General features: G+C 32.6%; 1 protein-coding gene across 1 annotated transcript; it reads left to right on the top strand.

The window, feature by feature from the left end:
- The first annotated feature begins 31,069 nt into the window (after positions 1–31,069).
- LOC143252812 (RNA-binding protein 24-like) lies at positions 31,070–116,921 on the top strand. Its single transcript, XM_076505535.1, has 4 exons — positions 31,070–31,580; positions 72,353–72,479; positions 83,116–83,170; positions 110,770–116,921. Exons 1-4 carry the CDS (start codon positions 31,386–31,388, stop codon positions 111,104–111,106), a joined length of 714 nt encoding a protein of 237 aa, XP_076361650.1. The 5' UTR covers positions 31,070–31,385; the 3' UTR covers positions 111,107–116,921.
- The last annotated feature ends 27,258 nt before the right edge of the window (positions 116,922–144,179 follow it).

Below are 144,179 nucleotides of genomic sequence, written 5' to 3'. Positions count from 1 at the left end.
GAAAACATCTGCATAACAAATTTGTATCCCATTAATAAAGTATTAGTAACTTCCATGACACGTAAGATTTGAAATAAAAATTAATGTTAGATTCTATCAAATGTGTGTATTTGATTCAGCTTAAGCAAAAATATCCAAACTAGTATACCGAACAGTTAAATCACTTGAAACAAAGAACCGTTTTACGAATATGTCAGACAGTTAATTAGCTTTAGATTTTTGACAAATATTATAAATCCCGCTCTTCTCATTTATTTTTGTTTAGTAGCAAATTACTACCTCACAAAAAACAATAATAATAATACACTTTTAGGTTTTAATACCTTTTCCAGTGGCACAACGGTATGTCTACGGGCTTACAACGCTATAAATCGTGTACGATACCTATGTTGCTTTACGCTTAACTACAATTAATAACAATAACTTAATAATCAAGGCAATGTATTAAAAACTGAAAGTAATTTTTAAGACAAACTAACTCCCAAAGTACAGATGTGCGTGTAGTACTCTTTTTCTAGCGTAAAACCTAATAAAACTTAGAAACGTGTAATTTTTCCAGGTATTACTGTTTCTTCACCGGCAAACTTTGTTAAAAGGGTCCGGCATAGTCAGGTGGTTAAGGTGCTCGACTCGTATTTCAAGGGTCACCGGTTCAAACCCCTGTTATACCAAATGTACTCGCCCCTTCAGTCGTGGGGACGTTATAATATCACGGTAAATCCTACTATTTGTTGGTAAAAAGTAACCCAAGAGTTGGCGGCGGGTAGTGACGACTCGCTGCCTTCTTTCTACTCTTACACTGCTAAATTTGGGACAGCTGGCGCAGTAGCTTTCCTGTAGCTTTGCGCTAAATTATAAAATAAACAAACCAACAAACCTTGTTAAAATTGGCGCACATTTATTTATAATGGCTTATGTTTGGTTTTACTGACTAGTCTTTTCATTATATTTTACCAGACATGTACACCTGGAAGGTTAAAGCTCAGGATTTTATATAATATATATAATGCATAGACGTGTATTTGTCTATAGTTGTATACATTAAGTCATGGCGGTATAACATATCTAAGACATCCTTAGTTTAGGACTACTGCTATTGCTTCGAATGTGCATCTTCTCGCTAGATACGAGGTTATATTTATATGGAATAATGAAACTAATATTGAGGTTTGTGTTTCAATTTGTATTAGCAAACTCATGTGGTTAATAAAATAGCTAAATATGCTGTTACCGTTTCGTCTCTAGGGAGAGACCAAATCTATTGAAAATGAGTTATTAAATAACAGGTTAATGAAATTCAACTGTGACAAGACCGTCGTATTACTGAAAAGATACACTGCTGGCCAATGCATTTTGCGTTGTTAGACTCAATTACTTATTTGAGTAAAGATTCGAAAGATGAAAATAAGAAAAAGGAAAATAAAAATAAAACCTTTTTAGCATTTAATAGGGAAAATGTAAATACCATGAAATTAGCCTAAATTAGCCTCAAGTTAAACACAAAGCTACAAAATAGACTATCTTTTCTCTGCCCATTAAGTGTTTAAACCCGGTTTCTATCACTGTGATTTCGCAGGCAAATCGATGTGCCATTAGGGGCGCTCTGAACAAGGATGGCAAATGATGGAAACAAATTATGTTAATGCGACAGTAGTTCTAAGACGAATTTTAGTGTTTTAAAGACTAACTGTTCTGGAGCGTAAGAAACGATTTTGAAGTCTTTCGAGTTTATGCTCTCGAACTTTAGCTTTTGAAAGTGTTGAGGTGAATGAAGAACCCGCTAAAGTAGGAAAATACTATCAAATAAGTTTAAAGAAATCACATTTAATTTATGTAAGTGAATGAATTGGTTTGGTTTGTTTTGTATTTCGCGCAAAGCTATTCGAGGGCTATCTGCGCCAGCCGTCCCTAATTTAGCAGTGTAAGAATGGAGGGAGAGCAGCTTCATCACCACCCACTGCCAACTCCGGAACTGCTCTTTTACCATCGAATAATGGGATTGAAACATTATAACGCCCCACGGCTAAAAGGTAGATCATGTTTGGTGTGACGGTTTTCAAACCCACGGCCCTCAGATTACCAGTCGAGTGCCTTAACCATCTGAATGAATAAAATGGGGCATGTTGTTTGAGGTAGGAATTTTGAATTGTAATGGGTTAAGAGAATATAATAATATTTTCGTGAAAAGTATATCGTAATGATTCAGACATTACTGAAAAGACGTATTTATCTGTCTAATTCCGTCGAAATGAAAGCATATGGAGTGACTATATTTTACGTGATTTACTTTACAGAGGGTTTTGAATCAACATAGTATTTCTTATTTTCGTACTATAACTCTATGAAATTGTAACTATAAAATAAGTACAGGTCAACCATGTAAATTTTGTAGGTTCTATAAATGTAGCGATGAAACTGATTTGATTCAGGACATGATTTTATTGATGGCGTGTCTGTACTATGGAAATTTATTATGAATTATTTACGGATAAGTCAGTCTTTATTGAAGCGCAACTAGAATGTAATACCGTTAGAACACATGTGATTTAAAGTTGACTTACAAGTTACGACTTAGTCAATACAGGTTAATTTGTGCGAATGACTAAATATTATACAAAACTATTGTTCTAATGGTAATATTTTACTCTCACTGTCGAGCGAACGACATTTAAAATTACTATTTAAATACAAAAACCTATTTACAGACGCAAATCCACACACATATATATGTATGTGTGTGAGTGTATGTATATGTATATGCGTATATTAAACCACAAGGCTAAACAAACCATAAAAGTTACTGCATTAATTACACGAACAAACAAACCTACAGTACAGAATATCCAATAGGGCAATAGTATTATGTACAAGGCAAGAATTCACACAGTAGTTTAAAGGGAATTCAAGGACTATTACATTTAACCTTTAGACTCGTATGTGAAGTGAATCTAAAATTGGAGCCGGAATTGAAAACTTAGGAGTAATCACAGATTCCCAAGCTCACAACGTCCAATGTGTAGGAAGATAGTAGTTCCAAATGAAGTGTAATGGTAAAGAAAGACAAAAAGAGAAAAAATAATAATAACAGCTTTTTGCTCAAATAGAACACTACAAACGTAAGTGTTTACAACGGTTCATTTTTAGCATCTCGTTGTTTTCCCTCTATTGCCTACATTCAATGCCATTACTCTGCCTTTATAATCCTTTTGACACTATAAATGGTGTAAAAGATAGATACAGTTAGCATGGAATGTGAAACACCAAGATCAAAAATAATATAAAATTTAAAATGAAGGAATAAACACATTATAATGTACATTTACAGCCTTAAATAATGAATTACTTTCATATTTTGCTGTCAAATAAGTCTTTGCCCACCTCCTAAATTTGAATTAATGAGATTATTTCGTCATAATTCTCGAAATGAGTTATTGTAAAAAGGTTAGTCAATATTAGTGAGATTTATAGTGTTTTTTTCTCTTTTGCTAACCAATGTTCGTAAAATCTGAAACAAATATTTATGTGTATCGAAATGATATTTCAGTGCGTGTTTGTACGTTTTTCTTATAGCAAACCCATAGAGGGCTATCTGTTGTGCCCACTGAGGGGAATCGAACTCCTGATTTTTAGGATTGTAAATTCTTAGAATTACCGCTGTCCCAGCGGGGGACGTTTAAGTGCAATTACACCGCTTTTTACTAAATCTGTACTTCGTGGGACCTCTAATATTTAATTAAAATCAATTAGGGTTCATCTTAACTCAAATACAACAACAGGTATTCTATCTTACTGACTATTTGGTGCAAATAGTATTTCTCAAAATGTTTGTTTTTTTAATTTCGCGCAAAATTACACGAGGGCTAACTGCGTGGCCCGGTATGGCCAAGCGTGTTAAGGCGTGCGACTCGTAATCTGAGGGTCGCGGGTTCGCATCCCCATCGCGTCAAACATGCTCGCCCTTTCAGCCGTGGGGGCGTTATATAATGACGGTCAATCCCACTATTCGTTGGTAAAAGAGTAGCCCAAGAGTTGGCAGTGGGTGGTGATGACTAGCTGCCTTCCCTCTAGTCTTACACTGCAAAATTAGGGACGGCTAGCACAGATAGCCCTCGAGTAGCTTTGTGCGAAATTCAAAAAAACAAACAAACAAGCTAGCTGCGCTAGCTGTTCCTAATTTAGTAGTGTAAGACTAGAGGGAAGGCAGCTGGTCATCACTACCCACCGCTAACTCTTGGGCTACTCTTTTACCAACGAATAGTGGGATTGACCGTCACATAATAAAGCTCCTACGAGCACGTTTGTTATGACGGGGATTTGAACCTGCGAAGATCAGATTACGAGTCGAGCATTCTAACCACCTGGTTAAAGTTTATTGTAATAGTTTTCTATGGATGTTTTTTTCACAGTGTAGTACTTGAGATGTCCTTTAAAAATAAATATGAATAGCAAATCTTTCTTCCTATACCAATTTTAATCTCAAGAAGTATAATATACTGCACGCAGAATCGAAGTTTGGGTGTAAATATCAATAAAGTAGCAAAGTCTTAAAGTAAGAATTTCATAAATCGTTATCTAAGCATCGCCATTTTTAATGTTGTTTTCTACTGGTAATGTACAATTAAATCCTTTTGTTAATATTTTAAGTTCATTTCTCACTCTCTGTGCGTTCATATACTTTTTAACTTAAAGCGTACATCTTCTTTCTGATTCTTTACTTTCTATACCTAGAACTTTTTTATATATTTATTATATATGGTTTAAGTTAATTCTTGAATATCTGATTTGATTTTAAAAGTACTTTTAAACAGTTATTAATATATGTTAGTGTAATTTTAGAAATAGAGTATTTTTATCGGACCCAGACAGAATTGTGTGAATCACTTATTTCTATCTATATCAAACTATACAGATGGGTGTTTGTGTGTGCGTGTGTTTTCTTAATAGCAAAGCTACATAGGTTTATCTGCTGAATTCACCAAGGGGAATCGAACCCCTGATTTTAGCGTTGTAAATCTGTAAACTTACAGATGAGTGTTAATTAGTGTCATTAAGTAGTTGTTCATTTAATTTCACTGCAACATTTCTTAGTGAATTATAATATGGAAAGCATTATTCGAATATCTTTATAGCTTCATATCTGGTTTTATTGTATAAACACTTTGAGCGTAATTAAAAGTCATATTAATTTTACAGTTAGTAGGTATTAACGTGAAAAAGAAGTCGGAGAAATTTGACATCCTGGATTTTCTTTAAAATATATATCGTAAGTGACACAAAAATCAGAAAGCTAGTTACGTATATATTATTTTTTCTTGAGTTTTCTATTTATTAGAAAATGTTTCAATATATTTTGAAAAAAATTATCACATTTTAGCAATCATTAAATTCGCGCGTGTGTGTTTTCTTATAGCAAACCCGCATCGGTCTACCTGCTGAGCTCACTGAGAAGAGTCGAAACCCTGATTTTAGATTTGTAAATCCGGAGACATACCGTTGTACTAATGGTAGGCGTATAAAATTCGCAAACCATCATCTAGAAATACTAGTTTTTTAACTTGTAAACTTGTCATAAAAGCGCAATGATGATTTATTCGAATTTTCTAGAACTATTCTGAGCCGATAACTTACAATTTTTTTTATAAATAAAAAGACTTAATTAGTCTCGCTAGAAAATATCTGAAATCGTTGAAAGGTCTAACTTCTTTGCTTCGGAAATTTGAGAAATGGTTCTAGGAATTTTGACAGCTTTTAATTTTGACGCAAGCTAGTACATAAAAACATTCATTGTATGTGTGTTTTCTTATAGCAAAGTTACATTGGACTATCTGCTGAGCCCACCAAGGGGAATCGAACCCCTAATTTTAGCCTTGTAAATCCGGAGACATACCGCTGTACTAACGAGGGACACATTTATTGTAATATGCTAAGGAGATAGTAAGAAATGTTATTGCTTCAAGTATGTTATAAAGCAATTCGTATAAAAAGCACAGAAACTATCCGTGTGTTTTCCCGCGTTTGCTATATCACTACAGAATTACTTTTCAACATTCAATCATGACTTATGTTTATAATTCGATATAAGCTGGGAAAATAAAATTGAGAATGTTTCAGTTTTTATAATTCAACTTATTGACCTGATTAAATTCGAGCTTCTGTTTTCGGTGATAAAATAGGATAGTTACAGTAAATTACAGAACAAAAACAACTATTTAAGTTTATCAGTTGAACTTTAGCAGAGCCTATAAACTGTAATTTCTATGCAATTAACGATGACGTTAATACCGATATAAATTGTTTTCAGGCAAATATTTCATCTATTATTCACACTCATAGTAACACTATGGAACCTACATTAACACTCTCTTCTCATCACCCGAATGCACTCAGTACAAGCATCATTATTACGCTAATTGCTTAAGCTGATACCACGTGACACTAAACGGTCTTTACTTAAGAGAATTTCATGTACATTAGTAAAATTGTAAATTTATTTATTTAGTTTGCCTACAGAAGACTTTGTTTGATTTTTACTCTTTTTTTACATAGAACATAAAAGATATAGCTGGTTACAGTTAGATTGTGAAACTGGAAGAATTCTCAGAAATTAACACTGATCATTTTCAAAATGTATTCACGTTTGTCAACGTTTACGGCAAAAAAAATTCGGAACTGTAATACAAATACAAGATGATCGAACATTTTTTAACTGTGATACAAAAGAAGCATCCTCACTATTTCTAATACCGTTTCTCATGAATTTTATATGCGGATTTAGAGAGATAAGCACAAAATGGTATTCCAATCGTAGTAAGTTTGCACTATATGGATGATATTAATATTACGCCTTGTTAAAATAAACTTATATGTTATTATTTCACAATAATTCAGATTTATTTCATACACCATGACCTTTATTTTATCTTTAAACCTGGATATAATGAATCTAGTGTAAGAAAAAATAACTTTCCTGGTTAGATGGAAGAGATTCATGAGAAACATCAGATAAAAGCTTCTGTTGTGAGTGTATTTAAATACTGAGGTTCACGTTACTATATCTACTAATGAGTTGTGTTTGTTTTATTTATCACGTTTCTTCGAAACACTGCCTATTAAGCTATATTCTGAGCTGAGATATTTTTGATATAACTAAACCACTTATTTTCTCTCATCCTAGCACACATGGATCACCCATAGACCAAGGATTAAAAGTTGCCTACTTGGTAAAACGTGACAAAATACTGGCAGGATTCTCTTTTTTATTTGTGTATACAAGAGATTATCCCAGTGGGTATAACCAATAAAAAAAATTAAAAGTTTAGACATTTCTGAATACGTCTTGATTTAGAAAGTGAATAACAGTGTGCATTTGTAAGTAAAAAAAAAAAGAGTAAAAGTAAGCTTCAGTATCTGTAACTTTAAGAGACTGTTTAATAGCGAAGCAGTATTTGTTAGAATAGTCATTAAACATGCGGCGTTCTCATGCAACTTTGTAGAGCTATTATATCTTTCTCCTTTAAAAAGTAGATTTAATGGTTTGATTATTTTAGAGAATTGATGAAAGAGGAAATTACAGTATTTTATAAAATTAACTAAAACCAAAATTAATTTTTACAAGGTAACTACGAGTCTTCGTATATTACCTTTCAAATTTTTGTAGTGCATACTAGTGGGATTTACATATTTTGATAAAAAGTTTATAAAAAACATTTATTCTCCAGATATATAATTTCTTCGTTTTAAATAGTTTTTTGCCTTAGCAGCTTAATCAGAGTTAATACAAACAACTCTATAAAAGTATTTTATGTATATCTAGAGTATAAAAGCCGCTTTTTTCTAAAATTTTATTAAAGTGCTTCTTTTATTAGTTACCTGTTAACATTAGGTTTGATCTGGTGAATTTAATTTCAAAATATGTATTCATGTACATTTATTGATTACTGTGAATATATTATTTTTATTAATTTTCTAGTAATTCAGTTCTACTTAAAAGTTAAATTAAACAATAACTCCACTTTTTTTGTTCTATGTATTGTTTATTATGGTGTGACCGCACTTGTATTTTTGTAGTACTAAATTTTTTACCGATAATAAATAGTCCGAAAAATACAAAGTACGGAAACAATGGATTTAACAACTGGATAGTTTGTCTTTTTCGACAAATTAATACATATTTTTGTATAATATTCGTGTACAAAATACCACATGAAGTAAAACGTAAACACGTCTTTACATTGTGGCACAAGATAGGTATGATGTAACGGATGCTGACTAAATTAACTCTGGAATTTCTTATAAAAGTATGAGTCCCCATAGGACTCATTTTTGGACCTGCAATCCAGTAAAAGTTAAAGTACTGATAAAAGAATCAATAAGCGGTGCTTTAGGTAGTACCGGTACTGCTCAGCTTTCAACAACCAAAATGAAGATTTGTGGAATTTGCTTGTTAATATGATAGTGTGCATATCATTAATATTGCATCGATTCCCATCAAAAGTCGGTCGTTTGTATAAGGACAAAATCGACTTCAACAACGAACACATGTACGCATTACCATGATGTCTACACGGAATATGTAATTGAACAAAAAGACATAAAGACATATTTTTAAAACGAATGTGGTACAAACTCATGTTCATAGCGTAAGGACATTAAATATGTCTTCACCAATACTGAAAACCTTAACGACTATGAAATCCAATGTTCACTTATATTGTGACACCTGTGATAATATATACATTCTAACATTCATAATATCATTACACATATTATTCGAAATCGACTTATTTCCTTTCAAAATCAACCATTAGAAATGTCTAAATGTAGAAAACATGGCATCGGTCTACCAATAATCAAGGAGTTTCAAAACAGTATCAAGATCATATCACTGACGAAATGATATGAACTGAGGTTATAGAGTCAACATAACATGAAAATTGTGGATTTAGACATTTAACATACATCTTTACGACTATTTCACATTACGTTCATACTTTTTATTCGCTATACTTTCACTTTGTGTAGGTTATGTGAATAACACTATGACTATCTGAATGTGTTTTTCCCTCACTATTGTTTTTATTAATACCTGATAGATAGATGAAAGTGTTTTTGTAGCTTGTACTTAACACAGTATGATGGCTAATAAGGTGTTGCAATTCACTGTAAAATAAAAACAGTTATTATGGAGACCCATCGATTTCTCGTTCTATTGTCAGAGACATGTGATAGTTAATCTATGTGTACAATTAAGAATAAGAAAATATTTATTAAGAAACTTATTAGTAATATATTAAACATATATTTATCAACGAAATAGGAGAAAAATACATTATTAGTTTTGAGTGTAGAAGTTGAAGTTTAAACTGTTTGTTCAGAAGATTTTGAGAAATAAACATCTGTTTGTTGTGGACATGTAAGAATATGATCGTGGAGTACTAGACAGAACACTAGGGAAGTGCTAATTATATACAAAATACACAAAGAAGTAACATTAGATGAGTTGGCAGACGATGGGGTAAAAGTATACATTTTGTACGTAGAAATAAAGAAGGAGGTTGAACGTATATGAAGTTGGAAGGTTCAACTTGTACAGCTCGTAAAGCATACGTTGGATAACTGATGAGATCAAAGATCTATAGCTCATGTACAAAAGTCCCTAGTTTAGATTTATCGACGAAAAGAGAAGTACAACTAATGAGTAGGACTAGGTGCCACAATATATTTCTCTGGTTCTTTAAACCAAACAAAATGATTGAATGACACTCTTTTTAAGACACATATCCGCTGAATATCTCATATGCCGAATATTTCCATCCGCAGACCAACAGCCTAGCTATTTAACTATGCTCGGCCTTTATGGTATATGAAGTCTAATGGCAGGATAAAAACATAACGTTTTGAATCGTGAACAATAAATTTTATTTCTAGCCTGAATAAGAAATATAATCTTAAAATTAGTTGTTGAACATATTAAGGTTTATTAAAAGCTGCGGACGAGAGAAATATTTTGTTTGTTTGTTTCTGAATTTTCGCGCAAAGCTACACGAGGGATGTCTGCGTTAGCCGTCCCTAACTTAGCAACGTAAGACTAGAGGGAAGGGAGCTAGTCATCACCATCCACTATCAACTCTTAGGGTACTCTTTTACCATCAAATAGTGGGAGTGACTATAACATTATAACGACTTCACGGCTGAAAGAGCGAACATGTTTGGTGTGACAGGGATTCGAATCCACGACCTTCGGATTACGAGTTGAGTTCACTAACCACCTGGCCATGCCGAGCCGACACGAGAAAAACTAAACCAAGGTAAATGTGGTAAAAAAAGATGATATAAAAGTAAATACTCATGCACCAATATCGAGAAGGACGATTTTGATGCATTGTTAGAAACAAAAGTTGAAAATAATAAAAATGATGATTAGTAAAAACGGTAAACATATATGCATACAGATGAAGAGCAAGTTAACATGTGAATGATAATGAAAAAATTAAACATTTATACAGAGGTCAGAGGACAGACTTGATTATGTATATACAGCTATTGAGAGAAATATTTGCAGTTGTACGTTTGTTTGTTTTTGAATTTCGCACAAAGCTACTCGAGGGCTATTTGTGCTAGCCGTCCCTAATTTAGCAGTGTAAGACTAGATGGAACGCAGCTAGTCATCATCACCCACCGCCAACTCTTGGGCTACTCTTTTACCAACGAATAGTGGGATTAGCCGTCATAGTATAACGCCCCCACGGCTGAAAGGGCGAGCATGTTTGGCACGATGGGGATGCGAACCCGCGACCCTCAGATTAGGAGTCGCACGCCTTAACACGCTTGGCCAAGCCAAGCCTCCTTAATATTGTACAAGAAAATAATGCAGTTTTGTTTTCTGAATTTTACTCAAAGCTACATAAGGACTATCTGAGCTAGCCGTTCCTAATTTAGCAGTGTAAGACTAGAGAAAAGGCAGCTAGTTATCACACCCACCACCAACCCTTGGGCTACTCTTTTACCAACGAATAGTGGCATTGACCGTCACATTATAACGCCCTCACGGCTGAAAGAGTGAGCATGTTTGGTTTAACAGGGATTTGAAACCGCGACCCTCGGATTACGAGTCGAACGTCTTAACCACCTGACCATGCCGGGCCAAGCAGTTTTAATAAAATATAATTCACCGTATCTTGGTACTTAAACTGTAAGAACTTCACTTTTTACAAGTAATTAATAGATTCAACTGGATTATGCCTTTGTTAGGTTTTACTTCGCTAGGGAAATTAGCTAGGAATATCGGGTAATATTAGCTTTCATACTCAGTAGAGATTCTCATATTGATAAAATTACTCACTTTGCTATTCGTTAAGATGTTAAGCAGTGTTTGATTTGTGTTTATTTATGAACCAATAGTTTAACGATTTGGATGGGAGATTTTTGTATGTAATATAGGGATAAATACTATGAACCTCTTCTAGCTCATGTTAAAAGAACAGAGACATGGTCATGAACCAAAACCACTATAGTTAAAATTGTGTTTCTTTGCAGAATTTCACTCCTTATAAGTTCTGTTTTAATATGTGATTACCATTTTAAAAGTTAAAGTTACTTCCAAACCGTCTTAACCTACGTATTCATAAAATTGTTTTACAGGTTAAACATTTTTAGGTTTCTTTGGTTAAACACACTTATTCCTTGTTTTGGGTTAATTGTGCCATTTAAATTAGTGCAGAACCATATCATATCATTTGAATTAATGTTATTTTGTAATATCTGAGAGTTTTTAACCTGCGGATGCTTTTGATATAGCCATAAAATCTACTTTCTGTTGAACAAACGGAGAATTGTATTTTAAGCACTTAAATATACACAATACTTTCCGCGTGACCTCTTTTTGTGCCTGCAATTTACTTTTATTTCCGTATCTATGTGCCTAAACGTGTGCATTGTTTATTTTTGTCACTGCATCTAAGATAGACAAGAACTTTTCCGTTTTTGTACCTGTACATTATCTAATACATTTGTCAGACGGTGTGCGGATAAGTTCCAGACGGCACTGGTTGAAACACTGCCAGTTAGCAGCCTCTTAAATACTGTACATGTATTTTGTTACATTTATATAGATACTATGTAGTTAAAATGTTCATGGTTGATCTTTTTTACCTATATGAGAATGTTGCTTGCTAGGTTTTATATGTTTGGACAAAAATATTATATTTGTTCTAGTTTTCTATGATGAGAGGAGTGTTACAGATCAATTTCGTATCTTAACTACAAACTGTATTCAAATTGTTATATAGATGTATGGATGGATCTTAAGATAATACATTTATATGACAGAAGTTCCTTGACTTTTTTTTTTACAAATATGCTCAATGTGTTTAGATGCAGCTCTTGTATTTGTTCCTTAGAAACATCTGGTAATTAATTATTTCTGAAGCAAAGACATTTATGTATTAAATACTCTTATTCTCTGATTCATGCGAATGCGTACTTGCCTTAAAATATGTAACAATCAAATATTCCTAATTTAGAGACATTCGCCGATTGAATACTGTCACTGAAATGTATGTGTTTATATGAATATAGACACAAGTGTTGATAACTGTTTTCATTGTATGAAATTATAAGTTAATATATTTTCTGTAATTAAGAAACCTAATTTTTTTATTAATCTTCCTTCTTCTCCATTAGTGTTTAGAATTTTTAAGTTATATGTAGTTTCCTGCTTAAGAGTAACCCTTAAAAAAATTGAAATGCATTTAGGTATTTTAGTTAAGAATACTTATTTATACTAACTCGTTTGCTGTCTTAACGTAAAAAAAATCTTCAGTAAAATCTTGAATTAAATCCACATCTGGTCTTTACTGATCAAACACTAATGCAGAACAAAATAAAAAAAGAGATTCGAAGAGAATGATTTGAAATAAAAAATAGAGTTTTAACTAAATAGCCTTGCTTGATGTTTTCAGAAGGAATAATTATTAATTAAAAGGGCACATCTATGTAACAAAACATAAGCAATTTTATATCAAAATTAATCAAATCATTATAAAATCAAACAAAGTAATCAAAGTTTTTTTTTCTGTGAAATATACGTCTGGTATTTGTTTACAATTAAACAATGAAATTTTGATAGTTAATTAGTGTTTCTATTATTTTTATCTCTAGTGTGAATCAATGATTATCAGCGAAGTCGTAAAAAGATAAAATAGTTTATATACAGCCTTTCTTACTGTGAAACTATTTTCCAGTTTAGCTTCAAAATAGGCACAAAATTTTCTTAAACATTGTGGTTTTGTGAAGGACAATCGAGAAGATTTCTGATACTAAATCTAGAGCTTTGGGATATTTTATCTTTCAAACCTCAATACCTGATAACTTGTTTTATCTTACGACAATTTTCACCACTGATGAACGATAGAAAGTATCTTTCACCATTAAATGTCACCATAAATTCCCCTATTTGGTGAGTTTGTTTAAATAAGTTTGGTATCTAATTAGAGGTAGAGAACTCTGAGGTACTGTGAATAAATTATAGATTGATTTACTGAGGTAGAAATGTAGTTATTAGAATTATTCGAGACACATTATGTGTTGGTTTGATGTTTTGTACATGGGCCAATGTGCTAACTGCATCAAAAACAAACAGCTCGAAAAAGCTGTTGATTATAGCTGTTTATCTGTTTCTTTGTGAGTTTGATATTAGTTTGATGATGGTTCAAATAATCAAAGAAATTAATTCATGAACTGAAGAAGCTAATCTTAAGCGTGCTTTTCAGAAGAACAACGCTGATTATAAAATTTCTATAAAAGAGAAGTATAAAAATAGATCTCCAAGAATATCACAAGTTGAACGATCATAGCAAAGAAGGGCTAAATAGTGTGGCGCTAAATGAAGAAGTGTCGGAACGGTTTTCAGTGTTATTATTATTAGTATTTATTTCGTTGCCTGTATATTAAAACATACAGTAGCATATAGTAGAAATAGTAGCAGTAATTGAGATTTACATTTTAAAATTTTACAATATTAAGTTTAATTTTGTGACACCTTGAAGTACTGGATAAGATGTAAAATAAGAAACAGTGACAGACTTAAGACATACGAATACATTGATAGATGTTTGAATAATTTCAAGATATTTTTTGCTGTTTCAAATGCAATGCAAAGAATGAATACAACCCTGATTTTTGAGGAACATAGCCTCGAAAAATACATATAAATTGTTTACAAATGTGTTGGTGTTATTTAATTGCTGATAAACAAAGAAGCTAACAGGTGGAAAATTCTAACAACCATGCTGTATTGAATGTGAAATAAGATAAAATAATATAATGTTAAATTGATCTGTTACTAGTGATGTCTTCATTCTTATGATTACTGCTGCATAACATCTCTAAGATTAATTACACGTAATATTAATGCGCTAAAGCTAAGTTATTTCTTAGACGACGTTTTATTGGAAATAAATAAACAAAATAAAACGAATTATTTATAATCTATTTATTTGAATCAACTAGTTTGCTTAATAAATTATTCTAAATATACATTAACTCTTTCCAATCAGATGATTATCCAATGTTTGATCCATTCTTCTTCCTTCTCTGTAAATAAAACGTTTTGTCCGCTTCACACAGCTTGTTTTGTATCCTTCATTCCACTTACAACTTATCACTAATGTTTATCCTTGTAAATTATCTTTGTTGCAGATGTCAAGTAACTGTATGTTTGTTTCGTCGTGAGCCCTGGAATTCTACAAATTACTTTAGCTGAAATTAAATTTTGGAATCGTTGATCATGAACTAGTAATTGCAGTAGTGGTTTTAAACTTATGTCTTCGATTCTTCCAAATCACTTCTTTCTTGTGTTCTTGTGACATATCATTTAAGATGTTTCTTAGTAATTGAGTAAAATTTATTGTAGAGAAGAGAAGAGTTGTGCTAATCTAGGGGCGAGATAAGGGAACATCTGATTGTGGGATACTTCCCATCACTGTAATGAGCACTTCAGAGTTTTATGCTATTTTCAGAAACGAAGATAACTGATTTATTATCTAACCCATTTGAACAGAGCGCAAGCACATTAATTTAGTGATAACATGAAAAAACAACTGATCATAACATGTTGAGACCTTTTAAGGTAGTCTGTAGAGTAAATACGATTATTCTGAATCCATTAGTTACCCTTCCTTTTGTTAATCATCAGTTCTCACCATTACCCCTTCTGATTCATTTATGCATCACTGTAGCCATAACAGAACATTCTATAAATACACACAGTCGCATTCACTAATGGAAAAGTCTATCTGAATTTCCATGCTGTTGTCATGAGCAATAATGTATATTGAAGTTTCACTCTTTCAATGCTCTTACCAATGTGTCCGTATCACTTCTAGTACTGTGAAAGTTATTATCCATTTCAGCTATGCATGATCAACTCTAACCATGACACTGTTGTTAGTGTTAGACATACAGTCTTGGCCAGTCTATATATATATAGATGTGTGTGTGTGTGTGTGTGTTATTTTTGTGGGTTTTTTTAACTTTGCGCAAGGTTTCACGAAGGCTATCTGCGCTAGCCGTCCCTAATTTAGCAGTGTAAGACTAGAGGGAAGGCAGCTAGTCATCACCACCCTTCGCCAGCTCTTAGGCTACTCTTCTAACAACAAATAGTGGGATTGACCATTACATTATAACGCCTCAACGGCAGAAATGGCGAACATGTTTGGTGTGACAGGATTCGAACCTGCGACCCTCAGATTACTAGTCTAGTGCCTTAACCACCTGGCCATGCTGGGCCGCTATAGATGTTTTAACAAATAAGATTATTATTATTGAGGTGGAACACAAATACACTTAGTGCTGTTAAAGTGTAAAGTGTATGTCATATTAAATCTACATATATTATTTGTGTAACGAGTTAGATTATATGTGTATATATAACATTAAAATATCATGAGTAGTGTGTGTAACTTTATATCGGTTGATATTAAAGATTTAGTACGTGGTAGGTCCTTTTTGTACTCTGATGTCCTTTGCATGGTGTCGTCACATGTTGTAGATGAGATTATTAGTGTAATACCTTGTGATTTCTTTCCAACTTGTTACTAAAAGGCAATACAACTCGGCTACAGTAACTATTTTAAAATTCATGAGTAGCAATTTTCCGACTCTGTTATTCCCAAGAATTCTCAATAGGATTGCAATCTGGAGACTTTACTGACTATGGAAATCTTTTAAAGTCCTCCTGGTCGAGATAATATTATACAATACGTATACTGCGGGCAATGGCTTTGCCATCGTGAAACATAAAGCAATAGCCAAACTTTGCCCTAATATATGGCAGACATACTCTCTCATTGTGAATCCTGTAGGAGGCGCCATTGATATTTTCCTGGAAGATATGAAGAACAGTTTACCATTATGATGAAAATTTGCCCAAACATATAGTGCATGATCTCCTGCGTGTTTCCTGTGAGAAAGACAGTCTCCCTTTTTCTATTCTCCAGGCAAATAGCAAACATAAATTTTACCACCACGTTTAAGAAGTCGAAAACAGGACTCATATGAAAATATGACAAGTCTTAACTGTAAGTTGGCATGCCGTCTTTCCCAGTATCATGGAGACGACAGTGAATGCTGTTTACTATCCGTTTGCAAATTGCTTTTCATACAAAGTAACCTTGTTTGGTCAGCCTTCTGTTCACTGTTGTTCTGGATACACTGGAGTAATTGTCTTCATTCTATTCTTGTAACAAAGTGATCCAAGATTTCTTTCAACCTTGACGTGTTAACCTGATCAAAATACAGTCATCTAGGACAGTACTTTTTTGGTATATACAAGTACACTTTTCTGAAACAACGTTTCTCGTATTCCGAAGGCATTTCAGGATTCTGGATACAATGCACTGTGGGTTCACTATCAACATGCGCCATGTCTTGCTGTTCAGTCTCATGTATGATTAAAATAATCAAAATGTTACACTGCTTTATAGTGGGTCAGTCTAATGTTCCATTTGTTATCTATCGATGCAATGGAGCATGTCTTTTGGAAGAGCCAATCTACATTCATCATCATTTCTGCATCTCTTGTATCACTTGTCACTGAAACATTGTTAATCACTAGCTACGAAGTACAGTGTATATCTGTGAATATTTAACCCTAATGTTGCATGTATGATATAAATGAGATTGAATATTAAAACTTCCCATAGAATCTTCCCTACGAAATCTATTTCTGGCATATTTGCTCCAGTACGTCATCTTCTTCATACGGAATCTTGTTCTTTACAGATATTTTGGACTAGTCAACAAAACCAGTAACTTAGCATACCTTCTGGTGTTGATCATGACTCTTAGTTCATGACTAGAGAGTAAATCTGAGTTTTTGGCATTGTTTATGGCTGTTTCTCATCTTTAAAAAAATTAGCTCCTTTGTACCTCTCTCGGGTTCTTCACCCTAGGCTTGACACCAGCGTATATTTTCATCTTCGTTGTAATACCCTTCTGCAGGACAGAAGTATCATTTTTATAGGTTGTAATTAATCATAAGAACAATACAAAAAAAAATAACTACTTCCGATAACACTGGGGAACACTTTTTCAGTAACTTTGAGTTGCATTGGATATTTTAACTGAATCTGAAGGAGTTTTAGGCGCTGATTTCAAATCTGAAATTAGTTTTTCTCTACAATCTCTAGTTTGTATGCAATTTGAGGTTAATGAAATTGTACAAATGTGAACTTGCGTAAACCATGTATAAGCATTTTCACGTCCATATATATAGATAGCTTCTAATAATTTGATCATTCTTCTTTTGTTTCAGATCAAACATGGCTTCCAAAAATAGATATCATTGCAGAAATAAGCCTGATGCCTTCTGCTACATATGTGGATGCTACACACTCAATCGTCAGAGACGTAACATATACTCGTTCGTCAAGCGTCCCTACAAGGCATATTTTGAAGTTCACCTTGGTGATCAAGACAAGCAATGGGCTCCTCATGTTGTGTGCCACAATTGTGAGGAAATGCTTCGAGACTGGACCAAAGGAAAACGCAATGGTCTGCCTTTTGGTGTTCCAATGATTTGGCGCGAACCCACCAACCATGTAACTGACTGTTATTTCTGCATGGTAAACACAACGGGTGTTGGGAAGAAAAACCGACATACGATTACGTATCCGAACATTCCCTCAGCTATTCGGCCTGCTATTCCTATAATTTCCTAGAATAACGAAAAATTAAAAAAATACATAAAAATGTCAAATTGCATAAAATCTGTAGCTTGCAGACAAAAACCGACTTAAGATTTGAAATCAACACACTCAAATTGACTATAGAAAGGTCTTTTTTTAAATGCAACAAAATGAGTGTTCCCCAGTGTAATCTAACTTCATACATACTTTATGAAAATTAAATTCTGACCATGGTATTTAAATATTGTTTTGCACTGTCATAAGGAATTCTTATAAGATTTATTTATCAAAAAAGTAGATTGATTTAATAGATTTTTAAAAGGATCAAGAATCAGTACAGTAATAGGAATGAACAAATTATTTGATGTAATGAAGTAGAGAAATGAGACAAAGTTTACAACAAAAGTAAAAAGTACAAAACCCTTCATTTATTATTAACTTACACAGAATAAAGCACGTACACGTGACAGCCATTTTTATTAACTGACATAGTAAATAAAAATAACTCGAAGTTTTCAGGAATTCCACGAGCAAAAATGTAAATCTGCTACTTGTTCAATCACTCATTAAAGTGAATGATCTACCTTTTCATTGACATGCTACATTGTACAAATTATGAACATAATAAAAGGATACTGATCGCACAAATAACCCAGGAATATTGAGATAACACATAATTTGCAGTAAACGTCATAACCACAAGACGGTTTTAATCATTTACAGTTGAAATGCATGTCACTAAACTGTTTGTTTTGAATTTCGCGCAAAGCTACTCGAGGGCTATCTGCGCTAGCCGTCCATAATTTAGCAGTGTAAGACGAGAGGAAAGGCAGCAAGTCATCACCACCAACTCTTGGTCTACTCTTTTACCAACGAATAGTGGGGTTTACCGACCATTATAACGCTCCCAAGGCTGAATGGGCGAGCATGTTTGGTGCGACGGGAATTCAAATCTGCAACCCTCAGATTACGAGTTGAGAGCATAAACCCCATGGCCATGCCGGGCCTGATGTAAGGGAGCTTAAAAGTTTAAAAGAATTCGCATGTTCATCACATTATTAATAATATAATTATAGGATTATGGAATTAAAATTGCGCAAACTGTAGTATTGTTTCCTCCTCATCCTCACCTTACACCACATGTCAAATGCTTAATTTTAATTTCTATTACTTTAACACTTATAACAGTCTTATGAATAATTAAGGTAGAAACAGTATTATATTCGTTATTTATTTCAAAAACAATAACAGTTCAATGAAAAATCGTTTAATTTGCTCTGTATTGTTGTTTTCAGCTGTTAAAAATTCAACATACACAGCTACGCTTGAAAATATTATCGTTGAACGCATAGTTGTAATTAATGATATATATTGAAACGTATTATTACATTGAAGTGCTGTAGGTTACAGGTCTAGATAATTCCTCTCCATTTTATAAAGATTCCTTGCATAACAGAAACTTTAGTTAGATGGCACTTTTCATTTGTGCCTATATATGTGTTCATGAAAAGTTTACCTGACAAAACAAATCAAAATGTTTCATGTGGGCTATCGGCCCAGCATGAAATCTAAAGTGATAAAAAAAATTGAAAGACTCTTGAGAACGTCAAAGAGATTTGGAGTCTCTGAAGTTTCTCTGAACTGATTTGTTTGAGAGTTGTGTTTAGTATGGAATGGATCTTAGTAAATGTAAAACTTAGTTTAAGTTTTGAAAATTGTCATGTTTGAGTTATTCTAATCATCCTATATGTACGTTTTGTCCTTTCAAACACTTTATAACTGCTTCATAAATTCGACGAAGAAACTGGAAGAATGTTTGAAACGTTACTTTAGTGACGTCCTGTACAAACGTCTATGTGTGTATGCGCGTGTATTATGCTCTATATCCACTTGAAATGGAAGGGGTGTACGTACACTACAAACAATTAGTTAGTTATGTAACAATTTAATGTTCGCTTATACTTTTACTCACTGAGGGACGATAACAAAATGAAAGAAATTAAGTTCAAAGGCTTCGAGCCAACAGGGTTTTGCACTTTAAGCACTTGCTCAGCTGTTACATGATTAGTGCTTTGTTCTGCAGAAAGTGTAGACAATCATTGTTTTCTCTATTGTGGTCACTGGTATGGTTCTTTTCGTTTAAATAAGAGCTATGAACTCTGACATTTTGTAATAGGTTTTACCAAGCATAGGCTGTTAATCTTGGAAGCATGTTTATGTATAGATAAACATTATACGAGCTCCGTCATTACGATGTTTTTCCTTGGCGATATTTTTTTCTTGCTTATTTATTTGAATAGAGCTAAAGTGGATGTCATGCTGTAAAGCTGTAGCAGTGATTTGGAGTCACTGTAGGCTTTTGTCAACGTGGTTGTGTGTACGTTTTTAAAGTATTTCACAGGTTTTACTAGTCCTGGCAGTCATTATTTCATTGTTCACCCGTCGCTGTCTTTCTATATTTGCTTGACAAACAGCTTGTTTTCGTAGGAATTACAGACTTTTATTTATTTTTCTAGGCCAATAATATCTACATCTTCCAGTCATTCTTATTTTCCTAAACACATAAAACCATAAATCCCAGCTAAAGCGAAAACCTTTAAAGGACAAGGGACTGGCACAGGCGTACAAACTGACACCATAAGGTATTGATATACATTACACTACTTTCTCTCTTGCGATAGTGCTCGTGGTTTTCTTATATTTACATCATATGTAACAAAAATATGATCATATATTTCTTATAAAGTATTCTATCATTGGCTCTTAATCTGCTTTTTGTCATGCAAATACATAGAAGATTGGGGTAGTATCGACCATAAACTGGTCATTTTGGTATCTATGTAAACAGTTCTAAAATGGAGTTTATAAATATTTAATATAAATTTGGCAAATAGCTATTGAATAACAACTCAGCTACGATAGTAGGTGGGTTTAATGCACAGCTTCCCAAATGTTCTACGTTGATCTCAAGAAAATTGTAGAAAAATAATATGCACACTTTAAATGGTAAGGATTACAGTACGACAAACGTTACTTTATATGGTTTATATGGTAATGAAACATTCTCCGACAAATGCCTCGAATAAATCATTTGATAAAATATGACTTTTTGTAAAAGATTTGAAGAATTTCCAAAAAATATGATACCATAAGTTTTGTAGACCTGTGTTAAAAATATAGAGAATGAAACTATGATGCGATACCTAGAAAACTCCTATGAACAACACCTACAAACTTACTTTCATGTTTGGAAAATAACGATAAGAATATAAATTCTACACTTTATGCTTCAGGAAAGTTTGAAGTAAACTTTACAGAAGAACTACATACATAAAATCTGTTTATAATATTGAACTTATCTAAACAAGATCAACAAAACTATGACCTGTGTTATAAGAATAATTTGTTTCTCAAAAGGGAAACTTCAACTGGTCTCCTTCAATATCTCAAAGCATTACATGAATTTTATTAGCCTTAATGTTGAGCGAAACATCTTGTTTTACTCATTACCCACGTTTTTTTTAGTAAAATATCTGTTAAATTGCTATTATAATTTTACTGAAGTACTTGAATTTTTTTAAGTGTACATAATACTGATTTTTAGATTATTCTTTTATGAATGTGTTCGTTGTTTTGTACAAATTACCAAACCGTTTAGATTTTACTTTCCTCAAAACTTTTAAAATTTATATTGTATTACAAGCATGTTTTATCATATGAGCATTAAATAAGTTTTATTTAAATAAGAAGCACTGTTTTGAGATAAAAGGAGTAATATTCATGCGTATTTTCTATGTTTGATTATTCATAAAGTTATGAATACCTCTATCTCTTTACAATGGAGCTAAAGTTATATTAGCTCCATCGTAAAGAGATAGAGGTATTCAAAAGGTAAAGAAAATTAAAAGTAAAATATTCTCTAATATAGTGTTATAAAGAACGGTTATTGACAGCTCACAATGTGAGACAAATTGAGAAAACAACTATAAAGTTTCAACTGTGTTGTCAGGAGCATATAATGAAGTGATATTGTGATAATTTAATAGACATCTCTTAAAACTGCCTTTATTACTGTTAAAATGGTAAAGAGTTTCTGAATACATTCTCAGCCAGATGTCACAAAATACGGGAAAAAAAACTATAAGAAATTATTAACAGTCATGCAAGTATATTCACATAAGTATTTGAAAATTACTTTTTCAAGCGTAATAACAACAGTTAACCACTAAAAATAATGTCTTTAACATCAGATAAGCCTCAGTTAAATTGTATTATCTATAAAAGTTCTAATTCAAAACTCTTTCTTTACATAATTGAAAAGTGTGTGTATATTTTTTATAACAAAGCCACATGGGGCTGTCTGCTGAGCCCACCGAGGGGAATCGAACCCCTAACTGTAACGTTGTAAATGAAGACACATCGCTGTACTAGCGGAGGGCTAATTAAAAAGTAAAGTAGGTTATATATTGTTTAAAGTACTTTGAGTTTGGAGTTCATAAATGTGTTATGATTTTATACACTAGTACGTAAAACATCTTTTTTTCTCTAAGATATAAATCTGTGATTATCACATTACAGAAATAATGTAAAAAAAAATCATGTTCACATAGAAAATTAATATTTCTTATCGTACTAATTGACAGACCAATAATTTTCCATTCAACATTTACCGTTGTTTCTAAAACGAGTTTCTGAAAACTACTATCTTTTTTTTTTCATTTTTATAAGTAAAGTTGTATTTTTCTATGACAAACATGTAATTTTCTGAGTAGTGTTTTTAATCGGCAAATGCATACGCTTGAAATTATATAAAGACGGAACAGTGTGTGAATGCTACGTATATAGTTGGAGAAGTATTACCATTTTATAAACCAGAATCTCTGTTTAATTGAAAGAATATTGGACTCAAAATACGGATTGCCGCAAAGGTACCTTTTTTAAGTTAGAGTTAATGCATATTCTTGGCCTTCTGGTAGCATAGCGGTCTGTTTACCAACTTACAACGCTAGAAACCGGGTATAGATATCCGTGATTTGGTGGAGTTGATAACCCATTGTGTAGCTTTGTGCTTAAATTCAAGTAAAGAGACAAACAAAAACGCAAATTGTTGAGTTTCTTATAACTTATATATATTGTTTATTTATTGTTTATATGTATTGTTTATTTTCACTGGTCTTCTTGGGTCCTGGAATTAAGTCAGTGTTACTCGTTCCTGAAAGTTACAGTATGTCAAACATTAGTTATAAAGATTTCGACGATTTCTTGTTCTCCGGTAAGACAGCTGTATCTTTACGGACTTACAAAGCTAAAAGTCCGGAGCTCGATTCCTCACGAAGAACACTGCAAATAACGTGGCTTTGCGCGAACAAACAAACAACAATAGCCTTTTATTACACCGTACATCGCTTACAAATCTCATGTATTATAAAGGTGTATAATTTTCTTTAAATATACTCAATCTGTATAAAAATAAATGTTTTAAATGTGCTAATTTTGCTACAATAATTTTAAAAAATCCATACAGAAAATAACACTGTTTTTGTTTAAAACAAAATAACGAACAAATTAATAAATCAGGTTAAATTTTAAATTTGATAAAAAGGAACCCACATTTTGGAAAATATAAGTTTGGAGAGAGCTTCAGGGGTTATTGAAGAAAACTTCATTATAAATATTCAAAGTTCTGACGAGATTATGCACCAGGGTACCAAGAAGTACCTTTCCTTAGCCGTTAAGCAATCTTCGGTCACGTGACCTCTCATACTGTATGTATGTATTTCTGAGTCTATGTAAACAGCTTGTCTTAATGATGCCATAAGCTTGTCGAAACGTTTTAAAGTTTCATAATCCGCTCAAGCTGCCTCCAAGCGCTTACATACATTTTTGTTTTTTCTATCAAGGAGAGTATGAAACTATCGCTTCTGGATAGAATGAATATCTTATAGTCTGTTTTCTTATTATACGTGCACTAATTTTTAGCCACCGGTAAATTGTTCATGAATTTTCTACTTACCTATTTTTATTTTATATCTAGTTTTGTCTTCTTGTTGTTTATATTCTATACCTAAATTCGTATGTTAATTTTAGCTGTACATCTCAAGGTATTTTTTTCGCGCCAGTTATCACTTTTATATATATTTGTTTTTTAATAATGTACTTTAATACGTGTGTGAATTAATTTTAGAATTTGTTATTACTATTCTTCTCGTAGTAGGCAGAGCATAAATAACCCACTGTGTAGGTTTGTACTTAATTACTTAAAAACAAACCTATTCTTCTAATGTTTTTTTCTTATATAAAATTAATGAATTTTTGAAATATAAATTATCAAATGTCCTGACAAAATACTATTGACTACTAGTATGGTGTTCGAACTCTTATAGATCAAATCATTAGTTACAAAGGTTATAAATATTTTCAGTTAGCATTAACAGGGATTTCATACTGAGTCAACAAGACGTAGTTTATAATAATCTTTGGCTCAAGAATTCTGTATAACTGGCCATACAAGAAAGGTATATTCGTTTTGAATGTACAGTGTTTTCAGTCAAAAAATGATGAAAGTTTCACTGTGTTGGTATTTGGGTATTGATGTTGTTAAATACCCAGGAGGGTCAGGTACATTTGACCTCAAAATAATGAAAACTAAGTTCTGTCTTGTTTACTGAATTTTGCTCAAAGCTATACGAGGATTATGTGAGCTTGCTCACCCTAATTTTAAACTTACAGCTTAAGTGAAGGCAGTTAGTTAACACCACCATTGTCAGCTTCTGAGCTACTCTTGGCCATCACATAATAACGCCGTAACAGCCATGCCATACCAGATTCAACTCGATTATGGACGAAATAACATGTATTTTGACACTAGGAGATCTTACTAATGCTAATAATTTATTCATTGAAGTTATTGTACAAAATCTGTAAGTTCGGTTGGGTAATGATAATTATATTGTTTACACTATCTAAACAGTCACCAATAATATATTACTTTGTCTACTGTTGAATTTACTATGACTTTTTTGCACCGTTTATACTTTTTTAATGGAAGAAAATAGTAAACAGGTATTTAATATATACTTGCAACAGGCAATGGCTAAAGACTTTGTGTACTAAGTAGGTAGCCTGTTATTTACTACTATAGAAAACTAAATTTTTATTTTTACGTACAAATTTGCACACACATATCTCATAAATTGGAGAAGAGATAATGTAAAGCCTTGTTATATACTGTTATAGTTTCTTTTACTTCTGTTTTGTTGTCTCATGATGGATTCTTTGAAAATGAAAATATATAAGTGGGAAACGATATTTTTCACCTGATTGAATCTCTTATTAAAATAGTTGTTATCGTTCACTAATCTAAAAGGCCCGGCATGGCCTAGCGCGTAAGGCGTGCGACTCGTAATCCGAGGGTCGCGGGTTCGTGCCCGCGTCGCGCTAAACATGCTCGCCCTCCCAGCCGTGGGGGTGTATAATGTGACGGTCAATCCCACTATTCGTTGGTAAAGAGTAGCCCAAGAGTTGGCGGTGGGTGGTGATGACTAGCTGCCTTCCCTCTAGTCTTACACTGCTAAATTAGGGACGGCTAGCACAGATAGCCCTCGAGTAGCTTTGTGCGAAATTTCCAAACAAACAAACAAACTAATCTAAAAATGTATGTTTGGTTAATTTATTCATTCACGAACTTATCTCCAGTTGTAAAATGTTGACCTGTGAATATATATATATAAACATCTTTTACTCTTTTTAAACAACGAATCTTATGGACCACTTTTTATGTAACTGCGTTACAATTATACGTTGGAAACCGATGTAATGTTTCTTACAATGTTAACAAAAGATGATTATACTGTAAGCTATTTCAAAAACGCTATGATATTTCGGTGAAAGAACCAAACCTTGGTTAAAAAAGCACATGAAACATTAATATATTGCTATGGCTTTTACCATATATATAAAACATGTAATTTATTCAAGATATTACTTTGCAAGGTGTATCTTATTTTAGATATACAGTTTCAATATACCACATTGTGTTATATTATAATATACAATGTTAAATGTAATTACAATATATAGTTGATTTTAATTTGTTTTGGTGAGATGTGAGCTGATCACTGTTTTAGATTTCACTCAGTATTGTGAGAAAAACAAATATTAGAAGTTGCTGAAGGTTCAGAAGCCAAAAGTTAACAAACTTCAAGCCATATATCAAAACCAGCTCCTGTTTTGATTATAAAGATGGCCGAAGAGACTGGAATCACTCCCCTTGGACCACATATCTATTACCTTTTCAGATGCAGCTCTAACAGGCTGTTGTGTTTTTACTTTGTTAGAATGCAGTCTTGTACGCCTATGTCCACTGTCAGTAGATGATTTGTTAATAAAGACGTGTTACTAAAGACTGACCTCGTTGTCCTTTGCAGGAGTTTGTTAGAATGTGAATTATGTTTCCAGATAACGGTGCGTGATAACGAGCATCAGGATAAACCAACCATATTACTGGTCAAACATCACAAGATCTCGGATATTGATAAACCAACCATATTACTGGTCAAACATCACAAGATCTCGGATATTGATAAACCAACCATATTACTGGTAGTGTCAAACATCACAAGATCTCGGATATTGTTATTATAAAGAAACTGTAATTCATCGACATCAGCATATTGAAAATGATCATAAAGACCTTTTTGTGTGAAAATTTGTGCTTAATAATAAATCTCTAAACTGGTATCAGACATTCTTATTTAAAGCAAAAGTTAAATCAAAACTTAAACCATTAGAAACTGGTTATCATATGTAGGTAAAACTTGGTTAAGTGGTTGTAGCTTGTTTTTTTGTTCTTTGTGCTGAACTTTCATGAAACCTGAAATTCGCAATTCAGGCGTATTAATAACTAGGTCTCGTATCTTAAAGGATACAGCGGCCTTTATAATTCTATCAAGAGTTATTATAATATGCTTGCATCAAATTATAGTATTCTCCTATTGTATTTTTTTTTATAAAGGCCTAGAATAATTTAGCAGTGTAATACTAGAGGGAAGGTAGCTTCATCACCACCCACCGCCAACTCCTGGTCTACTCTTTTACCAACGAACGGTGGGCTGATCGTCACATTTTAGCGCTCCAACGGCTGAAAGGGCGAGCCTGTTTTGTGCGACAGGAATTCGAACCCCCATCTTGAAATTACATGCCGGGCATAACTTTAAATATCGTTAGTCATCACCATCCACAGCCAATTCTTGGGTTACTCTTTTCCCAACGAATAGTAGGATTGACTATGACATTATAACGCCAGGCCTGTCAGCTTAAGTCTATTAGAGACATTCTACGCCTAAGTTAATATATAGAATATCATGTTTTTTTATATTCATACGGGTGTCTTTATGAAAATTTATAATTGCTTAAAAGTTTTAGACATCCAAGTGATCACAAGACACATAGTAAATGTTGTAACCATGACTAAGAAAATTGTGTAATTCTTTTTTTCGATTTTTTATTGTTTACTGTAATGTGGGTGAGTGGTGTGTAAAAAGATACAGTCGCTAGTAAATAACCCGAAAAACAAGAAAAAAGACAGCGTAATTAAATATATTTTAACTTTTAATTTTTGAAACAAAATACACTTTATTTTAAAGTGTCGAAGGTTGAACGTATTTAAGTACAACAGTTCTGACAAAAACATTGTGTGTATTTTGATACTATATAAACATATTGTTGAACTGCTATTCGAAGTTATATGACCCTTTTAAATAAAGGTTAAATAGCATCTACTTACTTGCTTAGATATTTCAAGAATCTATTTAAAAATATTTCTAATTAATTGCTAACTCATACTGGTAGCGTTATGAATACCTTATACTAGTATATTATGAAAAAAATATAATAAAAAATATTTTAGATAAATCGTGATTTTTCTTCTTAAAACTAAATGAAACAAGATAAACTACTGTTATTTAAATCAGTCACGTGACATAAAATTCTCAGTGAATTTCGTTTTCAATTACTTCAAAGAGATATTTGTATGATTATTGTTAAAAGTCAATCCAGACTCTTAATATTATCTAAAGATTTGCCCGATACTTCACAGGATAGCATATAAATTATTTGTGCTTAAAAGCACACAAAATATCAGGTTTCTGAAGAACAAAATATATGAGTTGATATTCCATGTATATTTTCTAATCACATACAAATATAAATAAGTAACAGAACTCGTCTGATATTCTGCGAACATGTATTTCGAATTTATTACTTTTGCTAATCGAAAGTATAAATTTTAATAACAGACAAGTATCCGTATATTAAAGGTTTCAAATGGTAGTACAAAGACAAAAAAAAAGTGAAATAAACAGCATAAACAGTACATTAATTAAATATTAAAAATAAAGTAAGGAGTGTGTCTTCAGTTTATATTGTTCTCTACAACGTGAACCGGTTTTATACGTTTCACGTCAGTTTTGTAGCACAGCACAATGTATTCACAATATACTTGAATATAACCTACTTGATATATCGTTACGACGTATTCAATAAACAGTTTATTTAGAAACACATCCTCACTCTGTTTCACTACAAGATCCAATAATATAAATCTTATTGTTAATTTTTAATAACTGCATTTCATTCAATAAATATATATAACAGAATTTGCTTCCGCATCTTACGTCGATTTTGTTAAACTGAGTTTTAAGTTGTTTTTGTAGCCGCTAAAGAAGTAACCGTGTATGAGGTAATAATTTAATCTCATTCTTTTAATGGTTAATTTGTTACACCTCAACTGATGTAACCAAATACACTTTAGTTTGTTGTCTGTTACAACAATTACAGCAATGGATCTGGTCTTATTAAATGCGTTTCACTCCTTTTAATACCAACAATGTGTTAAAATTTTGCATTAGGTCTTATTTATAATTAACTTGGGTAAAGGTTAATCTAGCATATTGGTAATTAATCGTTAAGTAAAGTGTAATTCCAGTTGTCTATATATAAGAAAGTGTACATAACGTTTGTTATTCATCCGTAGTGTTTATTTAGTGCCAATATTACTACAAAAGTTACCTCTCGCTGGTACCGCTGTAAGTCTGCGGATTTACAACGCGAAAACAAGGAGTTCGATTTTCCTCAATGGACTCAGCAGATAGCCCAATGTGGTTTTGCTATAAGAAAAACACACACACATACACACACAAGTTACTTTATATAAGCGGAAAGAAGTTAACGAGAGAACCAATAAAAGACAACGAAACATGAAAAAAAAAGTGAATGTTTTACATTTAATACCTTAGTATTAAAAAACGACAACATTTTAACAAACAAAGCAATAGCTTGTATTGAAGTCTGTTTCACTTTAAACTGAAAATGAAACCTTGTTTTTGAAGTTGAGACACTTTCTTTCCAATAAACTTTTCTTTTTCTATTTATAAGTTTAAATATATTAAATTATATTTGTTATCAAGCAGAGAAATTCCACGAAAGGAATATGTTTATTAACACTCACAAATTTCAACATCTGATGATACTGTATAATTCAGTTTCCTGTTTTTCACAATTATATATCACGAATATGTAAGCAAAATATTAATACAATATGAATATTTTGTGTGCTTAACTTGACTAAAAATGAAATATCCATTCAAATTAATGAAACAGATAAATATTTATCATGTATTCAGTTTATTTTCTTTTTACCCAAAATGTAATTATATAGATCTTTCACACAATTAGACACAAACACACGTAGGTATATAACATAAGGTATACAGATACTTTAACAAACCAAACTTATTAGCAGGAGTTTATGTTGATTTAGCGACATTATATCCTGTTTCTAATCTGTAGAATTCTCATGCAAACGACATGAGTCATTCGTGGAAATTTAAACAACTAAAATAAGTAAAAGAGATGTTTCAGTTGATTATTGTTTACATTGTTAATATTTTCGATGATAACATTTTGGAACATCCTTCTAGAGTACTACCATTTAAAATATCGATTCAATTTCAACTTATCTCTTGTGAATCATGTGGTAGTGAATTAACGCTATTTTTTCTTGCATAAGTTTGTCTGTTTAATAAGAAACTTTATAATATATTTTGTGCATTTTGTCTATATCAGGAATCACGTTTCGAATTTTAACGTTATAATCACTCAAGTTTACCAACTAACCAACAAGAAACCGTAAGTATGAACTTTCACTCCAGTATATTTTTGTTTCTAGTGTTACACCAAGATTAATGTCAGCCATATTAGTTTTAAGCTACTGTTAGATCTGGAAATAATAGAAAAGCACTTTAAATATACGTTGTTTATATAATGGGTACATAATGAGTGGTTTTACATGTAAATAGAGCATATATAAATGATGAAACGAAATAATTGGCAAAAATAGTCAAATGAACAATTTCAGACATTTTTTTTATTATGTTTACTTGGGCGTTTCAGCTTGGAGCAAAGGGAAGCTAAATTAGCATAGAAACATTTATGAAAATGTTGAAACGTCTATATTAGACGTAAGTGGTTGACTGGCCCCACGAAAAAGAGATTTTAAGTTATGATACACGAGTTAAAATTAGGTTAATTAATGATAGATTTGCAACTAAGTAAAGTTAATTACTAGTAAATTTATACCTTAATTGTGTAGTAGTAAATTAAGCAGTTCCTTGGACGGGTAATTAGGTACTTTTGATTTTGACATTACATGTTTTATTTTGCCAAGGTTTAATATCGCGAATACACGTGACTTTCTCTTTTTATGCTCATAAATTGTGTTCTCGTGGCAACTTACGATACGATAGGAATAAATGTTCGCGAGCGAACTGCTTTGCTTTCGAAAAAGGGGGCGGAGCAACTACTGCTGCTGTAGTGTTGCTTCTCGCGACTTTCTATTACTTGGCACACGACGCAGTGTTAGCTAAAGACTGTGCTATTGCAAAGGTAAAGTTGTACACACAGTTTTCATCTCCTGCGTGTCAACCACTTATCCTCCGAGCACTATGACATTCTCGCAGAGATAACCAGTTGTCTGGAGAAAGTGATTTTTTTATATTTTTCTGTTCTTAGGGTTCATAGTTGTTCGTAAGCAGGCCTATAATATAGGAGTGAAGAACGTAATTACAAAAACTCCTGCAGCCTGCAATTACTTTTAAGTTCATAACATCCACTACGTTTTCTTATTTGTGGACACGGATCAAAATGTCGGAAATTCAACATCACAACATGAGCAGTGTGCAACAGAAGGATACCACCTACACCAAGATTTTCGTCGGAGGACTGCCATATCATACCACCGACAAGTCCCTACAACAATTTTTTGAGAGCTTTGGAGAGATTGAGGAAGCTGTTGTCATAACAGACAGACAGACAGGCAAAAGTCGAGGTTACGGTTTCGTAAGTATACATAAATTTATTTGTTACATCACCTTGTAATAATAATTTAACGTACTAAAAACCATCACCGTCAGAATATCTTTCACATCTATATCTATGTACATTTATAGTTTATTCACACTTAAATGTAGTTGGATCTTTAGATCAATTTGTACTCAAGACTATCAGTGGGTGGGCAACCATTGTTGAAAAAGGATATTTTGTAGGCTGTTACAACTTTTCCCCACACACAAGTTTTGTGTGTTGTTTAACAACATAAATAGTGCACAGTTTTCAGTTTAAAATTTTGTTCAATCTAATACATTGTTGTAAAGGTACATTATGTATATATAGATTGTAAAATTCAACACAAAGTTTGTGCATAAACCAACACAGTTGTTGTTAGTCCAGAATGGCTGTGCTTTTCAAAGCTTAAACCTGTGCTGTAGTCATTCAAACACTGCACATAGAAGATGAAATGTTTGACACAATTGATCAAGTCACATAAGAAATAGTTCGAATAAAGTTAAAATGTTGAAAGATAAGCGTAAAATCAAACTGGTGCTAAATTATGATAATAATAATAATAACATAACAATACAGAATAAAATGCAGTAGAAGCAACACCAAGTGTACAAAAGAACCTAAAGTTTGTTTATTTGAAGTTAAGCACAAAGCTATACAATGGGTTATCTTTGCTCTGCCTACCATGAGAATCGAAACCTGGTTTCTATCGTGCCACTGAAGGAATAACCTAAAATCTCTGCATAAGATGACAATAAATGAGTAATTCATATGTATATACACATATATGTATGTGGATTATTTAGCCATATTTACTATTTTAGGTGCTATAAAATTAAATATATATATGTAATTTATGAGCATTACCGCTTCAGTCACTGACAATAGTTATTTTCCTGGTCTCCAGCCGATTCACCAATAAGTGATAAGTTACTGAAAGCAGTATAGTTATTTTAATAACAATAAAAATATTCTATATATTCAGAAAGAGACAATATTTTATGAATTCTTTCTTTCACTAAAGTGTCTATATTGCTAGCAAAGAGGAAACTTGCATATAGGCAAAAACACCTTAAATCGTAAACTAATGTAACTGGTTCAACTCCATTGCGGATTTCTTTCTTTATGTTTCCTTTCTGACAAAAAATTATGTTAAAAACCCTGAATTATTAGGGGAAGTTTTACTTCTATAAGACCAAATACCTTCCTGGTAATTAAATGTGAAATATAAATGAGTGTATATATATATATACACACACATTAGGTATAAACTGGTGTGCGAGTTTTTCATGTCATGTTCTACTTGCAACTATTGCCAATGTGGGATAAAATGTTGACGTGTAGCGTATGACGAAACAACTGTACAATTTCCTCTCACATTTGGGTCTAGTGCGACGTACATTTTCTCTATCGGTTCATGTAATGCATGCGAGCTTTTCCATCCTTGTCTAACATCGACAGATGTGTAGTGGTTTCTCTAAAGGATGAACCATATTTTTAATGCACATGTCCAACCACAAAAGCGTGTACTGGATAATCAATAGAAATATGCTCAAGCTAACAAACCAAACTTATTATGGCAAATACATGAAGTATTAACTTTCAAATGCTCATTAAACCTACAAATATACATAAAGATGCAGCTATTTCTAGAATTATTCAGGGAAAAATTCAGCACGTGTTAGTGGTGAATTAGCCATTAAGAATAATATAGTTTTATGCTTATGAAATAATGAAAACTAATGTCAGAAACTTTTCAGCATTCTTCTGCAATAGTTTATTTGAAGGGAAGAGAGAAAGCCACAGTTTATAAATTATGTATACACCGCTGTTCAAAATCTTAAGTCCAATGAATATAAAGAAAAAAATATGCATTTTGCGTTGTTAGACTCAACCACTTATTTGACTAGAGCTTCGAAAGATGAAAATAAGAAAAGGGAAAATAATTTTTTTTTTTTTAGCATTTAATAGGGAAAATGTGAACATTATGAAGTTATCCTAAATACTAGCTGGTCAAAAGTTTAAGACCATACCAAAAGGAAGTCCTAAACAGGGTAGGAAATGCCCAACAAGAAGTCTCAGTAGTGAGTCATTGCGAATAACTTCAAATATTCGCTTTGGCATGGTCGAGATAAGCGTTTGCAGAAGGCTGGCTGGAATTTATTCCAAGTGGGGAAGATGGCTTCACGAAGATCATGCACTGTTTGGAATTAACGTCCATTTCTATAGAATTCCCCTGCCATCCACCCCCAAACATTTTCAATGGGGTTAAGTTCGGGCGAACACGCTGGACGGTCCAAAAGAATCACGTTTTTCGCCATGAAAAAGTCCTTTATCCTGAGGGGTATTGTGGATTGCAGCGTTGTCCTGCTGAATGATTCAGTCCACACAAGCGAGGGCCTTCAGTCAATAAGGACGCTCTCTTCAACATGCTAATATGGCCAGCCGCTGTTTGACGCCCCTCTATAACATGAAGTTCCATCGTTCCATAGAAGAAGAAAGCACCCCAGATCATGATGGAATCTCCTCCATTGTGTCGTGTAGAAAATGTCTTCGGTGGGATATCCTTATCGTGCCAGTAACGTTGGAAGCCATCTGGACCATTCAGGTTAAATTGTTTTTCATCAGAGAACAAAACCTTCTTCCACTCTTCTACGTCCCATGTTTGGTGCTTCTAAGCAAAGTTTAACCGAGCTGTCTTGTGATGTGGTATGGCCTTTGAATACGTTTACGGTTTTCAAAGCCTTTCTCTCGTAGATGCCGTCTTATTGTTCTTGAGCTGCATTCTGCGTCCGTAAGGATCTTAGTCTGGTTCGACGATAGGCTGATGTCTTGCCAGACAACCCGTCGAATCCTCCTGCTCAACGCCGGCGAAATTTTCTTGGGCCGACAACTTGAAATTCTCGTTCCGTATCTCTCAGGGTCTTTTAAGAAATTTGCAACAGCAGTTTTACTACGCCCAATCTCACCAGCGATGGCACGTTTAGAGAGACCTTGCTTTTGCAGCTCGACAATTCTGCCACGTTCAAAATCTGTCAACTTTTTAGCCTTTGCCATGTTTTTACCCAATGTAACACATGATATGTCAGTGGGCGATATTGATAACGCTAATGCTTGAACACAAATGACTAAATTTCGTTAGGTGTTTACCGATTAACGCTTTGTTTCAGTACGGTCTTAAACTTTTGACCAGCTAGTATTTAGGCTAATTTCATAGTGTTCACACTTTCTCTATTAAATGCTAAAAAAGTTTTTCATTTTTATTTTCCCTTTCCTTATTTTCATTATTTGAAGCTCTACTCAAATAAGCGGTTAAGTCTAACAATGCAAAATGGATATGTTTCTTTATGTTCATTGGCCTTAAGATTTTGGCCAGCAGTGTATATATGTATTATCTGTTTAATGTTAAGAAGTTCCAGGTGCATCATTGATCAAAGAAAGTTGTATTAAATAGGATAACTCGAGGTCACTTGCTTTTAATTTATATTTTTTTTATTGGGATGATTCAAATCGAAACGTTTGATATACTTTTATCATTAATTAAGTGTGCACGAAAACAAGTGTTATATTTGAATTTTGTTTATTGGAGAGAGGTTTTTAAAGTTAGCTCTTGCCTTATTTTTGTTGATGGAAACGTTTTAGACATCCATGTTCAGCCTTTCTTCAGATATGGACAGTTGGATGAGGAATATAGACAAATGATTTGGCATAAAGCCAAAGATAGCCAGGTACTAAGTTATCACTCTTCATACTTCATGGAAAGGTGAACAAGATACTTGGATAACGTGGCTAGAAGGGCATCTTCTACGTACTTTTTTTAAGTAAAATAGTTTTCAAATGCCTTATTTTAATAACTTTTTCCGAGTAAGATGCATATGTTTTCTCTTAAATCAATATTTATATCAGTTTCCAAATTTTTCTAGCTATATAAGCCATGTTACATCTACAGGAGTTTTTAATAGTTGTTGAATGCTGCTATTCGTTTTCTCAATGAAAACATTTCCTAATAACTGTAGGGAATACTGTTTACTATTTTTGTTTTTTGTGGGAAGTATTATTTAACGCAAAATGATGTATTTCAGAATTTTTCGGTTTTGAATGTTACTTGAGCTTTAAATGATATTTTGTACAAATCTCAATAAATATGGAAAATTTGTTCCAACCTCTTTAGTCTGTATCAAATTATTTTTTTCAACGATTCTTGAAAAAATTATCTTAGTGCGCTTTTGCTTAAAATTTTTGTAGAAAAATCTGGCCCCTTGTTTCAAATATTCAGTCATAAGTTGTTTCAGACAAGTTCTTTTAAATTTTATTATCTTATTTTAAATAAGGAATTAGTATTTCCTGTAGATAATTTGGCATTCGTGTCAGAGAACTAACATATTGCTGAAAGGTAGTTGGCAGTTTTCTTCTATCTGCACCATGAATTGATTGTTGGTATTTCGGTGATGAATAATGTAAAGTTATCAATATAAATATCGGTTGTGGGTGTGAGAAGTATAAGAGTTAAAATAGTTATCCGGCTAATTCTTAACAAGGAGAGTCAGTCTACATCACTTAAGATGAGTCTGAATGAAAATCAGAGTTTTAGGGTGACCATAGAGTTGGTAAGCTGTGCAGCTTATTTCTATGTTGTAAGTTTTAAATGCTAGTTTTTAATTAGCCTGGAAGTTTTGTTTCCAAGTTTTTCAGTTTGCTCTTTTAATACTTTATATTGTCCGTGTGTAAGAATCTGTAGTGGCTTGTTGTCGCTATCTTCCATTTTCTTTATAGGCGGAAAGGACTATAATGTTGAAGTCCATACATAATGATTTGATTTCTACTTTCTTTCTTGATAGGTTTTAATTAAGAAGTTTCAAACCCTACACCAGTTAGATACCAAAGTCCATCACCTTTGTCGAGGAGTTGCTTTTGTGTTTCCTTTCACAACCGTAGAAGTTCTGACTAGTAATGAAATTTAGACCAAGAAAGAGTATGCATTCTTCAGTTTTTTTTGGAATAAAATTAATTACACTATGTAACAAAATTTTTATTTTTTCTTCATCCTGGGCAGAAAGTGTTATTTCGCAATTGCTTATGCTTAAAATAAATGGAAAAGACCTATTTTTGCTTCAAACTTTGATTTTGTGATCTAGGTAATGAAATTTTTAAATTTACCAGTTTTCCAGAACATTCGAGGTTGGTTCAAAGCTGAGTAGCTGATAGAGAACTTTCTCGAACTTACAAGAATTTTCAAGAACTTTCTAGAGAGTTGTAGAACTTACGAGAATTTTCTACAACTTTCCATAGTAATATATATACAGGGGCTCATTACTCACCACTTCAGTTTAGTTCTAGCTGCCTAAGTGAAAACATAGACCTATCTAATCTTATCAGAGATGTCACAAGAAGTTGCAAGCATTCTCCAGACGCATTCTGCTATGTATGTGGCCAGTTTATCAAGACAAGAGCGATAAAGTATTTTGCGACAGCATGTGCTAAAATGTGTGAAGCTACAAAGCATGCCTGACAGGGATCAAGACAAATCCTGGGAACCTCATTTTATTTGCAAGCACTGCAAAAAAATCTGGAAGGTAAGATGGATAATTTTTGCTTGCTTGAATAGTAAGATTTTATATATACAAATTTAATACCTTTTAAAATTTAAATATCTTTTATATTTTAATTTTCAATGGTATATAAAATATCAGATAGCAAATATTTTACATGAACCTCTTGCACTTTAATCATGGATAAAGTAAATTTATTCTTCATAATAACAATTTTATTTTGCTCTTTTGCAGAATGGCACAGAGGAGAAAAGAGAGTCATGAAGTTCGCAATTCCAAGAATTTGGTGTGAACCCACTGATCACTCAAGCAATTGCTACTTCTGCATGCTGGACCCTTCCAAACGCCGGGCTGACAAGAATGCATCTGCTATTATGTATCTGGACCTTCCGTCATCCATCTCCCTAGTACCACACTGCCCTGAGCTCCCTGTACCCACTCCGCCAGAGAGAAAGCCATCTCAAAAACTACTCATTTCTAAATACTTTTGTTCATTTTTATAACTTTACTATAAATACATGTAAATATCGACTCAGATGTTGTTTTATTTAGACCTTATGTAAATGAAAATGCGCAAATTTGGCCGTTTTTACACAGAAAATAAGTTAATTTCTAAATTTCATTATCCAGGTCACAAAAGCAAATTTTGAAGGGAATAATGGCCATTGTCCGTTCCTTTTACGAAATTAGCAATTAAAAATAACATATGCTATCCAAGAACAAAGTTAATGTTACATAGTGTTGTAAATCAGAGGGTCGTTATAAACAACGACTCTTGTTATACCAAATTATCCATTTTCTTCACATAAATGGCTTTTAGTTTGCCAAGCACTCGACGCGGTTGTATGAGTTTTGGGATTTCATGCAGACTCTAAGAGGATGAGAAGTTTATTCTTTAAGTACTGAAGGCGAGTTTGTAGATTTGGACTTTTTCTTCTTAAAAGCAGAATAGATATTTAGATTTATTTTGAAGTGTCCCTAGAAGGTTTTATAACTCTTTCGAGATGCAATGAGTGTTTTGAAATTTTAATTTTGAGAGTTTGACATAAACTCTTGACATCAACATCTCAATATAAAGGTTAAGTAGTTGTGGAGTGCAGCTAGAGTGAGGGAGGGTTCGTTATGTTATTTTAAGTATAGTAAATGTCATGTTGACTATGGCTTTTAAGTTCTTATTTGGAGGTGGCTGAAAGGGCGAGCATGTTTGACGTGACGGGGATGCGAACTCGCGACCCTCAAATTACGAGTCGCACGCCTTAACACGCTTGGCCATGCCGGGCCTTGAAATAAATAGTTACAAGTTACAGAACCTCATATTTACAGTCGGGTACAGTAATCACTTACCAGCGCTCCTACCAGCTATCAGTGGTTTGTAAATATTGGTATTTTTTAGGCTTACTGGATTATTATTAAACAATGGGATCAGTTTAAAAACAATTTTGAATGCAATATTAAATTGTGAGATTGAAGAATATGAGTGTAGAAAAACACTGTTCTTAAAACTGTTCAAAATCAAAAAAGTGATAAAAATTTTGGCACAAGTTTTAAAGAAGTTATTTTTCCCTCAACATTCTTTAAACGGTGGCATTTGTTAAACACAATATTGTTCCTAAACTTAGAGCAGGAGGCGCGAAAAGAGAACTGAGATCTTGAAGAGGTATCATGATAATTGCCCACAAATGCTCAAAGTAACATGATAAAAGACGTTTTGGTATTTAGAAAAGAAAAAGAAAAGCAGTTTGTGAGCATAGATTAAACGAGACAGCTGTAGACGCAGTGTGTGAGAAGAGATGTTTTTCTGCTTATGTTATGAATGTTTACCTTCCCTGAATACAGAAAACAAAGATTTCAGAACTTCAATAAGATACATCCTCTGAGTAAACGACAACTAATGTGCAAATGAATAATGTACTACGATATTGCATGAGTGGCTTTCCAAGAGCCATAACTGTTAACAAACAATGAATGATAAACAGGCAAACCTAAATCAGGAAAGGTTAAACGAATCAACACATTAGCACAATACTTGGCGGGAGTTAAGATCAAGCCTGGTTCATTAAGTCTTGTCTTCAAAGATTAAATGTGAAACTAGTACAAACTTGTTTATTGACTCATTAATCATGCTAATATTGACGGAGTTGGCTTGTTTCGAATCGTCTTGCCGAAATGTACAAAGGATATCTACATTAGTTTAACTTTGAGCTGATGGCCTAGAAGGAAATATTAAGAGACACTGACTAGAATTGAAATGGATACGTTAATAAACAATATTCGTATAAAAATAAAACATTGTAAGATACATATTTACGTGTTGTTGTTGCTTTTTCTTTTAAGTCCTCCTTTTTAATTCATTAAACAGTTTTTCTGTTGTTTAATATCGAATGATAAGTTGGCCGAAATGTCATTGCATTATTTTATACGCATAAATTAACTTGGGTTACTCTAAGGAGAATTAAAATCTTTTCTCCAAAATATTATATACTCATCATCATTATGATAGGCTTAACTGTATTTAACTGATTTGCTGACCCAGGCTGAGCTAAATAGCCTCGAAAAGGGAAAGTGCAGACCACAATAGATAATACAGTCATTCAGGGAATTTGTTAAACCTCTACGCCACAGATGGTATTTTCAGTCTTACCTTTGGTGAAAAGAAAATTGATATCTGATATATATATAATCATTAGACAACTGGTCAGATTTATAATAACTAATAATGAATTACGCCCAAAGTCATTACATCATTCACGCAGCTTAATAATTTACGTTACTGTGAGGTGAAATAAATATAAGTTAAAGTCCCTAAATATTACATATAAATCAGTTATAAGATTTTTTAATTGTATTTTTTTGGTATGTCATCTAGGTAGTGAGAGCGGAGTTTTCTCGGAGTATTCATGTTTCACTCCAACAAAAAAATTAAAGGTATTTGGATCTATTGTTCTCCATCCATACTTGTACCTATCTTCGAGAAATAAGTAAATAAAAGACCAAGTTTTGCCTAAAGGTGCTGTCTCATGGTTTTGAAGTGTTTTTTTTTATTATCACATCACCATCATTCACTCTATTAAGTGTAGTTAATAGCATTATCTACTCAAATTATTCCTGGATCTTGAACGGAAGAGAAATACACCTTTGTGAACACTCTGATTATATTCGACATTGAGCTCTGCACATTTGATGTGCAGCATTAGTTGTGTTGATGAGCTTTAAATACGCGAAAATGTAGTCCATAGCAGAAGGTACACCAATCGAAGTAAGTATTAGGCCAAATTATCTTTTTTAGTTTTATCTTTGGTGAGAATGAAAAGAACTCTGAAATTTATACATCAACATATAATTGTTAAATATTGGTCTAATGTATAATATAGAATAATGATTTAGGCACAAGTCGTAACATTATTCAAACGACTAAATTGTTTTAGGTTGCTTTGTTAACGATTGAAAAAAGCTCACAAAGCTACATAAACATATACATGATCAGGTGTGTTCCAAAATCTTTTCCATCAAGAGAGTTCTGCAAACTTCGGAATAGATGATAATCAGATGGGGCAATGTCTGGAGAATAAGAAGGATGTAGAAGTTTTTCCGAGTCTAGCTTTTCAAGCTTTGCAGATGCAATTCTTGCTGTATGGGACCGTGCAACATCCTGGTGTAACACAACGCCTTTAGGATTGATCAAAGCAGGCCTCTTGTTTTCAGTGCAACATTCAATTGCTTTAGCTGTTGACAATATAAGTCTGATGTAATCATTATATTGAGTGGCAGCAATTTAAAGTGGATCACACCAACAATATTTCACCAAACGCTTAACAAGACTTTCCTCGGGTGGAAGTCCAATTTGGGCTGTGCTCTAGCTAGTTTATCTACACTGGGCCACTGTCTGCGGATCTTAATATGTTTATAACATATCTATGTTTCATCTCCAGTCACTAACCTGTCCAAAAAAGGTGAGTTGTGTTCTCGAGAGTGCAGAGAAGTGCAAATGCCCACTCTTGTTCTAAGGTTAGCTTCTGTCAAATCATGGATTATACATTTTCCAAGTTTTGACATCTTTCCAAGGTGATGCAGATGACGGTGAACTGTTTAATGCATTATATTAAGCTTCTGTGCTAGTTTTTCAACTGTTACAGCACAATATTCATCAAGTGCTGCCAGGAGCAAGTCATCATTGAACTCACCAGTACGACCTGAATATGACGCATCATTTAAGCTGTAGTCACCTGATCTGAACTTCTGATACCATCTTCGACATTTTCTTTCATTGAGAGACTCCACACCATAAGCATCTTGAATGTTTCATGTAGTATCTGCTGCACTGTTGCCTTTTTTAAACTCATAAAACATTATATGCCTAATGTGCTCCTCAGACACATCCATTTTCATAAGGGTTTATTTCATTAATGATGTAAAAAAGTGGAGTTGGGTTAGTTTTTTTTTATTTGTCTGAACACGTTTATACATGTCCTTCTACATATTGTAGTAATTAAAGCCTTCTACAAAGACAGAAATGACGATGTACTTTTTGTATTAAATTTTCCGACATTACTTATGATATACGCGTTATGCAATTCAACTATAACAATGTTAAATGTAATACAAAGCAAACAATACGTTCAACATACTTTAACACAGTTACGTCCATTTTAAACTATTAACCTTAACTAACCTCTATCTATTGAGAAACAAAACAACAATAACAGAAAAGAACACACACACGGAACAAGTAACAATTATTAATACGTGTTGATAAATCTTTTGTAAAACCCAAAAAGTAACTGCGATAAGTTTCGAGAGTTTCACTGATGGCAGCGAAAGTAATGAGGAAATTTAATGTATCTTAAATAATGATGTAATAACTTATTATATAGATAACTGCTATATAGCTAATATTAACTATATTCACAGAAGTCAGTAATGTTCAATACACTAGAGCTGATCACTATCATCTTTTAAAAAAATCCAAATTTATTAAATATACATATGTGGTCAAGGTAGTTTTCTCTGTGCATATTTCTTGTCTTTGTCCTTTTTATAATTATAAACTTACGAGTGGTAAGTTTGTGACCACATATTTTGACGTACCACTATCTATTTCCTGAGTGTGTCATATGATGTTTGACATCTTACATTATGTAACCGTGTTACATAATTGCATGACAGTATGCAATTTTCATATACTAAATTCAACTTAGCTAACTTATTATTCTCGATATTATTGTTTATTATTAAGCGCAAAGTTACACAGGAAGTTATCCGTGCTTTGCTCAACACGGGTTTTAAAACTTGGTGTATCGTAATATAAGTCCGCAGACATACCACTGGACCACTGGAGGGCTTGTCGATGTTGCTATGAATTTTGGGAATTTGTCATGTGCGATATAAGATCAGACGCTAAAGTATATGAAAATTGACCTTAGATATCCTGTAATTTCACTTTTTATCACTTGTATATCTAATAACTAAATCAGGGGTTCGATTCCTCTCGATGGACTCAGCAGATAGTCCGATGTAGCTTTGCAATAAGAAAACACACACGCACACACATCTAACTACTTTCATTGGAAATTTAAAATAAAAACTTTGAAACGTGGCATATAACTAATTAGTATTATGCACTCTTGGACTTTGAAGAATTAAAACTATCCCTAAATATCTTGTAATTTGTTACGTAAAATTTAACATATTTTTGATTTAATTTGTATCACAATAAGTTAAAACCACACATATACACACTGAAAATAATACATGAGACACCTCCTCTTTTCTAATGATGAGAGAAAGTTTCGTCACGTAATATTTATAGAATGGTCTGTGTAATTTAATTTCTCAGAAAATACATTTATTTCCCTTGTATAATCCTCGTAAATCAATTTTATTAAACTAAGAGTTTTTCAAGTATTATGGATTATTATGAAAAATTATCATGTTGTTTATGATGTGTGATACAAGCTTGTGCTGTAAGTGCCACATCTGTGTTATTTTATCTACTTCTGCTAGTGCAAACTACATTATATCATGCTATTACAAAGCTTATTTTATGACATTACTTCAGTCTTGACACCTTCTCTGTTATGCAATGTAATACGCTGTTAAAGCTCATTTTTTACAAAGTGTTGTCTAATACTATTAGTTTCGTGTTTACAACACGTATTTCCTAACACTAAATGTTCTTTTTACAGCGTATGTACCTAACTATTTTTATGTCTTTTATGCAATGTAAATTAATGTATTGTCTATAATGGTTCGCATACAGTGTTTTGGCCTATTTTCTAGTTTTTATCTCATGCTGCTTGTGGCATGTTTCCAACGAATTATATATCGTATTACTGTCTTAATCCACAGCCTGTGTAATTCTATTAATTTCTTGTCTGTGAAGTAATATGTGTAACTTTTTGGTATTAGGTGCTTTTCCAACTTTCTTGTGCATTATCCGTAAGATTTAACCTTAAATATGTCCAGTACTGTGCAAAAGTATTAGGACAAAAGAATATTTTGTCATTTTTCCATTTTATGGGGCTAATTATTCCATGCCATTACAAAATGTAAATTTCAACACTGCGGTATTGAGTCACTAATCCTTTTTGACAAATGATGAACTATGACGAGATTACTTATCATTATGTAGAATTCCCATATACGTGTACCAAGGTTATGTGGTAAGGGTATGTCTGCTTGAATGAGAATAGTTACCAAATGTAGAGTATAGAATAACTGTCATGGTGTCGCAACTAAATAGAAGAAAAAGTTAGTAAGAAGCTTGCATATAGTATCGGTATATGCTAGAAGAAATAAATTTAATAGCATTAAATTAATGATGCTTATTATGTTAAGTATCTTCGTTTATATAGGCTTTTGGACAGAATAAAGATTGCCACTGATCTCAAGCATGAAATAAATGACCATGAGCTAATAAATGACATTTTCGCTTCCAAGCCTAACTTCAAATATTTCATATTTCGAGATGAATGATTTGTTTATTTTGATGAATTCACACAAAGTTATCTCAAGGAAATACTCGCTAACCGTTTCTAATTTAAAAGTGACAGACTAGAGGAAAGGCAATTAATCATCACCACTCACCGCCAATTTATGTGCTACTCTAATGGAATACTGTGACTGATCGAACATTACAACGCCCCCACGGGTGAAAGGGAGAACACATTTCGAGATGGAATTCAAAACTGTTCCCCACAAATTGCGAGTCGCTTGCCCTAATCAATAAACCATGTGAGACCGAAGATTATAGTACTAACTTACTAAGCTTTGGTATATTTATGCTTAAATTACTGGTAATTGAATAACGGCATAGACGCAATAGCTTTCCCTAATGATATTGAATTACTTTTCCAATTTTAAACTGATTCAATCAACCATTGATTACTGATATTTATATTACTTTATTTGTACACAGTTCAGGAAGCTTCTTAACTTTAAACTTTCATGGCCTTTATACATTTTACCGTCATCATAATGACGAAGTGCCCTTGAACAAACATTTAAATTGAAACATAGAAAAACATAGAAAGTCCTCTGAACAATCCTAATACATTGACAAAGCAGTACCTTAAACTGTATTGTACATTCACCAAAGCATTTTGGTGGCTTCTTCCCTTGGCATTATGTTATGCTGATGGGATAACATCTTGTTCTTTATTGTACTGTCATTGGAGGGAATCTTCCCTGGTTGAGATACACTTGTGGCTCTATGCAATCCTTGAAAGTGGTCTCAACAAAAACTCTGAAATAATTATAAGGTTTCCTTTTTTCATGCAAATTATTCTCTGAAATTATCCAGCTAACCTTTCTTTCAATAACACATTATCAAAGACGAATATAGTAGATGGTATTTGGTTGGACTGCCTGACTTCTAGGATTATGTGAACAACATCGTTGATTCTTGTCAGTACCACACATGGCTCTTCTTAATAAAGGTTTATATTTGGAATTCGTCTTTTCTTGCAAAGGAAAATGGATAAGGAATTGTATAACTATACTTTACATCTTGATGAAATCTAAAGTTACCAGCATTAACATCATGCCGAATTTTCATTTTATTTTGTGGTGGTTTAAAGATCCTCAGCATAAAGTGAAGTATGATGTCAATGTTGTTCCTTAATCTCTCTACAAATTCTATGTGAGACCTGCTTAGAGAAAAGCGAATACAGAAGACCCAATTCTAGCTCATAATTAACAATGGGAAATCTTAATTTTTGGTTTTTTGATGTTTATTCAAGCAAATGACAATTTGATTTAAAATGTGTGGCTATATTTCCACATCATATCATTGGAAGAAAAATGAAGGACTACTGTAATGATTATTTGTATTTCTTTTGTCGATTGTTTTGCTCACATCATAATACACATGATTTAAGCAAATATTCTGTGGATCTTTACCATCCGACTAAATGGAAACATTATTTTACTTTTGTTAGTATATTTTTAATACTAAGTATTCAGCTGTCAGAATGTTATGAAAATGATATGCTTTAGAATACATAGAGTGTGAAAGTACCAACTGTAGATGCTGTTTTTTTCTACACATATATTCTATTTTTTGACATAAGCTCTCTTGAAGGTATAATAAATTATTCTCTGAGTATAGTACCTTGATGCAGTAACTTCATGCTTTTTCATTTCATAATTGTGATAACAATAGCTCAAGGAGAGAGTTCACACTCCATTAGTTATTAAAATATGTCAGTTGCATTACATAATTTAAATAATAATACAACAAACCACCTGAAGTAAAGGCTGTCTTTTCTCTTTGTGCTACATTGACTTGCACTTGCCAATACATGTTTACAGGATCCAATGTTGAAAACCAGTTGGATTCAGGTAGAACATTCAATTCAGTTGTCAACATGTAGGAATACTTCTTTGGGACTTTCTACCTTTTGATAATCCTCACAGATCCTTGTGGATCTATTCTTCTTTTTTCTCAAATATAATAGAGGGTGCATATTTCTTCATAGCTTTCATTTCTTTGAAAACCTCAGCCTGTTTAGCAAGAAAGAGTCGTATGGCTAATTGTCATATTGGAACTGCATTTCCAATTTCATTTGTTCAACCTAAACTACGAAATCCACAAGGGAAGGAAGGCTTCTTGAAACTTAGAGAACAAGTCATGTAATCAATGGCACTAATTTGGTGTGAGACCATCACACCTTTAATTATACAGCTCTTGTAAGTGAGATAATAAGCTGCCCTTGTATGAAAATTTAACATCGATCTTCCTATGTTTTTATTCGTAGATGATTACTTTGATGTTCTTTGATGTGAGAGTACTACCTGTACAGCTACGAGAATTCTTCTAACCTTTAATGCCCAATGACACACTAGAGAAATGTTTCTCAACTACCAGTTCATCGACCAGCATTGTTCCACTACAATCACCTTGTCAGTTAGTGTATTCCACAAAGTTAAATAAATAGAATAGTCAATTTAATTGTAATAGAAATTATTTCGAAGAGAGTGTGATATTACAACAGTGGTACCTTTCCATCATAACATATTTGTTTCTCGAATGGGCAAAGTTGGTCAGCTGACGTCCTAAATTCTAGAACAGGATTGGTTAGTGATACAGTTTGATTTGTCCTGGAAGGTCCTGCATTAACAATTAGCCCAATAGTAGTGGTAACAGGTTTATCCTAACTAAGTTATTTTGTTCCATATTTGGCAGCAAATGATATTTTTTCTTAATGGAATTATTGTGCAGATGAAGGAAGAAGTGTGAACAGTTTGATTTTTCTTCATTTACCAGATGCTTAATTCTTTCCCTGTTCTTTCTACCTCTTTTGTATTTCATTGATTTGTCATCATTACTTTTATGTACTTCAACTTTGTAATTCCTCCGTCTTGAATTCGTTTTTGGATTTATTCTTAAATATTATATTTATTTCATTTAACACATGTTATCTTAATTTTCCGTTTCTTTCTCCGTAAGCTTTTTTAATTGTTTAATTATTTCTAGTAAAAGTTTGGCTTCGCTTCTTGTCAGTGTTATAGTCTTGTTGTTTAGACGAATTTTTATTTCATATACAACCAAATCTCACTTCTGATAATACCAGCCTTGTTAAGTGTTCTGTAATGAGGATGGTTTTCAGCTTAATTTATATAAATAACACTAAGTCCAGTCCACATAATAATAACAAATTTTTTAATTTATTTGACGTTTGCTACAGTCACGTTTACTTGCAGGCCTAATTTCAAACACATTTCAACAGATATCACTGCAAACAAAGTTATTACTTCTTTAATACTGTTGGGTGTTCCTTATAAATTTTTGGATGCTGATCACGAAAATCACATCCAAATTTGCACATCACATACCGTTTCACAAAAATATTCAGTTTTCTCATATTTTTTCTTATACTTGTGTCCAGAAATTTTCGTTTCTGTAAGATATCAATGAACAATGTTTTGTGCAGTCTGGGCATGTCTAGGCATGAAATAAGGTCAAGTTGGAAGCTGTTCTGTGGAAGTATGCAGCCCGCGCATGCATGGGCAGGCCGGAGTCGACTTGACACTGTCTCAGCAGGCTATAAAAATGGCTTGCAATCACATATGCTGCTCATTGGATTAATATAGACCTTATAGTATGTATGTATTGTTTTAGAATATACCATTGCCTCGGTAGCACTGTGACAAGTAAGTTCGATGTTATAGACGTTTTACAGGACGATTGGTGTCGGTCAATATGTCTTGTCAATGTCGCAGCAGCCGCGATACATTCTGCTATATTTGTGGCGAGTATACGCTTATTCATCAGAAACGCTCAATGACTGCTCTTGTGAAGAAAACATGTCATCTGTACTTCGGCTGTAAAATTGGTGATCAAGACCAGGAATGAGCGCATCACATTTGTTGTGCGACATGTGCTGTCTGTCTGAGAGCTTGGCTCAGAGGCACTCGAAAAACAATGCCATGTGAGCTAATGTGTCTGGTTTCTCTGCCAAAAACAAGAAGTCAATTAAATACCCTAATCAACCTTTAGCAATGAGATCCGTACCACATGACGACAGTCTTCCAATTCCAAAACTACCAGAGGAATGGACCTTAGACGAACCAGATGAAGAAACTGCAATGCAGGGAACTAGCAGTGACATTGATCCGGATTTTGAGCCGTGCTCCTCCTCAGGCGATGCACATCTCATAACACAGTCAGAATTAAACGATCTGGTCAGAGATTTGGGTGAGTCAAAAGCAAAATCGGAATTGCTGGGTTCGAGACTGTAGGAATGGTGTTTGCTGTCACTAGGTACGAAAATTTCTGTTTTTCGAAGCCGCCAAGATGATATAACCAAATTCTTTTCACAAGTTGACAGTCTTTGCTTCTGTGTTGACATCGAAGGACTGTTTTCTGTTTAAGTTGTGACCATGACCCGCAAGAGTGGCGTCTCTTCATTGATTCATCAATGTTAAGCCTCAAAGCTGTTCTGTTACACATTGAGAACATTCACCCATCAATACCTATTGGCTATTAAGCACACATAAAAGAAACCTACGAGAACATGGAAATGTTGCTGAAGCAAATCCAGTACAGCAAGTACAACTGGAATATCTGTGGAGATATGAAAGTCGTCGCTCTGTTATTGGCACTGCAGCTCGGCTATACAAAGTACTGTTGTTTCATCTGTGAATGGGGCAGTCGTGTCAAAAAGTCACATTATTCTGGACACAGCTAGCCACTCCGTAAAAAGTTAGTTCCAGGACAGAAAAATGTGGCGCATGAACCGCTTGTCGACCCGGTAAAGTTTTTTTGCCTCCTCTTCACATAAATTTGGGACTTATGAAGAATATCGTGCAAGCAATGAACAAATAAGGCAAAGGTTTTCGTTATTTAAGACAGATACTCCCAAGAATAACTGACGACAAGGTCAAAGAGGGCATTTTTATTGGCCCTCAGATCAGACATGTTATGAGTGACAAGTGGTTCGAAGATCTGTTAGTTGAGCCGGAAAAGATTGCCTGGAAAATCTTCAAAGACGTTGTTGACAATTTTTTTGGCAATTACAGAGACCCACATCACATTCAGCTGGTAGGCAAACTTCTCAAAGCATACAAAACAATGAAGTGCAAGATGTCACTCAAAATTCATTTCCTGCACTCACACTTGGACTTTTTTCCCGCAAATTTCGGTGCTGTCAGTGATGAACACGGTGAAAGGTTTTACCAGGACATTGCTACAAAGGAAAAACGATATCAGGGCAACTGGAATCCGTCAATGCTTTCTGACTACTGTTGGACACTGCAACGTGATGCACCAGACATTGAATACAAACGAAAATAAAGAGCAAAACAGTTTTAATTATGTTGAACTTAATAGCGTATTAGAAACATAAACGCAATTAAATACGTTATTGTTGGTAAACAGTTAACTGTCTATTTCTCAGAGTTCCTACGTGACGAAGTAAAACCAAAACTATATTTGTGCATATCCACCAGATACCTCTCACAATCACCAAAAATTTTCAGGAAGCAAAACTTTTCAAAAAATTGTTGTGTAATGTATTCAGAGACTAATGGTATTTATGTTTAACTTAGTTTGAATCGATAAACAAGCCCATATCTCACTGGGTAGCTGAAAAGCAAGATCGACGCGATAACTCCAACAATAACGTTTCTGCTACTAAATTGAGTCAACCAATCAATAATTACTCATACTTATTTCGTTTTCTCATTTCTACATAGTTCAGGAAACATCTCGATTCTTATCTTTTGCGAACTTCTAAATTTTATCATCATCATAAAGACAAAACTCCCTATAGCAAAATTTTAAATTAAAATATCGAAAATATACCATACAACAGTATTACCATACACTCATCTATCGTTTGCTACTTTTAAATTACTTGAATCAGAACAAAAATACATTTCATCATCTGGCTGTAGCAAAATATGAACTAGTTTATGTATTATAGTAATTTTTATCCATTTTAAACACCAATCTTTCTTACATTTTACGTTTCGAGACAGGCCCGAGATGGCCAGATGGGTTAAAGCATTCAATTCGTAATCTGAGGGTCGCGAGTTAGAATCCCCGTCGCGCCAAATATACTCACCCTTTCAGCCGTGGGGGCGTTATAATGTGACGGTTAATCCCACTATTCGTTGGTAAAAGAGTAGCCCAAGAGTTGATGGTGGGTGGTGATGACTAGGTGCCTTCCTTCTAGTCTTATACAACTAAATTAGAGACGGCTAGCACAGATAGCTCTCGAGTAGCTTTGCGCGAAATTAAAAAAAAAAAAAACAACAAATATTTCTAAATTATTTCTTCGTGTACCACTTTTCGTGAGATTATTGTAACTTTCTTAATTTTATTATTCAACTACAGGTTTAAGACATCGCTTTAAGTTTTGAATAATAACCACTTTCCTAGAGATATTGTAAAACTAACAGTTCACGGTCTATAGTATATTTGCCTCTCTCTTAATTTTTTGAAATTATACTATAAAACATTCACTATGACAGAGCTCGCCAATGAATAATTGAATCAAACACCAGCAGGAGCAATTAACGTTTGAACCATCGGTTTCTGCATGTGCTTATTTCCCACTACTCTCGCACGAACGTACACAAGCGTAGCTCTACGAGGACTAATTAGTTAAATTTTAACAGTAGTTATAGATATACTACATTCAAGAAAATAAAGTTCGTATAGAAATATGTCCATCAACAATTTTGTTAAAACTGGAAAGCAATAGTACTTTAATCACAAAAATTATGCTACACAATGCTAAAGTATATCCAAAATATCGCGTTGTTTTGTGTTATTAATTAATGGTGCATTTCCTAAACATCTACCATCATGGCTGTATCTATTCTAGTTTTATTTTCTGTGAACTGTTTACTATCTCCAAAAGTAAGGTAATTTTTTCCAAATCTATGTTTTAAATTATTTCCATTTTTATAAAGATAACTCAGATAAGTCTGAATCTTGTTTTTGTTTTAAATAACAATTTTCACAATTATTAATAAATTCCGAACTTAACAAAAAATGCTTCATAGAGTTAAAGTTCGAATGCTGCTGCTGTTTCATTCAAGAAAAGTTCGTATACACTTAATAGTGGAATATAGGGAGAGTTCATTAAGATTCAAGTGCAAATTTATTTTTAATCATTTGCTATTAGTAGTTTCGTGACGAGTTTTAAACGTAAGTTAAGTTACTAAAGTAGTTTTAAGCAATTAAACCAAACATTTATTTTATATTTCAATACATTTTCATATGAATGTATAAGGGCTAATCAACCTCTGTTCACTAGTTTTGAAATGTGTAGCTGATCGATATTAATATAAACGCTATAAAACTGGGAAACTCAGTAATTACGATTATAATCAAAGTGTAATTTTTTAATATTTAGCCTATATTTTATGTAAACTAATTGATTACAATTGTAAACGGCCAGGGCATGGGTAGAGGGTTAAGGCCCTCGACTCATAATCTGAGGGACGCAGGTTCGAATCCCTGTCACACCAAACATGCTCTCCCTTTCAGCTGTGGGGGCGTTGTAAAGTGATGGTCAATCTCACTATTCGTTGGTAAAAGAGTAGCATAAGAGTTGGTGATGGGTGGTGATGATTAGCCTTACTTCTAGTTTTACACTGCTAAATTAGGGACGGCTAGCGCAGATAGCTCTTGTATAGCTTTGTGCGAAATTCAAAAATATAAGAATATAAACTAAGTGTATATATTTATTTAATATTTAGGATCTAGTTTATTCAAACAATATCATTTTTTGACAATATCAAGGTTAAACTACGTTTCACAAGACAGAAAGGTGAGAGGGAACAACCTATATTCATGTTCTTTACTGATTGTTCATTGTAAAAGTCTGTAAAAATAATGTTCTAGTCCTGTCCTTAGGATTAGTTCTTCCATTATCGACGAACACTATTGTCCGACAAGGCAGTTATTGTCGAAATAATCATAGAAAGGACTTTCTGATAACCTTTCCACAGAATGACCACCACACCTGGATCAACGCTTAAGTAAACTAAACTGGGGGGTGGGGAACATGGGTGCAGAGTAAGGTAACTAACAACATGACCAGTGATTTGATTCCACTTTTCTGGTTTTTAGAAGCTATACTGTGATGAAGAGTTTGTTATTTTAATACAAACATTTTCTTTACTACCAGATAGCATGGACATTATTATTCTGTCAGTAACTGAACATTTGGTATGGCCTCTTCTTTTCATATTCACCCCCCCCGCTAGTACAGCGGCAAGTCTAGGGATTTACAACGCTAAAAATAGAGGTTCAATTCCACTCGGTGGGCTCAGTAGATAGCCTGATGTGGCTTTGCTATAAGAAAAACACATATATTTCTCAGATTCAGTTAAATGTATTCACATTTTGCACTACAAATCTTGCCTAAATTCTCTTATTATAGTTTCTTTGCGTACTTCCCTGTTCAAGTCTATTTCAGGTTAAGCACAAAGCTGCACAATAGGCTATCTGCGATGTGCCCGCCACGGGTATCGAAACCCGATTTGTAGCGATGTGCATCCGCAGACAAACCGATGTGCTAATGAGGGGCCAGTTAAAGTCAAGCTTTATAATATCACAAATGTAAGTGTAGAGATAACTATCCCCTACGAAAATGGAATGAGCTGTCATATATTCAGAATTGGTTTTCAGTTCAGAATGAAGCTAGTTATTTGTTTTTATTATACAAATGTGAATATTTGTTTCCATACACAAATGGTAATTTGGATAAAATATCTTAGGAATTACGATTTAATAGTTTAATGCGTAATTACATACATACGCACTAGCACTACGAAACAAATAGAATCTTATATGTCAATTAGTGACTAATATACTACGGGGATACTCATATAAAGCATATTTTTAAAGTTGATCATGTTTTTACTTTTTTATTCATTAGATAAAATCAACTTGTTCCTCTAATAATAAATAACACAATGTAATACAAAAACTCTTTAATAAATTAAAAGGGACGACTCAAAAGAAAAACAACACACGTAAATATATATCTTACATTGTTTTATGTTTATACTAATATTCTGTATTAACGTATACATTTCAATTCTAGTCAGTGTCTCCGTTAATATTTCCTTTTAGACCATCAGTTCAAAATTAAACTAATGTAGATATCTTTTGTGCATTTCGGCAACACTATCCGAAACAAGCCAAATTCCGTCAATATTAGCATTATTAATGAGTCAACAGACAAGTTTGTACTAGTTTCACATTTAATCCTTGAAGAATGTCGATCAATTAGTATTGATCATCTCTATGTCATTTTGAACAACCTCAGTCTAAGACCAAGAAAGCCTATATTGTTTTTAGTTGTGAAAATATTCAGCACCTCGCACTTATAACACAGTTAATTGAGCATTAGAACACAAGAAATAAATGTGAAGTTGAATCGGTCACCCAATTTACCACTTGTCACCGAGTGATGCTAGTTTCAGGGAATTCCACCCCTCGTCAGAACTTTTGACAAAAACAAATTGAAAGAATAAGACAAGGTTTCACTTTATAGAGGAGTATATATTACATGTAACTCGTTTACATTATTCTCGCTCATACAGTAATGGGCCTGACATGGTCAGGTGATTAGGGCGTTCGAATCAAAATCTGAGGGTCGTGGGATCAAATTCCCTCACACCAAGTATACTCATAATTTCAGCCGTGGAAGCGTTATAATGTGTCGATCAATCCCACAATTTGTTGGTAAAAAGTAATCCAAGAGCTGCTGATAGGTGATGATTACCAGGTGCGTTCTTTCTAGCCTTACACTGCTAAGTTAGGAATGGGTAGCACAGATAGCCCTCGTATAGTTTTGCAAAATTCAAAACAAACAAAGAAAACATATAGTAATCCTATATTTATACATAGAAATTTTAGAAATGCTGATGAAAAGTGTAATTATTCAAAATCGATATAACTTAATAACGAACAGTAAACTGAATAATAGATTAGGTGTCACATTATTTTTTAATATATTTTAAAAGAGCTTGTCTAGTTGAATAAATCCCAATAATAAATCATGAAATCAATGTTTGGTACTCTTAAAATCCCTATGCATATAAATGATTATTGTGTAAGTAAGAAAGCATTACTTGCACAGTTTAAAACAAGACTTAATAAACCAGGCTATCTGATCTTAACTCCTGCCAAATATTGTGCTAATGTGTTGATTCGTTTAATCTTTCCTGATTTAGGTTTGCCTGTTTGTCATTCATTGTTTGTTAACAGTTATGGGTCTTGGAAAGCTACTCATGCAATATCGTAGTACATTATTCATTTGCACATTAGTTGTCGTTTACTCAGAGGATGTATCTTATTGAAGTTCTGAAATCTTTGTTTTCTGTATTATGTCTCTTCAGGGAAGGTAAACATTCATAACATAAGCAGAAAAACATCTCTTCTCACACACTGCGTCTACAGCTGTCTCGTTTAATCTATGCTCACAAACTGCTTTTCTTATTCTTTTCTAAATACCAAAACGTCTTTTATCATGTTACTTTGAGCATTTGTGGGCAATTATCATGTTACCTCTTCAAGATCTTAGTTCTCTTTTTGCGCCTCCTGCTCTAAGTTTAGGAACAATATTGTGTTTAACAAATGCCACCGTTTATAGAATGTTGAGAGAAAAAATAACTTCTTTAAAACTTGTGCCAAATTTTTTATCACTTTTTTAGTTTAAACAGTTTAAGAACAGTGTTTTACTACACTCATATTCTTCAATCTCACAATTTAATATTGCATTCAAAATTGTTTTTAAACCGATTCCATTGTTCAATAATAATTCTGAAAACCTACAAAAATACCAATATTTACAAACCATTGAAAGCTGGTAAGAGCGCTGCTAAGTGATTAATGTACCCAGCTGTAAATATGAGGTTCTGTAACTTGTAACTATTTACTGTCAAAAGTAAAAAAAAAAAAAAAAAATCGCGCGTCATACTTTGTGTGTGTTTGTTTTCTAACGCAACGTCACGACGGGCTGACTGCTGTCTCTACTGAAGGGAAGAGAACCCCTGATTTTAGCGTTGTAAATCTTAAGACCTACCGCCGTACCACCGGGAGACAATCATACTTTAAGGACGTGGAATATATTTCTTTAGTTATATTCCACATGATGTTAAAAGGGGATGATTATCTATCTCTTTATAAAATATAAACTAGAGAGGAAAACATCAAGTCAACACAGCACACTACCAACGTTTGGGCTACTCTTTACTAACATAACAAGGATTGATTGTCCCATTTTTACACCCCATTGCTGAAATGACATACAAGTTCGGTGACGGGATATAAATCTACGATTTGTAGGTTACAACCAAGAACACTAACCATGAGGTTATGTTAATTGTTTACTTGCTTTTGCGCAAAGTTACACAATGGCTATCTACGCTTTGTCTACCTCGAGGAAACAAATATCAGATTTTTTAGAATTGTAAGTCCTTAAACTTACCGCTAGCCTATCGGGAGAAAAGAGCTATTGATTCATTAAAACAATGGCTATAGAATATCACTATATGATATTAAAAAATATTTTTTTTGCTAAAGCTACATCATTATAAGGAGAGCATCATTGTATTGAATACGAAGTTTAAGCGAAGACCTGAGAAAGAACTTACTACGAAGCCTGAAATATTGTCAAGAACTGTACACATAAACACGAAATATAGATCACCGCACGCTACCTTCAAATAAGAACTTAAAAGCCATAGTCAACATGACATTTACTATACTTAAAATAACATAACGAACCCTCCCTCACTCTAGCTACACTCCACAACTACTTAACCTTTATATTGAGATGTTGATGTCAAGAATTTATAGTCAAACTCTCAAAATTAAAACTTCAAAACACTCATTGCATCTCTAAAGAGTTATAAAACCTTCTACGACACTTCAAAATAAATCTAAATATCTATTCTGCTTTTAAGAAGAAAAAGTCCAAATCTACAAACTCGCCTTCAGTACTTAAAGAATAAACTTCTCATCCTCTTAGAGTCTGCATGAAATCCCAAAACTCATACAACCGCGTCGAGTGCTTGGCAAACTAAAAGCAATTTATGTGAAGAAAATGGATAATTTGGTATAACAAGAGTCGTTGTTTATAACGACCCTCTGATTTACAACACTATGTAACATTAACTTTGTTCTTGGATAGCATATGTTATTTTTAATTGCTAATTTCGTAAAAGGAACGGACAATGGCCATTATTCCCTTCAAAATTTGCTTTTGTGACCTGGATAATGAAATTTAGAAATTAACCTATTTTCTGTGTAAAAACGGCCAAATTTGCGCATTTTCATTTACATAAGGTCTAAATAAAACAACATCTGAGTCGATATTTACATGTATTTATAGTAAAGTTATAAAAATGAACAAAAGTATTTAGAAATGAGTAGTTTTTGAGATGGCTTTCTCTCTGGTGGAGTGGGTACAGGGAGCTCAAGGCAGTGTGGTACTAGGGAGATGGATGACGGAAGGTCCAGATACATAATAGCAGATGCATTCTTGCCAGCCCGACGTTTGGAAGGGTCCAGCATGCAGAAGTAGCAATTGCTTGAGTGATCAGTGGGTTCACACCAAATTCTTGGAATTGCGAACTTCATGACTCTCTTTTCTCCTCTGTGCCATTCTGCAAAAGAGCAAAATAAAATTGTTATTATGAAGAATAAATTTACTTTATCCATGATTAAAGTGCAAGAGGTTCATGTAAAATATTTGTTATCTGATATTTTATATACCATTGAAAATTAAAATATAAAAGATATTTAAATTTTAAAAGGTCTAAAATTTGTATAATATAAAATCTTACTATTCAAGCAAGCAAAAATTATCCGTCTTACCTTCTAGATTTTTTTTGCAGTACTCGCACGTAAAATGAGGTGCCCAGGATTTGTCTTGATTCCCAACAAACATTCTGAAATATGTCTTGCAGGCTTCACACATTTTAGGAGATGCTGTCACATAGTACTTTTTTGCTCTTGTCTTGATAAACTGGCCACATACATAGCAGAATGCGTCTGAAGAATGCTTGCAGCTTTTGGATGCCATTTCTTATAAATTCAGATAGATCTATGTGTTTAATTGGGCAGCTAGAACTAAACTGAAGTAATAAGTGGTGAGCCCCTCTATATATATTACTATGGAAAGTTCTAGAAAATTCTGAAAGGTTTTTGAAGATTTTTGTAAGTTCTACAACTATTCTAGAATGTTCTTGAAAATTCATGCAAGTTCGAGAAACTTCTCTATCAGCTATTCGGCACTGAATCTACCTAGAATGTTCTGTAAAATGGGTAAATTCGAAAACTTCATTACCCATTTCACAAAAGTAAGGTTTGAAGAAAAAAATTGGTATTTTTAGTTTACTTTAGTATAAGCAATTGAGGAATAACACTTTCTGCCCAGGAACAAGAAAAAGTAATAATTTTGTAACATAGTGTAATTATTCATTTCAGTATTATATTTGTATATATGTATAAATCTGTTTAATCTAACTGAGCATAGAGTACTCTGTTGCTTCGCTTTGAATAAAAACACGGTTTATTTTATTATATGCTTGCTGGAGTACCCGTCCCTTGGACGGAAATATAGTAAATTCGTGAGTAATTAAAAGTTTTCGTATGACATGAAAAATTTCTTCCCTCGTATGTAATTGTAAAAGGAAAAACTTTCATAGCAATTGCAGAACTCAAAATACAAAGCCGAAAGTTTCTATGTATTTCTAAATAGGTCCATCAGACTTTCAAATAAAAGTTGGTGAAGATCCATTTAGAGGGGGCGAAGTAGTAATAAAAAAGGCAAAAATGCAAAACGCGAAATCTGTATGCACTCTCTCTCGTATGAACCAAATGAAATGTCCCTTGCTGGTATAGCGGTAAGTCTATCGATTGACAACGCTAAAACCAGGTGTTTGATTCTCTTCGGTAGACTACACAGATAACCAAATGTGCCTTGGCTATAAGGAAAACACTCCTATGTACTCTCCCTTTCTGTAGGTATAATACCATTTTATCTAAATGAAATTGAATTTAAGTTTCATGACGACCCACTAAAAGTAAAAAAAAAAAATGTATATATATAAAGACGGTTGGTATGGGTATTAAAACTCTCTTTGTTAACCTGAAGATTACCTAAGAAGGTCGAAAAGTTGTTTTGTACCTTATCTGAATTAAAATTTTAATACCCATACCCTCCGCTTTTAAAATACATTTTGAATTCAACTTTATCCTAAGGTAAATAGCAATAAATTTTACATTTCTTTAAGATGATCCTTTTGTTAATAGTCTGCAACAAGAAAAACATCTTGTAAGAACCATTCTTTACACAATATTTGTTTATGTTTTAGCTTCTGGAAAGTTATCGAACACTGCAGACTTTAAGGCAAGCAGAAAGTTAAAAGAATCTCCCATTTGTAATTCCTAGGTGTATTTCATGTTTACCACCCACACCATATATTGATGTATTTTCGTTAATCTTAGGAATATGTGGCTTCTAGCTTTGCGTGGACCATTTGTTTCTATAGCGGAAATTGAAATCCAACTAATACCAAGATTCATTACCATTGGCTCATGAACTACAACAGCCGTTCTTTTACTTTACCTATAATACCGTTTGATGTGTTTCAGTATTTAAGTTTCGGTTGAAACTGAAAGTTGAAAACAAATTTTCCTGTTTAGTAGATATTGATCACAATTTAAAACAAAATGCTATTTTTTTCTTGAATTACAAAGAAATACACTTAACAAGATTTTATAGAGGAACGCAGTATTCTAAGGATTCATTTCTTTATTTTAAATATTTAGTTAGGATCTAGAACTTTGCTTACATTATCAGTTTTTTTTTTTTAAATTTTGGCAAAGCAACACGATGGCTACCTGCGATAGCCGTCCTTAATTTAGCGGTTAAGGCAGTTAGTCATCATCCTTCACCCTGGTTGGGCTACTTTTTTACCAACGAATAGTGGGGTTGATCGTATCCTTACTACGCCTCAACAGCGAATATATTTGGTCAGACAAGGATTCAAACCCGCGACCCTCATATTTTGATGTCGATCGCTCTAACCATGTAGCGATGACAGGCCTGAGTTATCAGTTAAGATCAACCATACAGTAATAAAAGAAGGAAATTATGAAACGTTAAACCACCATTTCTGTAGCGGCCCTTAACGACAAATCTATGTAACTTTAAAGTATAAGCATCAATTTCCCTTAAAGATTAAAATTAAAACACTTTCTGAAGCATCCATTTAGTCCTTTGTACAAGCCAACTGATTATATCTTTATTTCAAATTTATTAATTTCATTTCTTTTACGAATTGTTTCTCTTTTCTTTCAAATTAAAAATAAACAGCTCTTGTTCATATTGTAAAATAAATACAATGGAAAATTGAAAAACTGACCGTTTTTGTTTTGTCTTCAACATGTGTTTATTAGTTTACGTTATATATATTTAAGAAAATGTTCACTGTGCTGTATTATTGTGAAATAATTCACTTTTTATTGATTTTCAAGAAGTTTTAGCAGCTTACTTTTATTGTTGCAAAGATATTAAATAATATACTAGCGGGGTAAGTATGTTTGCAAATTAAAACACATACCAGTTTTTGAAGCAATTCAACTTGTAAACTAATATGATCAGAAAAAAATGTAAACTATTAAAATAGCACTGTTCGTATGCTGTGACTTGAAGTATAGGGAAAGCTATCTAATTTGTTAATAAGTCTAGTATCAGCAAAAATGTGTTGCCAATAGTCAAATGCCGCAATTTCGCTTATTGATTTGAACAAACTTTTATATTGCTTCTTGGAGAGATGTTTTAATTCTATAATGTTAACAATAGCTATAATGTTTTGCTGTTATATACACATATTCCATATTTTTCCATTGTTGTTTTTATATATTTATAATTCGATGACGTCTAAATTAATTAAACGTTTAGCTATAGTGAGTGCGGAATTTTTTCGTTGTGTTTTTATTTCAGAACATAGGGTACTTTAAAGTCAATTTTAATAATATATAAGAGAATTATAAATTACTGTTACTGACGTCACTGGCATTAACTGAAAGTAAGATGTATCGGAATAAAAGGTCGTAGTGGTCCGTGTTCATTGCAAAACAGAAGACGGCTTGTAATTGTGTGTATCAGTCATGCGTACTTTAAATTCCATGCAATAATGTATTTAACTTTATTGTAAAGCGTTGCCTTCACTGAATTGACCATAAGTGTAATTCTTTTAAATGTATGTTCTTAGCACGAAAACCCCATTTGTGGTGAATGTTGAGGAAACAAACACGAATGAACATTCAATATAGGTCGAACAGCTTCATAGTTTGAGTTTCTCTATACTTCCCATAACAGGAACACAATATACTTTAAATGTAAATAAAGCATTAATGCATCGTAAGATGTGAAAGATCACGAGTTTTGTAAAAGTTTTCAGATCAAAAATTACATTTGGGCATTTATTTTCTAAAGTTAAAATATTGGGATAAGTATTTGTGAATTATGTTTAAAAATACGTAAACGAAATGTTTGTGAACGACCCTAACTAATCATTATAAGATCTGTGAGCATATAACGTTTACGTCCGTTCTAATATAAAATTTAAGTTTCAACCACTACTCTAAGAACAGTAAAAACGTGTTGATAACAAAAATGTCACGTATAATTACTGAGAGCGAGAGAGAGCGTGAATTTACAGTCAGTTGTATTATAGTATATATATATATATATATATATATATATATCTAGACAGAATTTGTATTATTTCTCTATAAAAAAAAACTTTTTCTTCTATTCAGTTTGCAAATGAACTACAAACTCATATGAATTTATCATTGGAAAGTCACTTTCCACCTCATACAGGATATCAAATTGGTTTCGAGGTGCTGACAGAACATATCATCACCTTTTAATTTCTTGTAATATTGTTTGCTTGTTTTATAATTTCGTGGAAAGCTGCACGAGAGCTGCACGTGGAAAGCTGTGCTAGCTGTCTCTAATTTTGCAGCTAGTCATCACTACCCACCGCCAACCCCGGGCTACTCTTTTACCAACGTGGGATTTACCGTGACGTTATAACACCCCTGCGGCTGAAAGGGCGGGCATATTTTATGTGACGGGGGGTCGAACTCGCGACCTTCAGATTAGGAGTCGAGTGCCCTAGCCACCTGGTCATGCTCGGCCTAAATGATTTTAAAGCTTTAGTTAAATTATTTTAGGTTAGTAATTATCTTACTAAGGTGACGTGTAAAGTTGTTTTTTTTTAAATAAAGTGGATAAAAAATAGCCTCAAGAGACCGGTAATGGAGAAAAAATATCATCAGAAGATCAGATATTGCTACAAAATGTCTTTACTTCGGGTTACATGTACTTTTCCGCAATAGGTAATCTACAACGTTTCTATTTTAAATGTAAAATATCGTTTCTTCAGGTGATCTGCAAAATGGCAGTAATAACAAAAATTGCGTTGCCTCAGTGACATGTAAACATCTCTGTATTTACAGCCTTTTTCGCTATTAGTATAAACCTTGAAAAAAGTACTCTAACCACTCGTACACATCCGCCCATGATTGCAACATTAGTGATTTAGGTTATGAAGTTATTAAAGTTATGTATTAACCATAACTGCTAAATTTGTTTCATTTTTTTTTCTCGTGGAACATATTTATGGAATATATATATATAACACGTTGAAAACTTTCTTAGAATATGACATTCCAAACATTGCAGCAAGATTTTAAATGATACTAGCAGTTATACAACTTTCTATATTTCGTGTAGTAATATTATGATGTACGTGAAAAGTTATCATAGCCATAACTATATATATATACATTTTACAAGCGGGGCGATACATTAATGTAACTTCGCGGTACTGAAATAAACGGCGTTCCTCTAGCGTTGAGAGTACAGAAGCACATGAAAATAATTTTTCAAGAAGATCGAAACTGCGGAAATGAACAGAACGTTAATTGTTGTTTACCAACTTGGATTTTTCAGTTGTTAGCTCTGTCAAATGATCCACATGTAAGTAACATATTTACTGTCGCAGAAACATGAACGTTTTAGATTCCGATAAAGTACTTAAACATCTATTTTACGAGAACGGTATAAAGTTATTTCAAACTTTTGTTGTTCAGTGAAATGTATTTCGAAATGTTTGAAGTCATAAAGATTTTTAAAACAAGATTTTCATATTTATATTTCACCATTACAGAACAACATCAAGTCAACAAATAATAATAAGACGTTTATGCCAAAGCAATAATTCTCCATTATACCTAAATAAATATAATTTTCTTTTCAGGAAAAGTAAATACATTTAGGGATGTCAAATATTAACCATACAAAATCAGGATAGTAGAGATGACATATGAATCACTGCATCAGTCTTACCACAAGTACACAATGTATTAAAACATTGACAAAACAAAAACAGATAAAAGTAAACTCAAGTGTGATTGAATAGTTATACACATTCCTACAAGTTAATTTAACATATGCTATTATGGAGGAATGATGCAAATGCCATCCTTCCTATTTTGTTTGATTGTTTTTTAAAGGATTGACATTAGCCATACCTAAATTTACTTCCTTTTTGAAAAGTATTTGTTTTACTTGTTTGCTTGTGTTTCAACAGACACACAGGAAGGACGTACATAAACCAAATTCCAAATACAATGAGGTTCCAGCTGTAATATTTATTGTTTATCTATAACTGGCTATATTTTTTCTTTCGTCCTGCATGTAAGCTTTTTAAAGGTAAAATATTTTTTTTTATAAGACAGCTAATTTCAAGGGTTAATGATAGAACTATGATTTATTTTAAAAAAAGATACTACTATATAATAAAAATACTTTAAAAGTGGATACTCCATTTAAATGTACACTGCTAGCTAAAATCTTAAAGCCAATTAATATAAAAAAAATATGCATATTGCGTTGTTAGACTCAACCACTTATTTGAATAGAGCTTTGAAAGATGAAAATAAGAAAAGGGAAAATAAAAGTAAAAAACCTTTTTAGCATTTAATAGGAAAAATGTGAACACTATGAAATTAGCCTAAATACTAGCTGGTCAAAAGTTTAAGACCATACTGAAACGAAGCGTTAATCGGTAAACACCTAACAAAATTTAGTCATTTGTGTTCAAGCACTAGCGTTGTCAATAATCTTCCACTGACATATCATGTGTTACATTGGGTAAAAACATGACAAAGGCTAAAACGTTGACAGAGTTTGAACGTGGCAGAATTGTCGAGCTGCTAAAGCAAGGTCTCTCTCAACGTGCCATCGCTGGTGAGATTGGGCGTAGTAAAACTGCTGTTGCAAATTTCTTAAAAGACCCTCAGAGATATGGAACGAGAATTTCAAGTTGTCGGCCCAAGAAAATTTCGCCGGCGTTGAGCAGGAGGATTCGACGGGTTGTCCGGTAAGACACCAGCCGATAGTCGAACCAGATTAAGATCCTTACGGATGCAAAATGCAGCTCAAGAATAATAAGACGACATTTACGAAAAAAAGCTTTCAAAAACCGTAAACGTATTAAAAGGCCACACTACATTGGTCTTAAGATTTTGGCCAGCAGTGTATTTCATCTCAGTTAAATTGGTTTACACCATTGTTTTGGTTTTTCAGTTATATAACTAGAAGCAGAATAAAGAAGAAAAGAAATTCATACCTTTTTTGTTATGATATGTATAGACATTCCAAAAACTTGTAACTCAGTCATTACATATCAGGTCATCCCATAAGTAATGTCAGAAAATTTCACACAGAAAGTGCATCATCATTTCTGTCTTTGTAGAAGGCTTTAATGACTAAAATATGTGGTAGTACGTGTATAAAAATGTTCAGACAAATAAAAAAACTGACCCAATTCTACTTTTTTACACCATTAATCAAATAAACTCTTATCATGATGTATGTGTCTGAGAAGTACATTACATATATAATGAGTTTAAAATAAGGCAATAGTGCAGCAGGAACTACATATAACATTCAAGGTGTTTATGGTGCGGAGTCTCTCAAAAAAATGTCGAAGGTGGTTTCAGAAGTTCACATCAGGTGACTACAGCTTAAGTGATGCGCCACGTTTAGGTCGTTCTGTTGAGTTTAATGATGACTTGCTGCTGGTTGCACATGATAAAGATTGTGCTATAACAGTTGAAGAACTAGCACAGAAACTTAATTCAACCCATTCAATAGTTCACTGTCACCTGAAACAGCTTAGAAAGGTGTCAAAACTTGGAAAATGTGTTCTTCATGATTTGACAGAAGCTAACCTTAGAGCAAATGTGGACATTTGCATTTCTCTGCATTCTCGTGAACGTAACTCACTTTTTTGGACAAATTAGTGTCTGGAGATGAAAAATGAATATTTTATAAAAATGTTAAGCGCCGTAGATAATAACACAGTGCAGGTAAACTGGCTAAATCAAGCCTAAAATTAGGAAAATCTTGTTAAGCGTTTAGTGGGATATTGTTCGTGTGATCCACTTTGAGTTGCTGCCACTCAATATAACGATTACATCAGTCTTCTATTGTCAACAGCTAGAGCGTTTGAATGTTTTATTGAAAGCAAAGAGGCCTGCTTTGACCAATCGTAAAGATGTTTGGTTACACCATGATAATGCACGGCCCCACACAACAAGGATCACATCTGCAAAAACTGTAGATCTAGACCGGGAAAAATGTATTCTCCAGACCTTGCCCCATCTAAGTATCATCTATTCCGAAGTTTGCAGAACTATCTTGATGGAAAAGATCTTGTAACACACGAATATGTCAAAACTATCCTCTCTACATTATTTTCCTCCAAACTCCAAGAATTTTGTAGAAGTGGCATTAAGAAGCTTGTGAATCGTTGACAGGAAGTAATTAATAAAATTGGAACACACATTATTGATTAAATAACATTAAAAATGTTTGAAATCCTTTCTCTTTTTCTGAACCTAAAATCAGACATTAATTAAGGGCTGACCTGATCGATATCACTATAAAAAGTAACACTATTAAGTAAAAGTAAAGGCAAAAACATTTCGATGAATAATCCGACCCATCCCTACACAGTCAGTGCTACTACCAGCATGATATTAACATTTCTACTTTTGTAGAAGGCATAAGATGTGTAGCATTTACTTTACAACTTGTGTTTTTAATGTTTATTTTAAATTTATTTTTTTAATAAAATATGTAAAATATAATTGCTCTTAAGTAAATATCGTTCAGTGTAGTTTTTCATTTTTTACCTGCAACTGTTTGAGAACGGATATGATTAAGAACAAGAGATCCGACATAATACATATTTCAGAATTTTGTCTTATTAAAATTAATACATCCAAAATTAAAGACATCGTTGAGAACTTAGGTAACATTGAACTCTATACCAGACTATTTTCAAAGTGAGAGAGATTGTTTCTTCTACTTAATTTCATACAAAATAACCATGATATATTTATACCTCTATACTTATTGAGTTAAAACAATTACCTCACAAATTTTAACAGGTATGATTACAATAACAGGGGTGTCACAGTTTGTAAGTTGACGACTAAAATTATGATTACTGGAAATATATGACTGAAGACAATGATGTGAAAAACGTGTACAAAATAAAAAAAATTAATTGTCGTTGTACATAAGTAAATAAATATTTGATTTGCAAATTTCTGTATTAAATGCACATATTTCTCTACAACACAAGATGCACTAGACCAGATAATTTGTTTTGGTTTTTTTTTAATTTCGCGAAAAGCTACTCGAGGGCTATCTGCGCTAACCATACTTAATTTTCCAGTGTAAGACTAGAGGGAAGACAACTAGTTATCACCACCCACCGCCAACTCTTGGGCTACTCTTTTACCAACGAATAGTGGGATTGACCGTGACATTATAACGCCCCCACGGCTGAAAGGGCGAACATGTTTGGTGCGACCGTGATTGGAACCCGTGACCCTCGGATTACGAGTCGAACACCTCAACACGCTTGGTCATGACGGACCCACACCAGAGAACAAAATTAAACAAGTCTACTTTTCACATTGCCCGGTGTACTTGAGCTGCTAGACTGTTCTAGAGGAAAGCTGGAATACAACAATAACAGAGAAAAACAGATAAAGATATCGAACAAAGAATAAAAAAAAGGTTCTTCTGTTATATCCAATCACATAGTAGAATGCAAAATAGCTAGTATGAATTTCAATGAGAAAGTCAAGCTAATAATTTGCATGGTCATTTTCTAAGAAATTGCAGCCAAAAGTACCATGACAGCATGGGAGTAACCTAAGGTTACAGGGCCAAAATAAAAATTATAATATCAAGACATTTTATTAAACTGATCAATGCTGAATCGTTACGAACAACCAAAGTCTTGAAATGATAAATTAAATTTGAATATCTTAAAATAAGTTATTAAAGAGTCATGACTCGCATTTTTTATGAATATGTGTGAGAGAACCTTAAAAAAAAACTCTAGTAAATGTAGATATTAAAACTAATAATAACTTTTTGCACAAAATTATATCAAAATATTAAACTGTGTTATTTAATCATTACTTCATGTGTTATGAAGTTCAATGTAAGTAACATCAGTTGCGACTGAGAGAAGTGAGAAAGCAACTGACTACAGATCAGTCCATAAGGAGTTAGAGATTTATAAACTCACCAATTCGTTAGAAAAACTACAGGAGAGAACGGTGGTCTTTCTTGTTCAGCCTCTGTGGGAACATCCTATAGTTACGAGGTGAGTAATCTAGTAATAGAGAAACATATGCGTTCGGCGTCGTTTAGAAGAAAGGTATATAAAGGATAATTGTTTTACTGAAGGAAGGGTACCGGGAAGTGAGAAATGGAGTAATTAAACTGAGAGCGAGGGAAGAATGAAAATGGCATGCTACTAGTAAAACACAAATTTTCGTTCTAAATCAGTGTGTTATTAATTAGAATCATAAACAGGAATCTATTATGCATATTATTACGAGTCAAGTATTTATAAAAATAAGAATAACGTCAATAAAGTTTAAGGAAAAGCGAAGTTAGTATAGCACGATTATCAGAAATGGTCTGAAACACATCGGTTAAAAAAACTGTTGTATGACATTGGCAGGTGATAAGCAAAGTTTATATGAATTTTAGTTCTCGGTAAGTTGGCAGTAAAGTCCTGGACTTTCAGTGCTAACTGATATAATTCGATCCACCGCGACTGACAGAGCAAAAATAGCTCATTGTGTGGCTCTGCTCTTAAATACACCAGATTTTGTTCGTTACAACGTATATTTATATGATTGTTTGTGGTTATAACTGTAATATAACTGTAACGTGTAAGATTACGTTAGTGTAAATTGCATTTATAAGAACTTATATTGTACAATTAATTTGTTTTGTGTTGTTTGACTTATGGTGTAAGGAATCGTATTAACATGTTATACAAATAATGTTATGAAAACAGGAAAATATTTGTGTATGTGTTTTTCGACACAGTTTGAACACAAAAGACTGTTAGTGACGATTATATCTTTTGTATGTTTGTGGAGATGATAGGACTAGTAAGTCTTTATAAGTCTTTCAATGATAAACTGTATGATTTATCATAGGACGACAAAATAGCTTTGTTTGTGTGTTGAATTTCGAGCAAAGCTACTCAATGGCTATCTGCGCTAGCTGTCCCTAATTTTAAAGTGATAGACTAGAAAGAAAGCAGCTAGTTAACACTACACTTGCCAATCATAGGCTAATCTTTATTAAAGAACAATGGAAATAATCGCCATATTATAATGCTTTCAGGGGCGACCATATTCAACAACGGGTTTCGACTCTGCGACCCGAGGATTGTAAGTAGAACAATCTAACCACCCTAACCGAACACGCCAAATATATATAACATTTTATCCAATTTTTAGATACATAAAATGATTTCTTACATAATGCAGAGCTAGAAAAATAGAAGACATGAACAGATATGGCTGACGTGAACGTCTTGTTATTTCTTAAAACACAGACTCCTTCATTTCATTTCCAGGAAATAAATTTATTTAAAAACCGTGATATCTCTAGTTGACCTTTAAACTTCCCAACTTCTTGTCTGAGAAGAAGTGGACTAATATTTCATGCAGATTTATGAAGAAAGTGTATTAACAGAATTAGACGAGCGGATCTGGATTTATCTATTTGCAATGACACAACAGTTTTCAAACAAAGACGACGAGAAATCCTAAGTGTGTGAAAATGTGGTGAAAGATACTTCTTGTAAACACTCTACAAATAGCACTAACAAATCCATTATTTATCTATGTCCATTGTTCAACTTAGGTAATACTAAACAGTTTATTTGTTGGAAAGGAGCTCACACTTTTCTTACAGGATACTAAAGATTTAATAAAATGACAAATAGACAGGAATAATAAAAAAACTATAGAGTTGGGTCAACAGATGATGCTTCTCTTTCCATACATTATTTAAATTCCCAGCTCTTGATATTTGAAAGATATTTTTACATTCTTCTTAGCTACGATATTTGGCTCAATATTTTATGATATCTTCCTAGTTTACTATTTGATAAGGTTACTGTTAACAAATTTGTAAGCTGAAAAGAATACTTAATAAAAAGAACAACCAAATACAGAACTTCATGTTAAATGTATTACTGTTAGAAGTAAGTATAAGTAACCATAATATTATTACCTGAGTTCCCGTCTGTTGGTGTTGTTGTCTGATTTTTGTTTTAAATAGTTACTCACTGTACTTGCCAAACATGGAATAAAGATGATTTGTGGCACGATGTTGAGCTTTTTCTTCATTACATTTAGAAAAAAAAATTAAATTTGAAGTTAATTGCTACTGGAAGTAATTCACTTTAATATGGCTAATCCTTTTGTTGTTTTCGTTGTTATTTTAAGAATGTTTAATGAAAATCCATGATTATGTACCGTATCTGTTTTGCAGGATTTGTTAGATATGATGATAACAATAAGTTGAAAAGGTAGATAAAATAGTCTGCTGTATGATAAAAAATGAAAAATATTTAAAAGTCAAGGTTATGACAATCCTTACAGTTCAAATTACAAGTAGACAATTTACAATGCGTAAGGAGAATGACTTGTTTTGCTAAAAGATTAAATCAGTATAAGCGACTTCTCATACATGGTGCAGAAATTTGCTGGAAGTTTGCCAATCTAGGTGAACTCCTCCTGATACATTTCCATCATCTTTGCATCGATACTTTGAATGTTACAGTCAATCTGAAGATTATTTCATCAAGGTTAAGATATTCTAAAGGTACGCTTATAAGTCAATGTATGTTCACATGCGTTAGTATGCGTAGGTGAAAGTAGTGCCTATAAAGTTTGGACATTAAACGTTTATTCATGACTTTCTGTACATAACAATGCTTACTTTTATTTTCAATTAAATAAAAGCTGATCGGTAAGATCACGATAAACTTTTACGTGTAGTATGATAAACTTTGGAATAAGAAACAGGTAAAACACGCACATAATTACCATCTCATTAGTTGAAATCAGGGCGGTAACTCTTACAAAAGACGTTTCAAAGTTATATTATAATAAAATTAATTTTGGGAGCAAACAGCTTCAAAATTAAAAGAAATATCTACTTTACGTATTTAGAAGCCTAAAGGGCTGAGAAAGTTTAAAATCAAACATACCCCCCCACACGCATATATGTATATACACGACATGGCCAAAAGTATGTGGACACCCCTTATAATTAGTGGGCTCAGCCAGTTGAGCCACACTCATTGCTAGCAGGTGCGTAAAATCAAGCATACAATCTCACAGACAAACATTGGTAGTAGAATGGGTCGTACTAAAGAGCTCAGAGACCATTAACGTGGCACTGTCACAGGATGCCACCTTTTCAACAAGTCAATTCGTCAAATTTCTGTTCTGCTAAAGATGCTCCGGTCAACTGTAAGTGCTGTTATTGTAAAGTGGAAACGTGTTGAAGCAACAACAGTTCAGCCACGAATCGATAGGCCTACAAGCTTATAGAAAGGGACCGCCGAGTGCTTAAGCGCGTCGCGTGTAAAATTCGTTTGAAACTTGAAACACTCACTACCGAGTTCCAAACTGCCTCTGGAAGCAACGTCAGCACAAGAACTGTTCGTCGGAAGCTTTAAATTGGGTTTCCATGGCTGAACAGCATCACACAAGTCTACAATCACCATGCGCAATGCCAAGCGTCGGCTGGAGTGGTGTAAAACACACCGCCATTGGACTCTGGAGCAGTAGAAACACGTTCTCTGGAGTGATGAATCACGCTTCACTATCTGGCAGTCTGATGAACAAATCTAGGTTTGTCAGATGCCAGGTGAACGCTGCCTACTTGAATACATAGTGCCAATTGTAAAGTTTTATGGAGGCAGAATAATGGTTTGGTGCTCTTTTTTATGATTTGGGCTAGGCTGTTTAGTTCCAATGAAGGGAAGTATTAATGGTACAGCATACAATGGCATTCTAGAGAATTGTTTGCTTCCAACTATGTCACAACAGTTTGGGGAAGGCCCTTTTTTGTTTCAGCATGACAATGCCCCAGTGCACTAAGCGAAGTCCATAAAGACATGGTTTGCCGAGGTTGATGTGGAAGAACTTGAATGGCCTGAACAGATCTGTCGAACACGTTTGGGATGAATTGGAACGTCGACTGCAAACCAGGCCTTCTCTCCCGACACCAGTGTTCGAACTCACTAATGCTCTTGTGGCTGAATAAGAGCGAATCCCCGCAGCCATGCTCCAAAATGTAGTGAAAAGCCTTCCCAGAAAAATGGAGGCTGTTATAGCAGCAAAGAGAGGACCAACTCCCCATTAATTCCGATGGTTTTAAAATGAGATGTTCAACGACCACACATAGGTGTGATGGTCGGGTGTCCACATACTTTTGACCATGTAGTGTACATATACAAAACTAAGCGTTTCAACTTAAAGTCTATCAAAATATGAATTTTCAAACAAAATTATAAATACACTCTGAAAATTAATAACGGGAGTTATAAAAAAAGAAAGTCTTCTTTTTTTTAGGGATTCAATCCTATAGTAAGAGTAATCAAAACACTAGAAACCTCGATAATTATGGTTTCGCTTATGCAGACTCTAACAATTTCTAAATATGTACCATCTGAAATTTTATAGGCTGAAAATATTATGTCGCAAAAATCAAGTATTCTACAGGCATGGTGATCTAATAAAGATTGACAATAATTGTTGATGTCTCTCCAAACAGCGCCTTTTAATTTTGTGATTTAGTTGAGGGAGAAAATACATTCACGTAGAATAATTTTGATACATTCCTGACAAAATCAATACTATTTCAATAATATAACGTCAAATAACTACTAAAACTAAAAGTACTGTGCTTTTAGTTCAGATGTTTATCAGTGGTATTAATACGTCCCAAAAACCTCAATTAGGTGCACCAGTTTTACATTTAAGGAAAGTCGCTTATATATTCTGTTAATGAAAATGACTAGTTTCAGTAAATTTACCCACTTCTATGTTTTAATTTCTGTAATAGTTAACCACTGGTATTTCATTGTTACTAATTAATGTTTATATTAGAATATGTTTAGCCTTATCATGTGTGTTAAAACCACTTTCTGCCCCTTTTATTAATATTTACTCCCTGTCCTTATTACAATGGTTAAGTTTGTTATTGTATTATAGCTACACTTAACAGATTGACTATCTTTGCACTAAAGCTGAAATCTGTTTAATTTGTTATTTAATATTTAATGCTGAGTTATTAACTTACAGTCTCCCTGTGGGACAACTGCAAGCTTACAAACATATTAAATAATCCAATGTTGCTTTGTTCTTAAACAAAATTTACTTATAGCAGTGAAGTTCATAATCGATATTTCTTTACAATTTTAATATTAAGTGATCATCTGTATTTAAATCCTCAACTAATTAGATTTCGACACAACTTTTCCATAAATCACAGTTATTATTTTAGAGGCTCGTTGCATACATAATTTATATATATGTATTTGAATGTGTGTGCGTGCGTGTGTATGTATATGTAGTATGATTCACTTATTTATTTAAATAATGTCATTTCTTGCCTTTTTATAAAATGTTTCAATTTCTGAACGTATCATAATAACTTACATAGGGGCAAATTATATGTAAAGGAAGGAATTTTGTGGTATATCACTTTTAAAATTAGCATCGTATATTTTACTGTGTAAATTATTATCTCGCAGGTGACAATGGCAGACCGGGCAGCGGCAGAACGTGCAGTAAGAGATGCTAATCCTATCATTGATGGTAGGAAAGCCAACGTAAATCTTGCCTACCTTGGTGCAAAACCAAGAATCAACTCAGTGAATGGTAAAACCAGTGTTATTTTTTTTTATATCATCTCTCAAATTTCAGTAACCTAAGACAGTTTAAAGGCTCAGTATTTGTTGAACTAACGTTAAAATTGTGATACTAGATTTTAATGAATAAACAGACGTTCAGGTGTTTATCAATTTCTTAGAACCATGTGAACTGTTTTTTATACATCTCTTATTTAATTCTCTTCTAAAATTTTAATTGTGGTACAATAACCTTTTTTCAGTATAAATAAAGCATTTTATCTTTTGAGGGTAACTATCGACCTGTGAAGTTCGTACTTTGGAAAAATTCAGTAAAATAAATAACTGAGTTGGAACTCTACAACTAGATTATGCGAAAAATGATAAAATAAAACAGACGATGTTTTCGGATAAAAAAACGATTTTATGTGAAAAATTACAAATTAACAAGCTCTTAGATGGTAACCGATCTGAGAGATCTGATTCTGTTTAAAAGAGAACAAGAATAAAGAGAAGTAAAATATACTTAGTGAAAGTAAGACCATTTTTTGTTTTGGAATTTCGCACAAAGCTACTCGAGGGCTATCTGTGCTAGCCGTCCCTAATTTAGCAGTGTAAGACTAGAGGGAAGGCAGCTAGTCATCACCACCCACCGCCAACTCTTGGGCTACTCTTTTACCAACGTATAGTGGGATTGACCGTCCATTATAACGCCCCCACGGCTGGGAGGGCGAGCATGTTTGGCGTGACTCGGGCGCGAACCCGCGACCCTCAGATTACGAAGCGCACGCCTTAACACGCTAGGCCATGCCGGGCCCAAAAGTAAGACAATCATATGACAAGCGATCTCAATTTTGTAAAAATGTTTAGAATTATATGCCTTGCATTTATTATTAAACTAACCATCTTCAGATGACATGAATGAATGTAATATATAAAGGAGCTTCCTTTTATACAATTTCTTCTTAATTGAGACAAATCTACTTATATATTCATTGTTTATAGATTAAACCACATCATTTTATTTTGAATATGTATTCAGTACTTTGTTGACAACACTTTTCGGAGAAGACATTTTGTTATGAACACTTTCCTAATCAAGTTAATTTCTTAGGTTATATCATCAAAGAGTAACATGAAATCTTAAAAGCGAGTTTTGCATACATTTTCCTATGTTTTATAATTAGTGTTATACTGAGTTGCAAACAATATATATTGTTTGCAACTCAGTATATATGTATACATACATATATATACATACATATATATATATATGTATGTATAGCAAAGCTGACCGAAGGAGGTAATTTCCTTCAACATTTATTAACTATAGTTACTTATTTATTAGTTCTCATTTACAAGTAAATTTAAACATTAGACAAATACTAGAGTGGGTCTGTAAATACAGAATTTATTAGTTCTAATGATTCAACTAGTATCAGTGTTTTGCATATATACCTATATTGTGGGTATTTTTAAGAGCAAAAGAGAAATGCGTTTAAATACTGAATGAGATTTACCTTAATACAATTTTTACTTTCTCCCTTTACAGTTTAGAAAAAAGATTTCTCAGTGAACAGTTGCATTTCACCAATTAATCTGTTATCTTTTTCTTACAAAGAGAAACTACTTTATTATTTGACAGAAAACTCCTTTTGTGTTTTATTTGTTGTTTGCGAGTTAGTTGATGATCGCTTAATGTAGCAGTAAAATTAATTATATTTTTCGTGCCGACGTGGACAGAATGATGTGTTTTATAGCAAAGCCACATCGGGCGATATGCTGCGTCCACTGAGAGAAATGTGACCTCTGATTTTAGTGTTGTAAATCCATAGAATTACTGCTGTCCCTTTAGGGAACAGGGAAGAATGGACAGAAGAGATACCAAAGCCACAATTTCACTGAAAGACCGTTGAATATGTTTCACAGTTATATAATAACATTTGCAGGTATTTTACGATACTCAGATATCTAGAAAAAAACCTTTTAACTCGTTCTAATCTCTTCAGTGTTGCTTGTTAATTGTTTGACAAGAAAAGAATAAAAATTTATAAAAAAAACACCAAGGAACAAAATTTCGAACTATGCTATTTTTTTTTAATTGTGGCATTTTGTTTGTTTGATTGTCTTTGAATGTCGCGCAAAACTACACGAGGCCTATCTGCGCTAGCCGTCTCTAATTTTGTAGTGTAAGACTAGAGGGAAGGCAGCTAGACATCAACACCCACAGCCAAATCTTGGGCTACTATTTTACCAACGAATAGTGAGATTGACTTTCACATTATAACGCACCCACGGCTGAAAGGGCGAGTATGTTTGGTGCGACGGGAATTTGAAACCCGCGACCCTCATATTACGAGTCGAACACCTTAACCCACCTGGCCATGCCGGGCCTGGCATTTTTTTTACTCATTGAAAACAATGGAACTTTCTGCTTTTTCCAAAACCCTGTGAGCATCTCTCCACATATACACTGCATTTGGAGTGATTCTCTATTTTGATTATATATTTCTTTTTTTCGTTATATATAATCATTGGTTAAAATAAATATGCGATAAAATAAAGTAAAGATACTTACCTTATAATTATTTATACGCATAATAATTTTATTCATCTATAACACAATTACTTCCCTGGTTTTATCCATTTTTGTCATTTATATAATTGTATACCTGAGAACTTGTATATACATTATTCAGATGATGACATGGCGCAACTTTCTTTCGAAGGAAACCCTTATTATATATCTTCTTTGTTGACTTGTGCTAATATTACGCAGTTTTCAAGAACCCTCAACTTAGATGCGTGACAGTTTATCACAAAGTAGTCTAAATATATTCAGTGCATCCGATTAAGGAATTAAGGTAAAGCTGTATTAATAATTGTAATAAAAGCCCTGCTGAATTTTACATCAAGTGCATATACATATATAATGCTAGTTCAAGCTACATTAAGTAATTATGCTGGATAAAATATTAGGCAAAACGTATTATTTAGGCTAGCTTGTAGTGGTATCGTAGTGCATGAGAATATGTAAAATTCTCAGTTACTATTCTTTTTTTTTTTCAATTTCATTGGTTTTATAGATGAACATAAGTATTTCAATGTATTCTACATTCCAGACAGTTTAAGAAAGACGTAAAATAGTATTTAGAATAAATGGGTCAAAATAATCTCTCTCAGTTTCAATATCGTCACGTATTATAATTTCTTTCGGACGAACTTTTAGTTTATTATGTTGCGTTAAATTGTAATCTGGATTTCGAAGTTAATTAAATGTCGATATGTATCAATTTTATGATACTTGTCAACAAGAGTGATACACACAGTTTCCTTTCTTAACATAAATATATTTTAATATTCGAACAATAATACAATTTATTGTTAATACAAATAGTTACTACAAAGAATGATTTATATACAGATGTTTTACAAATTTACAAACAATATTGAGTCTCCTACCTGAGTCGGAACTTCCTTTGTATCCTATCGAGGGTTCACGATGAGTCAGTTATTTTTCTAGTCGATGGACATAGATTTCACTTAGCGGGGATCTAGCTAACTCTTCGCCAATCGCACATGAGTTTTCAATTCTGAAGTTATATAATGTCTTCCTAAATATCCTAAGGCCGATTTTAATCCGACGTAGTTAAACGATTTGTAATGTTCGAACTCGATAAGTGTTCCTGGTCAATATTTGACGTTCCCGATGAATAAGCGTTAGTCATAGTTGTAGCTTTCGAAGTTTATAGCAAAGCAACAACATATACTGTCTCTTGGCACGGCACGTTGGTTTAAAAACAATACTGACGATACGCTAGTGCTTTTGTACAACATATATTGTTGATTCTTACATATTTAGTGAAAAGGCGGGAATTTTGAAAAAAACGCATTTAACAGTAAAAGTTACAAGTACTTTTAAATATATATATATATATTTAACTGAAACATACATTGTTATTAAAATCAATGTATAATAGTAAATTCATCACATTATTATATAGTTTTTAGGTTATTTTTATCGTTTCACTTATTGTCATTTTCAGAGATTTGATGCTTTTGTTAGCACTCTTTACGGTCATATCAGAGTCAATTGAATAAACATTATAATACTATCAGCAACAAAATAAAACAGAATAAAATCACAATAAACATAAATAACACTGTGTTTGAACGTCAGGTAGATCCATATTCTCTGACTTCAGATTATTATGTAATGATGTCAAAAGTATGTATTTGACTTTTATAGAGAAGTTAACCAAATAATATTGTCACAATAGAATTTGAGAGTCCCGGCTCTCCTTGGTATGTTTCGGAAACTGAAGTTAATGCGCTATATATATGTATCACAAAATTATTGAAATTATTGGTCTGCTTTTAACAATAATTTAGTCTTGCAATTGAAATCATTGTTTTATCCTAGATAAATTACACAACCGCGTTCAAACATGTGGTCAGCTATCTATCAGTTACCTCTTTTTTTCTTTGTGAACCTGACGATGACCGAAAAAGGTCGAAACGTTGTTCGCTCCTCTACATAGAGTTTTCTCGACCCAAAACAGCCGTTTTCACAAGTGTGTTTTCTCGTCATTATGGAATAAAACTTTATCTTTTCCTTCTGAGTAATCATCAAAGATCTTGATTAAGTCTGAACTAATTGCCACTCCTTATTAGATTATATTAAACATGTATTTTTCAAACTTTAAATTTTAGTGGCTCAGAGATTTGTCGACAGGTTTACTAGTTTTTAAATTTATTTGAAATACACTATAAATATGTTTATAAAGTTAAAGATATTTATTAAAAACAAATTAATTAAGAAAATGACTTAATATCGCTTAATTTGTTAAACCAAAGTAATTTTGCTAAAGGCAGTATTTGTTATATAATTTCTTGTCCGCACGTTAACGTCCTTTCTCTGTTCTTTGTGTTTATATTTCTTAAGAATATTATTGTTACCTTACTTCAAATATTCTGAGTTCGAATTCGAGATGGATCAATCACAGATAGTCCACAGTTCACTTTATAACAAGACAACAAACTTTTTTTTTTATTAAAGTGGTTGATGATAGACATTAAGCTCAATGAATTTATGTAATACTGTTATTTGAAACGTAAGTGTTAAAAATTGAACTAACTTTTATTAAAACAAAGATCTTACTCTGTGTAAGATGTTTATGGAGTTTCAGAATGTTTTGTAAAGGATATCATCTGTATTGCATGAAATAAATGCAAAATACAATATTAAGTTGCTTAGACTTGTATATTTGAAAAATAACACAAAAGGATAAACACTTCTTTCTTCATAAACATTATGATTTTGTTTTGTTGTTAAAAACGAAACTACAAATATCTGTCTGTTTTCTGTCTGTTGTACGAAACATGTGTGTGTGTTTTATTACAAAGCCACGTCAGGTTATCTGCTGTGTCCACCGAGAGAAATCGAACCAGTTATTTTAGGGTTGTCAATCTGAAGACTTACCGCTGTTCCACCATGAATATTACTGTTATAAATGTTGAAAGTAAATGCTGAGATACAGGAATGAACATTAGAATAAGTTGATATAATTAATCTGTACACACTGAAAGGAAACATTAATTCCATTAAGAGACATGAATCTTTTGATTATAATTAGATATCATAATATTTGTGCTCACTTTATTGGAAGGGTTTAAGTTACCTAAAAAACAATCGTATTTCCAATAAAACAAAACAACTCACTAATATATTTCATCTATTATATCCCTCAATACTTAAGATGTGTTTTTTTTAATTATAATTTATTTTAATTGATCAATGAATTTTTCCTTCATCTTTTAGTCACAGTAATGCTTAAATAAAAATAACCAGTCTTTTTATTTAATTATTACTGTGCCGTTACTTCTGTCTCTTTTATTTAGAACTTATATTCTATGAAAGATCTCACACACTGAAAACAAGCGATGTTTTAACCTTATTCTCTCTACAGAGATGATTCTGACAAAAATAGATTTGAATGTGTGTTTTCTTATTGTATCATTTGTGAACTGCGCCAAATGTGTTTGTTCTCTCTTGACGAAAAAGTAAAATTGAAAAAGGCACAAATAAAAGTTAGGGTGCTGGAAGTAAATGCCTTGCTGGATTTAGAGACTTCTTCAGCAAAATTGATTGAATGCAACCATTGTCTACACTATAGTGGCATTTCAGAGGGATATTATTTTGTGTGTATTGACACATGTATAGAGCATTATCTAAATAAAGTATAAGTGCTTTGAATAAACAAATTCAACACTGTTACAATAATGTTTATAAACTACTTCAAGTTCAGGTATTTGAGTTGAATTATCATAGTCGCCTACCTCTAGAAAATGTATAATGAAATTTTTATTCAAGATTTTCTTAATAGTTAATCTTATTTAAAGAATTAAACTTGATATTTTTCAAGTACTTCCACTGTGTTAGTTACATTAAATATCTAGTAAAATAATATCGTCATCTTTTGATACTCGAAGTCGAGTTAGATATAGTCCCCGAACGAAATTGTTATATAACAAATTGCTAAACACAGAATAGAGAAATTTTGTAAATATGATTCTTTCGTAGGATCGAAATCACCCGGCATGGCCAAGTGGTTAAGGCGCTCGAATCCACATCGCACTAAACATTCTCGGTCTTTCAGCCGTGGAGGCATTATAATATGATGGTCAATTCGTTGGTAAAAGAGTAGCCCAAAAATTGGCGGTGGGTGGAGATGACTAGTTGTCTTCCCTCTAGTCTTACACTACTACTAAATTAGGGATGGCTAGCGCAGTTTCAGTATTTACAGTTGTTTGTATTTGCTTAATTTTAAGTAGATTGATACAAATTTCACAGTAATTTACAAGTAAATCTTGCTATTGAAATTCAGAAAGGATTACAGTTTTCACTGAAATTGCATTGTTTTACCGAGTTTTAACTATATTTAAGTTTACGAATACATTTATCAGAGCTTACAATAGGTAATATAACATTATATAGAGTTTAGACACTGAATAAATTGTTTTTGAATAAAAATTCCACAAACCTGCCTTATAATCTGGATATTAAATTAGTTGAAACAAACCTAATGCCGTTAGAGAGCATAAAAGGCTAACAAAAGGTTATTTCAGTTAGTTCTACTGATTAAAGAGTACAACAAGGTACATAGCAAACTCGTTTGTGCTAGTCAAACTGAATTACACATTACCAGGAACACAGTGGAGAGATAGATGTCGATTTGAATTAATACAAATAACACCAAAAATTACTATAAATTGTTTTGTTTCAGAATTTTATGCAAAATATGCAAGGCTATACGCAAATAACCTAAAGGTAGGCAACTGGTCATTAATACCTACAACCAGATTTTTGGCTACTCTTGTCTCAGGACAAGACAGATATTACCTTTACTCTTGTTATGTAACTAAAGTCCTCAATTTCGGAGCGCGATTTTGGTACAATGGGTCAAAAATATGAATCTTAGAATTCTCATTCTGGGAACGCTAATGTAAAATCCACACAAGCTTCGGCATAAAATGTTGTATTTTACGTTTAATCGAATCCAATTTGACCGATCAAGCACAACAAAAACTACAAAATTAATCAAGTTACGCTCATGTACCTATTAAAAGTTACCGAGGATAAAACAATTTAAACCCTTTAAAGAGGAATAAGTGGAAGTGATGAGTTATTGCTTTCTCCTCCCATTAAATAGAACGAAGAATAAAATTATGAATCGGTACCTCGGTAATAAAGTGTTTTATAGATCGCACTAACAAATACCATTAGTTATCTTACACAAGACCGAAGCTATTAAAGATCACAAAACGAATACAAATAAACGTATTGATTCATCTTAATTTAGAAAATAGTACCAAACATTGTGTGATGATCCATTTGCGTTAGTTAGAATCTTTTAAATTCATTAAATATTCGCCGAATAAAAACTGCTTAAAACTATTAATTATCTCCCATCAAGAACAAATGATCACTGTTTTCATGTACGCTATTATTTAGATGTTTGTTTTTGAATTTCGCACGAAGCTAATCGAGGGCTATCTGTGCTAGCCGTCCCTGTGCTAGCATGTTTGGCGCGATGAGGATGCAAACCCGCGACCCTCAGATTACGAGTCGCCCGCCTTAACACGCTTGGCCATGCCGGGCCATTGGTTGTTAGATGATATTCCAAACATATTTAGTATGTATTTCTCGCTCTTTGCAGATCATAAGGTATTGCCAAAATATAACAAAAATAATGAAACTGCACGTGAATGGTCACTGCAACTTAACTGTGCAACACTCAACGAGAATTTTATTTATTCTTCTGTCTTACGCTACCGTTTTATTATATTTTTCCCGTAATTTTGGTGATTGATTACATATATATCAAATAACCACAGTGCTATTTCATTATTTTCAGTTTTTATTTATTTTTGAAATGAAATATATTTTACAAATTTAATATTAACTTCAGAATCTCAAAAGTACCAGTTATTGAGAGCATTTGAAAATTTTACATTCGAGTGGGAGAATGTTACAATAAGCTTCCTTCGCCTTGGGCTATCATTTTGTTTGTTCGTATTTCATGTCGAGTTATAAAAAATCATAATATTTTAATAAACAACTTCTTCAAGAGCAAACTGATACTGTGATTGATTCACCACGAGATATAAAAATACTATTGTATTAAACAATTAATATGGTTACTAACTATAAAATCTGGATTTTCCATTCATCTGCGTGAATGTAAAGTACCGGAATATTTATGTGGGGAATGTCCAAACAAACGGGACATATAATATCACACTTCTTCGTGCAGTTCTAGATTGGCATAAGAGTGACTTGGATATTAAAACTTCACTAATATTTTTTCAAAAGCTGCAATATTTAACCTAGTTAAGTACAGGAAACGATAGTATAACGTAAATATATAACAAACCTCGAAGGTTTAATTTAAGATAAACTACATATTCAATAGACGTTTTATCCCGGAACAAATGTGGTTAATATTATCTTGCTATATACATCATACCTCTCTGTTTCTGCTCCTTGTGTTATAGTAAGCAGTTTTGCTTTGTCCTCCAAGGAAATATATATATTACCTTGACTAATAAATTATTTTGTTGTTCTGAAACGATCACAAATCTCCAGAAAACTGGCAGTGTTAAAGAGTACATTATTGCGTCTCACGCAGTTTTTGAGAAGCTTTACTTGGTTTCTAGCAAAAGAAGAGACTGTTTCAAACTTCGTATCTTTACCATAGTAAAACTTCAGATTGCAGGTCTTGAATATGTATCGTAGCATTTGAGAAGCGCTTCCATACAAAAAATACTACACATATTTCCTATAAATAGTCACGTGACGTGTTACAAAACAAATCTACTATTAAGTAGTGGCTATCCACACGAATTTAATCTTATTGCGTGTACAGTAAATTCAGTTACTGTTTGAAGTGCATTAATCTTTCATGTTAAAAGTTTTTGCGACCGTTATCCAACATGAATTGGAGTCCATTTGGTGACGCAATACATTAAATTACATCAGTTAAGAACACTTACTGCGGAATTATGTATTGGGGAATGAAATAAAGTATTTATATTTACATTTCTAGCATCATTTCTTTTTGTCAAATGTTTATCTGCATGATTCTAGCAGCCATACTCATATGCTTTACCACACACCTATCTACCCATCATAAAGGTTTGACATATTGGTCGTGTATTAATAATATTGATATTCATAAAATACATGCTTGAGGTGAAAATCTTATTACAGAGTATTTCATTTGTAAACTTCAGATCTTTTTATTTCCGCAATTAGTTAGATATCAAGACCTGTATCATATTTCGTGTCAAGGAATGTGCCAATTACTTGAAAATTTATGGAATAGAGAATTTTTGGTTCTTAAGTTACTTCATGTCGAAACAGCATTTCAAGTACAAAGAAGATATTGGCAGGATCAAATCTCTGACAGCATAGTTTTAGTACATAATCGATCAGCACTGAAATGCTATTGTAAACTGACACATTTTATTTAAACTTTACTGAATCAAATATCAAAGCTATGCTCACACTTTTTATTTGATTGGTTAAATATAGAGTATGAGTATTTTGCACTGTTATTATTTGACTGTAGTATGATTATTTTTCGTACTGATAAGCAGAAAATATAAGTCATGTGATTACAGCTAAATAACATTAATGCTACTTTGATATGTACACGTTATGAGACTGGTCTAATATAAATTCCAAATAACTATATTAATGGTTTATAAGCGAATTTTACAATTGATATAGTTATTGACTGTACGTTAAACCTCGATAAATCGTTTATTAAAAATAGTTGTCATCTTATGACTTTTCAAAATTTAAAGAAACTGACCCTTTGAAATATCTGTCTGTGTGTTTCTCTTATAGCAAAGCCACATTGGGCTATCAGCTGAGCCTATCGAGGGGAATCGAACCCCTGATTTTAGCGTTGTAAATCCGGAGATATACCGCTGTACTAGCTGGGGGGCTTTGAAATATCTAACTTATCGATTCATGAGAGCGTAAAATTAATTAAGTTGTATTAAATTATCAGCGCTTCAAAATCTAATTTATTTTAACATAATAAATTGTTATACTAAATATATATTAAACTAATAACAGGTATTTTTTCTACTCATAGGATTGCCAATTTCTGTTAGAACAGGTTATCCTTCTGTTATCCCGGGTCAGTTAAGGTAAGAACTTGTTATTTGTCTTGGTTTAAAATTGCACTACCCACTAAAGTATGGGCAAAAGGAGAGATATTACTTTACTAAAAGGTAATATTGGTTTAAAGGTGTTTTTGTATTTGTTTGATTTCGCTGAGAAATTTGATATTTAGTGTCAATAACCCAATTTAAATACGAAAACTTCTAATATTTAAATATGTTTATTCTATACTAAAGCTGAAAAAAAAACAGTATTTAAATAATTTTGAAGAAGAGATTGTTTTTTTTCGTATATGTTAAGGGAAGTAAATAGTGTTTTGAAGTGTTAGTTAAAGCCACAAGCAACCTATTTATGTGTGTATACACATGTATTTTTCTTCTTAACTGAGAAATAATATATGACAGGCCATGATATTCTCAACAGGATAATCAGAATGCAAGAAAATAGTTCCACTCGTTCTCCGGAAATAAGATTGTTTTCCATGTTGTAATCCACTTGATTTCCTATTTTCTCTCTTAGTGTATTCGTCTTATTGTAAATTAAAAAGTAACAAATAATAATGACACAATGATTAAAAGTTTCTTACGTGGAGTAAGTGACGTTGCGTGTTTAATAAGCTTTACTTCGTTACATTTTAGTTACTGGGTAGCATAATGTGATGTCACCTCTGAAGTGGAAGAATATTGAACTATGTAGTTAAATATGTAGCAAGTGAAAATAGTACCGTATTACTTCGAATTTAAGACACACATTTCTCCGAGCTGAAAATTACGGTACGTATTAAATTCGAGTTATTATTATTTTACTTTTCGAAAGTCTCGAAAACACAATTTTCCTCGATGTGTCCATTAATAAATCATTCAAAGATCGTATCTTTAAGCATTATGATGTATGGCTGAATAAAGACAACATGTTTTGATTGTCAACAATAGTGGAGTGGATTCAAAAGTTTGAAAAAATTGCAGGACAACATTATTAGAAAATCGTTTTTAAAATGTTGTTTATTCAATGCATAAGATGAAACGCAAGATTGCATTTTTTAGGACAACAGTCAATCAAGTGATACAGATGTTTCAACTGCAGTATATAACAGTGAATCAGAAGAAACAACGGAGTAGCATTTTGATTACATAAATAAAGCAGGAAAAACATTATTCTGACAAACATTTTTTTATTTTCCGCATATTTTATATATTTTTATCATATTTCATTTTAAATACATTATTAACATTTTTGATTTGTTAATAAACTGTTTTAAAACACATTTACTCCTTTCTAATTATCATCCAAAGTTTTTTCCCGAAAATCCCTTTTTAAAAGTGGGGTGTATATTAAATTAGAAAACGTCTTAAATTTGACGTAATGCAGTATATGAGTGTTCTGAAACTCATAACAACATGCTATTACAAGTAAATGCATTGTTTTTATTGTTGTTCAAGACCGATGAGTAATTATAAAATGGCTTGTATAATTTATATGCATTTCAATTTACATATTGAAAATACAGATTTTCTAGTTGTTGCAAACTGACATTCGTTGTACTGTAATCACGTTCAGTTTTACTGCATTTCATTGCATCATCAGCTATGGTCTAATTTTTCACTATTTTATTATTGTTTTGTATAGACTGTCTTAAATATTTCGTTTCTGACACTTAAAAGTGTAGAAATTGCCTAATATTACCAATTTCTTAGAATTTTTTAACTATATTATAGATAAGTTTTAGGTATGCCTTAATTATGCAGTATGCTTTGTCGTTTGTTGTTGGTGGCTTTTTGAAGTAGCGACACGTTCAACTTGCTTTATGTGTTGTATTGCTAAGAGTTTTTAAAAGTGTCATATTTTACATCTAGACGGTATCTAATGCCTAATGCTGTCAACCAACTTCATGTGTGTGTATAAGTTATGAAAATTGCCTTCTTTCTTATTTTTTAATGACCAGAAGGTGATATAATTATACAAGAAATCCTTGATTTGATCAGCAAGAGGTGTGGGTATTTCAGCTGAATTACAGAAGAGGTAAAAATAAGGATTGGTCATACCAAATAAATAGTTAAGTTTCGTAGCAGCGTATGCACTTGATATTAATTAATTCATTTCGTAAAGTAAATTTCCTGATCTGATTGAACAACAATATGTTCGTTGTCAATCGTAAAAATATATATAATGGGGTATCTCCTCGCAACCCACTGTGTGTATCGAGACCCGATATTAAACTTATGGAACCTCTCTAATATTGCTGCACAACCGACAAAACAAATAAAACAAAAACGATTGTCGTTAAACAATAAAACTTTAGAAAAAGGACTGTATTCTGAAGATACAATCACAAACTGAGTATTTTTGTTTCCTGCGTTGTCAAACCAGTTTGTTATAACTAAAGAAATGAACTCTGTATCCAAATAACTATTTTATGAGACTTCAGTTTTCTCCTGCAAAAGAAATTTAAACTTTCGAAAGCGCTCAGGTTATATGGATTTTATCATTTTGTACAATTAGACTATGATATTTAAATCTCAATGTAGACTGTAAAATTATGAGAAATAATATTTAATCAAAAACATTAATAATATCGATGCATAAACTCAGGCGACCATATGACCAAATCATTCTACCGCAAAAATGATGACTAAAATAAGAGTAATAACCCAATAAATAAAACACGGGTTTTTAGTTGGTAAGTACTAACTGATAGAATCGATTACTAATTTACTACAAAGTGAAGAAGTGTAATACTTCAAGTATTTAACATTTAACACCGATACTTAAGAACGAAGTTGTATTCATAAACATTATTGTTTAACCTCATAGAACACTTGAACTTTGAATAAGTCTGTACGTAAATACACTGGCTATTTCATGATTCTCATTGATATATTGTTGCCGGTGGATAACTTCAAAACACTATTCGTCATAATCAACGAAGTCTAGGTGCTTATTAGATTTGTATTTAGCTGTCCATGTTCTAAGGATACAAACTCATCAGAAAATGTTTTATAACTTTATTTAAACAGTATAGATAATACATATGTATAATGAAGTCAAAGATGTCGTTTTGTAGTGTATAAATAAACGACATAAAGTTAGTAAATTGTTTTTACACACACGAAATCAGATTATTTATAAACTCATTCTTTTTGTTTAATATTACAGAATAAAGATGTTAAAATAGATCGTTAGGTATAAACTACTTTTATGAAGGAAACGTTTCCAAATTTCGTTGTTGTGATCAGCGGACTTACAGAGGAAGTGACAGCGCGTTATGTAGTTTTGTGCTTAACTTCAAAAACAAACTATTGTTGTGCATATTCCAAAATCAATTTATTCTGTTACCTACTTTGATGAAAACCATCACACTTTTAATTACGAATACACACACGTTAATACCATAAATACGATCTAAGAAAGTGACCATATAAATTAACATCAAAGAGCCATTGTGACCTTCTCTATATTAAAGATCGGCGACTATGGTACTCCATTTTTCTTAATTCTTATGGTTTGCACCAACATTCCTAATTTAAGCTTTCTGTCTTTTTGCCTCCCATTAGTTTTTTTTTCCTTTGATTTTACCCAATAGAATCTCTGTCATATTTTCCTCAGGTTTAAATTATTTTCATTATTGCTAGTTTGATATAAATTGATTCTACTATTTTTAGTGTTGATTTATCTTCTCTGATATCGTGATACAATTATTTCACATTATCGACACCTCTCCCATTTTTAAAAGGCTCTGCCAGGTGGATTAAGGCGTGTGACTCGCAATCTGAGGGTCACGGGTTCGCTCCCCGTCGTACCAAACATGCTCGCCCTTTCAGCCGTGGGGACGTTATAATGTGACGGTCAATCCCACTATTCGTTGGTAAAAGAGTAGCCCAAGAGTTGGCGGTGGGTGGTGATGACTAGCTGCCCTCCCTCTAGTCTTACACTGCTAAATTAGGGACAGCTGGCACAGATAGCCCTCGAGTAGCTTTGTGCGAAATTCAAAAACAAACAAACAAACTAAAAGACTCTCATCGTCTTTACTTTTGACGTCTACTGTAACATGATATATGTTTCATATTCAACTCTTTTATTCTCTCCTGAATATTTTATCTGCTTAAGGTCTGCTTATCTGAGTTTAGTTTGAAAGCGGTTACACATATTTTTTATCATTACATGGCAGTAAAAGACAAGTTGGTGAAAACGTCTAAATTATTTATTTGAATGACTCTGTTGATTTTTATATAATGTTCTTAATCTATTTTTGCATAACACGAGCACTTTTAATTTACCTTTATCAGTTTTGTCTTGTTTATACGACCTCTGGTTCTGCTTTTTTTTTTTCAAATCAATCACGGTTTCTTTCTCAAATAAAACTTAACAAACTTCAGATTTCATTTGTAACCCCGCCACACTAAACATGTCCTCCCTTTCAGCCGTGGGGGGCATTATAATGTGACGTGTAATTCCACAATTATTTGGTAAAGAGTAGCCCAAAAGTTGGTGGTGGGTTGTGACGACTAGCGGCATTCCCTCTAGTCTTACATCTGACCCGCCATGGCCAGATGGGCTAAAGCGTTCGACGTTTAATCTGAGGATCGCGGGTTCGAATCCCCGTCGCACCAAACATACTCACCATTTGATCCGTGGGGGCGTTATAATGTGAGGTCAATTCCACTATTCGTTAGTAAAAGAGTAGCCCAAGAGCTGGCTGAAGGTAGTGATGACCAACTGCCTTCTCTCTAGTCTTACACTGCTAAATTAGGGACAGCTAGTGCAGATAGCCTTTCTGTAGCTTTGTGCGAAATTCAAAGCAAGCAAACAAACAAACCATTTGTAACTTGTCGTCACTAAAATAACAACCCGTGGCATTGAAAATAAATAAATAAATTGATTGACTAAATAAATGTTCTTTTAAGTTTTTAGAAACAAATAAACGAAGAGTTTTGTACCTTCATTGCGTAAATTTTATAGCAAACAATATATTCTAAGATATGAACACAATATCGAGAAAAAATATCCTCGTTCCATTAATTTGCTTTTTCATAAATAATGCATCCATATCATGTCACAAAGGTGAGAAGATTAAACACGACAGCAGAACATCTATCACGCTCACATTTTTACCATTTCAGCGTATTTCACACACTTTTTAAATCTAAAAAGTAATTGAAAACGTAAACTTTGGGAAGTATTTTCTACTGGTGGTATATATAACAAAGTTCAGGAAACATTTAATCAAAGATACTTAATTCACTTTAAAACCTGAGATCAGACTTTAAATTACATATATCTGAAATGGTTAATTTCACCGTGGTCAAAATTTATGATTTATCATACAAATACTGTACATTAAGCCAATGATCGAGATTCATTAATAATTCTACAGAGAAAATAAGCACCTGCTTACTTTACTCATAAAACACCGTTTACTCATAATATTTTAATACACAGACACTATCAATACTGAATCATACATTTTTAACAGTCTTCCCTGTTAATTTATGAGGAATCAACTACTGCTCAATTCTGAAGCGATAGAAAAATAGAAATATACACACATATGTAAGTAGAGCAACAAACAGATGAACAAGTACATAAGCATTGTCTTCCATGTGTATTTGTCGTTATTTCACTTCACGTGTACTCTTGTATGTGGCTGTCTATATTCTGAACAATATCGTGTTAAAAACGTGTTGGGGATTCTACGTCACATTTGCAACTTGGAAGTCGTATTCATAAGCTAGAAATTAACTTTAATACGAATCTATTCTGTTATAAACAACGTAAATTCATAATCAAAGCACCAGATGATTTCCTATTCAAATCCAGTTTCGTAATTGCTTTTTGAAGTAAGATTAATGAATTAGCATTAATTCTTAACATTTTATCCAAAAGTTAAACAGTGTTTTTTTTAATATTTGTTAATAAAGATTTTCTGCCCATAAGTGTCTCATAATAATACAGTGTTTAATGGGGTTCATAAGGCATTTCTTTTTTTTTGTGTGTGGGAGATATCTTACTTTTGTAATATTTTACTTAAAAGTGATTGGTTAAATCGTAAATCTGTGTTGCATGTTTTCATTGGAAACGTTTATTTTCTGGAGAGACTATACGAGAGCTGTTCAAAAAATACGCGGACTGACGTCATAAAACAAAATGTACTTTATTTAGAAGTTACAGGTCTGGGACCCCTTCAAGGTACTCTCCTCCCCAACGCACACACTTATCCCAACGGTGTTTCCACTTGTTGAAACAGTCCTGGTACGCTTCTTTTGTAATGTCCTCCAGCTCCTTCGTCGCATTTGCCTTAATCTCGGGAATCGTCTCAAATCTTCTTTCTTTCAAGGGTCTTTTGAGTTTGGGGAACATGAAAACATCGCAAGGAGCAAGGTCAGGTGAGTAGGGGGGTGGGGAAGAACAGTGATCGAGTGTTTGGCCAAAAACGCAAGAGTTCTGAGGCACAAATTTCGCAGCAACGCGGTGCATCTTCAATTTTTCGGTCAAAATCTTTTAACACAATCCAACTGATATCCCAAACTCTTCAGCAAGCTCCCTAACAGTCAGACGTCGATTTGCCCGCACCAGGGTGTTGATTTTGTCGACGTGTAAGGACGTCCAGGACGCTCATCATCTTCAATGGACTGTCTACCATCCTTAAAACGTTCATGCCACTTGAAACATGCCGTACGATTCATAGCAACATCACCGTAAACCGTGTTAAGCATATCAAAAGTTTCAGTCGCAGATTTTCCAAGTTTAACACAAAATTTCACAACAAGTCGTTGCTCCTTCAGGTCATTCATTCTGAAATCCGCCAAACGAAGAAATCGCACTTCACTTAAAACCGCGTAGCTAATACACAAATGAAGATATCTGCAATCGGGAAATGGCGTCGTAATTAGCTGATCTGTGCGAACCTAGCGACACCAAGCGGATTCCACTGGAACCAACAGGAGCCGCGCAATTTAAACAGTCCGCGTATTTTTTGAACAGACCTCATATTTTACTTCAAGTGCTTGTGCGTTAAAATATGAAAATCGAACTTTACCAAGAGATTTTCTGATATACCACTAGGTAATGACATGCTGTACTTTAACAACTGACGACTGTTGAACAGAAATGCACCAGTGATATGATTCGGTTTGATTACTTGTTTAAAAAAGTTAGAAATGTCTCGTAGTTTAATATTTAACATCCGACAAATTATTTAGATAGTTACCTTCAGAAACGCGAAGTTATTCAAACGTTCATATTTTTGTATGAACGCAGAGTGTATCTGTTTAAACCATAACTATGGTAGCATTAACTTACATATTCTATATTTTCTGTACTTACATTTATGTCTGACTTATTTGTGAAAAGAAATCTTTACCAGTATTTGAGTGTGCGATGTTGTTTTGTGGTGTGCTTTTGGCACATCGGCATGTCTGCACAAATAGTCCGTTGTGTAACTTTGTGCTTAATTCTAAACAAACAAACATAAGCCAGAAAAATGAACACATACATCAACTGCGTCAAATGTTTGGTAACAGGACGTAGAAAGTGGAACTGTAAGGAAGAAATCAATGTAGACTGAAAATGTTTACTTAAGGGTTTGAAACAGTGTCAGCTAGTAACAATCTCTAACAAGCTCGTATACCTCATGTTGTTTGTTTAGTCATAATTTATTTATTTAGAAGAAACGTAAGTTATTTTATAAGAAAAAAAAAGACTAAATCATGTTAAATAATGTTCAATGCACGACCTGAAACATTTTTCTGAGAATGCTCATCCTGTATATTATTGAAATAATATACACAACCGTGTAATTGAAAATCTATTAGATTTAAAAATAACAATATAAAATCAAAATCACTTTAAAATAATTAGTTTACAGTTGGAAAGGAATTAGAAACAAAACATAAAATATTCTCTGAAGTTTTCTTTTATTGTTATAATGTTATGTACTTCTTTATAGCTCTGAAAATACGCTAGACGATTAATTAAGAATGTTATCTTTAACTACGGAAGTGATGTTAGAATAAAACGTCAATTTATTGAGACTACGTATTAGAGCAACAAAAAATCTATTAATCAGGACTGATTTTTTGTTTTGACTGAATACATTAATTGTAAGCAATTAGTATAAATACTCAATATATGTACTTGAGACAATGCTGTCAGGAGATAGTGACCAACACGGGCATGCCATTTTGGATAAGTAGCGTCATTAGAATGTTTCTCCATGTGGACTTAGAACACCGTACATTAATTTAACTCTCAGAATTATATATCAGTATTTGATATAAATATTTTATCTTGGTCTTCTATGTACCATTTTAAAATCCTAGCAACATTATATAATAATTATTATAAATTTTCTTATTATAAGATACTTCATTTATACTTTATTTCTTTGTTCTATCACGTGACAAGGTAACCAGGGATTGTCACAAGGAGGTGAAATTCTGCACAGAAGGGATTGCACACACCTGACATGGAACATATCAATATTTATTCCGCTTTTCAAAATTGTTTTTGAATGTCAAAAGTGCTTTCATAAACATTTGTATAACAATGATTATAACACACCTGTTACTACTGACGTGAAACTGTCGAACGAAAAAGCTAATAAAAGGCAAAATACATAGGATTGATTACTGATGCAAGTAATATTAGTCGTCCTACAGTATTTGCTGAAATTGTGGCAGAAATTACCAGATAACTGGCGAATACTGTTATAATATATATAAAACACTGTACAGCTCTAGCAATAAGAAAAAAATCTTGATGTTTTAATGTATTTATTCTTTCTCAATGGCCAGTTACTTATACTTTAATCAGCATTATTTTCTATTTTAATAAAAGTGATACAATTCATTTAAATTTGTATGAAGACTTATTAAATGTTTCACGCTTCAAATCAATAAAAATACATGGAATGTTGCTGTATGACCGCACGGAATTTTTTTAACGTAGAAGACAAACTTGCGTGATTTTATTTTTCAGTAGTTTGACGTTACATTCACTTTTAAAAAAACTCCTACAAACCTTCGGTTTTATTTTTTGTTCTTGCAGTCACGTAAAATGTATTGAGGCTGGAAATTATTAGTAACAATACATTCTGCTACTAGAATTTACCTCAGTTTTTAGTTCCCTGGTAGAAAAGCATTGTTCTATAACAACAAATACGGTTCGTAAGAAGTACTATTTTTATTTTCGTGCTTACCTATTCTTAGTATATAACATTTACATTTGTCTACAACAATTTACTTACATGTCGAAACAAATTATATTACCTAGAAATGTGATAAATATCATAATAATTTTGTATTACCAATCGTAATAGCATCCTTATAACATAATGACGTTCACAGCTAATAACGGTTTGTTAGATAATGTCATGGCGTGCACAATGTTTAGTTGTTTTTTTTTTTACAAGGAAATGATGTTGTCCATATAATTAATTACTATTTTCTATAAGACGTCATGACATCAATAATTAGTCATTGTTGGCTGCAAAACATCATGATGTTCACAATTAATGACGTACACGTATGCACACAGTTTGCTAAAAAAACGAATTATATCTGCAGTTAATGACTGTTTGCAACAAAACGTCATGACGTTTACAGTTCATGACAGTTTGCTAGAAAACGAGTTACGTCCACAATTAATGACGTTCACAGATATTGTAAGAATGTCCATCTATTCCGTATCAGTAAATGTAATTGCATGCAAAATTAATAATTTTTCCAAGAATTTTAAAACGGTAACAATTAATATCATTTTAACAGCAACTTTATTTACGTCTGAAATAATTTTTATCTGCAAGTATAATAACATTTGTCAAATGGCAGTTCTTATTAAATTGTTTGTTTTGAATTTCGCACAGAACCACACGAGAGCTACACGTTCCAAATTTATCAGTGTAAGACTAGACGAGAGCAGTTAGTCATCACCATCCACCGCCTACTCTTGGGGTACTCTTTCACTAAGATTGACTCACAGTATAACGCCCCTATGACTGAATGACCAAGTATGTTTGGTGTAACGGGGATTCGTGCCTGCAACCCTCAGATTACGAGCCGAGCGCCCTAAGCCACCTGGCTATGTTGAACCTATTAAATAATATAGTGTTTGTATATGTTTACAAATAAAATTTTCATTAACTATAATATATGATGTTTTGAAATGACCGAAGTAACAAAAATAATAGCAATTCAATGAAATCTAATGCAGTGTTTTAACTGATAACAATAATTTCAAAATAACTGATGTACGTGTTTCATTCTCAAAGCTAATTTTATTATTACCATTGAACTCAAACTGCTCGTTTTGCAGCAGTAAAAATGAATTGCTAAAGAAGCTAGTCCTTTTCATAATATATTTTTAAATGGCACACGTTTCTGCTTAAATTATTTTGCAATCACTTTGCAATAAATTTTGAGATTTCTTTGAAATTGATAACATCTGTCTACTGTTTTTGAAATTGATGCATTAAGTAAAGTTTAGGTAAATGTTTTCAATAACAGTTAGTTATTACCTATGAAAAAAAAATACATCTATGAATAGTGACTGTAGAAAGTTTGCTTCATGACGAGATTGTAATGTTGTAAAATATACACAGAGTAACATGTTTCAAGTCACAACTCTTGCCACAAAACATGGCGCTATATATGCGTGTCGATCTTTCTCTAAAGTATCTACTAAGTATTATTCATCGTATTAGAAATAAAAAAATATTTGTTTCACTTTTGTTTGATACATTTTGTTTACTTATTTATTATTAAGCATAAACTTACATAATGTACTATCTGTACTCTGATCTCCTTAAGTATCGAAACTTTATTTACAGCATATATGTCCCTCTCTTACCACTGAACAGCTTGTTTAATATAAAGGATGAATAGCTAAGAAAAATTGTTTGGCGTTGTGATATACATCAGTCAAAAAGGTTTGCCCTCTTAAATAAAAAAACTGTTATAAGATTACAAATCTGTCAAGAGATGGAGGAGCTATAAGCTAAAACTTTTACTTGAAAAAAAACAAAAATTCAGAAGCGTTCTATAAGCCGCGGCTAAAAAGAACATTTCAATACACATTCGGTTAAAGCACTGTTCAATTTTACGAGTGTTAAACTGATGATAATATGTAAATGAAACCACAGAAAATTCTTTCTTTTCATAATATTTTAAAATTAAACAACAATAATACCGGATCAGCATAATAATGAACAAAAGGATCAAGATTAGTTTTAGATATTTTGTGCATTATTATGCTTCTATTAGCCTGTCGAAAAAAGTTGTAGCTTTGTGTTTTATTAATGCTTTACTCGTTAATCCATTATTATTCTGGTAAGTTATGGTCTTTTTCATTGATTTGTACAAAGTAATTTTTTGTAAACATTTTAGGGTTAGTATGAGTTCGTAATGTTTCACGAAGGGTTAGCGGTAAGCTTACAAACTTACAACACTGAAATACAAGACTAGATTCTTTTGGTGGACAAAGCGTTAATTACGTATTGTGTAATTTTCCATAAAACTAAAAAACAATATACACACACAAACGAATGGTTACAGTTACGACAGAAAGTGTTCGTACCCCTGCGTCGTGAGTAGTGTTTTCCTTCTAACTTAAAAAGTATCACGATTAGAATAATGAAAGTATAGAGTATTATAAATATTATACTAACACACATCTATGTAAATGTTTGTGTAAATTTAACAACAAATAAACTGTTTATAAACAAATAACCAAAAATAGGAGGGGCAGAAAGTGTTCGTGCGTCTACTTTAATGGTCAGTTGTGTAGCCTTTCAGGTGAATCACTTGGCGCAATCTCTCCTCATAGCCCTACAAGATCGTTTGACAGTATTCGACTAGTATTTTCTTCCATTCTTTTTTACAGAAGGCCTCCAACTCTTGCAAGTTTTTCGGATGACGCTGATGAATCCTGGTGTTCAACTCATGCCAAACGTTTTCAATTGGGTTGAGATCGGGTGACTGCGATGGTCACTCCAGAACGCTTATATGGTTCTTTTTCAACCAGGATTGCATATATTTCGATGTGCGCTTCGGGTCATTGTCGTGCTTGAAGATCCAACGACGCCCAAGCCGCAAGTTCCGAGCATCATTCTTGATGTAAGTGCTTAATATATCAACGTACTTTTCTTTTTTCATGATTCCGTTGACGCGGTGAAGGCTGTCTACACCAGAAGAACTGAAGGAACCCCATAGCATGATCGAGCCACCTCCGTGTTTAACTGTAGGGACGGTGTTCTTAGGAAGATTTCGTTCCCCTTTCTTACGGAAAATATAGCGAACATCATTGTGGCCGAAAAGCTCGATTTTAGTCTCGTCTGACCAAATAATACTCTTCCAATAGGTAAAAATGGTTTATCTACATGCTTTCTTGCATACCTCAGTCGTACTTATAAATAAACAGGCTTTAAATATGGAGTTCTACGAGAACGGCATGCTTTGAACCCAGAAGTAAGCTGTAGAGGTGCTTACTTCAACCCCAGTTTCCCTTATCAGTTTCTGTATGTCATTACGTGTTAAACGAGGGTTCCTACTAACTTCTCCGAGAACCTTCTTCTTGGTTCTGTCTGGACTTTTGGTGGGGCGTCCGAATGATGGAGGTTAGCAGTTAATCCTGTGAGCTTAAACTTGGCAATTATGCTTTGAACAGTAGATTTCGGTATATTAAATTGTGTAGCAGGACCAGAAAGAGACACACGAGATTCGTGTTTTACAATAATTCGGTTTTTAAAATCACTGGTGTTTCCTGTTCGCTACGATGACCAAGGAGACAATGACGAAGACGGCGCTAAATTGCCGGAAATAAATGTTTTGCTGGCTAAATTTTAATAATTATGAACACAGTGTCTAGTTCTGAAATGGTATAATGCTATTTTTTCGCCAAACTAAACAAGATTTTTACGGGAATATTAGTTTTTTTTACACGTTCTGAAATGTACGAACACTTTCTGCTACTCCGATTTTTGGTTATTTGTTTATAAACAGTTTATTTGTCGTTTAATTTACATAAAAATTTATGTAGATGTGTGGTAGTATAATATTTATAATATACGATATGTCTATTAACCTAATCGTGATACTTTTTAAGTTATGAGCTAAAGGCTATTCGGGACGAAGGGGTACGAACACTTTCTGTCGTAACTGTAATACCGTTTCAAAATTTGCTTACAGTGAGAAAGAAAATTTATAAATTATCAAGACTTTTGATTTGTTTGTTTGAATTTAAGCACAAAGCTACACAATGGGCTATTTGTGCTCTACTCACTCCGGATATTACAACTCAGTTTCTAGCGCTGTAAGTCCTCAGACAAGCCGCTGTACCACCGACGGGAGGCAAAAATCTTGACAATTTTCAAAATAGCTTAAAACATAAAATAAGAAAAAAAATATTACATAAATCTCTTAGGCTTGTACTTTTCTATTAGAGTCCGGCATGTCCAGGTGGGTTAAGGCGTTTAACTCCTAATCGGAGGGTCGCGGGTTCGTATCCTGGTTGTTATAATGTTACGGTCAATCCCACTTTTCGTTAATAACAGAGTAGCCCAAGAGTTGGCGGTAGATGGTGATGATTAGCTGCCTTCCCTCTGGTCTTACACTTCTATATTAGGGACAGCTAGCGCAAATAGCCCTCGAGTAGCTTTGCGCGAAATTCAAAAAACAAACACATTTCTATCCAAAAGTGTATCACGTAGCATTAGTCATTTCTAGCGAAATGAAATAAACTTTGGGCCCAAATTTAAGAAAAATAATATTATCATCTGTCTCTTCATATGTGTATTTTTAGTAACAGTTAACCGTTTTCATTTCTGTAAAATGTGGTATTTTGTAAAGTTAAGTAAATTTTGTAAAATTTTTTAGGTATATCACACGTATTTTTCGTTTATTTCTTTCCTATCTTCTAGTTTCCATTACAGAGGATTTTTGTTTCTTAGAAAAAAAAGGTTAACATAGCAGAATTCATCCTTAAAAATAATTAGTCAGCCCATTCTTTTTAGAGTTAGTGAGCTAGCGTCTATTTTTATCACAGTACTCATTATGGAATGCGATCCAGCCATTAGAAGCTTCCTATATGTGTTATCGTGTCCTAGACAGCACAATTGATGGTGTGAGGGTTTACCTAATTGTCAAAAAAATTGTTGTATTATACAAGCAAAGATGGTGTAACATGATAAATAATGTTTAAGATAGAAAAAAAACTTTTGTTACGTACGAACTAATTTGTGCGTACTTGATTTTTATTATTTAGTGTTTCGTATGTAGCTTAACTGTAGACAATATGTGCTATTGACTGATTGCTTTCGGTTTAGTCGGTATATTTGTAATTGGATACCGCCATGCTCAGGTAGCCATGATATAGATTTCCATGAAAATTATAAACAAATTCAAGTGCAGTAGGTTCACAGCCCATTACCTATTAATTAGTAAAATAAATATATTCTTTAGAAACATTTCGCGTCATATATTTCACCGATTAAACCAGAAATTAAACAGTTAGTAAAAAATTACATAAGTGTGATTTCAATATTGTTATGTCTATGTCACCTTCATCGTTTCTCAAGATATTTATTTCTGTCTTGTTGATGTTTACTGATACATAAAGTGTAAAACTTTATTAAATTTACTTAAACGACTAAAATTAAACACCTAAATAACTTCCTCTACATAAGTTTTCTCATTATTTCGGTTTGCTTTCACAGCGTTTTGTCTCCCGCTAGTACAGCAGTAAGTCTAGGAATTTACAACTCTAAAATAGGGGTGCGATTCCCCTCGGTGGGCTCAGCAGATAGCCCGATGTAGCTTTGCTATAAGAAAGACAAACACGTACACAGTATCTTTTTCTGTCTCAGATTATTTATTTGTTTAATTATTCTCTATTCAATTCTTTAGATTCTTCAATAATCATTTTTCGTTTTCTTTTCTTACTACTTTGGGCGGTCCGGCATGGCCAGGTGGGTTAAGATAAGGCGTTCAAGTCGTAATCTGAGGATCGCGGGTTCAAATCCCACTCGCACCAAACATGCTCGCCCTTTCATCCGTGGGGACATTATAATGTGACAGTGAATCCCACTATTTGTTGGTAAAAGAGTAGCCCAAGAGTTGGCGATGAGTGGTGAAGACTAGCTGCCTTCACTCTAGTCTTACTCTGCTAAATTAGGGATAGCTAGCGCAGATAGCTCTCGACTAGTTTTGCACGAAATTCAAAAAACAAACAAATTAATTTTTGTTACTTTTGCTATCTTTTTAATTTTTTTTAATTCACTGTATCGGCTATCTTTCTTTTCTAATTATTTGCTTTTATTTTGTTCTTCAGTCTGTAGGAACTCTGTTTCTGAATTCTAAATTTTCTTAAACATGAGGTTCAGATCACTCGACTTTTTATATCTCTTTAGAACTCTATTCAATGTGCTTTGTATAATATTATCAACATTTAGACATAGATCAGATAAATTTTAAGAGCTAATTTTTATTATTGCAAAATTTGTAAAAATAGGATCTTTACTTTACTGCACTCTGAAACTTGATTAATTGCACTGCTCTTGACAAACACTTTTATTGGTCTGTTAGCTATCCTGGTGTTATAAGGATCGACTTCTTTTTAGAGTCAACATTAGTGCCAACTCATTGCTGAGCTCAGTAATTTGTTGTGCCTGTCAAATAACTAGCGTTTTCAAAACATTGCTGGCCCAAACGACACGGTATAATAGTAGTACATGAGAAAGGGCACTTTACCGAGGGGTTTTAAAATGTCTTCGCAATAACTAATTAAAACTTTTAAGCGTATGAAAGCGGCTATTTCAGTGCACTACTGACTAAGGATATTTTAAACAATGTCACTAATTCAGCTATCTTTGTTGTCTACTATTTCAAACTATTGTTAGGCGAACTATGACTATGTTTTATCCTTAACCGCACTTAGACTCTTTGTCATTACTACTTCATTATATGTTTGAAGCATTTTACAATGGTGTTCATTTATAGACCAAAGCAACGATTAAACATCTTCTCACTTCACCATACAGTGTATGATTAAGTTGAAAATAATTTTACTATTTTTAGCTGTTTATATACAGAAATTATGCATATCAAGTTCGCAAGAAGTTTAATTTATCTTTTGTTTACATTTTATGTTTAGCTTAATGAGTTGTAGTATTAAAGAAAAGGTAAACACTAAGATGTATATTAAAATGTAAAGAAAAGTGACAGTAAAGTTTATTTTCAAGCGTTTCAGAAATAATGTATTCTCGAGAAATAAATCAAACTGTTTCTTGTGTTTACAATTATTCTTAGTTATTTATTTTATCTTAATTTAGACCTTGTTCATAATCTTCTCATTTTATATAAAATGACTAAATTAACATTTCTTTATCATGCAACACATTTAATTACTTCAATAATTATCAAAAACTTAATGGTACTGAAACACTATTGGTTCATACTTCTAGATACGCGAGGAATTACACTTTTGTTCATCGGTCTTTTAAATAAGTATTTGTTTGGTTTTGTTTTTTAAATATGTTATACAGAGAAACATAACATAAATAGTTTGTTTATACACTTATACTTTTATTTTTAACCGGTTTCGTGACTTAAACGTTATTCTGCAGACAGAGTAAATATTTACAATGTTTTTCGATTAATATTAAATATCTGTATATAACCGGAATCCGTACAATAAAGTAATAAACTACGCATTCATAAAACATGAAATAGGTGGGGAAATGACGAACGAACAAGCAACAAAATAAAAGTAAAAACATTCAACCCAAATGGCGAAAATGTAACTTTTAAATTGCCTATTTACAAGTTGACATCCATAATATTTTATTTCTGTAGTGATTTGCAAAATCATAGAACGCCCTCTACATATTTTAATATCTTATCGTTAATGATTTAAAAAAATATAAACGCCGACAGTTCATTCTGCATAATTCTTTAAATGTTCACTCGCTTTCTGTAGACTTCAAGCTAGTTTCTTAGGTAAACTTTATGTAGGTTCATGTGTGATGTCAGAAGTTGCTATGTAAAAGCTACATGATATTATACATTATAAAATATAAATATAATTGTCCGAATTAAAATTATATGTACCGTTTATATCGAATATTATTTCAACTTGAGGGCTCATTAAAACACTTTTTTCTTTTATGTAATCTTTTGGCATGAGGCGTAGTTGCAGCTTTCACAAGGAAAACAATATTTCACATGAATTGTTAATAGTTCATATAAATAATTTAGTTATCTTTGCAATAAAACACGTTTTAATTGAAAATTATGTTATAAAAACAGGGTCAGTAAGTTGCATATGTTGAATCTCGAATTCATGTTTATATTTAAACAATGGGTTATTACAAAGGGAAAATATTTTATTTACTGTTCATCTTGTTTACTTCCAAACATTTTTTCAACTTATATATGTCATTTTTAGTAATAATGTCTGAATAGCGCAGTTAAATTTCTATAATTTCTGTTTCAGACACTAGTGTAACTAAAGTATGGGTGATATTAATTTAGGGTTGTTACTGAAGAAATTTAAATATCTATGAAAGTTTATGGCTTTATAGGATACACTGCTGGCCAAAATCTTAAGACCAATGAATATAACAAAAAAATATGCATTTTGCGTTGTTAGACTCAACCATTTGTTTGAATAGATGAAAATAAGAAAAGGGAAAATAAAAATAAAAACATGTTTAGCATTTAAGAGGGAAAATGTGAACACTATGAAATTAGCCTATATACTAGCTGGTCAAAAGTTTAAGACCATACTGAAACAAAGCGTTAATCGGTAAACACATAACGAAATTTAGTCATTTGTGTTCAAGCATTAGCGTTGTCAACATCTCCAACTGACATCTCCTGTGTTACATTGGGTAAAAACATGGCAAAGGCTAAATAAAACATTGAGTTTGAACGTGGCAGAATTGTCGAGCTGCTAAAGTAAGGTCTCTTTCAACGTTCCATCGCTGGTCAGATTGGGCGTAGTAAAACTGCTGTGGCCTTAAAAGACCCTGAGGGATACGGAACGAGAATTTCAAGTTGTCGGCCCAACAACATTTCGTCGGCGTTGAGCAAGTAGATTCGACGGTTTGTCTGGCAAGACACCAGCCTATCGTCGAACCAGACTAAGGTCCTTAAAGACGCAGAATGCAGCTCAAGAACAATAAGACGGCATCTACGAGAGAAACGCTTTAAAAACTGTAAACATCTTTAAAGACCACACCTCCTTTCACACCACGAAACAGCTCGGTTAAACTTTGCTGAGAAGCACCAAACATGAGACGTAGAAAAGTAGAAGAAGGTTTTGTTCTCTAATGAGAAAAAATTAACCTGGATGGTCCAGATGACTTCCAACGTTACTGGCGCGATAAGGATATCCCACGGGAGACATTTTCTACACGACACAGTGAAAGAGGTTCCATCATGATCTGGGGTGCTTTCTCCTTCCATGGAACTATGAAGCTTCAGGTTATACAGGGTCGTCAAACAGCGGATGGCTACATTGGCATGTTGGAGAGAGCATCCTTATTGATTGAAGGCTCTCGCTTGTGTGGAAATGATTGGATTCTTCAGCAGGACAACACTGCAATCTACAATGCCCGCAAGACAAAGGACTTCTTCATGGCGAATAACGTGATTCTTTTGGACCATCCAGAGTGTTTGCCCGAACTAAATCCAATTGAAAATGTTCGGGGGTGGATGGCAAGGAAACTATAGAAATGGACGTCAATTTCAAACAGTGCATGATATTCATGTAGCCGTCTTCACCATTTGTAATAAAATTCTAGCCAGCCTTCTGCAAACGTTTATATCGACAATGCCAAAGCGAATGTTTGGAGTTATTCGCAATGACGGCCGTGCAACTCACTACTGAGATGTCTTGTTGGGCATTTCTTACCCTGTTTAGAACTTCTTTCTGGTATGGTCTTAAACTTTTGACCAGCTAGTATTTAGGATAATTTTATAATGTTCACATATTCCAAATTAAAATGTTAAAAAGTTTATTTTTATTTTCCCTTTTTTATTTTTAACTTCGAAGCTCTACTCAAATAATTGGTTGAGTCTAACAACTCAAAATGCATATTTTTTCTTCATGTTCATTGGTCTCAAGATTTTGGCCAGCAGTGTATATGCCTCTAAAGACCTGTATAGAGACGCTACATCTAAAACATCCAAAACGTATTTGTATTCTGAGAGGGACAATAGGATACGTTACTATGTTTTAACGTTTAAAACATATAGCTCCGCTTAGAATGATTTTAATAACGAGTACTGTTGGGCTTAGTTATTTCTTCTTTTAAAATATTTTGTTTCTCAAGTGATAATGCACGTTTAAATCATTTATGTAATTTAAATGATCAGAACTTTAGAGTCAAATAACATGAAGTTATTTTTTGCTTCGTTTATTTTGTCGTAACTGCAAAAAGGTTTTCGAGCGTTCAATGAGCTTTTGGGTCGTTTCCAAAAAGACAAAATCCTAAAGTGTTATACCATGACTGACAAATACTTATTGTTGTATTATGTATAGAACGTATAAGTTAAAATATTTGGATAGATTAACATTAAAATTTTAAACTACTCAAGAAAGAACTTACTGGAACACTTTTCTTCTTGTAATTTGGAACCCTAGTAACATTTTCTAAACCAGCAAAAACTTGTCATTACTACATGTTGAGTTTCATTCAGAAAATAAACTTAGTTGTAATAACTGTAATAATTGGAAGAAGATCCTAAGGAATTTAGAAAAAAATAGTATACATTTTTTTATCATAACTCTTAATATGTTGAAGACTAATTGTGATTTGAACATAAAAAATAAACTTTATAGAAATGCTGCTCTGTAATCGTCTGTACTACATATGCTTACAATAAATGGTTCTATTCGATACCAGAACAATTAGCAAACTTGTATAAAAATAAGAAGTGCTATTTGTAACACTATTTAATCAGTTTTTCATTAATATTTACATTGCATGTAACTGCATATATTTTCAAACTAGTTTTGTACTGCTAAACTTACTTTAAAAAACAAATAAAATATCACAGAATATACTCGTCTTTGTACCTTAAATTAATGCTAAATTCCAGAACACAGAATTTTTAATACGAATTATGATAAATTTTAATATAACACAACATTTATATATTACTACAAAAATGCAAGATTAGCTAAAATTGAGAGTAAAATAAAATATTACCTACAATAATGAAACATCTTCGATTAAATGCAACATATTATGCATTGTAGAATGTATTATCACTCTAAACATACTATATTTTTATTTTTCACTTTACTGGTTCATTAATAAAACCAACAGGTACAACTACCAATCCTTATTAGTCTTATAATGTAAAATAATTGTTCTAGGAATGGATTTTTTTTCTCTTCAGTAATAGGCCTAGTTATAAGCAAGACGTAAATATGTTTAGATGTAAATGTACGTCTAGCTATTAAAATTCACCTATCACATGTAGGGATACGTATGTGTCACTAAGTTACTATGCTCTCATTAGGAAAAATAAGACATCGATTTTGTTTCCTGTTGGCTACCATAGCAACCATGGATAAATGGTTCCTAAAAATTATATAGTTAAATAAATATTTTATAGTTTTGACACAAGTTTTATTAAGGTGTTTATCGCAGAAATAATGTCCATTGGTTGAGATAAAATATCTTTTGTAAATCTATATTTCTGGGAGGAAGTTCATGAATACTCTGCATTTCTTATTTTCTAGATACTTTTACCTTAGGGTATAGTATCAAATGCATTTAGCACTGTAATGCATGTAATATTATTTAATTTGTATTTGTGCGCCTAGTATATGTATATATGCTGTTTGTTTTAAAACGCTGTTTTTAATTTAAGTTTTAGTAGTCAAAATGTAACTGTTTTAGCTGATGAATCGTTTCAATCATAATAATAGTATCCAATGGCGTCTGTTTATATTAGAATTTTATCCATTCACGTACTCATTGTTTTATTTTTTGTAACTCTTCTTTATCAAATCGTGTATTTAAAAGTACAGATGTTTTATTAATGTCGGTATCATACAATCATACATGTTTATATTTATAAATTATGCAATGTAGTTGTGTGTCACGTTACGTCATAAAATATTAAAGAGTAAAAAGCCGTGTTTAAATACATAATGAAGAACATTCATAAGTTGGTGTATTAATATAGACGTTCAAATTTCAAGATCCAGGAATGCTTTTATATTGCACGCATACAGAACGGAATAAATCACTGTTTCGTTGTTACTGCAATTTATCTAACACACAAGGAAAAAAAAGTCAAATCATACAGTAATTCAGCAATAAGCTTTATTTTGAACAATTAAGATACTTAAACGTTCAAAGTTTTCCAGTACACACAAAAAAAAAATATTCTGGGACCATCAGTGGTCTCAAAACAGATGTGTAATTTATTTAAATTTCCTACTAAAATTAAACAATATCATGCCTTCTGCATGTTTCCTGACAGGCCAATCCTTCATCCGTCTTCAAAATAAGATAATTATTTCCAGTGTGTTTCATCATTTCTATAGATTCTATAAAACTTCTAGCCATCATATAATAGAGTTTAGGTAAAATAATAGTTTTCCTCACTGAATGATATGACCGGTATAGCTTAGTCGACAGTTGGTGGAAAATTTTCACTTTTGTTATTTTTAACATTTCTATTATGTTGGTTTATTCTAAATTTTAGGTTTCTTGTAGTTTGACTAATATATACACAACCACATTTACATTCAATTTCGTAAATATGGTTTCTACTGCTTTTGTTGGCGTGATTGTGTGTCGAATCATGTAGTTTCTGTTTCGAGACGTCTCAGAATAAAAGAGTTTTATTGTATGCCTTGAAAATGTTGATCATTTGAGTGTTTCTGTTATTAATTTACAGAGTTATCTTGAAATTTTAAATCTTTTAAAATTTATTCTGAACTCTAATGTTAAAAATTAATATATCCTCTAGAGTCGTCATGTGTGTCACTGTGTTTTAATGTGAATAAAAATAAGACCTTGTTGTCTAAAATATTATGTTTTATGAGAACAACACCATAAGTCTTAATGACAAGATTTCAACCAGTGAACAACTGTGTTGAACCAAAAATGTATTATAAGAGCACCATTTATTCATTAAATACTGCTAACCAGTTTCTTCAACAATACACGATGTTTAAAAGTTTTGTCGGATCACCTGGAAGGCTCAGTCAGCTGATGTTTGTGTAATTTGGATGCTACGGTAATTTTTAATACAATTTTTTACGAAAATTCCTTAAAGCCTTGTTTTACAATAGTAAAGCTATGAGTAAGGACAAATTGCAGCCACTTTACAAAGAATTCACAAAGGTTACTTCTGTAATATTGCATAACAACTGGCAGGAAACTGGGTGCAAAGTAGGCACTTTGTGTTCATCCCTGGCTCTTCAGAAACAAACATTTATTGTAAAACTCATTTGTCTGGTAGCATGTCTACGAACTTCACACTACTGACTTGCCTAAATATATGTGTCTTGTGTGTAACATCGACCTCAAAGTCTGCTTTATTCATAAACGACCATGGGCACCAGCACATAGCATTTTCACACATTTATATAGAAATGATATCTTAGATTAAAGTGATTACCAAAACAGTGAATAAACAAATGATCAAACCTAAAGATTAAATGGAATACTGTTTTTCCAAGTTGTGTAGCACGTGCTTTTTATAAAATGACATTTGTATAGATTATGCAAGATACAGATTTGTGGAAATGCATTCAATTGTAATTTTTCAGATGGCATTAAATGTTCGCCGGTTTCATTTTCACGGTGTAGGGTACTTGTGGATGATGCACATTCGGTCGTGTTTCTCATTAGCAAACAAGCATAATGACAAGCAGCATTTACTTTTACTTTTTTATCAGATTTTCTTAAAAATTTGGCCCATGTAAAAAAACAAAAGCATAGATAATTAGCATTCCTAACTTCAATAATCATGTAATTCCAGATTACATTTTTATGCAAATAATACATACTTTATTGAAATTATAAAGACATTTAGAAAGCTATAAACATGGAATTATATTATATCTCAACGGCCTATTCATGTCTCATGACCTGTATTATAATTTTTAATGAAAGAAAATATAATTTTAGTAATTATTTCATAATTAATCTAATAAAATTTAGCATTTACTGATATTGATATGTTCAGAACTTTTCTACCATATTATTTTTAGTAACAATTGTTTTCATTGTATTCTTATAGCAAAACTATACAATGAGATATTAACATTCTGTTCATCTTGGAATCGAACCCTGGATTTAAGTTCGCAAACTGAACACTGAACCACTGGAGAATTTACTAAAAATGTCTAAATAATTAATTAGGATGATTTAACCATGGATATGAATTTAGGCAAAAATATAACAATCAACTTCATGAAGCTTCGCGTTATTCTTAACGAAAATAAATACGCTAGTGAAAAACAGTACGTCTTCGGAATAACAACGCTAGAAACCGGGTATCTATACATGTGATGAGCAGAGCATAAGTAGTCCATTGCATAGCTTTGTGTTCAATTACAACCGCCCAACCAACAAAAAGAACCAACTTTTTCTTTATTTATTTTCCTATCAATATTTTTCATCTTTTAATACAAAAAGCATATGACTATTTTATGCCTTTATTTTATATTTTATTTGGAGGGGAAAATCGTACTAACACCATTGATAACGTGTAATTTATAGAACAAGGTAATCTGTGTCAGCCTGTTTCAAAGGCCAAAATCATGTTACTAGAATAAGCTATATTTTATCATTAGCAAGTAGAAGATTTCATCGAGAGCCAGAACTTTCACCATGTAATTAGTACATAATGTATTTCATTGATATCTTAAACTGTCATCATGCAACTAGTACATAGAATATTCTAATGAATTTCACAATTCTTACCATATCTAACACATAGTTTCCTTGTTGAAGATCGGAACTTTCACGGTGTCACTAGGACATAGTACATTAGGTTAAAGAATGGAACTGTCACCGCGTCGTAATACATCGTACGTTACACTGAAGTTCGGAACTGTCATTATGTCTCTTGTACTAGTAAATTACGTTGAGGTATGAAACTTTTACCGTGTCACTAGCACAGAGTATTAGTACATTGGACTAAAGTTCAGAATTATTACCATATAACCAGTATGTAGTACATTAAACTGAAAGCAGGAACTGTTATTATGTCGCTTGTATTTAATAAATTACATGAAATGCCGGAACTGCTATCGTGTCACTAGTACTAGTAATTTACATTGAGTACAGAACTTTCACTGAGTCATTAGTACATAATACTTGTACATTACACTGATGGTCAGAAATGTAACCACGTAACTAGCACATAATACATTATACCGAGAGCTGGAACTGTCACTGTATCACGAGCACATAGTACATTACATTACTTAGTGTTGTGATCCTATATCCTACTTAATTATTTTAAGTAGTACCCATCGAAGTGGTTAAATATCAACAATGATTTGCATATCAAGTTACCTTCAAGGACAATGGGCTAAACATGCGAGGAACAACTTAACATACTATACACACAGAACTTTTGTTTTTATGTACATACAGTAGTTATGTGATCGATCCGTCTTCACAACAAACATTTTGCCAGATATAAACATAGCACGTTAGCCGTGAAAGACTTCCAGTTTCATCAAGATTGTCACCGACTTCTGTCATGTGAAAAAATTCGTTAATTGTTTTGTTTATACGTGCAAAATTTAGGTTCACATTGGGTTTTATGGGTTTTTATTATAATCAGGTAATGATTTTATAATGATAAAGATTATTATTATTATTGTCATCTCGACTTATGTTATTTTGTTACACTTTCAAAAGATATTTTATATTACGCACGACAATGAAGATAAATAAAGAACTCGTTGTTTCTCATTTTGAAAATTGTTAAAATTTGTTTGTTTTTTGAATATCGCGCTAAGCTACACGAGGACTATTTACGCTAGCCGTCCCTAATTTAGTAGTGTAAGACTAGAGGGAAGGCAACTAATCATCACTACTCACTGCCAACTCTTGGGCTACTTGTTTACCAACGAAAAGTGGGATTGACCGAACATTATAACGACCAGACGGCTGAAAGGGCGAGCATGTTTGGTGCGACCAGGATTCAAAGCCGCGACCCTCAGATTACGATTCGAACGCTTTAACCCACCTGGCCATGCCATTAAGATTTGTATTCACTGATACACATGTATAACATGCATATCAAAAGATAATGACAAAAGTAATATAATAAAATATACAGGCTGTTTGTTTTTATTTTTGTACAAATGACATTTCTGAGTTAGTAATAATCTTCACGGTGTAAGAAAAAATATCTGGGTACGTTTTAATGACAATAATATTTAAACATTTCTTACAGCATACAAAGAATCATAAAGTATTGATCAAACATAAAATGAGCCCCCAAAATATTACTTCAATTAATTATAATTTCATAGTTCTTTACGAAAGCTTTACTTCAAAAAGTATAAACAAGAAGTAAGGCTTTCGTAAAGAACTACGAACACTGAATTATTCATATACTAGACATTGTCACTCTCAAAGTACCATATCCAAATAGGACTTTGGTGACTATATTCTTTCACAGATTTTTTCTCCTTGAGGCACAAAGAAATTCTAAGGTCGGTAAATTCATTCATTTAAACCGACTCTCTTTCACGGATTCTTCTTTCTTCAATCTTTCCTGTTACAATCAGACTTTAAATGTCTTCTTTTCTCATAACATGTCCAAGAAATTCCAGTTCTCGAGAAGCTACCTTCTGCAAGTTGCTCTTGATAAAATATCTTCATTTTAGGTGTGATTTGTGCAACATGCCTTCAGGATGCACCTTAATAACCACAAATCAATTCCTCCAATTCTCACTACTATAATTAACTATTTTGTCCAACATTCTGGTGCATAAATAATAATTGGTATAACATAGCAATTCAAAACTCTCAACTTCGTCCCATAAAGATTTTATTATTTTTCAGCATCTTTTTCATGTTCAGATATACGCCTTCTGTTGTCCATATTATCTGTTTTATTCCATTAGCACATTTACCATCTGATGTTATCCAGGTCCTCAGGTACGTAAATTTATTGACCCGCATTGTCTATTTCTTACCTACCCTGACATTACATAGAGTAATGATTGTATTTTTATAATTACTATACATTATGCTTTTCTACGGCTGATACTTTAAACCTTCTTTTCATTTTAAAATTATTTCCAGCTTCTTGTCTAAACCAGTTATAGAAACTATATCATCAGCATCAGATAAGATGATCAAATTCTGTCCACCAATGATCAACTTGGTAAGCCTTCAATCTCTCCCAGGATTTTCTTACTGTACAAATTCAATAAATCAAGTGAAAAGTCAGCCTTCCTTCACCCCTCTCTTAATTTAGATAAAACCACTTAAATTATTTTCTATCTTGATCACTGCGATTTGGTCCTAATACAAGTTTCTTAACATCATCTAATTCTTCCAGCATTTTTTTACCTTCACATGTTTAAACCTAACAAAAATTTTGATATAATTAATAAAACACAATTAAAAATCCTTCTTCGTTTCTTTTACTCTTTCTGGAAGCATTTATTGTGCTATGATCTTCAATAAAACCACGTTGAAGTTTTGCAATATCCAGTCCTATTCTACTTTTAGCTCTCATCATCACTTTTAATAGAATCTTTTTCACATGTCTCATTCACATTCAATGGCTCCAACTATCTTGGGGAGCGCAATAAATATAGATTACTGAAATACTCAAATGTTTCACCACTTTCATAAATCTCTTTGATAATAGTTGTTAACTTTTCTATATCAAAATTGTTCAAACATTACATTTGTTCTTTTGCAATTTCATCTGATCCTGTAGCCTTATTCGTTTTCATTTTGTTGATAAATATTCGTATACTTTTGACTTAAGAATTTACAATAGATAGCTTTACCTCATGACTATCGTGGCATAATCTTCAATATACTAAGTCCTATTTTAATGCTTGTTCTCGTTCCATAATTGTATAACCATTCGTAGTTTTATACATCAACTAGCAGTGCATCTCTCTTATCTGTGATGTGTTAGATATTTATTCCTAGACATTGATACAACATCTTTAACCTCTTGTATTTGCTTTTGTAAATTTTTATTAAATTATTTTACTTTTCTTCATTGCTCAATGAACGAATTACTTTGTCCAGTTTCTTACAATATGGGCCCGGCATGGCCAAGCGCGTTAAGGCGTGTGACTCGTAATCTGTGAGTCGCGGGTTCGCATCCCCGTCGTGCCAAACATGCTCGCCCTCCCAGCCGTGGGGGCGTATAATGTGACGGTTAATCCCACTATTCGTTGGTAAAAGAGTAGCCCAAGAGCTAGCGGTGGGCGGTGATGACTAGCTGCTTTCCCTCTAGTCTTACACTGCTAAAGTAGGGACGGCTAGCACAGATAGCCCTCGAGTAGCTTTGTGCGAAATTCCAAAACAAACAAACAAATATTAATTTTAAGATTTTTTTAGGAACTTAATTCATTGTTTCACCTGTTTACAGTTTTTTCTTTATTTCAGTTTCCCTGCCCAGTATGTGTATCCTTCTTCTTTTCTACCTGCTACTCCCGGATTGATCGTTTCACCACACACTTCGCTTTCTCCGGCAGCTGCGGTTGCAGCAAACGCTCACTTCTATGACTACACAACGGCGTTTCCTGCTCAGTATACAAATGGATTGGATGCATCTTATCCGATTTCGACAGTAACTCCGGCTCCTCCTGCCGGACATGGAGGGAACCCTTTTCTACCTTCTATTCCTTATGCCTATCCACTCCCGCAACCTCTTCATGGAGGAGCCCCAACTATTTATCCTGTATCCTATGCCCCTCAAATACAAGAAGTTAGGATGCAATAATGAGGGTTCTATACTGTATAATAAAAAGTGAATTATGATATATTACCTAACCTAGAAGATTAAGTTGGGTTTGTACACACTATTTATGAACAAAAGGTGAATTTAAGACAAAAAGTTAGTATATGTTGTTGCAAGCAAGATAACAAACATAAAATGTCAATGTATTAACTTGTTCTGAAAAGTTTAGTCTGCTGTCTGTTGTGTCTAATTGTGAGTCAGCTATATGTTTAAATATATGTACTTTTATGCATTTGTTAAAACACAAAACGTTAAACACAAATGTCAACTATATTTTCGAACAATTCATTATTACATAACGTAGATTTACAACTAAAAATAGAGTTGTAGTTAATTCAATAATTATTTATTATTAAAAATACTAAATGTCAATATATGACAGAAAACTGATCTTAGGAAGGGTATTAAATTCTCAAAAAGTGAAAATGCACATTTACACTTTTCAAATTAATTTCACTTTATAGTACTAGTTAGTTTTGTGACGTCTATCTTAATTTGATTCAAAAATTTGTATTCACGAATAATTAATTATTTTACACGTTATAGTATAACTTTTCACTTTTCATACTTTTCCTCTTTTATTCTTGAAAAATGCACCCATAAATATTTGTGTATCTTTATCGTATATCTTACATGCTTTTGTTTCTCGAATTCCATTCGCGGATGTGGCGTTACCTGTTGGATATTTATGAAACTCATAATGAAAAAAAAACAAACACGCAAGTTTAATATTGTTTCGTACATTAATTTATTTGTCTTTTAAAATGTTATACTTTATTTATGACGATTCACAAAAACTTCTTTTGAATATTTTTTGTTTAATATTTGTTACTTAAATGACTTGAGTATTTACAACAAGTCTAGTTTTATGGTTCTATGTAACCACAAAAGTTTGAAAGGCCTTTTGCAATTGAAGTATGAAGAAACGTTATCAAACACTGGAAATAATTTTCTTCGGCCTTCATTTTCCGAGATTAGATTAGAGGAAGAAACTGAATTTTCTATTTTTGATGTTACTAACGTTATATTTTTGAACAGTAAAACTTATCAAGTTAATTTAGACGCAAAACTTAAAGTATTCAGTGTTATCATTATATACATCTTTGGACTATGTGTTTATGAAAGATGCTACCGCCTTTCATGCTAAAGGTAGTTCTCAGGTGCCTTCACTTCCCAGTGTTCTAAATTTTCAAAGTAAGTATACATCTAGTAGCTAATCCTACACCATTATCACCTTATATTTGATTAAAAAATCCCATTCCATTACAATCACATATTAGGTAACACGTCCCCTACCATTACCATTCTATATTATGTAACAAATCCCATTTCATTACTATATTATATTAGATAACACGTACCTGCCATTACCACTCGATATTAAGCAGCGAATTCCATATCATTACAATCTGAGAAGTACATTTCAAGCATTGTTTGCTCTTATGAGCCGAGATATAATGATGATATAATTTTCACTCAATGGAAGTTTACATAGATTTAGATGGAGAAAGCTTCTTAGCGTTATATTTCGCTATGCAATGAAAATGATTATAAGAAATATCCTAAAAAGTGTACAGTATTTAATGGAATAAAATATAAAATCATATGCTCTTCACTTTCATTTACTTTACTTTTTTGTATAATGTTTTTGTCGCCAACATTAGAATTGGCATAAGGAATTGCAAATATTCATTATTGCTTTTATATATGATATCATAAATCTTAGAAGTGCCTACATCCTAACCATTGCCTTCATAAACCTTTATATTATGTTGAAAACACGTTGACGTTAAAGCCATTAAAATTAGATTATATTTGATTTTTACTCCTTCATATTTTCATATTAATAAAATAAATATCTAAAAGTGCCTAGCGTTTTAATTGTGCCTTACATTCTAAGTTGTGCATTTAATAATTTTTACTGGTGTAGGATTTTGGAGTGATATTTAGTTTCTACACACAAACAATAACGTTTTTATTGCGTTACAAATAAAAATAAGCTTACATAGAATATAGATTAGACAGAAAAATTTAATAGTATTTACAATATGCTTGTTACACCATATTTTGAAAGACTAATCATTAAAGTTGTAATGAAAATGATTTATGGTTATAATACGAATAATTATATATTTATATATTTACTGAGTAGTTACAAAACTAAAACCTCATAGTATTTATATTGCATTGAATATTTACAGTTGTTCACTCACTCTCACAATTGATATTAATGAGCATTTTAACTGCTAAAAATATCTAGTAATACAACATGCAAAATTGCAGCTTCAACGACAGTTGTATCGAATCGGATTCCAAAATAACTATTGTATTGAATTAACAATATTTAATATTTTTTTACATAAAATTAAGTTTAAAACAATTTCTTTCAATCAAATGGTTAGAAAACTGACAGACATTTCGACAGTCTGGTGTCTTCCTTAATAGCTGTTGCGTGTTGTGGATTATAGATAAAATGTGGTAACTGTAGTAGCACGTGGTACTCTGATGAAACGCTTGTACTGGTACCAATGTTCATGTGATTTTTTATTCCCAGGATACGCACTGACACATAAGAATGCGTTCAAATTTGGTATTGATTATAGCTATGAATTCAGATTTCCAATATGAAATGAGATTATTTGTAAGAATATGTTGTGTTAAGATTGAAACAATGATTTGTTTTTCGAAATTAATATAATCTTTGTTTTTTAATACGCGCAGTTTATGTTCGATCTGTATTACTAAATTAAATTCTATAACACGTTTCACAATGAATTTATTACATGATACTGATTTTGTGTTTGGGTTAGATTATGTCTTTTGGATGGACTAAAATATGACTTAAAGCCGTGCGAGTTCAATAAAAATTAGGCCCAACATGAACAGATAGTTAAGTCACTCGACTTGTAATCCGTGGATTGCAGGTTAAAATCTCAGTCGCACCAAACATGCTTGCCATTCCAGTCGTGGGGGCGTTGTCAATCCCATTATTCGTTGGTAAAAAAAATTGAGAATTGATGGTGATGACAAGCTGCCTTCCCTCTAATATTACACTGCTAATTCAAAACAAACCAATCAATAACAGTTCTATATTAATTTTATTTAAAACGTATTTTAATTTGTTTTAAAATAAAGGTGCACTGTAGTTCTTTGTTTAAAGTTAAGCCCAAAGCTACATAACAAGTTATCTGTGCTCTGCCCACATTGGGTATCAAAACCCGGCTCCTAGCGTTGTGCCACGGAGGGACCACTGTAGTTTTAGCGGTCGTATCTTTAACTCATATTTCAACTTGAAAAGCGGATCTCAATTTGTTTTTCATTTCTCTTTCTATTCCGTTGTTTTGGATATCATACAATGTTGGATGAATACTTGGAGATTTTCTTTTCCCTATTAAAATCTAAATATACGGAAGTTACCAATAAGAAAGTAGATATCGTTTCATGGTTTTGTGTAGCTCATCTCTCGATCGCTTCTTTCACCCTGCTCATTATAAATGGTTCTCTTCACCACGGTGTATTACTTTACCATGTACAGAGGTGCTTGCTTCACATCATGAATATAGCAGTTTTTTCTCCTTCTACTAGATCAATAAGTCTTATCATGGTTCCTGCTTTCGTGGCTTCTTGCCGAAGTTAATGTGGATCTCCACTTTACACAATTGCCACTCTTTCGGAGTGGTCTTCAAATTCGCTGTGTATGTGGCTTCGTATTCACTGTAATGAACTGGCAGATAAGTCATTTGGAGTAATACTTTCTTTTGGTGGTTTTTCTGTTGTTTTTCTACTTAGTAATTCATAATTCAGAACTTGTTTCTCAAAGACTTTTGTCTTCATGGTTTTGAGCTCCTGCGACATTTATTAATCGCTTTCAATTGGATAAATGCCTCGTTATATTACAGCACCGTCGAGAGAATCGTTTACATTTTGATATTTGTCATTTGAACCGTGCGTTGCAAAAAGAGTGGTTTGTTGAGTTCTATCTTTTTTTGTATTGAAAATCATTCTTTAAGACCATTGAACATGTTTCCCACTTTTAAAGAAATACGTGAATCTCTTAAGCAGTTTATGACAGAGTTTTAAGAGCCTTTTTATTATAAAGTTTCCTAGGTGGACCTTGTATATCCTTGTTTAAAGTTTCCGTAATTGCAAGAGATGTTCTTCATTTTCTAAGGACGTCTTCGTAGTTTAATTGTATTTAACTATTGTTGCCAATTGTCTCTTAGTTTTGCCTGGTTAGTAGTTGCTATTTTGCGTTCTTCCAGAAATATCGAATCTTGGTGTGCATAAATCCACATTAGATTTTAAGTATCATCCAATAACAAACTTACCGACTATAACATACAGTAGCCAATGAGGAAGACACTAGATTGTGTCAAAAGTTTGACATATTTTTATAATTTTCAGTTTAAACGAAATTGTTTTGAGCTTAATTTGGTCCCGTTTTTTTGTTTTTTTTTACTAAAAGCGTTGTTAATGTTACTTACTCAAACTTACCTTAATGAATGCTCTTTTGCAAGTATAATATATAGTTTTTGTTTTACTTTTTTCAAGTTACAAATAGCAGTAAACAAGATACCATTAAGTAAAAGGATCTTGTAGTGGGTTACTCGTTTCAAATTATGACTTGTTTTTATTGGTATACAAGTTTATGAATTGATATTTGCAATCTTTTGGTACTGCCTATTTTATTATAGATATTCTCTGATATCATATTTAATGTTATATGAAACTTGTATGCTAGAGCAAGATTTGCTGTAAACAAGTTTTGTTTCGATAGATAAAGACATGTCTTAAGTATAAAAAGAAATGTTCAAAGACCTTTCTAGTACTGGAAGATCAATCAAATCGTTTTAACTCAAACTGATATCTTTTTGTATTAAAACATGCATGTGTAACAGTTTGTTATTTTTTGGGGGCAAACTTTTGTTCAAGTTCATCTTAGTGTTTTAATAAACATATTAAAAGTACATGACGCTTATTGATTATTGATGAACTGTGATAGCTATTTTTCAAGTCAAAGTTTTAAGAAAGCGTAAAATCCGATTTTGGTAGGAAATCTTTGGATTACATTGATATGTTTACAAATTATATGTTTAAATTAAAAAGCAGTGTATAACAGTTAAATTAAGATACTGTAATTATTGTTGAACTGATCTTTTGATGCTAAAAATAAGTGTTATTTTTCTCTATGTTATTTTTTAATAAACACGATATTTATCTTCGTGTACTTTGCAGAAAACAAAGGAATATCAGTGTAAAAGGTCTTATGAAATAAAAACATTTGCAAAATAATTCGAGGTGAAATTATAAACCTATTTATCTAACTGTAGAAAAACTCTTACCTTTTCGATAAATTGCAAATGTGAAAGTTAGCGAAACTCTTATTTTTGCTACAAACTAATAGACTTCATGATACATTTTGTTTTATTGTTTGACATGTATCATTACTTCATGGTAGTCATCCTTGTACATAACAATCTAATTACGTTGCATTTAGTTTAGTAACAATGTGTTCATTTTGAAATTTTCTCTTTCAAATGTAAGTAATTTTTTATCTATTACAGGCACGCACATAAAAGGTGTGAATACACTTGACACGAAGTGTTTTAAGAGACTAAACGTTATTTAAAAAGTCAAATTTTAAGATTTATCCATTAAGTATCTTTCGTCATTATCGGCATTTTCATTAAACCGCCACCCAGATGTTTACCATAATTGTACGGTTACTTATATCTAATATGTACGCATGTTTTTCATCAAATAATAAATAAGTTGTACAAAACTTTGCCCAACTACATTCTTATCAGCGATCTGAGTTAGTACTTTTATTAAACTATACACACCGTGAATACAAGAATTTTGGATAATAATAACCTATAAAGTAAAAAATTTAATCACGGACAGATTTGGTCTGAGGATTGTTAGATTTTTTTTATAGTTTGATAATTGTTTTATTCTGAAGCCTTGATACTAGAAGTGTATTTTAATATGTAGAACCAAAAGTTTACTACTAATTTCACTGTAAGTGGAAGAACAACAAAACAGACATAGCATGAACTTTTCGTCCTACTTCTTCAAACATATTAAAATATCCTCACTTTCTTCAAGTGTTCTTTGATATTTCATTCAGCAGAAATTACTCTAAATCAGCAATCAAATAATCATTTAGCAGAGATACAAGTTCATTGCTTGACTACTCAGTTTAAGTAACTTAGTAAACACATTATCTTCCCTTATAAAAAAAAAAAAGGGGTGAACGTAAAAAATATCCAGTATCTGTTGTTAAGATGTATTGACATTATTTGTTTGTTTTATCGTAAAGCCATTTTCGCTGTGTTTATCATTGGAAATTAACTCTCTATTTTAGCATTATAAGTCCGTGAACTGAAGCATTGGAAGATGGGTATGAAAATAATGGGTGATTGGTGCCTATATCTCTGAAAAACTTTAATATGTTCCTACAGGTGTCCACGTTCTCACTGTACATGCATGAGCTTAGAAAAATTGAAAATTGTTCATTATACTAGAATATTATGTATTGAACGACTAGATTATACAGGTAATTATGCAAAATGGAAAATTCATTTAGCAACGAGTAAAGCTGTATTAATTCTAAAGAGAGAAAAACAGCTTCTTGTTTGAAAGCAAAATATATTTACTGCCAAAGCTTTCCTTTGAATACTATGAAATAATATAAATATAATAAAGTAGACTGTCAATTATTCTTTTCAAAGTAGAAAAAATATGCAGTTTACATAAACATAATATATATATATTACTACTTGAAATACCGAAAACTTCTAGGCATTTAAACAGAAATGAAACAACTAGTACGCTGCAAAATGGAAGCACATGCAGATACGTTTGCATTGGCAATGATAGGATATCCAGAAAAGAAAAGAAAAGAGGGTTTTCGAATATACCTTTATAAACTTGTCAGTTTGCACGAACATACAAACGTGCTGTAGACCTCGTTCTGCGTTAGGATAAAACGAATGGAACTTCTTTAAAATATATACTCTTAATTGAACGAAGTACATAAACAAAATAATGACATGTACAACTATCTAAATGTGTTTTTTACAAATACATAAATAAAGCAATAATATATATTTATATACGTATCATGTATTTCAAAATATAGCGAAAGAATTTCGCGTTTAAACGACGGATGTTGTTATTGACATGGAAGGCTTTATTTATATCATATCGATTTGGTGCCCCGAAATCATGGTGGTAGATTTGAGCCTATTTATTCTGACGTAGAAACATTGATTTTTGCATTTGAAGGGACAATAAACAAAAAATACACTCCTGCGAAACCTTTCTGTTATATTAAATATTGGAAACGGCGCAGGAAACGTTGCCTTGGGAAGTGGAACATCTGGCGGAATCTGCCTGTGTATAATGTGCATGCCGATGAATTTGATGCACGAATCTTATCACGTTATTAACTCACAGTACTTATTTCAGGCATTTCAAATTTCTTTGTTCCAAGGACAACTAGAACTCTTGTTTTTACAGATATAAAGTGTTTTCCAATCGTCAATCTCACTCTTCAGCAAATTTGTCACACAGAAAATATTTTCGATACCTTTTCGTATCTTAATTAATGTTTACATTTTATTTGTGATACAAACAATTACGACTCTTAGTTTATCATTCAGTTATTATTTTAACCTTTATTTAACATAACCTGAGTCTCTACATACGAAAATCTACGCTCATTTCCTTACTAGTACAGCGGTAAGTCTACGGATTTACAAATCTAAAATCAGTGGTTCGATAAACCCTCGGTGGATTCAGTAGATAGCCTGATGTGATTTTGCTATAAGAAAACGCACATCCTTACAAACAACATTCATGAATAAATATATTCAAGAAATAAGTATATAAATGATGCATAAACATATAATTTATTCATTGTAACATATTGTAACGAATATTTTTCAAAGTTATATTTATTTTTATCTTATTATAAGTTACAGCTTTTACAGTACGGAAAAAAAAATTTAAAACACGTAAGGCGTTTAGATTACTAGTGTCATAATTCTGAAATACTCAAATTTTCACGTTAACATTCAACAAAATTAACATTTTAGAAAAATATACAATTAAAGTTTCAGTAAATTTTGAGAATAGAATGGTCTTCTTGAGATTTGTTTATTATGAATTTTTCATACCCTCGTCATATCACTGTTGTTTTTGTTTCTTTTAATCTGTTACTACAATATGATTAATTGAAAATTTTGAACTATTAATATTTATTAATATAAATGTTAGTTCTGTCTGTCGTATGTCCCTGTAGCTGTTTTTCAGAGTGTGGAGGACAATTACTAAAATTGATATGGAGGTTCATCAGATCCATGCGGGGGTAAATATTAATTTTCAGTTTTGTAATTTGCGTTTTATGGTTTTTAATAGGTATTTTTTAAGTTTTAACCTGTTGATTGATCTTCAAATTTGGCACGGAGATTTGTTGGATATACGCAAATTTGCGGTTTTATTTTTACAGTTTTATTAGAACTTTTTTATAATTACCTATACGGGAAGCAACTTTTCATGTATTAAGATAATCTTTCATTAATCATGAATTTACATACCTTCGTCCAGAGGACGGGTATTCCAGCTAGTTAAGATAACATTGACTGCTTCAATGAGAATCTGTCTCAAGTGGGCCCAGCATGGCCAGATGATTGGTACGCTTGACTCGCAAGCTGCATTATCAAGCTCAACGTTTGATAATACACAATAAACTTAGCATGATTCTCTCACCAATATCAAAATACAATTAAAAATGTTTTACTTGATAAAGTCAAAATTATTAAGTAAAACAACTTTTATTCTACTTTTAGAATGGAAACAGTCACAGTTTTAATTCATTTTATACTATTAAATAATGACAGAAGTATTAGAGAAAATACTTTAAAATGTTCATTTTAAATTTTGAGTGTTCTTTTGGGATCATTGTCCGTTTCTAGTGCTGGAGAGTTTCAGGTATTGAAAACAATTTAATTGTCCAGTCTCTTCACTATATTACCTATGTTACCTATGACTAAGGATTCCATAGTAAAACTTCTCATGCTATAACATGAGAAAAGACTCCAAAGTAATTCATAAGCAAGGATTTTGTTAATATATATATATATATATATATATATAATGAAAAGCACCTGGAACTGTCAAACTCAAGTCGATGTATCAGGAAGGGCATTACAGCGTTTTTCTTTCTTTTATATCCTAATGTGTATACTCAGGAAGATTAAATTGTGCGACAGTAAGATTCTTTTCAGTTCGGCTCTCGACCTCGTCATCTCGAGGACAACCTGAAGAAATAAACAAAGATCACCTAATGACATCAAGGGTTCTTGTTCAAGTACAAAATTTCTTCCAGCTCATGCAACACCCTCGGACACTTCTAACCTTAATAACATATTTCACCAACCCTCCTTAATTTTTTCGTGACATACACTATTCAGTTTTCCATGATCGTAGTTTATAAACTTGATAGTAAGCAGACAGTAAATCAGGTAAAAGAAGTATGTTTGAAGTAAATTCCTCGTACATTACAAACAATCCTCTATTTTCACATCAAAGGTGTTCTTTCTAATTTAGGTTGTAGTGTTTACAACTGTAATTGTAATGAACAGTTAAGCTCCACACTGACACACAACTCTAGAACCTAGATTTCGATACCTCTGGTGGAAAGATCACAGATATCCAATTGTGCTTAACTTCAAGCAAACAAAAACCAACAGTTAACTGAAAAGTACACAAGTATTGGTAGTTTTAAAAGAATAAAAACAAAAATCGATCACAAGGAAACAAAGTGTCTTTGCTTCAAGACAGAAATATTTGTGTATCCAAATACACACAAATGGATCACATTTATCTGGTAAACTGCCAACATCTTGTTGAAGAGCTAGGGGAAAAAAAAGAGGCTTTTTCACAAGATGAACAGACAAATAATACTTCATTAGTCAAACCAGAGTTCTAATGCAGTATCCCACAATTAAGTATTTTATTTATTACGTTTTAAGAAAGATACACCATATGCTTATATTTGCAAAACCCTGCATTGCTCCAAAACTTGGGCATGGTTCACATGTCTGGGTGAGATAAAACAGAAGCCTTATTAAGAAAACGTTTTGATATGACAAATAAAATTACACTATATAACACAAATTTTGTTGCTGGATTGTATGTGGTATTTCTTAGTTGCTTATGTTGTAAAAGTACATAAAATGGCCATTATTCCCTTGAAAGTTTGCTTTTGTGATCTGGATCATGAAATTTAGAAAGTAACCTATTTTCTATGTAAAAACGGGCAAATTTGCATTTTCATTTACACAAGGTCTGAGAAAAATAACGTATAAATCGAGATGTACATGTATTTATACTAAAGTTATTCAAAAACGTTTAGAAGTGAGTAGTTATTCGAGATTTGAGACTAATGTAAATCACTTTCACGTATCAGCCCCCAAATATAGTCTCCCTTTATGTTTTCGTTATACGCTACCAGGTCACAAAAGCAAAATTTGAAGTGAAAAATATGTATTTTCCATTTACTTTAGGCATAAGCAATTGGGAAATAACACGGTCTGCCCAGGAACAAGAAAAGTAAAAAAAAAAATTTGTTACATAGTGTTTTGTAACCTTGACTAAAATTAAGATTTCAGCAAGGTCAAGTTTATTACCTCCTAGTTACAAATATTAAATTTAAAAGTATAAGATTGAAAAAAATCAAACAAAATTACATAAATATACTTGCATTAATATATTTATTGTTATTTTGACACATTTATTCAACTGTCACTTTTCTGTCAGAGACAAGTAGCCTGAGACTGATATAACTTCCTTACAAACCTGTTTCTAACAGGCTGATTCCGTCTATCATATATCTATCATCTATAATTGTAAATACGAAATAATGCTAGTGTTTCTCTGCATTATTTGACATCTGATGATACTATAAAGCAAAATACTTTCTTTTCTAACTTTTCAGTTAGTTTGAGAAAAATTTCATTACATGGCTTTATATATCTTTTATTTAGATGTGTATAATTCTTTTGATATTATTAATTTTCTGAAGACGTCTTGTCAATTTCTAATTGGTTCACTATTCTTGATTTACGCTTTAACAAAGTGTTAATCAAATTGAGATGTTGATTTTTAACAAAACACAACATTATGTTTAGGGACAACAAAGACCTGTTGGTCCTTCTTGGCTGTCATATCCTCTAAATCAAATTAAGTCTATTAAATTAATTAAAGTAATAATAATAATTTAAAGCAAGTTATTATCATTCATATCTCTACTAAGCTTTCTTTTAAACTCACTCATACTTACTTCCTCCAAACATCCGAAGACAACTCATTCCATAGAACAACTACCACCCTATATGAAAAATAAAATTGTCTCAGCTGAAGACGTCATCTACCTTGTCTAAATCCATATACGCGTTTCACCTAGTTTTATAATTCTTGCTGTTAAGTATGAAAAGTGTTGATGCATCAGCATCATCAATTCTTTTAACAATCTTAAATATTTTAATTAGATCCCCTCTATCACTTTTTTTTTTTTTTTTTTTTTTTACAGAGAAAGCAATTAATGATCTTAATCTCTCCTCATGTGACAACTCCTCCATCTCAGGTACCATTTTAGCAACCTTTCTCTTAGCCATTTACATGAAATCAATGTCTTTCCTCAGGTAAGTATCCCCAGTCTGAATACGTTACTTCAAATATGGCATAACCAGCGACCTGTACAATAAAATTGTAACATCTTTAGACTTGTATTCAATATTTTTGTAAATACAACATCAACTCATATTTGCCCTACCCTTAGCAACAGCACACTACTTAAATGGCTTAAGAAACAGAGGAACCATTACACCAAGATTACTTTCTCTCGTGACACTGCTAAGGTTATACCCAGCCAAATCACACTTATAATTCAAATTATGATAACACACATGCAATATCTTGCATTTATCATAATTAAAACTCGTCTGTTATTTACTTGCCCAATTCACTAAATGACAAATTCCTAGTAAATCACCAGTATTCTCTTTACAGTCAAAAACATCCAAGACCTTTATATCATCAGCAAATTAAGTAATTTATTGACAGTTCCTCTAACTATATCAATAATGTTAACAAACAAAAGCAATGGTCCTACGACTGAGTTCTGAGGTACACCACTTGCAACATTAATCCAATTTGACTCAACTTCTCTGCTTTCTTTCATCAAGCCACTATTCTATCTAATTACTTAACTTATTCCTCATACTTATGAACATAAGTTTCATTATAAGCTTTTTGTGTAGCACTTTGTAAAATGCTTTCTGAAAATCCAAATACACTAAACCTACAACTCTCATCGGGATATGCAGTAGCCTTTACAAAACACTTAAGATTTTTCCTCAATGAAACCATGCTCATGTGACTATCCGATAAAATTCTAAACTTTATTCACTGACTTTACAAGGTGTCTTATCAGACTTTACAAAACTTTCGCCACAACTGATATAAGACTAATAGGCCTATAATTACTGGGTCAACTTCTATTACCACTCTTGAAGGTGACATTAGCTAATTTCCAATCTGGTAGTACTTGTCTATTATTCAAGGACTTGCAGATATTGTGGACAAGTGGCTCAAATATCAGTCCTTGATATCCTTTTTCACACGCATCAAAACAAATCTTTTACAGTAATCATCACTTGCACCCAGGTATTCCTGGTTTACACCCTCTCAACCGTTTTTGTATTAAAAGCTGACAATAAATCTAAAATAACATTATTTCTAGTAGACTGCTTGACCAATCAATGAAGAAATCGATCTCAAGCACTCCCAAAAACCTTTCTCCTTCATGATTTGACTCCTTAACATTTAAAATCTTAGTCTCATTGTAAAGTTTCTCAATAATTTAATCAATTCATTCTGGTGGTCTATGATAAATTCCTTGTCCCTTGATATCCACTAACAGAAACCAAAATGGATTAAATATCTCTGCTACTATCCCTACTATACTCAAATTCAACAGGATATAACTTACACTTCACACATTGAGCCACTCTTCTTCCCAGCGGCCCTCCAGTGGCTCAGCGGTATGTCTGCGGACTTACAACGCTAAACCCGAGTTTCGATACCCGTGGTGGGCAGAGCACAGATATCAGGTACATCTAAACATGTTTCAATTATTCCTATTGAATTGAAATATTCTTTATCTACCAGTGGCCTAAGTTAATCTATTTTATTTATTATAATTCTAGCATTACAACAGTAACAAGTAAGTCTATTCTTACAAATACTTTTATGGTGATTTCTTATGATAAATTTCCTCTATATCTCAAGTTTTCTATATCTCAAGTTTGTTTCATTTATTTTATCTTTTTTTCCCCCACCGCTATCTAGCACTAGTTTTAAACTTCCTTTACAGTTGAGTTAATAGCACTTATAAACATGCCAGACCCTTTTCTACTTCCTATTCCAAAAAGTTCCCTACTCCTATTGAACTGACCCCACAAGTCCAACCAGCTAACATGCGCATCCTTGCATTTATACCTAGTAAACTAATCAAAATTTCATCTTCAAAATAAATTATTTGCAGTATTTTGATATAGTTTATTTATATCCTTTATCTTTAGATGCTTTTTCAACCCCTTGTAGTTATTAATTAGTTTTTACGACTTATTCTTTCGTAACTTATTAACCGTATATGTATAACAAAGACTACATCGTTGTTAGTCCCCTTCATTATATATCTTGATTTGTCAGCTATATTTCACACCTGTGCCTCAAGGTAGCATAGTCACCTATAATTACAACCTGTTTAAGTTCATAATCCATATCCTTACCTGTTCAGTTTGCCTTCCTTCTCTTTAATAGTTTCTCATCTACGTAAGCCAAGGGCCTTTATATTTACGTTTCCTACTATAAGCCCTAATACTATCTTTTCTAATATCCTGTCATTATGAATATGATCCAATTCTAACCTTCCACGTAAAAGACTAAGCTGCTCTGAAAATTGCTCTGCCATTTCTCACAGGTTATATTTTTATTTATTTGTTTCGTCAATTTCAAATAGCCTTCCACTTTCCTCCAACCTGCAAAGTGTACATGTAAGTTGAACATCCTCACCATTAGTTTCTTTTAAAGTGCATAGTAGGACAAATTTCCCAAATAAAAAATCCATTTGTTATATCTATTGCACTTGGAAAACTGGGAATGCTCAACACCCGAACTAATCTTAATTATTTTGTTATTTGAAAAATTAAAATAAACACTGGATACTTAATACCAGCAGCCTGTTCTTAACACTATTAAGCCTGAATTTGACAATTAACTATTTTTAGGTGTATTTGATAAATAAGACAAGGTATTTGATTTGTCTTACAATCTCGCTGCTGGTTGATTTATAACAAAACCTAAAGAACCGTTACACGTACTAAGCCTAATCTAACGTCATACTTCTAAAATCTAAATTGAAAGCTTGTACCTACTATTTCAGTCCATGATTTTACTAAATTAGTTTTCTTTGCTATGTAACTCTAAATATTAAAGATAAAAATAAAATATTTATGAAATGAATTACAATTTATAATTTGATAGACTATTAAAAACACTTAATAGCAACATAGGAAAGAAAGGTTATTAGCCATTACTACTACTTCTGACATGATAATGAAAGAGAATTACTTTACTTAAACGATAATAATTTTCTAACTCAAGTCAAAATTCATTAAGCTCGTAAACTTCTTTCGTTGCATTCATACTTTGATATAAAATGTTAATAAAAATAGATACAATTCCTCTGATCATGATATTTTTGTTTTTTGTCATATTATATCAGTCTCTCTCTATATATATAAAGCATAAAAATATGCGTTTGTATCTGTTTGCCCATTATCTAACTACTCCAATATCGATGGGCCAATAGCATCCAATCTTTGTGGAACTATAGTTTAGAACAAGTAGCATGTTAATGGTCCTCCACAACTGCATCTCATTTTTGTTTTTATTGATTAGTTAAATTATTATCATTGTTATAATGTAACGTTAAGTATATTCATAAGCGGTGACACGTTCTCACACCAAAAACAAAGAACTATAAAATCTATGTACATATATATATAAAACACTAAAACTGTGTGTTGGTTTGTTTGTCCCTTATCTAACTACTCGAAGTTGCTGAGCTAATCTCAGTATTTGTTTTGTTTTTGAATTTTGCACAAAGCTACTCGAGGGCTATCTGTGCTAGTCGTCCCTAATTTAGCAGTGTAAGACTAGAGGGAAGGCAGCTAGTCATCACCACTCACCGCCAACTCTTGGGCTACTCTTTTATCAACGAATAGTGGGATTGACCGTCACATTATAACGCCCCCACGGCTGGGAGGGCAAGCATGTTTGGCGCGACGGGGATGCGAACCCGCGACCCTCAGATTACGAGTTGCACGCCTTGTCACGCTTGGCCATGCCGGGCCCTAATCTCTAACTAACAAACTAACCTGTCAGGGGTTTAGTTTAGAGAGAGAGAAATCGTAAGAATTTTCTCTCCAACTGGGGTGTTCAGAAACGTTGTGGTTCCTCTTCGTTCCCTTTCGTGGAAGGTTATTGAATTTAGCTTTTTTTTTTAAAAAAAAACTTTTTTGGGTGAAGGAGTGAAATTGGTCATAATTAATATTATTCATGAGCGAGGCAAAGGTAGCATCGGAGAAAAGACAGCCAGATCCCGTCCCGAAAGGCAGCTGTCATAGTAAATGTGAACACAAACGACCCGATTCAGGGTCAATAAAGGACAATAAAGTTGCCTAGGCTGGGATCTAAAGATCCAATGGGCCCTAATCTCAGTCAAACATTGCAAAATTATAGTGTGGGACAGTCAACACGTTAATGCAGATTCACAACTCCTTCACCAACATTATTGCTACTGTTGAGCATATATTATCTTTGACTAAGTTAACATTAACCACATTTGTATGGAGTGAGTTACGTGTTATCATTTTTGGACGAACTGAATCTGAGTTTAATTTTAATTAAGAAGTTAATTAACTGTAGAAAAGTATCATACTTATGATAGTTATCAACGAGATTGATACACAATTTTCTTTCTTAACAGAAATGGCTCCCTGTTGCACAACGGTGTGTCTACGGACTCACACCACTAAAAACTAAGTTTCAATACTAATGGTGAGCAGAGCACAGATAGCCCATTGTGTAGTTTTGTGCTTAATTTTTAAAAAAACTTAACAGAAATATATTTTAATATACAAACAATAATACAATTTGTAATAATGGTTGTTACAAATAATGATTTATATACAAAAGTTTTAAAAACTTACAAGCAATATTAAATCTTCTGTCCCATCAGGAATTTCCTTGATATATTATCGAGGGTTCATGACAAGCAAAATGATACAAGTACAATTCACTTAACAAGGAGCTTTCTCATAGCTGAAGTTATACAATGTCTTCGTAGAAATACTAACGTACGAAGTTAATCCACTGAAGTTAAACGGTTTGTTTTGTTCGAAATATATAAACGTTCCTGGTTAAAACGGTCTCCAAATTAATAAGTGTTAATCGTAGGTATAGCTTCCGAGGCTTCTAGTTTATCAACTGCAGCAAACCAAACATATATACGGTCTCTCTGCGTGTAATGATGGCTACCTTTTATAATCGCTTGGTGCGGTTCTCGAAATTTCAGTTGGCAACAATAGTGACATACATGTATAAATAGTACATTGTTGACTCTTAGACTTGAGAATATTTTACAACTCTAGCGAATAGGCGGGAATTTTGCAATACGCATTTAATAATAGGAGTTGTATACATTTCTAAATATATATTTAACTAAACCAAACTGATACTACAATAAACATATTAGTAACTCCATTACAAGTATACATTCTTACACCAAACAGCAAAAAGAAAGTTTATGATATTTTTCCTTTCCGGGGAAACAGCAGTAAGTCCTTAGATTTACAACAGTAAAATTAGAGGTTCGATTCTTCCTGGTAAACACAGCAGATAGGTTGATGTAGTGTTGATATAAGAAAGCACACACTTTTGTTTTGTTTTTTTTACAACACAGCGTATACACAGTGTTAGGGAGCGCATACAAACGTTTCATACATCTCATGAAGTGAGTTAGTGATCTCTATAAAGGAATACAATGAAAAAATGGCTACCACTATTGCAAAAATACATAAACTTAGATGAAATTAATAAGAAAACAACTAAGACACTGATACGGACAATAACTATCAATTAATTATTAACGAGAAGCAGCGTAGAAGTATATTAAGAGCTAGATGTTGAAAGTGGATAATAGAAAGAAACCCTACTGCTATTAATTTTCTCGTTACCTCTTCCTACAAAGCCAAATATATACATATTAAGTTCCTGAAGCTTACACAAATTTTTTGGTAAGGTTATATAGAACAATGTATTATTATGTTATGCCATAACTAAACTAATGTGAAAGTTAGGATTTTTGAGTTATTTATCATAGCATCCACCCCTCACCTTCGCATTTTTTAAGTTTATAACCGGGCAAAAGACGATTACTTCAGTCTGTATTCAAATACAAATTTTGGCCATAAATAGCATAAACAGCACTAATTGATAAAAGGCAGCATAATATTTTTGACATTTTAAACACAAATCTACATATAAGGATGTATATGCTCTGAACATTGTAAAAGTCGAATCGCGGATTTTAACGTTGTAAAACTGTAAACTTACCACTGAATCATAATGGAAGATTAATATGTATATATTTAATTATTGGAGAAAATAAATTAGCAACAACACCACCAACAGAGTATTACAGTAATATACAAAAAGAATTATATATGATAAGTTATGGAGTGAGTTGAGAAAATCTATGTAGTTCTGAAATTAGTTTTACATATACTATAATTTGTAAGAATAATTTTATTTAGAGTGTACCTTAATTTGATATTATCCTTCTTATTAGATCATCATTCATGCTTTCGACAGACAAACTTCAATTCTGTTTTTCACTTGATTGAAACGCTTTGAAGAGAGATCTAGTGTAAACTAACCGGTTTATACCAGTACCTGCTCGTAAATGTAACAATTTAATGTATTTGATTGTGCAGCAGTTAAATTAACTTTCTAGTAATGAAGTAATAGAGCCGAATGTCATCCATAAAATTTCAGTAAATTAAATATTTTTACTTACGTTTGTACGTAATTAGAAAGTTCACTTTTAATTTAATACACTATTCATTTGACTTAAATACGTCTTGTATCATCAGCCCTTACGAAGATATGAAACGCTATTTAACCTATTGTTTAGCTCGTATAACTTATGCCATATAACACAGATGTATTACATAATTTATTAAGTTCGCAAATTTAAATATAATAATAACTGTAAGGAGCTACTACGCTTTTAAAAACGTTAACTAGCAACTCTGTTTACGTAATCATACCATGCATTTTATATCTTCTTATTTTAATACATAGTTTCTTGAAAAGTCTCTTTTCTTTTTTTTCTAAAGCATGCTCATTTTCAAACAACATACGATCAAGAAAGTTGTTACATTGTTTTTACTGAGCTACCTTTGTAACTGATGTGTACAGTGCTGGTCACTCCGAGTGTGTCTGATGCTACAGAATGCAAGTTTTGGTTAGTCTGGGATCGGATCTTAACCATAGCAGTCTGTAACAATTCTTGACAGAGAAACAGCTTTAGGTCTAGCTTTTTAGTAAAAGTAAAACTCTGAATGACTGAAATTGCGAAGAACTTAAAATTATTTCACGATAAATAGACGTAATTGTAAAACAATCCCAGAACCTCAGCTCTCCTTCAATAGATAATTATCCATGTTAAGGCTGCTTTCTATCTGCACGGTGAAAGTTATCTGATATGGGGCTTCTATAATCAGGGTGCACCACATTAGGCTTCACTCACAACGAACTACCAACATAACTTGTTAATATGAAGGTACATTGTTTATGCTATAAACATTCATGAAAGCTACTATTTCTGGGCTTGATCCAGCAAGCGATAGATAATTCTACAAACAACAGCTCACTGGTTACACGAGCAAAAAAAACAAATAATTTCCATACTATGTCCATCCCGAGGAAGTCAATAGCAGAACCAAGGTAAAATATTTTATCTCTTTTTGTTGAATGACATCGCCTAGACACAACTGGAGATCCACATCTAGTCTATCGCTATTTGCTAGAATAGTCAATATCCACACACTGGATTGATGATGGTCTCACTTGAAGGACCTGATATATCAAGAGTGTTATAGTCATTATTGTGTAGTCACCAAATTTATGTTTCGCCCTTATACTCTGACAGATATGCACCAATCACCTCATAGGAAGTTCGGACGACCATCAAACGTTTTAACAGAAACTCTCTCCTGATCTCCCCCAAACTGTCGGTACTCTTGAACCTGCTCAAATATTTGTCAAAATAAGTATTTTGTCTATCCCAATCCTTGGTGAAGTACAAGGAGAGCACGCAAAAGTGACCCTACATACCACACACAAAACATATATTTTGTTCCCTTCTTCCAGAATACTGTCTAGGTACAGGCGTCATCAGCATAGAGTATCGGATGCAAACAATGAGAGAATCAAGATAGTCATGTCTGCTTATTGGAAATCAAAGTAGTTGCATTGCAATACTGAGAAGCGGAGGCCTATCGTCAGTTAACCCTTGATACGGTTGCTTCGTATAGCGAAGGCAACTGGATAGGATGCGGTGTTTTTCCTACGTTTTGACTAGTTTGAAATTACCACTTAGTTTTTTGTCAGTATAAAAACTAACACTGTAATAGTGTGAATGTCGCTCACAACTAAATAATATTTCATCATATAAAATGGAAATCTGTCAAAATACGTACACACAATAATTATTTTATGATCTGCTGGAGTAATCATAGAAAATACTTTACCACACATGTGGTGTAGATAGTCTGCATAAATGCCCAGATTCTTAGCACTGTTTCTCTTCTGAACTTTAAATTCATCTAATGAATCATTTGATTTTCTACTGTGTGAAACGGATGGGGTAACTTAGCCACAACAATTTTCCAGTGTTTAAATTGCATAATTTTATATATAAGTTAACAGGCATTCGATTACCATTTCCTAAAATCAACAGTTCCAAACAGTTACAGGAACGAAATCTGTTTCATCTTTTTCTTTTCACAGGCTTTTGTCACAGCTAAAAGGTCCTAAGTCATCATACACTAACTCTTCTTCCTGAGTTTGCATCGATAGAGATCGAAATTGTGGACCTTCACAGTATAAACAAAAGTCCATTATCCAGGAGGGAACGTCACATACACCCAACAGTCTCTGATACAACTGTATATCTTAAGAAATTAACTCTTCTTCTTGGTCTCGTTTCTTTCTTCTCAGAGACCATACCATTTTTTAAAATTTAATTAAAAAGAAGTTCAAGTAAGAACAATGTACATACTAACAGAAAACTCCACCATAATAATCTATTTTCACAAATAAATTCGTCATTTCTACCTACTCTCTTGCATTTGTGATAAAATTAAAAACAATAAATTAATTAGGTACACTATATAAAGGAAAGCTCGAGAAGATAAAGTACAGTCATACTAAATGACGTTAAAATTAGCTGAATCTATGATAAGAAACACATGGACAAGACAAAATGTGGTACCCAATGAAATCACCCATCATTAATATCACAAACCACAAATTCAACATTTATTTACTTCGGGTGCTGAAGTGTCGCCTTTACCGGAGATGTGAAACAACAAGATTCGATCTATATCCTCAAGACGTATTTCCAAGCCGATCAGTACCCTGTAGATTTTGTTTTAAACGGTATAATTTTCATAGTGCTTAGATGTATGCATAACATTGGGCTTACCTAGAACTTATGTGGCATGATATCTGGAGGATGTAACCTAAAGATCTTACTTGATCTTGCATCATTAAAGAATTATGTTTTATTCATCAATAAAGTGTAGCTTTACAGCTATATCCAGAAGGGCAGACCACATGCTATGTCCAAGAGAATTGTAAAGTACAAGGGTAAGCTAGGACAAAATCAATTTAACAACTTTATACAATCACATGATATGTGAACATTGTACGTGACTAGAATAAATAAAAAATAAATATTTCTGTACTTAAACAAGGTAAGCAACGTATGCATTTCTGTATACCACAAATAAGTTCATATTATAAAACATGCCTGTAGTAAGAAACATGCATACCTGTCACAACATTATATCGTCCTCAAAGAATACTTCTTACACTTAAAATTATGATTCCAAAACAAGTTTGATAAACACTGAAATAAGTGCCAGTCCAAAGCTGGCTATTTTCCACACTACAGCATATTGCTTATCTTCAGGTACCACTTCAGAAAAGCTGAGCAACTTTTTTTAATAATATCACGAAAATGAAAGAATTTGGTTTGAATTTCGCGCAAAGCTACACGAGGGCTATCTGCGCTAGCTGTCCCTAATGTAGCAGTGTAAGACTAGAGGGAAGGCAGATAGTCATCACCACCCACCGCAAACTCTTTTACGAACGAATAGTTGGATTGACCGTACATTATAACACCTACCCCACTGAGAGACCGAGCATGTTTGTAATCATGGATAGAAAAGAGAAACGAGTCGTTGAACCGAGTCACATTTAAAAGTTGTCATTTGTAAAATGCACACTTTTACGTACAGTGCAACGTACTAATGGATCAACAGATGACAGCAGTATAATTTTAACAATATCAACTTAACCATATCTAAACAGCTATTTATTTCATGTAAAATAAAAATATATAACAGGGTAACCCATATTTTATCCTGAAGCATGCAGTCCATATAAATCTGTCATATTATGTCACAACCCATTTCCCTTAATACCTTTTATGACGACTGCCTGTTGTCTGGGTCTTATATTACGGTGTATTCTATCCTATTTAGTAAATATGCATCAGCTTGTCAGAAATGCTTCTAGAACTTACTAAATAGACTGATTATTCTAAGACATGAAATCAACTTCCTACCATAAAGTACTTTTACGTAGCTCGAACAGTATTAGTAGTGATACTTTTTCAACTGGTGATACACCAACCAACTAACTGGTAACAGAAAGTATGTTATCTCTTTCTACGTTGGGATAGAACGGACGATCGTATGAAAGCAGTACATAAGTAATTTGGATTTTCTTCTCTATTGGTCATCAAAAGCTAGATATCGAAAACTGCTTGGCGTAATTATCTTAGTCCCGGTTTATATGACAATTTTCAACTTTCCTAGGTGTCCCAAAGTCAAAAAACAGTGAACAGCTAAAACAACGTTTTCTCATTTTCGTTCATCATCATATTTGGTCAACAGGGCTAGCGCCTACCTAGTTCTCACAGTAACTATAGTTTTATTATCATCTGACAGAGAAAAACGCCTACACGGTATTTGATTACCTATTTTATTATGATTCTGTGCAAAAGTTAAAGATTCAGAATAATGCTTACAACCTAGTTACCCATGTGCACCATCTTATGAAAAAAATAAACAAATATTAGGAAAATATATAGCGAAATAAAAACCTCCTACTGAATTATAAAAAGAAAAGAACTAAACAACCAATTAGGTGAAAGCTCATATATCAGTTGATCTGGCTAATGGTAACATAGCAGATTAAACCGTTATGACTTTACATAAAGAATAAAATAATGCAATTCCACTAGTAATCACATATATACTCTAAGTTGTCCAGAGATTTTGGCATCAAATGTTTGAATCAAATTCTATATTAATGTTAATTAAACTCATAGAAGTTTATTATACTTCCTTAAAAATCACACGGATCACTAATTTTAAATTTGGAAAAAAAGGAGCGATACTGACTATTAAAAACACACTGTTGGTTGTTATTCGATATGATCCAAAATTACGTGAATGTATTTAGTTTTATTAATTAAAAACAATTAGAATTGTGTCAATAATATATCATAAAGGAGTTCATTGAAATGCCGTACAACAGCCTTCGAAATTATTAATTCTCGTTAATCCAGTTATAATCCCTATACAATTATACGAGAAGCTATACAGTTTCTATCGTTTTTGTTTTAATGTTTGAAAGGGCTTACCACTTTGAGAATCTATATGTTAATCAAACATTAATGAGATGCCGCATTCTGCTAACATATGTAAAATTTCATATTCAGTAAAGTGTGTGTGTGTGTGTGTGTGTGTGTGTGTGTGTGTGTGTGTGTGTGTGTGTGTGTGTGTGTGATTTATCATCAGAAGTTAAAAGAATAGGTTTTATTTTTAATGTGTAAGTCAGTTTTTTAATTATGCATGTGAACATCTGACGGTACTTTAAATTGCTCTCTTAGTTTGTCTTTGACTGCTTCTATATACATGTTCTACCTTCACATCTGTTGGTAATCAAATAACGCAAATAGATTGTTTCTTGTTCAACAAGTACGAGGCTAATAGATCAAAAGTAAAATTATTTGTACAAACAGCAATCTTTATTCAACTCATAATGATTATCCTATTGATTACAGAAAGTTATAAAAGCTGAAACGATTCCCACTGTCCCTATCTACTATGTAGCGAAACCACAGCCAAGGGAACGGGCTTGGAGAAAAAAAAAAAAAAGGTAGTTAACGTAATGTCAAATTATGTGTTTTCAGTGTGTTTACTAAAATAAATGTTGCATGATTTATGGTAACTAACAAATGAGGTATTCCGCTTGAGAGACCATTATAAAGTAAAGTGAAATATGTTTTCAGCTCTGAATCTACAATTGTTTATTTGTGTTGGATTTCGCGAAAAACTATAGAAGAGCTATCAGCGCTAGCCGTCCCTAATTTAGCAGTGTAAGATTAGAAGGAAAGAGAGCTAGTCATCATCACCTACCGCCAACTCTTGGGCTACTATTACCAAAGAATAGTGGGATTGACCCACAGATTGATTACAAATCGAGTCCCTTAACTACCTGGCTATGCCGGACCCAGAATAAGCTAATTTGTTACACTTATAATAAAGTATTTATTTTTGCTAGTTAATCTCTTCTTGCTTGTATGCAATTTATGTAAATTTATTCTTTCCGCACAGTAACCTGTATATAGTGACACACAAAGACACAGGAAAAACAAGAAGTTATGTTATTTAAAGAAGAACATTGTCCTTTTATTTACGGTTTTATTTAAAAACAATTTGTCATTAATAATGATTTTTAGTGATATTTTAACATTGACGGTATCTGAAAATTGGGTAATTTTATGTTTGTTAGAAAAAATATTCCCCATTGCATAAATATACTTTGTTTTTATTTTTTGAGCAATATCATTGGCCAAAATAACGACAATTTACGTTAGCGTATTTTTACTTTCAATGGACTACTAACTGCTCCAAGTTGATGAATCAAAATTGCTAACAACTACTTAAAAGACTGTAAAAAATGCAAGTTTAGTTCAGATGAGACCTTTATCTTGCAAACGTGTAATGCATAGAATGTTCTCTTTGTGGTTGTGAATGTAATGGATTATCAGTTTCTGCTGTATTAAGTTGGAGATATAAAGGAAAGCAGATAAAAAAATGTTTATTGACAAGTATTAATAATGCGACAAAAGTAGAGAAAAAAGGCACGGACAAAAACAATAAGATTATTGTGAATATCAATGATGAAGTTATGCACGATGAAAAATGGTGATATGGATTTTATGACGTTTTGGCCTCACTTGAAGTTAATGATTATGACAAAAAAGTAATATGTCCTTTGAAAATGCAAAATAGTATATATCAGATGTTTTCGGAAGAGATGCTCCTTTAACGAGAAATGTATGAAGTAAAAATCATGTTAAAGCAAATTATTCAATTCTGTGTGTAAAGAAGGTCGTATAATTGCCTTCAGAATTTCTGAACTAAAGAAAATATGCTCTACTTTCTTACTTAATGAAGCTCACCAATTATTGTTTAACATAGGAAAATAAACTGTAAAAGATAGTAAAGAAACCAGAGTTAAAGAAATATATGACTAAAGTACAATCAAAATTTTCCCTAAATTTTTTATCCACAAAAGGATTTTGTTTTATTGTATGATTCACCACAAAATGGCGCAACTTTAATGATATAAAATTAGACTGCTAGTTGTTTGGTTTGTTTAGAATTAATCACAAAGCTACTGGTATATAGCTAATATTCTTTGATATATCAATTTTTGTGTAACTATATCTTCACCTATGCTCAATATCGTGCTTGTTATTGTTTTGAATTAAGCACAAAGCTACTCAATGAGCTATCTGTGCTTTGCCCACCACGGGCATCAAAACCCGGTTTTTAGAGTTCTAACTCCGCAGATATACCGCTGAGCCACTGGGGGGCCAATATTGTTCTTTAAAAAGCTCTATCATTTAAATAATATTCACTATCACTTCCGCAATAGAATTACAAAATCGAATTTTTGGTGTACCTTCTTAGTATAAAATATTATCCACTTTGCTTGTTTGACACGTGTCAATTAATATATTTAATTTTCAATTTATTATTTCTTTCGGAAATCTATCTTTACTCAGATGCCTTTAGGATTATTAACGATAGTTACAGAGTAGTATGTGCTTTTAACATAAAACAAATTATTGTTAATAAACTTGTATTAAAGAAATAGAAAACAAACTGCTTTGAAAGGTAGAAAAAAAAAGCACTTAAAGAGTTTAATCACGATTCTATGGCACTACCAACTGTCATAACTATTTGTCCATCTTATATGAGGTAACAGTAAACATATATTGTTTACTTTTCGGTACAGGAATAACTTATTTGTTCCCAAAACTCTCAAATTTTCCTATCAATGAAACGTAGTAAGAAACGTTCCAAGAACAATCACGATAATATTATTATTCAATTTTGTTTTAGGAAGCAAGTAATGAAACAAACTTTGTGTAATTACATTTAAAGCTCAAATGAAGAAATTCACTAAATGAATGAGATCAATAACCGTACGACGGTTTGTTCTTCGAAGTCTCGAGATTATTTAAAAGGTTTAAGTCAGTTTTAATGCAATTGTGTGTTTGTTTAATTATCTATATTTCAAGGTATTAAAGTAAAAACTTATGATAAATTATACGTATTGAAGTTCTAAAACGTCTACATATGCTTTCAAAACATATGGAAGATCATTTACACATTTGTTTTAAATGATTTTTCATTTCGAGCCAATAATATGGAAAACTAATTTTTTCGGGTACAAGTGAATAGTGTATATCATTTCTTGTTTTTAAAAAAATGGTATTGTGTAGATATTTTTATCTGACTTGTTTATTGCATATATGGCCAATTAAGTAGTTCAGTGATAAATTAGTAATAGTGCAGCTTTTGGTAAACCAATAATTGCCTTCGGCCTAGTTTTCAACGGAACATGAAAGCAAAAATTCATTGGAACAGGGTTAAGATAATTGACAAATATGTAGTCAAACAGTGATTACTGTGACCATAAGTTCTTAAATAATGTCTAAAATAGCATGTGACACCCCATTAATATATATATATATATATATATATACACACGCATACACCTAAATGTGCAATCGATGTTGAAACAAGGAACAAAATACACAGCTGTTTTAATGTGAAAATGGTCTAAGAATATGGCTTCAATATAACTTAGAACAGCTACGCTATCTTTGTTACAACGTTAAGTAAAAAATATTTTAAAATTAATCTAAATTATGTAGGTGAATATAAATGTGCATTGTTGAGAGGTAAAAGAATCAATGATAAAAAGTTGCAGCTCAAGACGAAACGTTTATTAATTTTGTCTCAATCGCTTACTAAATAAGAATTACATTGTCTACAAGTTATATTTTTTGTTGCCTTCCAAATTCAAGCTCTCACGTTACTCACACTACATGTTATAGTTATATTTAGTATTTCTAACAAATGAAGCCAAATTTATATTCTTGGTAAAAATCAATATTAACAGTTTATTGGATTATTCAGATAAAAATATATAGAAGCGACTATAGTCATGGTTGTGCCATGATGTTATGTCTTTATACACTATGTTTTGAAGCTCTCACATTTCCTTACAATACCAAAATATACAATTAGTGTGCTATTAAATTATTGTATAGTTTTATTTATTATTGATAAATAGTTAAATCCACTTCAAACCAATGATTAACATGAAGTATCTTCACTACCATTTCTTCCTTGCACTCTTTAATTTGCTGTTTCCAAAGTTTACATAATTTGGAATGTACGGATATACAGTTCTTACCTATTTTCCTTAAGGTAATAGTTTAGATCAACGTGGGATAACTGAAAGACAACTCTTATCTTGAATTATTATACTGTAAATGTATGACTATGCCCGTTTCCAAAAATTGTATTAAGTTTGTGTACTTCGTCTCTAACCGGCTTCAAGATCAACATTCTGATGCATTAATAGAGAAAATATATATTACCTCAATCTTTCTAACCGAACATATCGTGAAAAACATGTACTTAGACGCAATCGATCACGAATTATGTAGATGCATATGTATATATTCTAACCGTAACCTCATAGATATCATCTACCATATATACATTTTGACTGCTTCGCAAGAGACAGGTTATTCAAATCTCCCACTCCTGAAGTATGACAACTCGCAAGGATATCGTGCGCAAATTATAACTATTCATTCATGAACCACATGGTTAACTCAATTATGTGTATAAAGATTTCGTATGTGGCCCAAATGACTTCATAAATTGTCGATATAAGCGTTTCACGAACAACAAATTATATAGATTGTACATGTAAACATTTATTAGGCTGGATCAGATGATCTATTTCCATAGTTTGTGTTTATTACAAGAACACTTGTTTCTGAAAATATAGGATAAACCTGAAATTTATATGTTTATACGCGTGTATGGTTTGCTTTTTCTATAATATATTCTACTGATGGATACTGAAAGTCGGAATTTGTTTTTACCAAAGTAGCGATAATTATATTACGTACCCAATCAGAATCCTAATATTCATGGATGAGGTGCAGGTCTATATAAGATTAAAATTATACGAGAGTAGTTTTAAGGCGAAAAGTTTAGATGGATATTAAACGTAATAGTATCGAAATTCAATCTGTCGTTTATATCATTCAACGTGTAATGTTTAGTAATTATATGTCCTTAAGTTATAGAGAACGATTCAATCAAATATGACAAACATAATGGCTGTAATAATTATGTTAATCCAACTTATTGCGTAAATATAAACTATTTTAACAAGAAGCCTGAAAATTAAACCTCCTGCTTAAAAATATTTAGGCTTAGCTATTTCCTTACTTATTATAATTGTTACCAAGTGTTCGTAATAAAGATTTTTTTATAGAATTAATTTCATAAATATGATAAGTGTTCAAATGTAAACAAAAGAATAATCAATATACTGTGTTGAAAAATCAAAATTTATTCTATAAACAGATAGGCAAGTAGTCAAAATGACCAAGATATTTCAAAATGTGTCAACATCACTCGCATTTATTATTGTTTACTTTATTTTGAAATCACACTATTCTTATATAATTGAATCATAATCAAACTCATGTTATTGCTTTATTTTTTAAATTTATTTCCAAGTTGAATAACTATTTTTATGATCAATTTTAAAATTATTTCTCAGTAGATATCAGTGAATGTTGCAATAAATATATTTGTAACTTTATTGGTTCCACGAGAAACCAGAAGTTACTATAAAGAATGAAAAATACGATATTAAAAATGCGAAAATATTCACTTAAATTGTAAACTTGGGTATAGATGCGGTTTTGAATTCACATCACACCAAACATGCTCGTCCTTTCAACCGTGGGGGCGTTATATGTTATGGTCAATCCCACTATTCATTAGTAAAAGAGTAGCCCAAGAGTTGGCGATGGCTGGTGATAACTAGTTACCTTCCTTCTAATCTTAAACTGTTAAACTAGGAACGGCTAGTGCAGACAGCCTTTGTGTAGCTTTGCGCGAAATTCAAACCAAACCAGTATAAACACGCTACAATTGCAATTATATGGCATACATTTGCATTGAGGAGGAGCTTGGGTAGTATACGTGGTGTAAAGAAAAATAATAAACAACATGTAAAGCATAATTTTATTAATATTCAGCATATTTATTGATTTTGGATAACAATCTATTCCACGTTCATCAGAAAACTATAGTTTCGAGTTATATTAGTTATCATTAGTCCAGCTCGATTAATTTATCTTATCCAATAAAATTATTTCTTTTGATGCAGTATATTGGAACTTATTTGTACAATCTTTTCTCCTATTTCAAGTCAAAAGACTTTTTGGCTGCCAAGTTAATCAATGTAAAATGGTACATTACTTTTTTAATAAAACGTAGCAACCAAAACATAATATTCCATTTTAATTTTTAAAAAATTCAACAAGTTAATGTAAAAAAAAATCGCAAGCTTAACCTCTAATTTAAGCAGTCTTTATTTATTCATATAAGCTCATTGAACATACATATTTGAATATAGCACATAAATTTAAATAAAGTTTGTTGTTGTTTTCAATTAAGCACAAAGCTCAATACCCACCACGGGTATCCAAACCCGGTTTTTAGCGTTGTAAGTCCTCAGACATACCGCTGAGCCGCTAAATAAAGTTTAAGTATAAATTCAACTGAATGACATTTTCCTTAAAAAGTAAATGTTTTACACAGGTTCACATTCAATTACTGTATTTGTAAATACCATTTTAATAAAATCGTATACGTAGAAATTAAAGATATTACATTATATTGTGTTTCTTTTACAAAATAATGTATTTTCTTGTCATGGCTGTAGAATTAATGGACACCGTTTCAGTTAATTCATTCACTAATTGATACTAACTTCTGATTAGAACAAGTTACCTATTAATTTAAAATAATAATAATTAGAATAGCTAATTAAATATACTCTTCAGAACAAGAAACACAAAAGGGATATTTTTATTTTAAAGAGAAATATATGTAATAACGTTACAAGCTCAGAGTGTGTGATGTTACACGTGTTAAGGCACTGATTGTCAGACCAAAATGACAATAAAAGTTGTGCACTTTGAAAACGGAGGAAAACATCGGATTTTTCGCCAAAACGCATAAGTGCCCAATAAATTTGTTTGAGAGATCTGCATGTTCTGCAAGTGCAACATGTGCAAAATCCCTATAAAAGTGACGGGTTCTCGGTTTCCATAGCTCAGTGTTAAGCCATCGACACGCAATACAGTTACGCCAAGACTGACTGAAGCACAACGCAACAATGCCATTGGTCGCTTGGAAGCAGGCGAATCTCGATCAGATGCTGCCAGAGCTGTGAATGTCCACCCAAGCACCATCACAAGGCTATGGAATCGTCACCTACAAAATGGATCAACTCGTGACCGTCCACGATCTGGCAGACCTCGTGTGACCACGCCCGCACAAGATCGCTACATCCGGTTACGCCACCTTCGGGATAGGACCACCACTGCGACGTCTACTGCCTCAACCATACCAGGGCTGCGTAGGATTTCCAATCAGACCGTACGCAACCGTCGACGAGATTCTTAGGCCCCATGTGCAACCCATCATGGTGAACGTCAACGACGTTTTTCAACATGACAACGCCCGTCCTCACACAGCCCGACTCACCACTATCTTCTTGAGACACCACGACATCAACGTTCTTCCCTGGCCCTCCAGATCACCAGATATAAACACCATTGAACATATTTGGGACGAGTTGGACCGACATTCAGCAGTGAATGTGCAAAGTTTCACACATATCATACAGAACTACCTAGTGAGCGTGGGCTTCGCCTTTTCAGATTTTGGAATAAACTTGTTAACAATTTGTCTCATATTTTGCCTTTTGCGTTTCTTTTTTTTTTTTTTTTTGAAGAGTATATATTGTTCTTGCAACTACCCCGATGATTCAGCGGTAAGTCTACGGATTTAGAACGTTAAAATTAGAGGTTCAATTCCCCTCGGTGTACTCAGAAGATAGCCTGATGTAGCTATAAGGAAACACACACACTTGCTTATAAAGATTTGGAATGAATTATTTTTCAGTTTGGTACACTTGCTGTTAACGATAAGTTCAGCCGTAAACGCAATAAAAGTTCTCCATAACAATACGATAAAGCTACATATATTAAACATCCTTAGAAAAAGTTTCAATAGAAGAATTAATTGGTAGCTTTAACTGTCATAAATGTAGTGTTTGTTGAACAACGTAACATATCAAACAAGTGTAATGTAAGTATGCTGATATGAGAAGAATGCAAGTAATGGGTTTTGAATGAATAGTAAGAAACGTTTTTAAACATTTACGAATATAATCACCGAGTTGACAGACTAAGGTAAGTCGAAAAAATATTAAATTAAATACTCTGATAGCATAAAGTTCCACTTTATTAGAAATAAAATGAACATAAAACATTACGTCAATTAGCTGAAGATGTCAGGTCAACCTAATGGATTGTAATAGGTTTATATAGTTCTTGCTTCCCATAAACTTGAGATTTATACCATCTTGGTTGTTCACTTGTGCAAGTTCCATGATGACATAACCCACCTCTGTATTATTGCTCATTAAAGTGTGGCCTCATAATAACCAATTTAAAGCATGTAAAAATTACTATCATATGTTGTATTTTAGTCGTGAATTATTTCTTTGCGATTTAACAGTAAAAACTAACTGTTTTTAGCGTTCGTAATAAATGATAATAAATTTAACTGTTGTTTTTGAAACTCAGAAATGTTTAATTTTATTAAAAAATGTTAGAAACGCACTTGTATTAAGGGTTTGGTTTGTTTCGAATTTCGCGCAAAGCTACACTTGGGCTATCTGCGCTAGCCGTCCCTAATTTAGCAGTGTAAAACTAGAGGGAAGGCAGCTGGTCATCACCACCCACCGCCAACTATTGGGCTACTCTTTTACTAACGAATTATAACGTCCCAATGGCTGAAAGGGCGAGCATGTTTGGTGTGACAGTGATTCGAACCTGCGATCCTCAGATTAAGAGTCGAATGTCTTAACCACGTGGCCAGGCCGGGCCTTTTGTATTAAAAGCATATACGGTAGTAAAGAGGTTAATGTGGCGCGTACGTTAACTTATACGTTTATTGGTACAAAAACATGATGAAGACAAGTTATATTTTGAAAAGTAAACAATTGATAAATATTTTTCAGTTGTTATTGATTTTTAAAATCAGCACTCATCCCAATGGTATAGTGGTATGTTTACGGACTTGTACTGCTGGTAAATCTTAAAACTGGTTTCGATACCAGTAGGGAGCAAAGTACAGATATCCCTTATGTGTAGCCTTTGCTCTTAACAGCAACCGATACAAATCTTTAATGGACTGTTAAACTTTAAAATTTACAATTGAACTCGTAGATGAAACTTAAACATACCATGTGATAACACTATTTAATCAAATTTTAATAAAGCTATAAACAGAGTAGTAAAGTAGAATAAAACAGTTATTAACACTTAGTACTGACAAAAAAACAGCTAAGAAACAATCATAAAAAAAAGCGGCCAAGTAGCAAGTAACTAATTCTTGTGTTATCGTCAATAAAATTCGTAAACATGGTGACAAAATATATTTAAACCAATTACAAAGCTTACTTTTCAGTAAGCAATTTTAAACTATTTATCTAATAATATCGGCTGCCTTGTCCGCATTCTAATATCAATTATTTTAATTGTTGTTTGCATAACATTTTTTTTTATTCACGACTTTTGTGAAAAACTACACATTTTTATTATACTGTAACGGTTTAAAATAAACATTCCACTACAAGCAGGGTTCAAGAAAAACAACGAAAGCAATTAAAAATAAATTAATCACTTACCAAAACGTAGTCAATAAAAACGTGTCCGGCAAGACACGATACTGATGTTGGTAAACAATATATGATAAATATTAATATCATTTAAAATAATGGAATCAGAAAAAAACAACCTAATTCCACAAAATACCGCAACACAATATTCGAAGAACAACTTTCAAGACAAATAACATTATCG

This window comes from Tachypleus tridentatus, chromosome 6, assembly GCF_004210375.1.
Source record: "Tachypleus tridentatus isolate NWPU-2018 chromosome 6, ASM421037v1, whole genome shotgun sequence".
Classification (NCBI taxonomy): domain Eukaryota; kingdom Metazoa; phylum Arthropoda; class Merostomata; order Xiphosura; family Limulidae; genus Tachypleus; species Tachypleus tridentatus.
This window is presented reverse-complemented; position numbering and strand designations above follow the sequence as displayed.

What these genes read in the sequence shown, in the direction of transcription:
- LOC143252812 (XM_076505535.1), top strand. Translation starts at nt 31,386, where the DNA reads ATGTCGGAAATTCAACATCACAACATGAGCAGTGTGCAACAGAAGGAT. An exon ending in AAAGTCGAGGTTACGGTTTC is followed by an intron (nt 31,581 to 72,352) that starts GTAAGTATACAT and finishes ATTATCTCGCAG; the next exon opens with GTGACAATGGCAGACCGGGC. An exon ending in AAGAATCAACTCAGTGAATG is followed by an intron (nt 72,480 to 83,115) that starts GTAAAACCAGTG and finishes TTCTACTCATAG; the next exon opens with GATTGCCAATTTCTGTTAGA.